The sequence below is a fragment of the Patella vulgata genome, chromosome 4, assembly GCF_932274485.2.
Source record: "Patella vulgata chromosome 4, xgPatVulg1.2, whole genome shotgun sequence".
Lineage (NCBI taxonomy): Eukaryota > Metazoa > Mollusca > Gastropoda > Patellidae > Patella > Patella vulgata.
The window spans coordinates 24034534-24174199 of NC_065882.2; the positions used below are offsets into that span (position 1 = coordinate 24034534).

General features: G+C 33.8%; 6 protein-coding genes across 15 annotated transcripts; 1 reads left to right on the plus strand and 5 right to left on the minus strand.

The window, feature by feature from the left end:
• Positions 1-338: 338 nt before the first annotated feature.
• On the minus strand, positions 339-19386 carry LOC126817717 (serine/threonine-protein kinase ICK). The gene is made up of 15 exons (XM_050544839.2): positions 19293-19386; positions 17136-17337; positions 10675-10729; positions 9989-10110; positions 9672-9751; positions 9337-9469; positions 8931-9102; positions 8409-8576; positions 7858-8064; positions 7081-7292; positions 6668-6777; positions 5181-5303; positions 4991-5059; positions 4626-4749; positions 339-3583 (listed from the first exon to the last, which is right to left on the minus strand). The coding sequence occupies exons 2-15, from the start codon at positions 17234-17236 to the stop codon at positions 3568-3570; spliced, it is 1692 nt and encodes a 563-aa protein (XP_050400796.1). The 5' UTR covers positions 17237-17337; positions 19293-19386; the 3' UTR covers positions 339-3567.
• Positions 19387-26013: 6627 nt separating this feature from the next.
• Positions 26014-53452, minus strand: LOC126818945 (lethal(3)malignant brain tumor-like protein 3). Of its 5 annotated transcripts, none has more exons than XM_050546645.2 (19): positions 53360-53452; positions 49675-49874; positions 47192-47272; positions 45881-46986; positions 45355-45511; positions 44785-44929; positions 44155-44321; positions 43238-43320; positions 42837-43074; positions 42474-42571; positions 41565-41793; positions 40882-40967; positions 39772-39997; positions 38076-38181; positions 35232-35378; positions 34872-35027; positions 32483-32541; positions 29671-29906; positions 26014-29213 (listed from the first exon to the last, which is right to left on the minus strand). In XM_050546645.2, exons 2-19 carry the CDS (start codon positions 49865-49867, stop codon positions 29088-29090), a joined length of 3639 nt encoding a protein of 1212 aa, XP_050402602.2. In that variant the 5' UTR covers positions 49868-49874; positions 53360-53452; the 3' UTR covers positions 26014-29087. The 5 variants fall into 5 exon arrangements, with proteins under 5 accessions (XP_050402602.2, XP_050402603.2, XP_050402606.2 ...); XM_050546646.2 differs by lacking the exon at positions 53360-53452 and adding an exon at positions 52604-52819 and having other exon boundaries at positions 49675-49845; XM_050546649.2 differs by lacking the exon at positions 53360-53452 and adding an exon at positions 51050-51408 and having other exon boundaries at positions 34872-34940.
• Positions 53453-53632: 180 nt separating this feature from the next.
• On the plus strand, positions 53633-70901 carry LOC126818949 (protein-L-isoaspartate O-methyltransferase domain-containing protein 1). The gene is made up of 5 exons (XM_050546657.2): positions 53633-53763; positions 59047-59376; positions 60055-60326; positions 63125-63242; positions 65700-70901. Exons 2-5 carry the CDS (start codon positions 59070-59072, stop codon positions 66728-66730), a joined length of 1728 nt encoding a protein of 575 aa, XP_050402614.2. The 5' UTR covers positions 53633-53763; positions 59047-59069; the 3' UTR covers positions 66731-70901.
• A 1501-nt stretch (positions 70902-72402) lies between these two features.
• LOC126818946 (myelin transcription factor 1) lies at positions 72403-96637 on the minus strand. Of its 6 annotated transcripts, XM_050546652.2 has the most exons (21): positions 96531-96634; positions 94277-94330; positions 90950-91027; positions 90616-90644; positions 90210-90249; positions 89984-90005; positions 89442-89504; positions 87514-88547; positions 86999-87071; positions 86844-86884; positions 86613-86640; positions 86435-86497; positions 85925-85989; positions 83449-83556; positions 82078-82627; positions 80852-81058; positions 79768-79914; positions 79264-79326; positions 76699-76812; positions 76192-76352; positions 72403-75553 (listed from the first exon to the last, which is right to left on the minus strand). In XM_050546652.2, exons 3-21 carry the CDS (start codon positions 90969-90971, stop codon positions 75174-75176), a joined length of 3210 nt encoding a protein of 1069 aa, XP_050402609.1. In that variant the 5' UTR covers positions 90972-91027; positions 94277-94330; positions 96531-96634; the 3' UTR covers positions 72403-75173. The 6 variants fall into 6 exon arrangements, with proteins under 6 accessions (XP_050402609.1, XP_050402607.1, XP_050402608.1 ...); XM_050546650.2 differs by lacking the exon at positions 94277-94330 and having other exon boundaries at positions 96531-96637; XM_050546651.2 differs by lacking the exons at positions 94277-94330; positions 96531-96634 and adding an exon at positions 93969-94123.
• Positions 96638-102294: 5657 nt separating this feature from the next.
• LOC126818950 (EARP and GARP complex-interacting protein 1) lies at positions 102295-115284 on the minus strand. The gene is made up of 9 exons (XM_050546658.2): positions 115142-115284; positions 113191-113274; positions 112777-112909; positions 112070-112217; positions 111634-111733; positions 110755-110891; positions 105522-105689; positions 104702-104869; positions 102295-103651 (listed from the first exon to the last, which is right to left on the minus strand). The coding sequence occupies exons 1-9, from the start codon at positions 115181-115183 to the stop codon at positions 103477-103479; spliced, it is 1155 nt and encodes a 384-aa protein (XP_050402615.1). The 5' UTR covers positions 115184-115284; the 3' UTR covers positions 102295-103476.
• Positions 115285-120060: 4776 nt separating this feature from the next.
• LOC126818948 (trafficking protein particle complex subunit 12) lies at positions 120061-129231 on the minus strand. The gene is made up of 9 exons (XM_056100216.1): positions 129224-129231; positions 128851-128989; positions 128222-128334; positions 127993-128065; positions 127155-127228; positions 126568-126666; positions 125902-125993; positions 124851-124938; positions 120061-124333 (listed from the first exon to the last, which is right to left on the minus strand). The coding sequence occupies exons 2-9, from the start codon at positions 128960-128962 to the stop codon at positions 124091-124093; spliced, it is 894 nt and encodes a 297-aa protein (XP_055956191.1). The 5' UTR covers positions 128963-128989; positions 129224-129231; the 3' UTR covers positions 120061-124090.
• Between the last annotated feature and the right edge of the window lie 10435 nt (positions 129232-139666).

Sequence of the window (139666 nt, forward strand, 5' to 3'; positions counted from 1 at the left end):
GCTCATCCTACAAACGGACATTTTCTTGAATTTATTGTTTGGAATTACAAGGTATAAAATTAGATGGCAATTAAAAGGGTGCTTTTTAGAGAGAGTTTGTTCAGTACATACATATTTGCAGATTATATAATTATAATTGAATAATTCAGTTGAACAAAAGATAAGTTTCGTGGAGATAAAAGATTGTTGCAGGTTGTGTTTTATAACATCAAATGATAGCCCTTGAATGTCCTTGAACATCGTATGGTGTGCTCAATATCAGTGGCATAATATTGCTTATCTGCTTTAGGGATCTAGAACTGAAACCATAACTAGAAGAAATTATAAATAACTAAGGATTCTGAGCATGATTTTATTGTTATAAAATCTCGTGCAAGCTACAATATTGTGACAGTAGAATAACAAGAATGTCAGTCCAAAAATGGTTCAATTTCGTTCAGTATTTACAAAGATATGACCATTAAAAAATCCATCGATCTATACTGCTCCCTGTGTAACATGTCCTTTATTTGCTGTGAACCCATTTGATGGGCCCGTTTTAAATCCGACTGAATCTGAGATTATCTAATGTTATTATGATTTTGTTTTCTTAAAGGTACGTTCCTAGAAAAGTATTTATCGGGTGGTTATTTCCAATAAAAGTATGGAAATTTTGGTATATACGAAAAGTAGAAATATCCAATCTTACTAGAAAACTACTGGACTGAGAGCTTGATGTACATGTTGATAAACTTAATGAAGAGTTAGATGTACAACACTTTCTGTGATAAAAATCACGAAAAAAGACGCGGGCAGTGGATAATCCGAGAATTAAATTAGGCTTCGATATTTGTAATAAATAGTCCGGGATTAAAGACAACATCGTCTTGTGTATGCAATGAATTCTCCTCCGAGAGAGAGGTATGTCACGTGACACAAACATGACCTCTTTTGATCGATTTTTTTATAGCCCGGGTATTCCCTGGCAAGTACAATGTTTTGAGAAGGAATTGAAGCAAAATTATGATTAATTAATTAGTTTGAATATGTTTTTAGTCCAAATATATCATCAAATCACCCAGTTTGTACCCGGGAATGTATCTTTAATTAAATGTTAAATAATCATCATAGTACACATTAGCGTGGATTAAGCCAGGAGAATTTTGATATTTTCTGAAAGTTGAAAGACACGCATAGTTACCTTAAGTTCTAATAATGCATCTTTAAAGTAATACAAAGTCTCCCTGATAGTAAATACTGACCTTCACATTTGTGCTTAATTTGCATTTATTAAGAAGATAAATTTTAAAGGGAGTGTATCATTTCTTAGGCATTAGGAATAAATACATGAAATTTTATAAGGTTGACTGAAAGAAAGTAGTTAACTTTAATGAACATGTGCTAAAATAGCACTTCTACATGAGAAAATGCCTTACAAATCATACACAATACAATATCACAGATATTAATATACATTCAAATAGAGCAATAAAGTCTAATAGTATGGTGTACATATTCAATAGGTGCTAACTACAAATAGATCTATCTATATCTATAAATATGTACATTATTATCAACATTTTGATTATCATACTTTATAACCTTTCTACAAATAAAAAACAGTATCCCTGCTGAAATCACATCATAAATATTATACCCTACTTTACATGTCATGAAATATTGAAATTGGCACAAAGGGCATCAGATCCATTTATTATACACATGACCAATAAATTACATTTTTTATTATGTAAATCCATCCTTGGTAAAGAAATAAAATATTTTAATTCATTTATGAATTCTGTGTGTCATAATATCCTAACCCACAAAAACTAAAAAATGATGTCAAGTTTGAATAAACCTTGTCTGATTCTTTTTAGATTTTTAACTATGTGAAAATGACAGAACATATGTAAATTTTTGTTATCGGGTGTATGTATGGACTCACAGATGGTTATGTTTTGAGTATGTAGTAGATTTTGTCATACATGTTACCTGTATTTTATTCTATTAGGTGATGCTTAGAGCAAAATATATTTACAACTTTTCATATTACATACTGGATATTTGAATCTGATTATGGATTAGTTTAGTCTCTTATTTTCTGATTCATGTATGATATGATTTCTTCTTTCTAGACATTAAACAAGATAAAACTATGGTAGATAATATACCTTTATAAAATAGTAATACTGGCAGAAATTATTATCATAACCTTTTACAAGATGAAATAAAAAAAAAGAATAGTGTTCTGAAACTAAACGAATAATTTATATCACAAGGGATTTCAATAGAAGGCCACATTTACATTACAATTAGTATCTAACATACATAATAATAATAATAATAATAATAATATATTCATAACTTTTATTAACAATAACATGAAAAATAAAAGACATATATTTGCTAAAAGGTGAAAGCTTTCCTATAAATAGTTAATACCCACCTTTTAGTCGATTTATATGTATTCCATTTTTGATTAAAGAGAATGAGAGAAATGAGGTTTAATGTCCACTCAACAAAACCATGTGATTTTGCGACTAGCACAGGGATACTATTTCATTAGCATGTAGCTAATCTTCATTTCATTAATGCATTTGCACCCAGTAGTTTTTAGAAATCCTATGATGTTGACAGGCAACCATACCGTACTCGTTGTCACATACAATGATACAACTCACAAATACATAGATGTCTTTTTCCATCAACCAAACAATGCTTTACACCACTTGGTCACCAAATGCCATGTTAATGAATAAATGTTAGCGATTCAAAATAGTGGCAATAATGAAATCTCCCCTTAAAATTTGGAAACTGAGCCACAGTTTTCCATTATGTTAAAATAGATGTACCTGTGTATTTATGAGATAAACCATCTAATTCTACAGTCTGAGATTTTAATTTTGGTCTTCAACTATATGGAATATATTTACAAAAACTTCCAGGTTCCTGGAAATATTTTTGCCATTGAATAATTTTAAAGAAATTTTTTACACATTTGTAAAGTGTATATAAAAACAATGGTTATATTTTTTTAATTTAAATTATATGTCAAATCGATATGCAATCAGAAAAATCTGCATTTTTCTAACAAATAAAAATAATTCAGCCAGATACATCTAAATAATGAACATAATATCTTATCACATTAATATTATTATGATAATGAAAAGTAGAAGATGCAACAATACATTAGCAAATTGATATTCATGATTAATATTCAGATTCATAAATAATTACTTTGTTTAAAAAATCATGATTTTAAATATAGATGTGTTCAACAGTACCTTTTTCTGTCTAATAAACAAGTAATCCATAACCGTATAATGTGTGTCTTTTATCACAATTTATGTTGAATTGTCATCAGAATTGTCATAAAGCTTGTTATTGAATCCTTTAGAATCGAATAGTTACACCTTTATAAGGATTTTGGCATGAAATGATTATATTATACAATGATATTGATATACACTTGACCCTTAAATATTACATATGAAGTAAGGCTAAGTATTAACATAAAATATGTACAATTTATATACTAACTTTAATATAGTATAATTTACTAATTTAATTTTGTTTTTGACTTTAATATTTTAAATATCTGAAAAGAGAAAATTATTTCATTACATTAATTAACAAAATAGATAATGTATTTGTATGAAATTGAATTTGGGCCTGAATAGATTATTAACACATCTAGTAGAAGACATGTATTCACTTCCCTACAAATATACTCATATTAAACAAGTCAACAGTGAGGCTTATGTCCCCCGTCACAATCCCAAAATAAATAGATGATATATATTCATTAATTACACATGTATCTTTTTGAAAAGTATCAAGCCTTCAAACTGATTATCTATACTTAGTCAAGGCAGAAAATATTCAGGATCGAACTCCAGCAAAGTTTTGAAGTGCCTTGTAGTGAAATTCTACACTAAGTTTCATCACTTTCCATCAGTTAGAATCAAGTTATCTTGTCCCAAAGCATCCTTTAATGTTAATCATTGAAATCAGTCAAGACATTCATCTAATGAACATCTGCACCAAGTTTAAACATTCTACCGCAATTAAAAGCAAAGTTGTTATGCTCCATTCCAAAGTCTTGCCCAATCAAACTGCTTATTGCTACTTACCCTAAGCAGAAAAGGTACTGATGTAATGAAACTATACACCAAATGTCATCACTCTCACTTAATTAGAACCAAAGCTATCGTGTTCCTAAGCATCAACCAATCAGATTGCTTATCTTCGAACTCCATTAGGTGAATGCCTACACCAAGTTTGAACATTCTACCTCAATTAGAAGGAGAGTTATTTTGGGACAAAAAATGTCACGGACAGACAGACCCATTTTAATAGTCCCCTGATTCTTTGAAGGGGGGGGGGGGGAACAATAATATTGTCTACAAAAATTAATCCAGTACATATTTATGTCAGAAATTCATTCTGTACAGAAAGAATTCAAACACACAAAAATTCAAGGAATACATGGTATAAAGGGAGGTAACTGTGCTTGTTACAACCTGAACTGCATATTATCTCCCCTTAGACCACGAAACGGGATATTTGATCAGATGTGACGAAATAAGTGAAACAAACAGTCTTTTTCAAAAATCAGAAAAAAATGTAACATCACTTACTTTGCTGCCCAATCTGTTCTACCTGGCTGTGCTACTGGCGTACGATATGATGATGTTTTGTTTTGTTTAAGGGACATTGGTGAAGGCTGGGCTCTCTTCCATGCTAAATTATTAGATGGAAAAGCTGAAACAAACAAATGAATTTATATCCTATTTGTAACAGTTTTAGTTTTAGTTTAACTCTTTCATCAAATGTATTCATGACACAGGTACAATTGGCACAAAAAACAACTTTGATTCTGTGATAATAATTTGATTTCTTGATTCCTGTAGCATGAGGAGTAAAGCAAGGCATCAAAAATGTTAGATATGTAATAACCAGGTCATAACAAATTAAAATAAATCTATATATTATTCATACTTACTGGGTTTTGAACTAGAACCAAATGACGGTACATATGCTCCACCTGGACTATTTGTTTTGGTATTACCCCCTGAAATAAAAACAAATGATTAAGATTAATAATTATAAGCTGGATATAGTTTTCTTTATATTGTGTTTCATATACACAATGAAGTCTCCAATTTTATAAATAAGTGTAAAAGTGTAGTTACCTTGATTAAAATTATTTGTGCGTGAGATTCCAAAGCCCGTTATTCCAGTGTTTTTATTAAAACTTGTTCCCCAGTTACTGGCATCACTGTCTCTACGAGTGGCACTATTTCTAGGATTTATACCTATAATACAAAAAAGTATTATTCACCACACAGTAAATTTCAATATGAATTACAGAGTACAATTAAATCAAATTTTCATTTACTACCCATCCAACATAATAAAAGTTTGTTGAAATAGAGCAACTATAGTAAAAATTATCCCACAGGAAAATGAGCAAAAAACAGTAAAAATTCAGCAAAAAGAGACACCATCACAGACATTAAGATCACAGGTGTCTGCAACATGGAAAATATTTCAAAAATAACATTAAAGATACATTATAGAAGATTCGATAACAAGTTGGCAGTTCTCACTATAATAGTTAAAAACTAGATAATGTAAAGGCAATTTGCTGAAAATTACATTCAAATTCATCCACTATGAACCGTGATAGAGAGAAATGGGGTGTAACGTCCACTTGACACAAACTAGGTCATTTCAGGACTAACATATGGTTTAATTTTATTTCCATAATTTGCTTGCGCGTAGGGGTCTTTAGCAGTGGGAGGAAACCGGAGGACCCAGAGAAAACCCCTGAGGTTGGGCAGGTGACCCTACTCCTTGTCATGTACAACCGGGGAATCGAAACCACGCCAGTTAACTCAATGACAGACTTTATGATACAGTGCGCATGTGCTAACCATTCAGCCATCCAACCTCCCGCTATGATATGAACCGAGAACTAAGCGGTTAAAATTTACAGCTAGCCTTGATCATCATTACTAAAGTCAGTATGATAAACAGCATAGTCTTGATTATCCCTTTAATCGTTAAATCGTGAAGGAAAGTTATGCAGTAAATCGGCTCACAATCCACTAAAGATCAGAGGCTAGCGATGCCATCTAGAGTTGATTATGGTCTGGATAGGTTAATTAATGTCTAATTAATAATTTAGATAACATTTCAGGCCTAAAGAAAGACCTGCAATAGACAGATTTAGCTCTTGCATAATGTATGTTTAAGCTATGACTAAGTATATGTCTAAAGTCTGTTACGTCCATGTTACTAAGCGAGATTTTTAAACGTCATCGTAGATTGATTGTCTACCTAGCAAAAAATAGTGAGTATTGCAACTAGTTGGCAGAATTTACAGTAGTGAACTTTGATCCCAATTATTTAATTCCAACCCGTTTCTCACCTTGGTATTATTATATCTACTGAAGAAAATCGGTTTCAGATGAGTTATTTGCTCCCGAGTTAGAAATTGATAACCTCGCTTACAAACATGGACGTAACCGACTTTAGACATATACTTAGTCATAGTTTGATGTTATTTTTTAAATATTTTCCACATTACAGGCACATGCTTGCTTGCATTAATTTCCTGTTTAACAGTATTGGTTACTAATTCAGATTTATACATCAAGAACATTTAACCTCCTACCTGGTAAATATCTCGCTTTACTGACATAATGTTGTTTGGCTGAATTTCTACCAGAGTTACCTGTGTTTTGTCTATTATTTGGTTTAGATTGCCGTCTGTGTAACAAGGCCCTATAACAAAATTGATCTATTAATGAAATTTCCTCAAACAACAAACAAGTTGGTTTACAATAGATTGCCGAATAAATATTATACTTCCTCAATATTAATATCAACTAAGTAATATAAATGCCCTTATCAGAAGTTTTTCATCTCTTATAAGTTATACAGATAATTACTAATCCACTGATAACTGTATAAAAGTATTCCTTATGCAGTGAGGAATATTTGTCAAAGATAAAGCAGTTACTAACTCTACAGTTGAACTGTTAAAAAAGAAACCATTTTTTGCATATAAATACCAACAAAACGTACGAAAAAAATTCATCATCATCATCTAAGTTTTCCTTGTCTTTGGTTTTATTATTATGAATAGGAGGTACAATTTTATTGGATGCTTTCTGTTTGGACGGAATTGTAAAGTCGAGATCATCCCAGTCATCCCACGTCTCAGATAGTCCTGCATTACCAGCACCCCATCTTTTACGCCCACTGGGTTTCTTTGAAACTGTTACAGCAAAAGAACTCTACAATGATACAAACAAAAACATTTATAGCAGAATAAAACTATAAGCATAAAACTAATCTAATTACTGTATACATTTCTAATAGAAAGATATTTTCGAATAGCTTCTGTTTAAATTGAAATGCAAAATAACATTGTGAAGCAGTTTATTGACATTAACATTGTACACTGATTTAGGTCTTTCATGAAAATTGTAATATGGTAACTTAATATTTCTAGTTAGTTATATTCAAACTATATATATTTAGAAATGTCGACAGGTATTTGTATTGGAATACCGTAAGTAGTTTTAAACGATAGCAATAGTTTGACTTGACTGTTCGAATGCTATTAAGTATTATTTAGCAGACGATGTCACTAGACAATTGGGAAGTGAGAATTATTTTTTTCGGGATGTAATTTTTTTTCTTATTATTATTATACAAGCTGATCTGGAGTATAAGACGAAGGTTCGACTTCTGCTGAAAAAAGTATTGACTAAAACCCTGTAAAATACGATACCTTACATATGTACCCAAAATTATATTTAAATTATATTATCATTTGGGTACAATTAAATAACTTACACTTTCTTCTTTTTTTGAATTACCTATGGTAGGTAACATAGATGATATATTATCTGATGATGGTTTATTATCAGGTATTGTACGTGGAGGTGATACAATAGGTGAACTAGGTGTATACGTATTAACATTTCCACTAGACATTGGTGGTCTTTGTTGTTGTTGCATACCCAGATTCTGTCCTACTTGGAAATATTGATACCGTAGACACTGTAATAAAATACAAAATAAAAAAATACACAAATCAGATTAGGTGGAAAGTGTGATCATTAGATTGAACTATCAATCACTGAGAAAAGGATGTTTAAGATTGCTTTCGTGTTGTATGCATTAGAGTCTAAAGTGGTTTTCAAAGAGTTCTATGTAGGCCAGGTATTGAACTGTTGATAATTAGGAATAAGTGTAACTGATATCTCTGGATTTTTGTGTTGACAAGTTTTATTTGTACAGGAAGTTACATTGTTTAAAGATTAAAGGGCACCAGTGAAACCTGGTATATCCTCTTCGTAGGTGTAGCTAGGAGTATTCTATGAAATAATTACATTTCATCTTACCTGTGCTGAAGAAGGTCGTTTACTTGGATTCCACATTATCATATCTTTTATTAATTGTAATCCTTCATTGCTGGCATTTGGGATTAAAGTCTTTAAATGAGTTGTAACACATTGAGGCCATCGAAAATTCATGGCTGCCGCTAACTGATAACCCTCCTTCCACTCTTCCTGTAATGGAAAAATTCACATTACATTTATAAAATATATCATTAAATGGAAGTTGTAAGAAACTAGAACTTCTTTTCTTATTGGTGAAAACTTACATCAATGATAATGATAAACAGAATATTTCAAAAAGTATCAAAATGAAATTATTATAAGTAGAATCAATGTGACAAAATTTCAGCTGAATACTAATCTCATTAATTTCACAGTGCATTTACATATTGGATTATAATGGTGGCCGGTGTAGGCTGACATGTATTAATTCCATACAAGTCAACAATTAACTAACATAATGTTTAGCTTCCAGTCTTATCATGAATAATGAGTGGCTATAGAATTAATGAAACTGTTACCAACCTGTCTTGGTGTTCCAAGCACTGCACAAGTTTTAAATATCTGATCTATTTCTGAACTACCAGGAAAGAGAGGTCTTAGCGTATAAAGTTCTGCCACTATTGTACCAACAGCCCAAATATCTATTGGTGAATTATAGTTAGTTGAACGTAACAGCACTTCTGGAGCCCTATACCTGTAAATGGAAATCATCACGTAATGAAGAACTAAAAATATGAAATAAATTATGAAAGGACTAAGCATGCAAAATTCATACATCATTCAACAAAACATACCCCCAACAGATAAGTTGACCAAACAATAATGAGCTTATTAAACAACTCATATAAATTCAATAAGATTTGTCGACAGTTCCACAGTTGGACAGAGCTAATGACATTACACTCCACATAAACTTTTAAAAACTAACCATCTTGTCGAAACATAGTCTGTATATGGCGGTCTTGATCTTGTTTCTCTTGCCAAACCAAAATCAGCTATTTTAACAAAATCAGGACCAGAACACAATAAATTTTCAGGTTTCAAATCACGATGAAAGAATCCTGTAAGAAAATAAAACTTCACATTAATATATTGTGCAAACCAAGCAATAAGGCTTTTACCTCCCCTTTTGCAATGTACTGCTGACCGAAGAGAATAAAGAATTATTCAAAACATACATGTAAAACAATTACCGTACTACTATTACAATTACAAGTGCAAAATAGTTTAATTTTCGTATACAATTAAAGAGTAAAATCTTACCGTGTTTATGCATAAAAGCCAATCCTTGTAACACCTGGTATGTAATATTTCTTACATTAGATTCTGGTAATAACTTACTTCTAAAATAAGAAAATAAAACAAATGAAACTATTGTCTAGACACATGGATTTTTTTCTTCTCAAAAGCGAAATCTTTTCATTAGTTAACCATACAAATTTATAACAGAATTATAACTCTAGTCTAAGTCAACACAAACAGATTGGAGATATAAAGACAAAAACAATAGTAAAATATTTAGATGGTTTCTACAGTGACTGATATTACATAGCATAATGATCACCAAAACAAATACATACCGTTCCTTCATCATTTGGTAAAGATTTTCTTTCATAAATTCAAAAACAAAATATAGCAAATCATTTTCTCTTACAACTTCTTTCAATTTGATGATATTTGGATGATTTAATTTCCTTAAAGACTAAAAAACAAAAGGAAGGATTTAAACATACATTATGCCAGAGCTAAATCTGCCAATTGCAGGTCTTTCTCTAGGCCTGAAATGTTGTCTAAATTATTAATTTGACATTAATTAACTTATCCAGACCATAATCAACCCTTGATGATATTTACTGGATTATGATCCCATTTGCTGCTCGACTTCCAATAATAATTTAATCATGAAATGGATGATTGAGACTATGTTTTTTATTGTACAGACTTTAGTAATGATGATCGAGGGTAGGCATGAAATTTCAATTGCTTAATTCTCGGTTCATAGTGAATCAATTTGACTGAAATTTTTAGAAAATTGCCTTTACATTATCTAGTTTTTAATTTAACTATTATAGTGAGAACTGCCAGCTCTTTATCTAATCTCCCATAATGTATCTTTAATGTCCATTTAAGATTTTAATATCACTTCACCATTACTTATCAAGATCTATGGAAATTAATACCCCAAAAACTTCTTTGCAAATTAGATAGGCCTTACACTCCTCATTAACATGTACAATTTTAATATTGATTTTATAATATAGTTTACCTTCACTTCTCTAAGTTCCAGACATTCTTCCCACGAATAGTATTTCTTCTTCATTCTTGTAAAAAACGGAAAGCAAAGATTATTAATATTATAAAATACATGTTCAACTATGACATAACCAGTTTCACATTCACATTCAGTTTTTATGAATGAAATGAGGTTAATGTATTTTTATTTCTAATCCATTCCAGTTAATGATACTTTTTTATGCATTGCTAAGTTTTTAAGTCTAACTCTAAGTAATTAAAACATGTGTATAATTATATTGACAAAAAGAATTCAGAATATCATCAATTCAATTAGTAGTAGTAGTGCAAAAGACAAGGTAAACAAGCCAACAGTGAGGCTGATGTCCCCCGCCGAAATTGCAAAATAAATAGATGACACATATTAATTAATCGCACATTTATTTTTTTCACTAAGTTTCATCACTCTCTATCAGATAGAATCAAGATTATCTTGTCCCAAACCATCGACAAATGAAATCGATTAGCTCTGCTTAGCTTCAGCTCGAAATGTTAATTATTGAACTCAGTCAAGACATTCACCTAATGAACATCTACATATACATCAAGTTTAAACATTCACCTAATAGACACCTATGCCAAGTTTGAACATTCTACCTCAATTAGAAGGAGAGTTATTGTGTTCCAAAGTTTCTACCAATCAAATTGCTTATCACTCTGCTTACCCTCAGCAAAAAATGTTCATTATCGAACTTAGTTAAGGTATTCATATAATAAATCTATACACCAAGTTTCATCAATCTCACTTAATTAGAACTAAAGTTATCGTGTCCCAAAGCATCAACCAATCAAATTGCTTATCTCTGCTTACCCTAAGCGGAAAATGCTCATCTTCGAACTCCATCAAGGCATTGACCTAATCAACACATACACCAAGTTTGAACATTCTAGCTCAATTAGGAAGAGAGTTATCGTGCCCCAAAGTATCAACCAATCAAATTGCTTATCTCTGCTTACCCTAAGCGGAAAATGCTCATCTTCGAACTCCATCAAGGCATTGACCTAATAAACACATACACCAAGTTTGAACATTCTAGCTCAATTAAAAGTTATCGTGTCCCAAAGCATCAACCAATCAAATTGCTTATCTCTGCTTACCCTAAGCGGAAAATGCTCATCTTCGAACTCCATCAAGGCATTGACCTAATCAACACATACACCAAGTTTGAACATTCTAGCCCAATTAGGAAGAGAGTTATCGTGTCCCAAAGCATCAACCAATCAAATTGCTTATCTCTGCTTACCCTAAGCGGAAAATGCTCATCTTCGAACTCCATCAAGGCATTGACCTAATAAACACATACACCAAGTTTGAACATTCTAGCTCAATTAGGAAGAGAGTTATTGTGTCCCAAAAAGTGTGACGGACAGACAGACGGACGGACAGACGGACAGACAGACGGACGGACAGACGGACAGACAGACAGACAGACGGACGAACCCATTTTAATAGTCCCCTGCTTTCTTCGAAAGGCGGGGGACAATATGTTTACTTTTTTCAGAATACCTTAACACTTCTTAATTATTTGAGCTGTTAATAAAACATAGCTGACAGTTTTGAGTACTGTATACTTTCATTTGTTTTAAAACATTTTCAGGAAACTATTCACCTGAGTAAATTATACAGGAAAGGATAACTAATGGGACATCATTAAGGGAATACAAAATCAATATTTCGTGTTGTTATGTCAACTATCATTAAAGGCTCAATACCACTCTTTTTGTAACTGAATAATATGTCCCAATCTTTATTCTGGTCAACAAATTGTACTATTTTAGAATATTTCAATTAATTGATGATACAAATTTCATCTTAACACACCTTATTTAAAAATTTTGAAAAATTCAACATAATGGTTTGAAACGTCTAACGTAAACCTTTTCAAATGAAACTTCGATTTAAAAATATTTTCGAACCCTCTGGACAAGTAAAATAGGATGTAATGGATAATTTACACAACAGGTAGGACACTTAAACATCTAGTACTTAGATAGAGATATTATTTATTTTCTGGCGCTTTCAAGCCAGCAAGAGTGTTATTGTCCCTTTAATGTGGAGAAAATGTGACATTATGAGAGAAAATAGGTTAAAATGGCTAATCCTCATAGATTTGGAAAGGTGTTGATTTGCTTAGTGGAGTGGTCACCCGTCAACATTTTATGTTTTAGGTTGGAAGATGGAGACAATATTGAGAGAAAAAATGATTTTGTTTTAATTGATAGAAAACAAACCATAGCCAGTCTTTGCATACTGAGAAGTGTACCAAAATTCAACCAAATAGCTCAAAATTTAATCTAAAATAATTCCAGAAAACAGAATTTTCATTGATTTTAAGTTAACAAAGGGCCATAATTCAATCAATACATACATGTAGCAGTGTACCAAATTTGAATCTGAAAGTTTTAATATCTAAAAGAATTCTAGTAAACAACATGACAGTTAAAGATGTATGGTAAATGTTAATCATTGATGACAAAAAATGTCCCATCTTGTGTAGACTTATTGATTCATTAAACCAAAAACAAAACTGAAATTAGTAAACAAACTAATTTTCATATATCAAAACATTAATTGCATGTATAGATTTTATTTACATCACTAATTGAAATAAGATATCAGATAAACTTAAATGCTTTATTTTGATCTACATGCACATCAAGAGGATCAACCCCTTTAAAATACATGTAGGGAACACCTATTCCCACCCAGCAAACAAACCACACCTTACAATCTGTATACTGACCATATACTGATCAGTGATGCATAATTACTCATCTTTATTATTGATTCTACATTTACGTAAAGGCACATGTTCATACATGTAACTAACTATCGATTTCTATCAATACTATCATGTAATGTTGATATAGAAGAAATATGTAGTCACTGATTATTGTTCATGAATGTCAATAATTTATTACAAAAGACTGAAAAGGAAGACGATCAATAATAAGTTTTTCATGTAGCACAATTTTTAATTTAATCAAAGGATTTATCTTTATGAACTCACTAACTTTATCTGAATAAATTGCCAGAGAGTAAAATGAAAGAGAGTTTGATTTATTCAAAGAAATGTTTAATTTAATCAATTTCACTTTCCTTAATCCAATAAACTCAGAAAAACTCAATCAATTCAAATCAAACCTGAGTAATGGATTAAGGTTAATCAACAGGAACAAAGACAAAGAACAGACAATGTGTTATTTTGTTGAAAACAATAAACAACCATTTCAATCTTAATTTGATTATCTTTATCGTCTACAAGTACAACCCACAATGTATATTTATCTACTACGATAATTAATTTGATGAACAGGGTGTAATTTAATCAAAGTTTGACAAAAACTATAGTACTAGAACTTATGACCTGAAAACGTCTACTCCAGCATCCACTCTAAGAAAAAGATTGTACTCCTTTAATTAGTTAGATGCTTTTATTAAGTTCACAACAAATCTGTCAATAGCCACCAATGGGTGTCACAAAATTAATTATGAATTTTCTAAAACTCTTTTATTGTTGCTAACCGGTTTACGGTTACAATCTAATGGATCTTCGCCTACTTTAATAGTAAGTGCAGGTGGACTTCGCTACACAGAACACACAAGACAAAACCGTGGACAATATCCACAGACACTCCAAGAAACAAACAACAAACCTATATATCAGATCCAGGGGCCAGCTGAAAGCATCAACTATGTTGTGGTGCCACTCGATAGTTTGAATCTTTGAGATCGGATAGTTTGTTTTTATTGAAATAAAGAAATAAAAGGATAGATCTTTTAAAATCAGTTGGTTTGCATAAATAAGGTTTAAGAAAGCTTTTGAACTGATTGTTTTGTAATTTAAATAACAATTTCAGCAATTTGTTCAGTGTAAGTAAGAATTAAGAAAGTTAAATTGCCCTCTCCCTGTTTGTGTACTGCCATATTTTTTTTCAAGACGATGGCATGATCACTTGATACACATTGCAGCAAGCTCATTTGTAACAATGACAATATATCAAAAATATTTTAGCATTGCCTAAGATTCAATGTCATTTTAAAAATAATAAGATTTTATTCACCTATACATGTATCCTATTCATACATATACGAATTTGACTCTGATAGCCGAACACCTAAATTAGTTCAAACCTTCAACACTAACTGTTGCTGTACAAATGTTGATCAATATACAAAATGATGAACTAGTTAGAAAATAAACTAGATATAGCTGTTTATCTTAATATAGACTCCCTGATTACAGTGAATCCGTGAAATTATACTTTGATGTTGGTGTTCCAATTGAATATTATTTATACAAGATTTGACTTATGCACTGTTTTCATAGAAATCCCTGTATGACAGGGTATCGATTAAAGCTCTATACATATAGCAATATATATTGCAAATATACTGATAAAACACTGGGGACTGACATATTCGTCCAGAATCAGTCAGTGTCTTGCTCTTGGCCTTTAAACCACATTTTATAAATTATACTGTCACTTTAAAGATACATTCCCGTGTACAAACTGGGTGATTTAATGGTATATATGGACTCAAAACATATTCAAACTAATTAATTTGTCATAATTTTGCTTCAAATCCTTCTCAAACATTGTAATTGCGAAAGAAAGCCCTGCTATAAAAATTAGATCAAACCAGGTCATGTTTACGTCACGTGACTTACCTCTCTTGGAAGTCAGAGGAGAATTCATTGCATACATTAAGACGATGTTGTCTTTAATCGCTTACTATTTATAACAAATATCGAATCCTAATTAAATTCTCGGATTATCCACTACCCGCGTCTTTTTCCGTCATTTTTATCTCAGAAAGTGTTATACGTCTTCATAAAGTTTATCAACTTGTACATCAAGCGCTCAATGTTCGCGTGCGACCTTTGACATCACGCATGCAGAAATTCCTAATCGTCGGGCTGTCGATTAGGGGAACCCTTACATTTTTGTCTCGTATCCGCTCCAGGAGTGTTTTTCGGGGAATCCAGTATTTTTCTAGTAAGATTGGATATCTCTACTTTCCATATATACCAAAATTGCCATACTTTTATTGGAAATAACCACCCGATAAATACTTTTCTGGGAACCCATCTTTCACACAGTTTATTTTATTTCCTGTCTCCAGGTACATTGTACAAATGGAAAATCCACCAATAATTTATGTGAATTATAATTTTATAATGCAGACATTTATCCATCTTTCCTTTCATGAAGGGATCATCTGTCATTAAACACATAGTACACAGTACCACCATTTATTTTTTTATAATCTTCTTAGTGAATCTTAGTCTATGATTCCAACAATATGTTAATTATATAGTCCGGTATCCAATAATCCAACAATGAAGACTAGCCTACAAATCCCCACACAATGATATTAATGGTAATAATAGTAATATGATATCTGACAATTTAAAGAGGTAAATAAGCAGGTTTTGAAATAATGATTTTAAAATTTAATTGTAATTGACAAAATGTCAGACAGTAATGAACTAGTACCTAATATTTAGAATTTTCTGTTGAATATGTATTAATAATATCAGTAAAGAAAAATAAAGACAAATCTGAGCCAAACAAAATGAAAGGCACCAGAGGGGTTGTGCCTGACAAAGCCCGAATAAATTTGTGCCTGACAATGGCTGTGACAGGTGACTTATTTCTAGGCTTGATAATCACAACAATCAAAACAAAAGATAAAATTGAAACAAAATGAAACAGTGTTTCGTTTACTTTTGTCACTAAAAGATCCAATGATACATTTATTATTTGCTTTCCTTGAACTTTCAGTAAAATTATTTCTCTAAGCAGTTAATTCGTGAAGTAAGTACCAGTAGTGTTGAATGAGAGAGAAATGGGGTTTAACATCCACTCAACACAAACTAGGTCATTTCGAGACTAACTATGGGTCAATTTTATTTCAATAATTCACTAGTGCATAGGGTCTTAGGGAGGAAACCGGAGGACCCAGAGAAAACTCACGAGGTTGCACAGGTGACTCTACTCCTTGTCACATCAAGTACAAGCAGGGAATCGAACCACACCACTTGACTCAATGACAGACCTTATGATCAAACATACACATGTTAACCATTCGGCCACCCAACCTAGTGTTGAATGTAATACTTAATGTGGTTTACCTTCATTTTGAACTACATTCCATTTCGAATACACCCAATTTTGACTACAAATTTTATTTCCTCTAAAATCCAGACATCCAAACTAATTAATTCAACTATTTGACGGATCAAGACATTTAATTAATGTAATCATTGCCAAACTACCTTATTTATCATTATTATACATGTAGTTTGTTTTAATATTAACATCAAAGCAAAGTGATCTTTTCAGAGAAAATAATTTATTTGACAAATAATTGGATATAATATTGAGTTTAATACTTGCTTTCTGCGTAATTGCATTAACGATACTCACTTTTTTATAGCAACCTTTTCACCGGTGTCCTTGACATTGCCCAGTAATACAGAACCATAGGTCCCATCTCCCAGTTGTTTTGAAACGATATATCGATTCATTTTTAGAAAATGGTGTGAGGGTTTTCAGTGTGACGTTCTGTATCAAGAGGGTTTTTTTTTCTCATTTATCCACCTGATTTAAACATCTTTGTAACTTTCATCTGTAAAAGAAACATCATTTCAATAATTGAACCAAAAACAACAATACGAAGCTTGCACTAACCACATGCATGAGACAACAAATCTTAATCTTAATTTTCTAAAGATTCTCATCCATACATTAAACATTGGAGGGAGGTTGGGGGGGGGGGGGTGGCGGACAGTTTAAAGCATGCACATTTAACCACAAGATCTGTCACTGAGTCAAGTCGCATGGTTTCTACGCCCCGTTTGTACATGACAAGGAGTAGGTTCATCTGACCAACCTCGTGGATTTTCTCTGGGTCCTCTGGTTCCCTCCCACTGCTAAAGACCCCTAATGTGCAAGAGAATTATTGAAATGAAATTGAACAGTATGTTAGTCCTCAAGTGGATGTTAAACCCCATTTCTCTCCTTATCTCTCACATTTAATATGCTAGAAAGACCATGTTTTTGTTGGTCTCTTTTTGTGCTCCATAGTAACCCTAGAGTGGGCCTCATCACATGCCGATTTACCCATCCTATCCTTATCCTTATCATTACAGCGTATATAGGCCATAAAAGCCTTTTGCTGATCGTAAGTCAATTAAAACACTGATCACTGTCGTAGTAAATGTTTGGCTAAGTTTGTTATTGTTAATGTTCCCCTTTGGGTCATTGTGGCATGTCAATTTGTATACCGAGTGTCAGGCACAAAAACGAGAGTTCCAATCACAAGTTTCAAATTAGTGTCCTGATTCATAATTTGATTTAAACACAGCGTACATAATGAAGTTCTGTTTTTGTAATGCTTCTAGTTTTAATGATCATCTATATTGTAGTTTGCGAATGCACCGTAAGGCGTGCGACATGTGTGGTCTTTCCATTCTTTGTCGAGTCTGTTTTTGAATGTGTTGATGGTGGGTGCGGTGACTGTACTGTCCGATAGGGATGACCAGTCATTGATCACTCTCTTGCTGAAAAAGTTCGCTCTTGACACCTTCCGCACTTCCTTTTTTACAAGTTTTAGTGAGTTCCCGCGTGTGACTGGTATAACGGATGGGGCTGAGACTTCACTTTGTAGCTGTAAGTGTGGTCTGTTGACGTTGTATTTTCCATTTAGAAACTTCCAACACTCGATCATGTCAGAGCGCATATGACTATATTTCATACTGGGCAAGTTCAGTTTGTGCAAACGTTCTTCGTAGTCTAAGCCTTTCAGACAGGGGACCATATTTCATTATTTTGTCGTTTGTGAATCAGCCATTACTAATTACTTCTGCATTGTCTTGTAAAATATGTTTTCTTTGTTCATTACATATGGTAATGGAAACCATAGAAGAATACACGACTTGTTACCGTACTGATTTTAAAATGTTCATTATGTCTAAAAAATACTGGATATTATTAGGATCCCATATTTTCACTGCAAAATAACAGCTTAGCCGCTTAGGGCTATAGTAGGCCCCTATTAGTATTATTGATTAAAATGGACCAACAATATTGAATTTTACTTGTATTTTTAATTTCGAATTTTATGGAAAATCATGAATTAGAGGGGATCTATAGGCTTCTGCCTGTTCTCCAATCCAGTTTCTATGAATAATACTAGGCCTTGGCCCCTATCTATTGTTTAAAAAAACCAAAAACATTTCACTTTTTCAAATAAACGATAGTATAATGATGTCACCATCACATTTCTATAATGTTTGATTATAAAGGCTCAGTCGTGTAGTACCTTCTGTAAATTTTAACATGACTGACTGTCTGTCACTTCACTAGCCTATCCAGATCGAAATGTCGAGAGTCGTGTAGACTGGTAGTGGTTTAACTGGTGACAACGAAAGTGTCAGTGTGAGTATTTCGATTGACAGCCGATATTTTCTATTGTTTACATGTTGTATACTACAGAAAAAGGTCTAATTTTCTACCCTCTTTTGTAAATTAGACTAAAATGTTTGAAAAATAGATGCAATTTCACACATTTATAATACATACCTGAATATTTACATGTTTTTAGATCATGGTGTAAAAGTTTGCACTATGTGACTATGTATCCGCCATGTTTTCTGTTGCTATTTGTTGATCATGTGACCAAAGCATGTGACGTCACTTTATAGATCCCTTGAAATCCTCAGCGGAGTAGGGCCAGTGATCTATAATAATAATAAATAATAATATCTTTATTTTCAAAGGTGAAAAATTAGGCTTAAAGCCTGTTTACAATTTTGCCCTTTATAACAAAGAAATGAAAAAGACAGTAACAGAACAAGACACTTAACAAATACTCACACACACCAGCTTAAGACAAGAGGAAATAACATGTCTAGTGATATTTTTCTTAAATAAATGAAGATTTTTTTTATTTTTAAGTGAATATGGGAGAGAATTCCAAAGCACTGTGCCTCTATATTGTAGACTACATTTAGGGGAGAGGGGGGCACAGTGCCTGGGCATGATTTTTTTTTTTAGTGAATTGACCAGAAGTGAAATCCTACAGAGAATCAAACTATGTACTCAGTTGAAGCCAGTCATATGTTCGATTTAACAGTGCTGTTAAGAAGTTAATAAATTGAAACCATTTTTGTGTAGATCTTTGTAAAACCAAAATTTTTTTTGACCCAATGTGCCCCGTATGTGGGGTACACTGGGTCACACTGTACAGTTGGCCATCAAGTATGTTTCTTTTAAAAAAATGTATAGTAAACACACCGAAACTCATAAGAACTGTAAAAAGTAAACTTTTAGTTCAAAATATGAATTTGTTTTAAGACTTGAACACAGATATGCTGCTAAAAATTAAAAAAACCAGCTTAACATTGAATAAAAAAATTCTTTAACTGGAGAAAAAAGATCTTTTATGTGAAAAACTCCTATGACATGTTTAAGTCAGTAAGGATTCCTAACCTAGGACCAATATTTCCTTAAAAACAGCTCAAATATCCAGATTCTGTCTAAAATGGACAGATGAGATTTAGCTAAACTCGAAATGCTTATGCTCAGTGTGCCCCTCTGAAATGTGCCCCACTGTGCCCCGTCATCAACCATGTCAGAAAATCGAAAATGGCAGGAAGACATGTGATAGTATTATGAAACAAAATATTTCTAATGAGAATCAAATACTATCTCCTTCACCTGGGATTTCAAGTATGTGGACTCTTACAAAACTGGAGTAGCCAAGTAGTTTAACCAGTCCACCAAAAATTCACTTTTGCGTCAGAAAAACAGTTAATATTACGTGAATTTATTGAATTTAGGAGGACAAATGGGGGCTGTATAGGGGAATTCCCCAGTGATGTCACAAATTGAATTTTCCCAAAACAGTTAAAAATTACAAAGCCTGGCTTACTGTGCCCCATGGCTTACTGTGCCCCGCTCTCCCCTAAATATTTCATTATTAGGTCTACAGATAGAAAGTCTATTATTGAGAGATGAATATGGAGTGTGTTATAATGAAAAATATTATATAAATATGATGGACAAAGTTTATGGATAATTTTATAAACAAAAATATATTTGTTAATTAAAAGTCTTTGATAAATAGTTTGAAGATTTAAGGATGAAGATAAAAATTGATAATTAGATGAGAAGGAATGATATCAGAGATAGGTCTATTGTAAATTAAGTTTAGATATAGATGTAATTGAACAAAAGTCCCAAATAGTGGAGCAATAATTAATATCAGATTGAATATGAGCAATTTTTTTTTTAGTCTGTACTGAATTTATTGTTCCCCGCCTTTCGAAAAATGAGTTTGTCGGTCTGTCTGTTTGTCTGTCACACTTTTTAGGACACAATTACTCTCTTTCTAATTGAGCTAGTAGAGAATGTTCAAACTTGTCCAGTTGGTTGGTGAATGTTAGGTAAACATGTCTGATATGGAGTTCAAAGATGAGCATTTTAAAGGCCATTTAGGGTAAGCAGAGATAAGCAATTTGATTGGTTGAAGCTTTAGGACACGATAACTTTAGTTCTAATTGTGGTAGAATGTTCAAACTTGGTGTAGGTGTTCATTAGGTGAATGCATTGTTCATGGAGTCTGAAGTTGATCTCGAGCATTTGGGACAGAATAACTTTGGTTCTTCTAATTAAGTGAGAGTGATGAAACTTAGTGTATAGTTTGTGACCTCCATCACATCAATACCTTGACTAAGTTTGATAATGAGGATATTTGGCTCAGGGTAAGCAGAGCGATAAGCAATTTGATTGGTCGAGACTTTAGAGCTCGACATCTTTGACTCTAATTGAGTGAGGGTGTCATGGTGTTTATAAGTCGTAGGTATGCATGACGCTGCAGGCTCGCTAGCCTGGAGGTCACATGTTTGATCCCAATCTGATTAAAACACAGATCCTATTTGGTTTCGTTTTTTTATAGTTCAAAATTTCGTTTTACTTGATTTTACTACATCAGGATCTGGAAAAGTTGATATATTACCGGCGTTTTGGTTAAAGTGAGGGATCAGCCAATGAAACGGTCTGTTACGGCTACTTCTTGGCATGCCATGCACAGAATTGTGAGTAAACCACTAGAAACGCAAACACTGATTGATTAATCCATGTCTGACGTCATAGGGTCAAAAGCCACTCGTACGACCCCTGACACAACCTTTGAGTACAACTTGTCAGATCTTCATGTAGTGTAGGCCATCAAAAGTATAAAAAAAAATGAAACGAAATATAGATCTGTATTTTAATCAGATTGGTTCAACCCCTGCATTGGCCGAGAAAGTTCATCCAGATTTTCTGGCATGGTTCCCCCTTGTCAGTGATGCTGGACAGGGGGCCTGACAAGGACAGCTGTCTAGTTGTTCGGATGGGACAAAAAACCGAGGTCCTGTGTACACATTGGTGTGCACGTAAAAGATCCCTTAATGACAGTTGGAATTCGATATAAGAGTAGGCTGTAGTGCCGCTGTCAGGGCAAAATGTCCCTCGTAGCACATTGTATGGCGTATGCCCGTCTTCATTAGCCCAATTCGGAGCAGAACAGTATAGGACGTTAAACCCCATTTCATTTCATTTCTAACTGAGTGATAGTGGTGAAACTTCATGTACTTTTATAGTTTCATTACATCAATACCTTACTTAACAAAATGCTGAGCATTTTCTGCTTGGGCAAAGTAGAGACTTCAATCTGATTGGTCGAGACTTTGAAACACAATAACTCTCCTTCTAATTGAGGTAGAATGTTCAGAATTGGTGTAGGTGTCTATTAGACTGGATAACCTGCTCTAATATGACAGGCTCGCTCCTAGTCCAACTCATTCCTTTTCTGACTTGTAGATTGAAGTCAGAATAGCGCAGTGTCGTAGGAACAATTCTGATGTCATTTAGAGCAGGTTATCTAGTCTAGGTGTCTGTTAGCAGAATGCCTTGACAGAGTTTGATCATGTGCATTTTCCACTTAGGCTATAAGCAGAGCTAAGCAATTTGATTGGTTGAGATCATGGAACATGGATGAGAGCGATGAAACTCATGAGAGTATAGATTCATTATATCAATACCTTGACTAAGTTAGATGATAAGAATTTCCTGCTTAGGCTAATTAGCGATAAGCAGTTTGATTGGTCAAGACTTTGGAACATAACAACTCTGCTTTTAATTGAGGTAGAATGTTTAAACTCGATGTAGATGTTCATTAGGTGAATGTCTTGACAGAGTTCAATGATATGAAACTTAGTGTATAGTTTCACTACAAGGTACTTCAAAACCTTGACTGAGTGATCAAGGGCCATAACTCTGACAGTAAATATCAGAAATCGTTGAAAATCAACAGGCTTCTTCGTCTCATGAGCTTAAACACTGTGTATAAATTTAAAGTCAATAGAATATCAACTTTAGCCTCAAGAGCGTCCATAATATTTTTCAAAATGATATTGGGTCATAACTATAATTATAGGTTTCTTCGTCGCATGGGGATCACGTGGCTAAGTGGGTAAGACGCTAGCTCGCTAGCCTGGAGGTCGGGTGTTCGATCCCTGCATTGGCCGAGAAAGTTCATCCAGATTTTCCGGCGTGGTTCTCCCTTGTCAGTGATGCAGGACGGAGGGGCTGACAAGGAAAGCTGTCTAGTCGTTCGTATGGGACGAAAAACCGAGGTTCCGTGTACACATTGGCGTGCACGTAAAAGATCCCTTGGCAGTTGGAATTCGATATAAGAGTAGGCCGTAGTGCCGCTGTCCAGGCAAAATTTCCCTCATAGCACACTGTATGGCGTATGCCCGTCTTCATTAGCCCAGGTTAGGAGCAGAACAGTAGGACGTTAAACTCCATTTCATTTCATTTCATTTCTTCGTCGCATGACTTTATATGCTCAATGTGGGTGTATAAAATCATAGAAGGAAATGTGTATATATCAATATTCTTAGAGCTAGAAAAATTTATTTGGCTGGGTCTGCTTGAGTTCTTTCTTTTCTTATATCTATTTGCAGGGAAGGGGGTTGGGTGGCTGAATGGTTAGCACGTGCGCGCTGTACCATAGAGTCTGTCATTGAGTCAACTGGCGTGGTTTCGAATCCTCAGTTGTACGTGGCAAGGAGTAGGGTCGCCTGTCCAACCTCGTGGGTTTTCTCCGGGTCCTCCGGTTTCCTCCCACTAAAGACCCCTACGCGCAAGCGAATTATTGAAATAAAATTAAACAATGTGTTAGTCCCGAAATGACCTAGTTTGTGTCGAGTGGATGTTTAACCCCATTTCTCTCTCTCTTTGCAGGGAATGATAGGTATTTCCACATTTCCAATAAAAATTAAAATGTCCCAAACTGTTTATATGTAAAATGCATCATATGGCACTTTTTTAGACCATTTTGCCAAAGATTTTGTCAATAAAATTACTACTGATTTGTCATTATATTATATAAAATGTAGTAAAATCTGAAAAGGCACAATCAACATATAAACGTAAAAGGTATATTTGTGTATATCAAGCTTCACAGAGCAAGAAATGTATTTATTTGGCTGGGAAAGTTCGGCTTTCTTTTCATATATCCCTTTTTAGGAATGTCGGAAAAAGACCATTACAAACTGTTTAAATGTAACAAATTGCACTGTTTAGTTCAATTTCTCTGGGTTTATTCTATGAAAAGTGGTCAGAAAAACGCCCAAAATTGTTTTAACTCGCACCCCACTTTTCAAAATTCTTGTACCCTCCTGTTATATCCAGCTGTGTACCTAAACGATGCATGTCTTTTGTTATGTATGAATCACAGGCACTTGAAGGGCGGCTTATCACTCACAAAGAGATAAACTGTCAAAAGTGAAAATGGACGTTTTTGATTTTTATCTATGAGTAATTGCTCCACCAATCTTCAGACATTCAGCAATTCGTCGTGGCATGCTCCTAATCAACCGTCCAATCACGATGTGAGGCAATCTGACCCACTCCTCTACTCTGCCAGTTCCACGGCCAAATTCTTCAGTGTTGTCCGTTGACGTCGACGAACACGTCTCCTGACATGCTCTATAGGGGAAAGGTCAGGACTCATGGCTGGCAAAGTCATATGGACATGGTAACGCTGTAGGTAGTCATTTATGACACGAGCGCGATGGGCACAGGCATTATCAACTTGAGTTGAAAGAACAGTGAACATGAGTAGTTGTCCACAAGCTAAAAACGTGAATTTTCGTACAATCAGGGACCATAATCCATGAAGTTATGGTCCGATACGTGACAAAATCGAAAGGAAAGGAGATCTTTGTAACCTGTTGAGTGTCCACAAACAAAGTGTGGACAGACGGACAGGGGCGACGGCATAATATGTCTATTTGAAAATGTGGGCGTATAAAAACCAACGTATAGGCAATATTTTAAAAAAAACTTTGAGGGAATATAGAATTGTATGTTTAGAACATAGTTGGTATTAATATCCGGAATGAAAAGATGCAGAAAGCATTCTCATGACCTCAATGCTTCCCACGAAGTTTGAAAACAATGTGTTAAAGATAGGTTGCCAAGCAACGAAACATACGCCTACAAGTAATGGGAGCATTTAAAAGACACTGATATCAATTTCTTACAGATCAATTTATAATAACTTTTGTCGTGAAAGCATTCAAAAGATTCAACAAGGGCAATAATTGAAAGCTGAAAGTCAAATGGGTTTCATCCTCTTACGAAACCAATGCCCAGTACCAAATTAGAAAATGTAGCCTATATTGTGTTCACAAGGTTTTCAGCAAAGGTGGACTAACTCTCGAGTGGAAAGTTACAGAATTTGAAAAGAATCCGTTGAAAACTATAGACAATCGCATTCACAAGGGGCTTAGGGTTATCGCCCTCCCATGACCACGATGCTTCACACCATATTTGGGGGGGTTGGATGGCTGAATGGTTAGCGTGCGCGCGCTGTATCATAAAGTCTGTCATTGAGTCGACTGGCATGGTTTTAACTCCCCGGTTGTACGTGACAAGGAGTAGGGTCACCTGTCCAACCTCGTGGGTTTTCTCTGGGTCCTCTGGTTTCCTCCCACTGCTAAAGACCCCTACACGCAAGCGAATTATTGAAATAAAATTAAACCATGTTAGTCCCAAAATGACCTAGTTTGTGTCGAGTGGACGTTAAACCCCATTTCTCTCTCTCTCTCTTTCACACCATATTTGAAAAGAATCTGTCAAAATGCCAATCATTGACGACCAATTATTGTAGAAAAATGGAATGTAATGTTATAATTTTAATTAGAAAATATAAAGCTTATTACAAAAAAATAAAAAGAAATTTGTGTATGTATAAATGCTTTTATTATCGAACAGAAGTTAATTCTTCATTACAAAGAACATTCATTCTTAATAGAACATTAAAACATTTATGCAGTATACATTTGGAATCTTAGAATTACCAGGTTTTGCAGGTTGGTATAGATTCCATTAATAGTTATACAGTACTAATTTGAATGAAACAATGTTCAAATAAACAGTAAAGAAATAAAACCAATACCATAGGACATCTTAACATTCTCTCTTATATAAATTAAATATGGCACCAAAGTTCACTTCCTGTATTTCTTGGGAAGTAATTATAACCAACAACAAAGGTACCGGTAGTAAAACAAATTGAAAAGGAATCAAATAAATTACATTTACATGATCAAGATGAAATATTTTTGATTCAAATACAAATGACATTATCAACAATGTTAGAAATAACCCCACTGAACAAATAGTTCATCAAATGCAATCTGTAGGCCTATAAAATGAGATCTTTATTTACACATATTATGAATATTCCTAAACCAATATTACATTTAAGTTCCACGAGTTTTGGCTGTTATTATAGATAAATATAATCTGTAAAATGTGAGACTGCAAAGAATAACTAATTATTTGATAAGTTATTTGAATAAAGCAGTGGTAACTTGAAGCATATTTCAAACGTGTTCAACATCGCCAAGAAAATCTTGAACTCTTGACAAGCTCCTATGTATGTATTTTTCATTTATTGGACCAGGAACTGGGCCCCAAGCGTTAATCACCTTGTTTTTATTCTTCTTCTTGTTCCATGCACAATTTAGTTTTGGACACGCAGAACCTGCTATTTGTCAACATGGGGCAGTTGTCCACATTTGACAAAATTTTACTGGATGATCAACCAATAAAAAAACAAACTCTTAGTTATGCATGGGCGCTGGAACATTTTAGCTAAAGTCAAGAAAGCTGCACACCTTCCCAAAATAATCCCATAATTCATGCATTACTATAAACAATCGTGAATCCTGACGACAAATAGAGAATATCAATAGCATAGATATGATCCTTTAAGAGATAAATTTAAGAATAAAAGATAGGTTGCCAGGCAACGAAACGTGTACCCACAGCAGCTAAATCGTCCGTGCAGATAACAAGGGTTGTCATATATTTAAACTTTGTAGGTTATGACGGGCATTTAAATAATGCATATAAATTTCATACAGATCAGATGATGACATGTCCTTCAATCATTCACTCTGTTCAACAAAGTAAACAAGGCCCATAACTTGAGAAGTAATTATTAGAAATTCAATAGGGTTCTTCGTTTCACTAATTTACATGATGCATATAAATTTCATACAGATCAGATGAAAACTTTTGTCGTTAAAGTGTTCGCAAGGTGCAACAAAGTGAAACAAGGCCCATAACTCCTGAAGAAATTAATGGAAATTATTGAAATTAAATAGGTTTCTCCATCTCACTAATGTAAACATATCAATTTCAAAATAATCACATGATAAATGTAGTCAGTAGAGTGTTCACAAGAAATTGTGGACGACGGACGAACTTATGTACGGACGGACAGGGGCCATGGCAATATACGACCACATTTCCATGTGGGCCTATAAAATACTTAGGAGAATTGGATGTTCACAGGCAAAACAAATAGATTAATTTCATGGAAATCAACATCTTGTTTTAGGGCTATTTACCTCCCTTATTACCATCTTGGGCTAAAAAAAAGTAGTTTTGTACATAACATAAAAGACCAGATAATCTAGTCAATGACCTAGAGTTTCTCAAATATTGACAACCCATCCAGAATAATATTTGTCTGAATGATCGAGACTATATACAATTGCACATCAATTACATTTTTGATATGACATCACAATTCCAAGATGGCGGCAATGACATCATGCTTGGTTCCTGGACCATGTTTTTAAATCACATTGGATTTTTAGTATTTCAATAAATTATGACCTTAGCTGAAATAATGTTACCTTGTAGATGATAAATGAATGGTACCTTGTAAAACTTCATCTACAACAAGCCATACCTTCCATACCACATTAAGATTTTCATTTTTATACATGCTTAATGTAAAAATAATGTACAGTGTACACATACTAAAACAATACAATTTTTACAATTCTAACAACCATCTTTCATTTAGAATTAGATGTAACAAAATCGTTTGCATAAAATAACTTCTTTGAAGTCATAACAAATATATTATATGTTAATGTAAATTACTTATATACACAATACAAAAAGTTTAACAATAGTTTTCAGTTTTCACCAAGCTCAACAGTAACACACTATAACATTTTGACAATAACAAGGACAATTTGAATCAAATTCATGCTGATTTATAAAGGACATAAAATCTTCATTAGCCATTCACAAAACAATTACTGTTCAAGCATAAAAAGTCATTTCATAGATTAACTTGAGCCACAATAATTCACATCTAAAGCTTAACTGCATGCATGCAAATAAACTATATCACATTCTCCCACCCCACTACAAATATATTACTTAATACAGGTTAATCCTGTAACAAGAGACCATTTACAAAGAGACTCTCCAAAAAACAAATATGGTTATACAAGGTACTCTATTAATTAGCAACCATATTTTGTGGTTGGTCCATACAAAATAACCTGATGATTGCTCTGATATCACAGATAAAGCAGTGCAGTTGTATTCCTGTAGAAATAGTATTATGTACAATAGATAAAAAAAACCTGGTGCTAGAATAAAACAATTCCTAGTGAAACAGGATATATATATATCTGGCATAATCTGCTGACAAGTGCAATCACAATGCATGCTGCATGATGTAAATGTGTGTCATAAAAAAATAAACACCACAGTTACCCACACAACTTTTCCCTAATTTTGCTTTACCACTGTTAAACATAACATCCCTCAAAATAAAATCATCAATCAAAGTCAATGATAACCTAACAATGAGGCAGTGTTTTACTTATATTATAAAATATCAAGCCACACATTTTAGGTAAGACAAGTAGCATTATGTCAAGAAGCAAACTGCACTAAGTATGGTTTTATTCTAGTGCCAGGGTAAATAACCACTAGTCTCATTCAGGTTTCAATGTTTTTAAACATAAGAATACTGTTGAATATCTTCAGTGCTGGTCCTAATTTAATATTAAGTATTTTGACAATATCTGTCTGGTTTAACAATAGGAAAGCTTCGCCATCTATTTGCTAAAATAAAAGGAAAACAACATTCTTTGTTATTATTAAAGCACTAAATAAATAATATTGTGGAATCCCAATCTCGATCCCAGAGATAACTTTATCTCTGGGTTCGAGATTGGTGGAATCCATCACATCAATTCATATGGTAAAGTGAAGAACTGTCAATGTTACACTGTCATTCTAATACTTCTTGAAATTATAGCTTTTAATTTCTAGGGCATAATTCACAATGTGATATTGAAATTAATACAAGAATTCAATGTCTTGGTTCATAGTTCATACTTACTGAATCTCGATCATAACCTGCATTATGCAGTGTGTCAATAATTTTCTATGTTATAATATCCACTTTGATTATGAAGGCAGAGTATGACTATTAGTAATTCAGATATATCTCTGTTAAATTATATTAGAGGGGAGCTCATGGAACTTTACAGAGAAATCATCAATACTAAGTAATTACCTCTTCAACAAATTTTGAACCATGATTTTCACAGCCGGGTAATGTTTGTATAAAATTAGCCACATCTGTCAGTGTCCATTTTGATATGTCATTACTCTGTAGCTGATCTACACCGGGTAATAGTTTTGAGTGTTGTTCCCAACATAATGGTAAATCTCTAGACGGATTTGGCATATTACATGTTTGAAACACAGATTGATGAATACCATTATATAGTGATGCATTACCATCAGGAGCTGAAAGATTAATACAGAACAATTGTATTCAGGATATTGTAGAGAAATTGATATTTAATATAGGAAATCCATTAGTTTCTATATATACTCTTCAAAATTAGTAGGGGATATTCAGAATGTATGTTTTTATTAGAGGTAACCAGTGTATGTTAATAACAGGCCAATTGCCTACACATGAATATAAACAGTTCATATGGGCGGCTTATCTGATGGCCGCATTTCACTCACAAAGAGATACACTGTCAAAAGTGAAAATGGACGTTTTTGATTTTTGTCTTAATAATGAGTTATTGATCCACCAATCCTCAGACATTCAGCAATTCGTCGTGGCATGCTCCTAATCAACCCTCCAATCACGATTTGGGGCAATCTGACCCACTCCTCTTGCAGTGCCACGGCCAATTCTTGCAGTGTTGTCAGTTGACGTCGATGAACACGTCTGCCGGTCAAATTAAACGTAACACACTAAAGCAAAGATAAGCTAAACAGTAAATCTTATGCAAGAACCGATAGGAAAGCAAACATGGATAGATAAACCAGCACGCGGCAGTTTTCATCAACTCTTCCTTGAATGAAGTGTCAAATTTAACATTGAACCCCTCCCACGTGTATGGCGCTATTACGTGTAACATGTGCAGCTCAGTGTTTCACAGTTCATATGGGCGGCTTATCTGATGGCCGCATTTCACTCGCAAAGAGATACACTGTCAAAAGTGAAAATGGACGTTTTTGATTTTTGTCTTAATAATGAGTAATTGATCCACCAATCCTCAGACATTCAGCAATTCGTCGTGGCATGCTCCTAATCAACCCTCCAATCACGATTTGGGGCAATCTGACCCACTCCTCTTGAAGTGCCACGGCCAATTCTTGCAGTGTTGTCGGTTGACGTCGATGAACACGTCTGCCGGTCAAATTAAACGTAACACACTAAAGCAAAGATAAGCTAAACAGTAAATCTTATGCAAGAACCGATAGGAAAGCAAACATGGATAGATAAACCAGCACGCGGCAGTTTTCATCAACCCTTCCTTGAATGAAGTGTCAAATTTGACATTGAACCCCTCCCACGTGTATGGCGCTATTACGTGTAACATGTGCAGTTCAGTGTTTCTGTTGGGGCGATAAGTTCTTCATCTGTGAACATACTCTCAAAGCATGTCAAGTGTCCATGACTATTCATCGTATCACAACCTGCATAGGTATTTGCATTTCAATATCCCCTACTTTTTTTGAAGAGTATATATTAACACTAAACAATGATGAAACCACTTGAAACAGCTAAAATGTTGAAGAAAATGTAAAACTCTCTTGGACATCAGCTACCTTTAGCTAAAGAAAATGGTCAAGATGATTTCAACACTAAAACTTTCAACACGTTTTTTTCTGATTTCAAATGATAGATACATGTAATAGGAATGGATATGCCACAACATTTTCTTTAACAGAGGCTCTTGAACTTCTTTATTCAAGCCGAACAGCTGTCATTTGGATCTTGTAATTTAATTATTTCTTGATAACTAGTACTTAATAATTTGCACAAAATTTGAACAATAAAATATTTTTACTCTTTTTAATAACCCTGTTCAATGTAATTTGATTTTTAACAATATTAAAATCTTAATTTAAGGTGATATTAAGACCTGTGGTTGCCATGGAAGAATAACCCACATTTTGTAAGAGATGGACAGAAAAGCGATTGGAACATCTACAGGGTACAGGGACATCTTCAATCACCATTATTGTGGAATGTTAATATATTTGAATCATTTGTAAATCAAATAAAAATTATGACCTCTAGAGGGACCACAAGCTAAAAACGTGATTTTTCGTACAATCAGGGGCTATAATCCAGGAAGTTGCGGACCGATAAGGGCGAATATCTAAAGGAATCTTTATCTTTGGGTTATAAACAAACATTTCAAGTTTCATCTAAATCAGATAAAAATTGTGACCTCTAGAGTGTCCACTAGCTAAAAACGTAATCCATTAAGTTTGATCCAATACATGCTATAATCAAAAGGAACCGAGATCTTTTGGAGATAAACCTATATTTCAAGTTTCGTCAAAATAGGATAAGAATTGTGACTTGTAGAGTTGTCCACAAACAAATTGTGGACGGATGGACTGGTGCGACGACTATAATACATCCACATGAAAAGGTTGACGTATAAAAACAAAGTACAAGAGTACTAGGACAAGGGATCGAACGTGACGTTATCTAAGCTATGTTGGAATTGTGATGTTATATCAAATACAGTACCAAAGTTTGTCAATCAAATCGAAGTCTGTCAATCGATGTGCAATTGTCCAAGCAGCAAATATGTTAGTTTCATGTCATTCATACTTGAATTGGTTGAGCCTTGGGCTTTTTTCAAAGAACAATGGCCCCACAAACATCATAAATAGAGCCTGGTGCCCCGTTCCTGGTCCAAACATTAACTTAGGAATAATATATTTCAGGAGTAATCATAAGGAATGATTTAGATCTTGTTCCAAATCCATTACTTCAAACTGGGAACAGATACAGATTGTAAGTTCTAGTAAGTTTCAATATAAATATAAGGTGTACTTACATTTTTCTTCCTTAAATCGGGGTTTAAATCTTCTCTCATCAATATTCAATGGCTTTAATCTGAAAGGTAAACGAATACAAATCAAAATAATACGAAAACCTGAATTAAGGTCATATTAAAACCAGCGGTTTTCAGGCAAGATACGCCCACATTTTGCAAGAGATGGATAGAGAACAAGTCAAGAAAAAACATGATTTTTCATACAATCAGGGGCCATAATCCAAAAAGATATGGTATGAAATGTGAGAATATTGAAAGGAATCAAGATTGTTGGGTTATAAACATATATTTCGAGTTTCATCAAAATCAGATAAAAATTGTGACCTATAGTGTCCCGAGCTAAAAATGTGATTCTTTGTATAATCAGGGGCCATAATCCATGAAGTTACGATGCAATACATGCCAATATCGAAAGGAACCCAGATCTGTGGGAGACAAACCTATTTTGCAAGTTTTGTCAAAATCGGATAAAAATTGTGACCTGTAGAGTGTCCACAAACTAATTGTGGATGTCCAGATGGACAGGGGTGACGACAATAATAAAAGCTGGGAGTATTGAAATAATAATTTAAGGTAGGAATGTTAGTCAGCTCTTTTATAACACCACAAGAAGAACCTTTGAAGTAATTTATTTAAATTATGTTTCTGGGATGTTTTATACCTTTCACAATAATAATGTTTTAACCAGCGGCTGCCAGGCAGGATACACCCACATTTTCGAGAGATGGATAGAGAACAAGCTAAAAAAGAAGTGATTTTTCCTACATCAAGGGCCATAATTCAGAAAATTACAATTCGATATGCGCAAATATCGAAAGGAACCGAGATCTTTGGTTCAACAAAATCGGATAAAAGTTGTGACCTCTAATAGGGTCCACAACCTTGATATACCATATTTTTACGCTATTTGAGAATGAGGCGCGGCCATTTTGTCTGTCAGTTTTGGGCCGATTTTCACGAAATTCGAACTCAGCTGTCCTTAAGGTGTAACGGTGATATAATAAAACATTTTTTTAAATCGGATAAAAATTATGACCTATATAGGGTCCACAAGCTGAAAACTTGATTTTTCGTACAATCAGGGGCCATAATTCAGGAAGTTACGGTCCGATATGTGCGAATATCGAAAGGAACCGAGATCTTTTGGTTATAAACTTACATTTCAAGTTTCAACAAAATCGGATAAAAATTATGACCTCTATAGTGTCCACAACCTTGATATACCATATTTTTACGCTATTTGAGAACGAAGGGCGGCCATTTTGTCTGTCAGTTTTGGCCGATTTTCACGAAAGTCGAACTCAGCCGTCCTTAAGGTGTAACGGTGATATAATAATACGATTTTTTAAATCGGATAAAAATTATGACCTCTATAGGGTCCACAAGCTAAAAATGACATTTTTCGTACAATCAGGGGCCATAATTCAGGAAGTTACGGTCCGATATCCGCGAATATCGAAAGGAACCAAGATCTTTGGGTTATAAACTTACATTTCATGTTTCAACAAAATCGGATAAAAATTGTGACCTCTATAGGGTCCACAACCTTGATATACCATATTTTTACGCTACTTGAGAACTAAGGGCGGCCATTTTGTCTGTCAGTTTTGGGCCGATTGTCACGAAATTCGAACTCAGTCGTCCTTAGCGTGTAACGGTGATATAATAATTCGGTTTTTTAAAACGGATAAAAATTATGACCTCTATAGGGTCCACAAGCTAAAAACGCGACTTTTTCGTACAATCAGGGGCCATAATTCAGGAAGTTACGTTATGATATGCGCGAATATCGAAAGAAACCGAGATCTTTGGGTTATAAGCTTACATTTCAAGTTTGAACCAAATCGGATAAAAATTGTGGCCTCTACAGTGTTCACAAGCTAAAAACGTGATTTTTCGTACAATCAGGGGCCATAATCCATGAAGTTACAGTCCGATACATGCCAATATCGAAAGGAACCGAGATCTGAGGGTGATAAACCTATATTTCAAGTTTCATTGAAATCGGATAAAAATTGTGACCTGTAGACTGTTCACAAACAATTGTGGACAGACGGACGGACAGGGGCGAAGACAATATATGTCCACATGAAAATGTGGGCGTATAAAAACTTTCCATCACTAACCAGGCTAATGAAGACAGGCATGTCTTAACAGGCAGGTAACATGTATTTCTGTGATACACCTTAATTTCAAAACAATGTAGGCTACTCAAATTGAACAATGGTTAACAATATTCTAATGAATTTTTACAACTTCCTAAGTATCAACATTGATTGATAGTTGAGAAACCAAATGCTTTCTTTAAAATTTATAGTACATGTTACTGGTCTCCCGTGTTAATAGCCCTTTTCAAATCAAAGATCACATTAGTAATAAATATGCTTACCTTTTTCGTCCTCTTTTAGCACCAGTGTATGGCTTTTTCTCTTGGCTAATTTTTTCCAAATTTTTATCACTGAAAGGACAACCAGACAGACGGTGGTGAGATGTAAATTTTCCTGTGACATGACCAGTGCCATCACAATCTGGTGTTGGGCATTTACTAGAACAAAACATACAGTTGTTAAAATTGTAAGAAGTGACTCAAATAACAAGAATTCTAATTTGCACAATTACTTGATTTTACAGTAAGGCCAATCTCATAGAAGACAATATTTCATTTTTAATTTCGTGCTGTAATTTTGTCAAAGGATCATGTGGTTAAATGGCTTATGACAAACATCACATCCTCAAACCTTGTACTTACCCTTCTGGTGAGTTGGAGCCCAAGTCAAATTTGTTTCTATTTACTGAGGGTGTAAGAGAACCTTCTTCTGATCGGGTTGATCCTAGACGATCTAATAATGGTGTGTCTTTATTTAAATTCATTGATGAATAAGGGCAACCAAACAAACTGAAATATAACATTTTCACATATATACTGAGATGCAATGTAACCCAGCACTTTTGTAATAGATAAGTCTAAATCTCATTTAAGACATATACAATATAATCTTGAAATACTTTCCTTAACACGGCAAAATGATGTTTTCAGAATTGCGTAAACGCAAAATAGATCAGTTCTCCCAAACACAGAAAACTGTCGAAAATCATGATTTTAAGGTGCAGACATTGGGTATAAAATGTGGATTTTAAAAAGCTAGGGTCAGTACACCTCCTAAACGTCTGTAGAACACATAACAATGTGCCAAGTTTGAAACAGAGAACGTGGAATTGTGTTACTTCTATAGGGCATGAGTACCAGATCCATCACCTGAAGGTTTGGTTAACATCATGCTACCATCCCGAGAGAGGGTCCAATAGAAATCGGCCACAGCCTGGATGGCAAAACATGATAACACCATGACAAGACTGGCACATTATCAGACAAGATCTGTAGAATCGCAAACTGTCACTTCCTGTATTGTGGATACTGTGATGGATCTAGATGGATTTACTAGTGCTGACAATGCATACAAGACTGCCATACAACTCTGACTCAATGTCTTTCAAGATGTGCACATGTTACTGCATGATAATGCTCAAGACTTTAGGAATCAAAACCACTTAGCAGTGCTTAAATGGCCAGACCTTTTTCTGGATCTCTCACCAACTGAACATCTGTTGAAAAATAATGGACATATCCCTCGCGGGAGGGCCCCAACCACAAAGTCTCAGTGTGAATGAAAGCACCATTGCAAATGAAAGTGTAGAAGGCTGTAAGATATGGACCAACAAGGTTTCCATTAATCTTAAATATATATTGATATATAATCCCCTCTGTAACTCAAGTAAAAAAGTTTTTGTAAGCAAGAAATTAATTATTATTAAAACCGAAAGTGATGTAGTTGGTTCAACACGTTCACTGGTCTCTATAGTAAGCATACAGAATTGGCATAAGTTTGCTGCTGTATTTTGTTCATGTGTCATCGTTTGGATGAGAATCCGACCAAAGGGACTGTTTATTTGGATATTATAAATGTGGAATTATGTTTTTGTTAGCGTTTAATACACAATCCGATGCGTACATGCACTCATACTTAACAGTATGTTGTGGACCAATTCACGCCACACTGTGTATAAATTTAAAGTCAATCGGATAATTATCGGAAATCGCTGAAAATCAAGAGGCTTCTTCATCTCATGGCCTTAAACACTGTGTATATTAACTTTAGCCTCTAGAACGTCCACAAGCAAATGTGGATGCCGGGTCGATGGACAGGAGCAACGACAATATACGACCACATTTCAATGTGGGCATATAAAAATCATGTGTCAACAAGATAATAAAAATAGGTGCACCTCGTTATTTTTCACATTTAATTCCAGTGCGATATTCAAATTTATGTCAGTAATATTCCAACAAAATTACGTTTTTTCATAATACGACAGAAAGAGAGCATGTTCACCCGTACCCGTTTCAAATTCACGCCAGTAATATTCCTCAAAAATAATGTGTCTACCTTTATACAGCAGCAAATGAAAGCCAACGTCCGAAATAAGAATAATTTGTTATGTCGTAACATCGTTTTCTTCTTTATAAAATGTTATTTTAAAATTGCATTGGTAGTTTAATCACTCATAAAAAGGCATAGCCAACTTCCGTGTTTTATCATATCTGTTATTGACCTACGTGACGGGTTACACGTAAATCACTTCTATTAATAGTTTCTTGGTAAGCACTGCCTTATATGGTAAGCGATGATTTCCGTGCAACATCGTGGGAACGTGCCACTGTAGATGGGGATTTCTATATGGAGTCGTATGAATACATTTTGCGTATATGTATGAAATATTTTGTTTTTGGTGAATTGTGTAATGGGAAATGTGTTGCCAGGTGGGACCACGTAGAAATTCTTACGAAGGAAAATGGTTACAGCCTCTTCACATTTTCTTGGTAGACGACAAGGCAGTAGATAAGAATCAAAGCATTTTGAAAGTTATGACTGTCCATTGATTTGGGGTGTAATATACTATTATGATATGAGACATCTATGACTAGTTTCTACATGCTGTCAGCTGACATCAAGTTGATTAAAATGTCTGACTATGGAGAAACCACAAGGTAATTAGGTAGATTAAGTTAATAATCATTCTTATTAGATTGATAAATAGTCTGACAAAGTTGAAGCAACGACTTCTGTTCAGGATTGGATTGAGGAATTGACCGACGTGGGGTTAAGTCAATCAATCAAGGCCGATTAAGTAGTTGATCAAGGTAGGTGTATAGACGGTATAACATGATAAATACTTTGATCACTTAATTACCTAATCAAATGAGCCCATTATAAATGATAATTGGGAAGAATAGCAGTTATAAAATCAGTGGTCAATTAATTTTGGAATTTTGAATATCATTCACCATATTCTTGATTGGGCATATTCCTAGTCGGATGCTTGGAAAAAAGCGCAGGACATGTCCAGAATATACAGGCGAAATAGCATCAATGGGACACACATATTACCAACTTCACGGTATGTTGTTATGGCTGAAGTATTATTGTTTATAGAAACTACACTAAAGCAAACAACTGTTACGAATTAGGATGGACTGGAGAGAGAACAATGATTCGTCAAGTTACGGTATATGAATTACAGTGAATAAATTTACCTATGATGACCTGTATATTTAGCTCCCTTGATATGACCAATACCTTTACATCCTGGTGTAGGACACCCTGACTGATTTGGTGATGCTTCTACTAAATCAACTGGATCTACAATAACAAAAGATAGGTTGCCAGGCAAGGAAACAAATGCACAAAGCAGCCAATATGTCTGAGCAGTTGACAAAGATTGTTGCATTTTTATTCTTTATTCCTTGAGTGAAAATCAAAGGCTTTTTCATCTCATTTACAGAAACAGTGTATAAATTTTAGATCAATCCGATAATAACCATATTCTCCAAGGTCTTCACCAAACTTTCCAAGAATATAACTCCAAAACTAATTACTGGAATTTTCTGGAAATTAGTTGGCGTATGAGCAAACAAACGGTGTATGAATTACAAGTTGATAGGATGTTAGCTGTAGCCACTAGAGAATCCTAAAATCATTGTGGTTGATACACCAATGACCACCATTTGTGACCGCACTTTAACTTATAACAGGTGGTTGCCATGCAAGATATGATCACATTTTGCAAGAGATGGATAGAGAACAAGCTAAAAAAAAACATAAGTTGCCAGGCAACAAAAAATTCCATCCATAGCAGCAAAGTTGTCCAGGAAGTCAACAAGGGTTGTCGCATATTTGGTAATGAAACATTTACAATCCACTAAAATCTGATTAAGAGTAACAACTCATTAAGTAATCATCAGAAAATCATTAGAATTTGTTTGGTTTTTATAAAGTTCTGCCCCATGCTAACGTTTAATATACGAAACATTTTATAGCATGGATTTAGCTGTTCAAGTTATCAAAATTCATTGAAAATCAATATACTTGTTCGTCTCAAGACCTTAAACTCTGTATCAATCTGAAGTCAATCGGATGATAACTTTAGTCTCTAGAGCGTTACAAGATTTTACAAAGTGATCAAGGGCCATAACTCTGGCAGTAATTATTCGAAATCGCTGAAAATCAATAGGCTTCTTTGTCTCTTGACCTTAAACACTGTGTATAAAATTAAAGTCAATCGGATATTAACTTTAGCCTTTAGAGCGTCCACAAGCAATTGTGGATGCCGGATGGACGGATGGACGGAGGTGACAACAATATGACCACATTTTAATGTGGCCGTATAAAAATCATGTGATCCCAATTCAGTATTCACTGGTGTCTGCTGATAAGTTCATAGCTGTGTTTTTCTTTATTTAGTTTGAGTCATTCTATGTGTCTATGGCCAGTCTCTGCCTACGGTTGTATTCCATTCGACTTACCAAGTTTTTATTTTGCAAAATTCAAATATCCACATATATTTATAGCCACTTGTGCCTCTATTTTTTCACATGTTCAAAGCTGTGCCGTTGGCAAAAGAAACATAATCCATGAAGTTTTGATCCAATACATGCCCATATCAAAAGGAACCAAGATCTTTTGGAGCTAAACCTATATTTCAAGTTTTGTCAAAATCGGTTAAAAATTGTGACCTGTAGACTGTCCACAAACTAATTGTGGATGGGTGGACAGGGGCAACAACAATATACGTCCACATGAAAAAGTAGGAGTATACAAATTCAATATAAGATAATCCATTTTCAACATCATTTTGATTATGCTACCTTCAACCTTGAAACAAAGATTTTTAGACACCTCACCTTTAAATAGAAGCAAGTTAACGTAATGAACAATTTATTTTTCACTCACTTAATGGAGGTTGTAGCCAGTGCGACGTTCTAGTACACCAACCAGGGGGATGAATGTCCATGCTATCATCATCTTCCCAGAAATCATATTCATCTGACCAGCCTTCAAAATGGATTTTGATCTGATTTGCTTCTACAGCCACAATCCTAGCAACTCTGATTAAAATAGGATTTCTGATATCAACAGCTTCTATCATCATATCAGGTTCAAATGCATATGGAAGTCGCTGAAAGAATAAACCAGTGTGTAGGATAAGACAGTATGCCAGGCAACAAAATGTAGACGAACATTTGCAAAGTCCTCTGATCAGTCAGTGAAGGATGTTATGAAGCAAGACTATATACTGATAAACATCACAGAAATAGTGAGAGCTATAATCAAGGACAATAATTTTAGTAGTAATAAACAGAAATCACAACAATAATGTATTTAAAGCAGGTTGCATGATAATTTTTGTGCTAGACTGTACATAATAGGCTACAAACTAATGAAGGATTATAACTCTAGGGGTTACTATCAGAAATTGTTGAAAATCAACAGGCTAATTCACATAAAAATATCATAATATCATATGTTAATTGCAGAGTGTTCACAAAAAATTGTTGATGACAGGAATAGACCAATGACAATATACCACAATTTTTTCATTGTGGACATACAAGATTTAACATTGATATTTCTAAATGTTTTATTTTGCATACAAATGTTTAAGTAGCCTATATATTGTGCTATTCAAACCAATCATGTTACATGTATCATATGCTTCTAGCTAATGTGCAATTTAAATAAGGGTTCACTAGAACAGTCGTTCCAAATCTTTTTCCACTCACAGACACATTTGGATATTTCATAAATCTCTTGAGTACCCCCTCACATCTGCATTTACCCTCTTCTCCATACTAAGAGCATTTGGACTTTTCACATCATGGATCCACCTTAATATGGGCATCAACACATAATCAGATGATCACTATTCCTATTAATGTAAATCTGAAATTAACTATGGAGATTCACTGTCTGAAAACCAACAATTTCAAACTGAATTTTTTTCTCATGTCCACACCCCTTCTTTGACTTCAAGTTGTAAAACACAGCTAAGTTAATACTTACAGGTTTAAATGCTCTAGCTGGTACAGCTGAAGACTTTGTATGGGCTAGATATTTATCCCACGTAAAGTTCTCTACATCTTTCCAATCTATAAAATAAGTTTCTAACTAAGTATGGTTTCATCAAAGACCCTCGACTTCTAATTGTCATAGATACGTATCTTTTCTTTTTAAATGGATTGCACAAGTGAAACCACCCCTAATATTAGCCCTCAAATTAAATCTCTTAAAATAATTATTCAAAATGTTCTATTGGGCATAATTAGTTAATCATTTCACCCTGTAAAGCATTCTTCGTTGGTTTGTGTATCAGCATGTACTATTGCCACACAATACATAATAATGCTAAAAGGTCCAGCCACTTATCTTCTTACTATTAGAGTGATGAGTCATTTATAATGGCAACTGCGTTATAGTCTGCATTATTCAAAATATGCTTGACTGTAAGATATGTCTTTTTTAGCAACTTGGTTGTTTAGAATCGCAATTTCTGAGGAAATTTATATTTAAGTCAAAACTAAAAGTCTAGTTAGATATTCTTTTCATCTCAATGTTCTCTAGGAGTGTATCTAAACTCTAATTGTACTGGGTGTGATGTATGATGGTAACCGTTGTTCTATCCTAGTTTTGTACAGCGGTTACATGTACCTTGCATTTTATGACTAAAAGATTTAGGATTAACCTACCAAAAGGAGGAGAAAGAATGCGTCCATTTTCCTCGCACCATCCTACAGGATGTATATAAGGAGAGACTATATCGCACCAATAGTCATAGTTATCTTCCCAACCATCAAAATGAATAAGGACTTTATCTCCTAAAGTATCTGCAACAGTGGCTACACAAATCAATGATATATTCCTCTTGTCAACTGCTTCCAGTTTCATACCAACACGAAATGCAGTGGGTGTCACAGACTGAAAATATAACATAATTAATATAAAAATGATGGTGGTTGCTATTTATGTTGTTTTCTGTTTCTAGTTCCTTCCACACTTTAAATAGATTACTCTCATAAATTAGTTGCACATTTATTTCTTTATAAAACATCAAGCAATCAAACTTTTCATCATCCTATTTTACCTGAGCAGAAAATTGTTCATCATCGATCTTAGTCAAGTTACCGATGTATGAAACTATACACTAAGTTTCGACAACTAAGTTAAGACATTCATCTAATGAGCATCTCCACCAAGTTTGAATATTTTAACTCAATAACTCAGCTGGAACCTGGGTATCCTAATAAACTTTTTTTCTTTTTGCATGAAACTATATACTAAGTTTCCACAACTAAGTCAAGATATTCATCTAATGAGCTTCTCCCCCAAGTTTGAATAGTTTAACTCAATTAGAACCTGAGTGTCCTAATAAAGGAATAAACTTGTTTACAGTATCTATGCAGAGTCTGCTTGGCTTAAGCAGAAAATGCTCATCATGGAGCTAAATCAAGACAATCGTCTAGTGAACATCAATACCAAGTCTGAACATTGTACCTCAATTGAAAGCAAAGTGTTTCATTAGGTTTGACGGACACTCACTGTAATAGTCCCCTGCTTACTTTCACTTTATAAATATATTGAATCTAAACAAAACATACCGTAGCAGGTTGACTAACAAATAAACCTTTTGGTGCAGCTGTACTTTTTGTCATACGTAAATAATTTGGCCAGTTGAAGGATTCTGTAGGAGGATAACCTAGAAACAGAGGTTGAAGGCAGACATATATTAAAACCATAAATGAATGATAAGACTCTATAACTCGACTGTTACATCACATCATACTTCATTACAAAATCTTAAATAATAAACAGGGTCAGGCTGAAAATTAAATTGTCAACAACATAATTAATAGCTTACAAATCTGAAAACTTTTAAACTTTTTTGCTGCATTTTTTAACATTGAAATAATATTTATAAACAATATAATTCAGAAATTACTCGCTATCACTGAGAAAATTACCTTTAGGAGGTTGCAATGTCTTGCCATTCTTTTCACACCAGCCAATGGGAAATAGAAATGGAGAATCAGCATTTGTCCAAAAATCATAACATTCAGAATAACCATCAAAATGGAGTCGAACTCTGAAGCCTTGAACTTCTGCTACAGTTAAAACACAATACATGCACATGTGCTTCGGATCTATACCTTCTAGCTTCATACCAACTTTAAAACCATTTTTTAATATTTGAGGAAATGGCTGAAACAAACAAATTAATTCATTTATAAAATTGTTAACGTGATTTATCTTTTAATGTAAGATCATTTTGAAAATACATTACATTTACAAAATTATCTAGACACATATGGCAGGAACAGAAATATTTTGTGATTAACCTAATTTCCAAAGAAATCCAACAAACCTCTTTAAATATTTTTTGTAGAGCAGGAAAACACTTGTTTGTTGCGAAATAGTCAGCCCAATTAAATCCCTTGGATTTCTTAGCTGCAACAATAAGAACAGTAAGTGATTATAACACTTCAATTTTTGGGGGCATCACTTGTTTATGGGTACTAAGTTGAGATGACTTGATTTGAGGTATAAATTGATTGACAAAAAACACTTGATTTTCCATCCACATGCAAATAAATTTGATGCCATGTCTTTAACAGATATATTTCCTCAACTGTTATAATCCTGAATACATAATCATCAATTAGAAAACATATTTAAACTACAAGGAAAAATTTCTTTGTTACCAAAAAAATGAGGAAAAAGTTTTATACATTGAACATTAGATATAACAAGTAAATTGGAATGAACAATTTTGTATGCTACTCTTTCAGGTGTTACTGTTCTACAAACAGATCTATATCAGTTAAAGGGGAATACATGTAGTCGTTTTCACAAATGCCAATGTATGGAAAAACCAATAGACTCAACTGAGTGATGAATTTTTCCAAAAATTTCATGACTTAGATAGTTGCCAAGTATTTTTGATTTTTAATTTGTTTTCCCCAAGAAACAGAAAGCAATATTTTAACTGGTGTTGCTGAAAAATTAATATGGTCTTAAAGAGAAAATAAATGGACTTTAACATCTTACTTTTATGTACCAACTGGGCTAATGGAAGACCAGCATACTCCCTGCAGTGTGCAATGAGGGAAATTTTGCCCAGTAGAAATTGATGACGAATTCTAACTATAAGGGTTAATTTTCCATATACACAGGACCTAGATTTTTCTTCTCATCTGAATGACTAAACACTGTTTTACATCAGTGCCTCTAACCTGCACTACCGAAAGGACACAAGGGGCTACAAGATTTATTAGAAATTACCTTTCACTGGTTCAATTATAGGTAATTTAGGTTTAATGTCTTCTTCTGTTGGTGTTTCTGGTGAAGAATTAACAGACATGTCATCTAGTAACTTCTTTCTCTTTTTCTTAGCTTTAATATCCAATAGTACTCTAGAAGTAGGTTTTAATCTGTGGGTATTATTTTTTCTGAATAAAAACAACATTTGAATATGTAAACATCTACCAGTATTTACAGTAGGTTATTATGTTTCTACAGACAGTATGACGAAAATTTGAATCTCTTAATACAAACTACTGTGGCTTATGCTACATGTACATTTTTATTTTTAGTGGTTGTGACTGAGTACATATACATGTATCTTGTACTGGATGACTTAATTGTAAATAACATTCAAAGAGTGAACTCAATAATTTTACTGAACCAGACAGTCGGACTACAGAGACAAATTTTTAAATCACACTTGAGCAGTAATAAACACACCATTAAATAAGTATTTAGTTATAATGGCTTACCATAGTTAGGAATTAGAGGACAGAATAAAAGAGTAATTGTCATCTGGATTAGATAGCCAAATTACTTCTTCGTTGACTGTTTTATAGTTAGAGAATATTGTAAATTCCAGGACTATTATGATCCAAACATACTCACTTTCCAGCGAAGGCACCCACACACGTCAATGAACAAAATCTTCCTGATTTACAGAAGTCACTGGCTATTCCACGGGTACCACAATTCTCACACTGACATACAGTATCTCCATCTATATTATCTCCAGAATTTAAACCTTTGTCAACTGTAATAAAATTTTCAACATTATTACACCTTTTTCATTCAGTCTGGAAAATCAAAATCGACGAACCTTGACAGTGTGAAATGTTGCATGTGAATTATCCATTAACCAAATTACTGCACTGAATGATCTCTGCATAATTGCAACCTTCAGATATTGCTGAACAATGCTAACTGCAAGTGATTTAGACTGTCTTTTAGTCTTAAAGACAAACCTTGTCTCCTAATGGATTCTCAGCAATTTAAAAACATTCAATTAAATGCAAAAATGGTTAAATTTGCACTCATTGTTATCTAATAATTTTTCTTTGCAATATTTTGTGAAAGGTTAGCATAACTATACATATTAATATATATCAATAGAAACTACATATCTTAAGCCCTTACATGCAAGTATGATCAGGTCCGTTTTTAAATACCGGTACATACCTGGAGAGATTACAGGTTTATTTTCTTCTACATTCTCCATAAAACTTGATACTGTTGGGCTAAGCATTTCACTGTCATTCTCATCCATTTTGGTTTCCTCTGAAATTTGTAGGTCATCCGTTATCATCTCCATGCATCCAAATTCATTCAATCGAAACTGTAAAACATAATTAATATATCCATTACATGTACTTTGTTTTCAATCAGAATGACATTCAAACAACTTCTGCCAAGTAGCTTGGAGTGTGCACTTCAATTAGTTAATGACAGGTGTACTGAAATGCACAAGGCAGATGCTTACACATCCTGAAGGAATTTACTTGGCAAACATGAGATTTAGCTAACAAGTTTTGTAATTAACAAAACCCAAATGAAATGAAACGAAATGGGGTTTAACGTCCTACTGTTCTGCTCTGCCTGGGTTAATAAAGACGGAATTAACAAAACCATTTAAGCAAACAGCAGCTCTTTAAGTTCCAACATATTATTTAAAACTATTCATTAAAACCATTTTCACAAATCTCACCTTGAAGTCACTTCCTGGTAATGTTCCAATACCATTTTCCCAATTCATTGCTGTAGCTGGATCAAAATCACCACCACCTTGGTTAGAATTCTGGTCCAGATCTGGCATAAGTGTATCTGTTAAAGTATCAGCTGTTAATTCTGTCTCTTCACATTTAAGATCAACTGTTGATACTGGAACTGTGTCTACTGCACATGTAGGTATGTCGATTGGAAGTGGATCGGCTGGTGCATCTGCTAAAATATCTACCTTGGTTGTAGTTACATCTGCCATGATATCTTCAACTAGATTTGTATCGTCTGGCTGACCATTGGATGACGAAATTTGTTCCGTTACAGGAACTTCATTGTCCACTGGTTTGACTTGATGCATCATGGACTGGGTGGTTAATGTAGTCTGTGGAATTGCTGTTACAAAAACCTGTGTGGCTGCAGTCTGGTTGGCAGACGTAAGACTGACAGTTGTCATAGTGAGGGATGCAGATTGTGATAGATTTTTATTAACTGGGATGATCTGCTGTAATTGATTGGGTGCTGGTGATTTATGATTAGGAAGTATGGGAGCTGTGGTCTGGAATGCAGTAGGTCGAACATGACCTTGAGAGGTAACTAACTGTACTTGAGGTCTCTGAAGGGTACCTACCATGTTTTGAGTTAGCGAAGCAGGTGAAAGAACATGGAGAGTATGAGCTGGCTGCATCAATATACCTTGTTGTTTATTTTGGACTAACATGGCTGGTTGACGGGGAGCATAAATTGGTTGATGTAGTGGTACCATCATGCTAGTTGCACCAGAAACATTGGTGGTTCCCACAGGATTTTTACCTCGCACAATATATTTACTCTGTGATGCTAAATTGTGCTTCCCTGCATTTGGTATTTGCATAGTCGCAGACAATGGGAGTGTTACAAGTTGAGAGTTAGCAAAAGCTTGAATAGGTATTTGATGACCTGGCAATGTCATAATATTACTTGCTCTGATTGGGTTACTGGTAGTTGTGGCTCCTTGAAGTTTTATCGGTGCATTAGGTATTTTTAGCTGAGCTTGTTGAACAGATGAAGCTTGAGATGTTGTTACCATTCGCAGTGATGCATTTCCCATGCCACCTAAAATTGTAATATAAGAATATTTTTTAGACATAACAAAAACAATCATCCACATTTTCATTAATTTCACACAATAAGAAAAGATACAAATTATTAATATTGAACTAAAACTAACTACATACACAGCTAGATAAATTCCACAATTTGTTTTTTGAATATCTCTAAGATTGTCCATGGCATGCACTACGTCTAGGTGGATTTATACCTTTAATGTAAGCTAAAGGAGCGACGTTCTTGACAGGTGGCGATATCTTTTGATCTGTCGTATTAATTCTATTGATAACACCTACAAATATAAAATGTTCTATCTAGATATAAACATATATCTACTATTTGGAACATTCATTTTATAAGCCAACTGCAAGAAGCAGTGTAATAAAATATCTCCAGCAAAACCTTGATTCCATACAACACAATTGTCAATTTCATCCCAACCAAAAAAAAAAGTCAACGATAACATACCCCCACAGCAGCTAAGCCGTCGGGTAATGAGAACATTTATACACTAAAATCTGAGTAAGAACTCAGTAATTATCAGAAACTCATTCGAATTTGTTTGGTTTCTAGTCCTGCCCCATGCTAACGTTTAGTATACAAAACATTTAATATCATGGATTTAACTGTTCAATTTATCAAAAATCATTCAAAATCCAAATATACTTCATCGTCTCAAGATCTTTAACTCAAGTGTATCAATCTAATCAAGTCAATCAAATAATCATATTGGCCTATAGAGCATCTGCAAGATTTTTTGAAGTAATCATGAACCATAACTCTGGCAGTAATTATCAGAAATCCTTGAATATATATAGGTGTCTTCAGCTCATGACCGTAAACAAAAAGTATAAATTTAAAATCAATCGGATGATAACTTTAGCCTCTAGAGCATCCACACGATATTTCAAAGTGTTCAAGGGCCATAACTCTGGCAGTTATGACAGATGGGCGATGACAATATACAACCACATTTCAATGTGGGCGTATAAAAAGTGAAATGTTTTTCTCTATTTTTACAAAGTGATAATATATTTGCAACTTTCCTTGTCACAATACCATCAGCCAGCCTTGGTAATAGTTATATTGGAATCGTGCCTAAACTCGACTTTTGATTGGTTTCAGACTTGGTGTACTATAAGAGATTGTTATAAAGTTGTTGTCATGGTGTTTAGTACTGATCATACAGTAAAATAATAATAGTTATTACCAGAACTCAGGGTAACTAACTATGGCAGGATGAGGCAAAGGCCAAGATGATATACTTTCCTTTTGAACCTAACTATTATAATGTTACAAAGACTTGGGAAAAGAAAGGTTGCCAGGCAAGTACGTACGCCCACAGCAGCTAAATAGTCTGAGCGGTCGACAAGGTTTGTTGCATATTTATTCTTTTGTACATGTAGGTAATTGGGGACATTTACAAGACAATTTTATACAAAACAGATTATCATATTGCCACTTAAGGGTTCACAAGGTTTTACAAACTGAAACTAGGGCCTTAGTTCTAGAAGTAATTTACAAAAATTGTTGAAATTTGACAGACTTTTCGTTTTACTAATCTAAAATTTCATACAGATCGGATGATAACTTTTGTCATTTGAATGTTCATAAGGTTCAACAAAGTAAATGAAATGAAATGAAATGGGGTTTTAATGTCCTACTGTTCTGCTTCGACTGGGCTAATGAAGACGGATTCAACAAAGTAAAACAAGGGCCATAACTAAAGACGTAATTAATGGAAATTGCTGAAATTCAATAAGCTTCTTTATTTTACTAATCTAAACAATGCATATAAATTTCATACAGATCAGATGATAACTTTTGTCATTCGAACCTTCACAACGTTCAACAGATCAGATGAAATTCAATAGCCTTCTTCATTTCGAATGATGCATATAAATTTCATAGAGATTGGATGATAACTTTTGTCGTTAGAGGGTTCACAAGGAGTAACAAAGTGAAACAAGGGCTATAACTACAAACATTTTTGAAATTAAACAGGCTTCTTCATCTCACTAATGTAAACAACATATATCAATTTCCAATCTGATTAAAATACAGATCTATATTTCGTTTTGTTTTTTTATACATTCGATGGCCTACATTACATGAAGATCTGACTAGCTGTACTGGAAGATGGCGTCAGGGGTTGTATGAGCAGCTTTTGACCCTATGACATCAGACATTGATCAATCAATCAGTGTTGACGTTTCCAGTGGTTTTTTTACCCACAGTTCCGTGCATGGCACGCTAAGAAGTCGCCATAACAGATGATTTCATTGGCTAATCCCTCAGGCCATTCCGAACGCCTGTTATATAACAACTCTTCCAGGTCCTAGTGTAGTACAGACAAATAAAACGAAATTCTGGACTATAAAAAAGAAACGAAACAGGATCTGTGATCAATTTGGTTTAATCAGATTGATCAATTTCAAAACTTTCAGATGATAAATATACAACCGCATTTCCATGTGGGTGCATAAAAACAATGTGCTTCCAATACATAAGGGTATAGCTATTCTGCAATATGTTATTGAAACTAAACATTTGTTTTAAAACCAAAGAGCTTTTCATTCCAATATCAATTTTGATAAAGCAAAAATCTTCCCACCTCCAATAAATCTACCATGTGGATAAATGGGCACAATTCATGACAAAAGTATAATTATTTGAATTTTTCAAAAATCTTACCATTAGTAATAGTCAAACTAATTGATTTTCCTGATTGGAAAGTTGGATTCGATAATGATACAATGTTAGACATTGTAGTTACAACTGGTGATGCTATAACAACTTGATTGGTATCCCCGGTACCATCCATTTTGGGTTTCTTTATTGGGGGTTGACTTTCATCAACAAGCCCTGAAAGCGGAGGGGTATTCATTTCCGATCTGAAAAAGTACACATAAATTGAATGCTGCAGTGATTAAAATCAAACCAAAGGCAGTGTTTTAATACATGGAGATACATGTAGTATTCAACAAAAGGCAAATGGTTATAACATAAGCCTTTTTTCTCCACCACAATAGAAAGTTAAAAGATAGGTTGTCAAGCAACGAAACATACACCCACAGCAGCTAAATCGTCCAGGCAGTCAATGAGTTGTCGCATTTTTTACTTTTGTTGGTTATGAAACATTCACAATACACTCAAATCTGATTACGAGTAACAACTCATTAAGTAATTATCAGGAAATCAATAGGATTCTTCGCTCATGACCTTAAACACTGAGTATAAATTTAAAATCAATCGGATATTAACTTTTCCCTCCAGAGCGTCCACAAGATTTTTCAAAGTAATCAAGGGCCATAACTCCTGCAGTAATTATCGGAAATCGCTAAAAATCAATACGCTTCTTCGTCTCATGACCTTAAACACTGTGTATAAATTTAAAGTCAATCTGATGTTAACTGTAGCCTCTAGAGCGTCCACAAGAATTTTCAAAGTGTTCTTGATATCTAAGGGCCATAACTCTGGTAGTAATTATCGGAAATCATTGAAAATCAATAGGCTTTTTCATCTTATGACCTAAAACACTGTGCATAAATTTAAAGTCAAAATGAATAGGATTCTTCGTCTCATTTCCTTAAACACTGTGTATAAATTTAAAGTCAATCAGCTATTAACTTGAGCTTCTAGAGCATCCACAAGATATTTCAAAGTGATTAAGGGCCATAACTCTGGCAGTAATTATCGGAAATCGTTGAAAATCAATAGGCTTCTTCGTCACGTGTCCTTAAACACTGTGTATAAATTTCAAGTCAATGAGATATTAACTTTAGCCTCTAGAGCGTCCACAAGATTTTTCAAAGTGATCAAAGGCCATAACTCTGGCAGTAGGCCTAATCATCAGAAATTGCTGAAAATTAATAGGCTTCTTCGTCTCATGGCCTTAAGCACTGTATATAAATTTAAAGTCAATCGGATATTAATTTTAGGCTCTAGAGTATCCACAAGTAATTGTGGATGGCGGATCGCCTTCCAGACGGACGGACCAAGGTGATGACAATATACGACCACATTTCAATGTGGGCATATAAAAAGTAATCAAAGTGATTAAAATTACAATTTCCCCCCTCTTTGGGGCTGTTGTGGCTCAGTGAGTGAATCCCTCAGTAACTATTCTGAAGATTTGGGGTTCGATCCCAGTGTTGGTCGAGAAAGTTTCTGTATTTTCCAATGTGGACATTCAACCCCATATCATTTCAATTTTCCCCCTTAATCCATAATCACAGATGCGTGTATTAAAATCATAAATGAAAGGAGCTTTGGAATAGGTTATCTCCCCTTAATAAAAGGAAGTTTATCATTCCTCTTAAGGATAATAGAAATTGATAAAATTTCTTTGTAAAATTTCCTTATTGTCCATTATTATGAAAACACAAAATCATATTTTCAGGAATGGCCACTCTTGCTTTCACTATTTTTTTTTTTTTTTTTTTACTATTATTAATTAGATGTACATGTAGCCTACAATGTAACATTTATATGCAAACTGAAGTAAAGCTTTATTCAAGTAATAATAGAAATTACTATAAGCTGTAAAAATATGAAATAAATGAATGGTATGACTGTGTGTCAAATGACTTACTGAAAATTATTCTTTTAAATAGAAAACATAAAATGAACATCAAATAAATCTTACTTTAATATATATCTTGTTTTTATAATTCAAAAGCAAATACTATTTTTGAAAGGTGTATTAAAAGGTGTATTAAAACAATGTTGAATGATTGGAGAACTTGGGTTAACTGGTGTAAATTTATGTACAAAGAGACACATTGTTCTTTTAAATATATATATATGTATAAACATTATCTAAGCATACTATCAAATCCCTAACTTAAATATTATTATTATTTTCTTTGTCCCAGTGTTTAACATAAGGACTTGAACCTATACATTGTCTACTAGTATTTTTAGAGTTAGAAGTAGGCCTACAGTTTCAAATTCACTCTTAATTAAAAGTTTTCTTCCTTATTATTATTATCATTAGCTTGACTGTAGACTAATTAACAATAACCCAATAATTAGTCATCAGACGGAATAAGGTTTTTGTGGAGATTTTCCCAGAGCGTTTGATATATTATTTACATAGCTTACATTTATTGTTTTGTGTAGCATTAGGCTGGATCAGAAATATTACCCAGTAGGCCTACCAGTGATACCGGTCTACATAAAACAAACATTTATTCTTCAGAATATTTAATGTCATTAACTAATCAGTTTCTCTTATTCTATCTAAACTTGCAATTCAGAGGCCTACTTAGGCTACTAGTACTTTCTAGAGGTTTTGGTTTTATATTTCTTTACTTTCAATAATTTTATGAATATTTGAGTTGCTGTATAAAAGAAATAAAAAATATTTGCTACATTATTAATGGACAGGAATGTACAATGAGTTTAAACACAACTTGTTATCGAATACGTGTCATTATCATGGATCACTGAATCTCTATTAAATAAGGCCTACCTACATGATAAATAAAAGATAAATAAAAGATAAATTTGTCTCATTTGGTGATTTATTTTGCGAAATATACAGGTCAAATTTTAGATTTGTAGTCAAATATTAAGGTTCCCCTATAACTAAAATTCATAAATAACATCACAGTTTTACTTCATTAACCAATCGGTACACTACTTCTGCAAAATTCATAGCTTAAAACATGAGTTATAAATTGTTTTTGCTTTTTTCTTTTAACGGGTATTTTTTTTTAGGCTGTATTAAGTGAAAGCGCGTTGTTCACAGTGCGCATGTGACACAGCAGCCGACAAATGGCGGATGTCCATGTAAAATTTCTTTAGAGACGAAAGTATCACAAAACAACATCAAACAACAAAAACTAAACAATAGCGCACTGATTAAACAAATCTTTGTTGTTCCTTTAAAATAAACAAAAATAAATGATAAACCACCATCCAATTTGAATATAATTAAACTCAATGTCTAAAATGTTATCAAGGTTGCGTACGGACCCAGCCTCGTTCTGAAAACGAATTTATTCGTCAAAAAGAAACAATTTGTAACGAAATATTGATGAAAAGATACTGAAAAATAAAATATGCAATATAGTTATACAGTTGAAACGAGAAAAAATTTATTAAAGTGGTGTAAAAGTTGTGAATAATTTTGAGTTTTCATTGTTTTAATAATAAAAATTTAATTCATATCAGGAAGGTCGAAAATGAAATATGCGCAACCATGCAACAAAACTTCCCGCTTATGTGAATTTATTATCAAATTTTGTTAGCAAGAAAATTAATTCAGCACTTTAAAACCATACAAAAGTGTAGAACTTATTATAACGAATCGATTGAAATATATCATAATTGTGGCATTCATTTTAACAATGCGAAAAACTTAATTTCTTACCAAATGGAATCACCAACTCATGAACGCCATTTAACAGGATCACGTTTCAGGGGGTGGCTATTTCAACAGCCAATGAAAGAGGCCTGCTGTTACACGGTTGACTTACCACATGGGTCAAAGTTCATCCCCTGAATTATAGCACGTAGAAAACAAAAGCAATCAAATAAATAATAATCTACTATTAAAAGTCGCAAAAAGCATTAAAATATTGAAGAATATATCATCTTTTTGTTATAAATCAAGAAATAAAATTAAACGTCTATATGTGACGTCATCCAGGGTTTGTTGTTGTTTTGATGTACAGCTGAGCCAGACTGATGAAAATACGTCTGACAGTGACAGAAGAAAAAAACAGTTAGCCTGCATTCAGCGGAATATTTACTATTTAGCTGTGCAGATTTGATGTAGGTAACATTCGTGCGAATCAAACACACGAGACATCTATAAAGTTATGTGTTTATATGTCTATTAAATGGACAGCGTAAAAAGACAAAACTTGGCAAGCTTCTTCACCCACAAATTTCATGCAGCCATTTTCTTGTATTACATGTTAGCCTTTACCTGCACATCATGGGACGTAGTTACATCACAATGTCAAATTTATGTCATTGTTATTTTGCGCTGGTTCAAATGCCCATTTCTGTAAAAGTTAAAAACAATCTGCTACTAAATTAATGACTATTTTTTTTGATATTGCTCAGAGCTGTATTATACTTCCATATTATAAAATCAATATCTTCAAAATAATAGGTATGTTATATATGCACCAGCATGGTCCTCAATATACTCATCTTGTTCTTGTTGTTTTTGTTTTTGGGTACATATGACACTCTTTGAAAAAGCCTAAGACTCCGCCAATTCATGTATGATGGACATGAATCTTAGCATGTATGTTCCGTAGACAATTGTGCATCGACTGACATGCTTCAATTTTTGATATCATGTCATAAATCCATAGGGATGTGATGAAATCATACTTGCAGTTCCATAGTACAAATGAAATTTCTCGGAAATAATGCATTTGTACAAGGACAATCTCTGCATGTGACAAATTTTTGAAAAGTTGGCGCTAGTTATTTAAAATGGGAGCCTAATAATTTTAACCAAGGATGTAGACTGTATAAGCAGCAGTCTGTCTGCCTATCCAACCTTTTCGAACACAATAACTCTGCATCTAATTGAGGGAAAATTGATGATGAACATTTTCTGCTTGGGCTAATCAGCTATCCGTCTGCCTGTCCATCCATCACACCATATAAAACACAACCACTATGTTGAGGTAGAATGTTCAGACTTAGTGGGGATACTTGTTGTTGTTGTTGTTAGTGTTTAACGTCCGCTTCCACTGAAGGTGATATCGCAGACAAGTTGTCTTTTTTTTTATTTTCATTATCTTAGCGCACGCGCAGGGGTCTTTCCTGTGGGAGGAAACCGGAGTACCCGGAGTAAACCCACGAGGTTGAGAAGGCGCCCCTATCTCCAAGCCACATACGCTCACACCAGGGATCGAAACCACAACTGCAAGCCAGAGGTGACCGGCCAGCTAGAGGTCGAAGCGTGACACTCTAGACCACTAGGCCATCCCAACCCCCCTGGGGATACTTGTTAGGTAAATGTTTTTTATATGCCCAAATGTAGTTGTATATTGCTGTCAACCCTGTCTATCCCTCCGTCATCTACAATTGTTTGTGGACTGTTGAAGTTCATATTCGATTGAGTTTAAATGTATACAGTACAGTGGTGAGGGCCATGAGATGAAGAGGACTGTTGATTTTCAACAATTTCCTATAATTAGTTCCAGAGTTATCACCCTTGACCTCTTTGAAACATCTTTTGAATGCTCTGATTGACTTTAAATTTATTCAGTGTTTAAAGGTCATGAGATGCCGAAGCCTATTGATTTTCAACAATTTCCAATAACTTCAAGTATACTGTGCAAAACTAGAAGGCAAACAAATTCTAATGATTTTTGATAATTACTTAATAGGTTGTTGCTCTTAGTCAGATTTTTGTGTTTGTAAATCTTTTTATTACCGACAAAAGAAAAAAATATGCGACAAACATTCTTGACCTCTCGGACGATTAAATATGCGACAACTCTTTGGGCTTTGAAATTACAGATTATGAAGATGAGGCTTGACAAACAAATGTTATTGTTTAAATTAGTAACGCAAAGAATTGTATTGAATTTCAGAAATTTCTTATAATAACTTTCAGAGTTATTGCTCTTGATCTCTTTGTAGATGCTTGGGAACACTCTTAACGACAAAAATTGTCATCCAGTTTGGTTGAAATTTTATGCCTTGTCACAACAAGTGAAATGAGAGAGATAAATGGGGTTTAAAGTCCACTTGACACAAACTAGGTCATTTCAGGACGAACATATGGTTCAATTTTATTTCAATAATATTCCCTTGTGCATAGGGATCTTTAGCAGTGGGAGGAAACTGGAGGACCTGGAGAAAACCCACGAGGTTCGACAGGTGACCGTTCTCTTTGTCACATACAACCGGGGAATCGAAACCAGGCCAGTTGACTCAATGACAGACCTTATGATACAATGCGCACGCACTAACCATTGGGCCATCCACCCCCCACCCACAAGTGAAATGAAGAATCGTGTCGAAATTGAATGATTTTCAATGAATACATGTACTGCTAGAGTTATAGCCCTTGCTCACTTGCACACACTTTGCAAAAGTCAACATCTGATCTACTATAAAATTGGAGTTATTGCCCTTGATTATATAGTAGAATCATGTCAATGTATCTAGGCACCAATGATATTTATTACGGTATAAGTATAAGAATTATTTTTATAAGTCCACATTTTCATGTGAACGTATATTATCTTCGCCCCCGAGTGTGTGTATGTGCATGCATCCGTTCACATTTGTTTGTGGACACTCTACAAGTGACATTTTAATCCGAATTTGCTGAAACTTGAAATATAGGTTTATCGGATCCTATTGATATTCCATCATATCGGACCGTAACTTCCTGGATTATTGCCCCTGATTGAACAAAAAATCATGCTTTAGCTTTTGGTCCCTCTAGCGGTCATAAACTGTATGTAATACCAAGGTTGTGAACCCTCTAGAGATCACAATTTTTATCTGATTTTGATGAAACTTAAAATGTATGTTTATGTCCAAAAGATCTCGGTTCCTTTGAATATTCGCTCACATCGGATTGTAACTTCCTGGATTATGACCCCTGATTGTACGAAAAATCACGTTTTTAGCTTGTGGTGCCTCTAGAGGTAACAATTTTTATCCGATGTAAAAAAGCGTTTAAATATATCACCATTACACCATAATAATGGTTGAATTCAATTTTCTTGAAAATTAGACTGAAACTGCAGGACAAAATGGCTGCTCCCTGTTCGCAAATAGTGTTAAAAGTATGTAATACCAAGGTTGTGGGCCCTTTAGAGGTCACAATTTTTAAACACCCAAAATTTCATTTGGAAGTATATTGTCGCCCCTGTCCATCCACAATTTGTTTGTGGACACTCTACAGGTCACAATTTTTATCCAATTATGACGAACCTTAAAATATAGGTTTATCTCCAAAAGATCGGTGTTTCTGTCGAAATTGGCAAGTATCAGACCCTAACTTGATGGATTATGGCCCCTGATTGCACGAAAAATTGCATTTTTAGCTTGTGGACATTCTAGAGGTCACATTATTTTTATACGATTTTGATGAAACTTGAAATGTATGTTTACATCCCAAAGATCTTGGTTCCTTTCGATATTTGCACATATCGGACCATAACTTCCTCGATTATACGAAAAATCACGATTTTAGCTTGTGGTCCCTCTAGAGGTCACACTTTTTATATGACCACATTGAAATGTAGTCGTATATTGCTTGTGGATGCTTTAGAGGCTAAAGTTAATATCCGATTGACTTTACACACAGTCTTTAAGGTCATGAAACTAAGAATCCTTTTAGTATTGATTTTCAGCGATTTCCGATCACTTCTAAAAATTTTGTGGACGCTCTAGAGGCTGAAGTTAATATCCGATGGACTTTAAATTTATACACAGTGTTTAAGGTCATGAGACGAAGAAGCCTATTGATTTTCAATGAATTTTGATAACTTGAACAGCTAAATCCAGGATATTAAATGTTTTGTATACTAAACATTAGCATAGGTCAGAACTAAAAGCTAAACAAATTCTAATGATTTTCTGCTTATTACTTATTGAGTTGTTACTCTTAATCAGATTTTAGTGTTCTAAATGTTTCATTACCGACAATAGAAAAAATATGCAACAACTCTTGTTGACTGCTCAGACGACTTAGCTGCCGTGGGCATATATGTTTCATTGCCCATTGTCAGTTCCAGGTCACACTGTCTTAATAAAATTGCTTGTCATTTCCACAATTTTCAATTAAACTGAGCTAAAACTTAGTGACGTGCATGTACCTGGAATTACCATCCATTTGCTTTCTTTCTCGCAAATTACCACTTTAGAAAATGTTATATTCTACTGAGCCAAAACAAGTTATACAATGTTTCTACTGGGCCAAAACAAATATCTAAACATGCAAGTAAGCAGAAACGACAAAATATACCCCTGGTCCTCTTGGGCTGTTCCAGATAGGTAACTAGGTTGATGTAAACAAACCACGATTTTCAAAGGTGAAGTGTTATACAGCTTGATCTGAAATTAGTTCCCACGCAGTAGAAATCAAAAGGATGGTAATTCCAGGTATGTCATTTAGCCATTTTAATTAAAATTTGAAGAAATGGTAAGCCATTTTCGAGTCAGCTGTAACAGACAGTAGTGACCTACCTTTTCATGAGTCGCTATATCAGAAACATAATATTGGTGTATATTTGTTGTTGTGACAGGCTGACGATTGAACTCATTTCAAAACAGTGTTTTTTTTATATATTTTCTGTTACATGTACATGCATGTCTAAACTGACTCAGAACAATAAATGATATCATCTAGGGCTGTTAGTCAGCTGATCAGAGCTAGCTGCAGCCATTTTTGTTTGAAAAAACTAGGTTGATAAAACAATGAACCAGCCACTATGGGTATCACTATCATAAATCAACCAAATTTTGGCTCTTTTACAAAGAATCAATTATTACTTGTTTATTATGAAGCATATTAAAGCATTCCATAATCTATTATTTATACCTTTGTGGTGAAAGTAAAATCATTCATTGTAGTTCATTTCATAATCAAAGTAATTAGCACATCCAACAATAGTCCCATAGTCCCCAAAAATTGAAATTCAAATGGCTGTTATTGCCATCACCCACTATATTACCCATTTCTTCTAGCCCACAAAAGTAACATTTATACCATTTAATATTTTCATTGTTTGCTCAATTAAGATAGCCAGACCTCTTTAATTGGGGGTTCAAAATTTAAATCTTCATTTGATATGTTCTATGGTGGAAATGACAACCTGTACAAAAGTTAACGTCCATACATACAGCCAATGCATATTCAAGTTTATTCAAGTGTATTCAAGTTTCAACACAGTAAGCCAAAGTCAAAAGTTGAGAGAAAATTAGTATACAAACTGGATTCAGTTTAATCATTTAAAACAAAATAAAATCATACTTAGCTTGTCCCATATAGATTACGCTATTTCAATACTTTATTTACCTGAATAGACAGGTTTAGCTCAATGAAAACTGGAATTATTTTTTCAGATCTCAATTGAACCACAACAATAATGGGAGGAGCTGTGAGTTCAGGCTCCGATAATAATGATCTTGTTGATAATTTGGTGGAGGCAAATTATATAAAAAGTCCTGATGTAGAACGTGTTTTTAGAGCCGTAGACAGAGCTGATTACTACCTAGAAGAACATAGAGAAGGTGCATATAAAGATCTTGCATGGAAACATGGACATATTCACATGTCGGCACCATGTATATATTCTGAGGTTCTAGAATCCCTTCTACTACAACCAGGATTGTCATTCTTAAACCTTGGAAGTGGCACTGGTTACCTTAGCACCATGATTGGTCTTATATTGGGTAAGTATTTGTCATATGAAAAAATCTGTTAAATAGAAAGAGACCGGCAGAAAACTAATTAGCATTTGGAGTTATAAACGATTCTGCCATGATACAACAGGGGAATATATACATGGAATTTAATGTTCAAAATTTAGGACATCACATTTGCCATGATCTGCTTTTATTCTCCCATGCTGTGGTTGAATGTACAAATTTAGCATAATTGGTGGTCTGTCAGGCATATGGGGGGTTGGATGACTGAATGGTTAGCGCGTGCGCATGGTATCATAAGGTCAAATGGCATGGTTTCAGTTCCCCGGTTGTACCTGACAAGGAGTAGGGTTGCCTATCCAACCTTGTGGGTTTTCTCTGGTTCCTCCGGTTTCCTCCTACTGGTAAAGATCCCTATGCCGAGCGAATTATTGAAATAATATTGAACCATATGTTAGTCACAAAATGACCTAGTTTGCGTCAAGTAGATGTTAATTTCTCTCTCTATCTTCTTGTCTCTCTCTCTTATTTAAGCATAATAGCTGATCCTTCTGCATGTCATGGTAATGCATTTGTATTTTCCTCTGTGAATTTATCCCTATTAGAGATTCGGGAAAGAGTACTTGAAAGAATTTGTTTTTCACGAAATATCATTTATTTATCAATTGTTATAATTGTTATTTTCTATCAATTGTTATTATATAGGTCCGTATGGTGTAAACCATGGTATTGAGATACATGAAGATGTGGTACAATATGCTAGAGAAAGATTGGAACATTTTAAAAAGACTAGTACATGTTTTGATGATTTTGACCTCTGTGAACCACAATTTGAAACAGGCAATTGTCTACAATTGGTACCAGGCCAACTGTATGATAGGGTGTATTGTGGTGCTGCTTGTCCTCAGGAACATGAGAATTACATGAAAAATCTGATTTCAATCAATGGTATACTTGTCATGCCTTTGAATGACCAGGTAATGAAATTAAACTAGTTTTTTTCCCCTGTAGAACTTGCTTTAATTGTGTTCAGTAGTTGTAAATACTGTGTCAGTACCATAGAGAACAATGTTTTATGGGCTATGGTTGATTTTAGTCTATTATTATTATTATTATTATTTAGTCTATTAAAATGGGTTTCGTCTGGCCGTCACACTTTTTGGGACACAAAAACTCTCCTTCTAATTAAGGTAGAATGTTCAAACTTAGTGTAGTTGTTTATTAGGTCAATGCCTTGATTGAGTTCGAAGATGAGCATTTTCTGCTTAGAGTAAGCAGAGATAAGCAATTTGATTGGTTGATGCTTTGGGACACGATAACTTAAGTTCTAATTAAGTGAGAGTGATAAAACTAGGTGGATAGTTTCATTACATCAATACCTTGACTAAGTTCGATTGTGAGCATTTTCTGCTAAGGGTAAGCCGAGATAAGCAATTTGATTTGTTGATGTTTTAGGACGCGATACCTTGAGTTCTAATTAAGTGATGAAACTTGATGTATAGTTTCATGACATCAGTACCTTGACTAAGTTCGATAATGAACATTTTCTGCTAAGGGTAAGCAGAGCAATAAGCAATTTTATTGGTCAAGACTTTGAAACATAATAACTCTCCTTCTAATTGAGGTAGAATGGTCAGACTTGGTGTAGGAGTTCATTAGGTGAATGCCTTGATGGAGTTCGATAGTGAACATTGTCTGCTTACTGTAAGCAAAAGATAAGTAATTTAATTGGTTGATGCTTTTGGGCAAGATAACTTCGGTTATAATTAAGTGAGAGCTATGAAACTCCAAGTATAGATTCATTATATCATTACCTTGACTAAGTTTGATGAGAATTTGCTGCTTAGACTAGGAGTGATAAGCAATTTGATTGGTCAAGTCTTTGGAACATGACAACTCTGCTTTTAATTGAGGTAGAATGATGTTTAAACTTGATGTTGATGTTCATTAGGTGAATGTCTCGACAGGTAAGCAATTTCTTTGACTTTGATTCTATCTGATAGAGAATGATGAAACTTAGTGTATAGTTGTTAATCAGTTTGATTGCTCAATACTTTTTAAAAAGATAGACGTACAATTGATTAATATGTGTCATCTATTTATGTCGGCGGGGGTCATCAGCCTCACTGTTGGCTTGTTCTATTTAAAACTGAAGCCATATTGCCCTAATTATATAAGCACATTTAAAGGAGCTAAATCTCTAACATTTGGGACCTAGAAATTGACAAAAGTGGGTCGCAACGCATATAATACTGTAATATGAATGTATATAAACTGATTTACATTCAATGGTTTCCGTTTTTATTAAAAATCAGTTATGTTCAGCGAAATAAGCCAGCAGTCTCAATCGAGTGCAAATTTCTAGCGTCTGGTTATTCCAGTCTACATACGCCGTTCGATTTGGTGCAATGTGTCTAGCCTCGTCCCTCGAGTCTCTTTTTACAACTGGGGCTGTAGCGCGTCCCTCGAGTCTCTTTTTACAACTGGGGCTGAAGCGCATTATGGTACACGATTCGTGTACCAATGGTAAAATGTTTATTTTGTCTTTAATATTGGATATCAAAAGCCCATCTTATTCCGGTAAGATCACAACATCAATGTTGATTTAATTTGACAAATAAATCGTGTTTTCAATGTTGAAGATTTTGGATGATATTGAGTTAGAGACTTAGCTACTTTAAATTCCCAGCATGTCAGAAAAAAAGTTGAATACAGAGCTGAAGATAATATACAGTCAAAAATACTTTTATTATAAGACATTTTGTCCAACAATTATTCAGATCGATCAATTCTGACTTGAGCTATTATTTTCATTCTAAGTTTACATTAGTTTGTATTGATTTATCTCTCTTAGTCAAAAATAGTAATACAAGCTAACCCATTCTTCATGAAAGCCTGTTTATACTCGGATGTGCTTAAATTATATAGTAACAGCAGGGTTTTTTTTATTTTTATATGCCCACATTGAAATGTGGTTGTATATCGTCATCGCTGCCGTCCATCATTCTAGAGGCAAAAGTTAATATCCAATTGACTTTAAATTTCTACACAGTGTTTAAGGTCATTGATCCAATTGATTTTGAACTATTTCTGATAATTACTGCCAGAGTTATGGCCCTTGATCACTTTGAAAAATCTTTTGGACGCTCTAGAGGATAAGGTTAATATACGATCGACTGTAAATTTATGCCCTGTGTTTAAGGTCATGAGACGAAGAAGTCTATTTATTTCCAACGATTTCCGATAATTACTGCCAGAGTTATGGCCCTTGATATTAAATGTTTTGTATACTAAACGTTAGTATAGGGCAGAACTAGAATGGATTGTTACTCGTAATCAGATTTTAGTGTGTTGTAAATGTTTTCATTACTGAGAAGAGAAAAAAATATGCGATAACCTTTGTTGCCTGCCTGGACAACTTAGCTGCTGTGGGTGTATGTTTCATTACCTGGCAACCTATCTTTAAAATATATGTGCTCAGTCTATCTTGTTGTGCCTTTAGTTTGGAAATTGTCTCTTACTGATCGACGGTCTGCTGAATCATGATGGGATTGCAAACTTTCAACCATAGCACCTCTAGTGGAGTTAATTAAGAACAATTTTATCCTGTTGAATCTTCAATAAACCGCTTTTAATTTTGAGGTATTTGATAGTCCAATTTACATCCTAATTTCACAAACATGTAATAAAGTGACTTCCTCATTTTTTGTTTCAAATTACCCAATGGATTATGATTGTAGATCAATATCGGTATCTATATTTTATGTTTCTATAGCTACAGCAAATTCGCAGAACAGGAGATACTACATGGGAAGTCAAGAATGTTCTTCCTGTCTCATTTGCTTCATTGGTAATTCCAAATACAGATTCTGCTGTGACGTCAGTGGAACTTCGTAAGTAGATGTTCAGATTTTGATTTATAAGTTGAGATAGAACACTGTGATAGAACCTCCATCAATATGACATTAAACATGACATATATTTCCTTGAAAAGTTTGATTCAAAATGCATAACTGTCATCAACTGGAAATCAGGATCATAATGCCAGGAAAAACTTAAACAAAACCATGTCTTTCGAGATATTTTAATGTTAACTCTAGCCACCCTTTATGTATTACATATGAAAGACGTGATTGGATAAGCGCTGGCATTACATATTTAATCTGTACTCAGCTTATGTAATTTGATATTCATGCAGGAGATTATGACCCCAGGCCACAAGTCTGTGTCTTCCATTTGTTTATATGTATCAAGAAAGTAATTGAAAAGAATATTTTTGTGTAAGGAAGAAGGCTTTGACATGTATGAAATTCATGTGCATTTCAACAATTTCCTTTAAAATAACTTCTGGAGTTATGACACTTGTTTCACTCTGTAGAACCTTGTGAATGCTCGAATGACAAGAGTTATCATCTTATTTGTATTAAATTGATATCAGTATATTGTGAGTGAATGAAATGGGGTTTAACGTCCTACTGTTCTGCTCCTAAACTGGGCTAATGAAGATGGGCATACGCGATACAGTGTGCTATGCAGGGCTGTCGGTAATTTTTCACAGATGATTAGCAGCACTGCTAATCAAAAAGTCCAATTTTGCCAAATTTGATTAGCAAATTTAAAAATTGATTAGCAGTTTTTCAGTTTCAACATAAAACACCTAAATAACACTGCTAATCAAAAAGTCCAATTTTGCCAAATTTGATTAGCAAATTTAAAAATTGATTAGCAGTTTTTCAGTTTCAACATAAAACACCTAAATAACAAGATTATTTTAATTTTAATTGATAACAAATGATTAGATTTCATTCTTAAGATTTTTTTAGAATTTCTACTGTGAACATTTCTGAATGAATGTAGACTTTTGGTTAGGCCTTATGTCTGAAGCAAATTCTTGGCAGTGGCTTCTTATTTCTTCGTTAAAAAACAATTTCGTCTGCTTTTTATCGTTTGTTATTACTTTGATTTCTCATTTTACAATACGTTTACACGTATTTATTTTTTATATTTTATTTACAATACGTGGGGGATACACTGAATTTATTTTTTTTCAAATTGAATACTGATATAATTACTCGAAATTGGCATGTCTCGCAACGTGAGTGGTACTACTTGATTCCCTATTTCCGGTTTAATCGTCCCGATTCATAGAGTTATGTCCCTGTATTATATAGCATAATGAATTGAATCTGGGTAGTTCGAGAAGAAAATGTCACACGGAGAATTCCGCTTTGTTTATAAAATTTATTTGATATTTTATACACGTTGAAAGTGTTGATAAATGTGGATAAATCTTTGTGTCAATATCCAAAATGACAGGCATATTAATGATTCGCAGTTACTGCGAATCAAAAACGTTAGATTTTAATTTTTGATTAGCAACGGACAAAATATGTATCGCAAATTGCGCTGCGATACTGGTTGTCGGCAGCCCTGGTGCTATGAGGGAAATTTTGCCCGGGCACCGGCGCTACGGCCTACTCTTATGTCAAATTCCAACTGCTAAGGGATCTTTTACGTGCACACCAATATGTACGCGGGACCTCGGTTTTTCGTCCCATCCGAACGACTAGACAGCTGTCCTTGTCAGGCCCCCAGTCCTGCATCACTGAGAAGGGGAAACCACGCCGGAAAATCTGGATGAACTTTCTCGGCCAATGCAGGGATCGAACACCCGACCTCCAGGCTAGTGAGCCAGCGTCTTACCCACTTCGCCACGTGATCCCCAGTATATTGTGAACGCTCTCATTGTCTCCAAAAGAATAAATATGAGACAACACTTGTTGACTGCCCTGATGAAATAGCGGCTGTTGGTGTATTTATCGTTGCCTGGCAACCTATCTTTAATGTGGTTCATATGTCTTGTTAGCACATATACAGGCTACAATAATTCACATATCTTTTTTGCAATTGATATTGAAATGAAAATCTCTATAGATTTTCAAAGAATTCATTGTTCGCTCCTTAAAGGATTCAATTATGATCTATACCTTTCTGAATTTTTATTGATTGTCTATAGATCCGATCGAAGGGAAGCACTTGATTCTCAACCATAATGTCCAGAATTATTCCCCTTTGATACAAAGAGATTACAATTAGGATCCTATCAATGCCTTATGAGTACTATCAGCTTTCCCTTTAAGAAGCATTCTTATTGATTTTGGCATTGCAGTACAATCTTGAGAAAATTATAGATGTTTAAAATTTAGACTACTAATATAATCTACAGGTGGACGTATGATTCATTGTCTGGCAAGCTGTGTATATAGTAAGTTGTCATGCACTTTTCACAGTTTACATTATTATGTATGATTTACTGCATTAAAATTTATTTATTTGTTTACTTTTCACAGCCTGTTCTCAGTTCTTGCCACTAAAAGCAGCATGCCGATTGTCTATCAGAAGAACGATCAGGACTAAAATACATCTTGATTATCCAGAATTGACTAAAGTAAACAAACAAAAGAAAAAGAAAATCAAAAGTTCAAGCCGCAAAAGAAGGATCAACATCGTGCCTATGAATATGGGAATGATGATTTTACGTCAGTATGATGACAGTGAGGAGAGTGATGATGATGGATTTAGTCGTCAATTACGTAATTTGCGCCAATCACATCCGCGTGTAGTAGAAGAAGATAGTGGTGAGCATTCCGATCATGCTGATGAAATAGACAATAACATCTCAGATCTTGAAATGACAAAATCAGAAAATTCCAAGGAAGTTCACATTGCAAATCAAAATGAATCCAAAAGCAAAGAAGATGCGATTGATAATGTAAAAGATGTTGATGAAATGGGAGAAAGTTCATCAAATATCAAATGGCAGTATCCATCGGTTAGAATTGACAGATCAGAACCAGATTCAACAGAATTCGGAGAAAAAGCACAGAAATTTAATGATAACCATTGTTGTCATTCTCCAGCCAACCAGTCCAGTGAATGTGCTCAATCTACTAGCAATGGAAAGATTGCAGAAAACGGACATTCAAAATGCAAAAATGTCAAGTCTGTTTCAACTGATGAGTCAGATGATGATAATATAGACTTTGACATACTTGAAATGTTGAATCGAAATAGATCTGTCATGCGCAGTTTAAGCCCTCCACGAAAAATCAGATATTCCTCGAATACAAGTGCAGACACATCAGAAACCTCAGGGTTTGGATCTTTAGGTGACGAACCTTCAGAAGTTGATTCTTGTCACAGCAGTGACAAACCATCACCGAGTAGTAGTGTTGGGGATGAAGGGATGGATTGTACAGAAGAGGAAATACCACCACCACAACCACCTAAAGATAATATATGCACCTATATGAAGGGAAGAATAAATGAACTACCCATTCCTGCTACACTCAAATCATATCTCGTCTATTACAGACAATAACTTGCAAATTAACAGTATACGCCTTGTAATTTTTTTAATGTTTGCAAAATTATAACTTAGTTTTAAGCTGCAGCCGGTGTGTGTGTATTAATGGCTGACTAAATATTATTGCATTTCTGATCATCTGATCATATAGTTTCATGTACATTTACCATTAACCGATGGTTTGGAATATAAGTGACCGTAAATAACAGTGATTTGCAGTGTGGTCCTTTTTGATAAGAAAGACTTGTTTTGTTAAGAATGATAAAGTTCTATATATTTGACTTGTTGATATCCGTATACTGTTATGGGCCAATTGTTCGATTTTTGTGATTATGTTTTGATGTGACCAAAGTCAGCTTGTGTCTTTTTTTCTATTTATAGTTTGTTTTGAGAGCCATGCTTTAAAATGTTTAGTTCATCTGACAGAAAATTTCTTGAGACCATGTAAATAGGCCTTGTGATTTTAAATCAATGCAGATTGTTGTAGGATTTCGTAAAAAGATAATAATAAAATACTGTTTGGGGTCAAGATCAGACTAGCCAGAATGCTGTTAGGAGGGATATTAGGTCACTTGTCTGTTTACTGCAAATCCAAAACGGAATAAAATTTTTGTTGTTGTTTATTACAAATTTAATATCCAGATATATTGTATTAAAAGTTAAAATTGTAATAAACAACAACCAAAGGATTTAATAGGTACCAGTAGCTAGTCCTGTCTAATGGTTTTTGGCTTTGTTTCGATTTACTCGTGTCATGGTTTGGCTTAGTACCTTACTTCTTTTAGTAACAATATAAGGATCTTTTACTGTGATTTTTTTGCAAACAAAACAGTAGCCATACATGATAAACAATACTGTATTCAAACTAATAATCAGTAAAAAAATAAAATGATGTAAATAAATAACTAGAGCAAAACAAAACATAAACATGATATATCAATTCTCAGCTGAGATATAAAGAAAAGGTATCATATAAAAACTGGGAACCAAATAACTATGTAAATTTGAACCAAGATAAACAAATTCATTGCATTTAGTTGAAACATTTCAAGTATATGTACTTAAAAAAAAAATAGAAAATAATTATTTATTTTTTTGTCAGTTAGCGTGAGGTTGGGTGGCCTAATGGTTTAACTGTATGTGCGTTAGATCAAAAGGTCTGTCATTGAGTCAAATGGCATGGCTTTGATTCCTAGTTTGTGTCAAGTGGATGTTAAACCCCATATCTCTCTCTCTCTCTCTCTCTCTAGTCGGTTATCAGATCCCACACAATAAGATTGCAACACAAAATCTTGTTTGATCATTTCTCATGTATTGTTTATTGATAAGTCTAAAACAATTACATAATGTCATTATTTAATCCTTATATATAGCCTATATATAGTTCTAGTCATACTACTTTGTATTGTTTACACTATTACAGCATTAGGGATGGTTCAGTCATCAACAGACAACTGATTAATTCCTATCTTATTGTAAGCATATGAAGAGTTTGTTTCTCAAATGTGACAGTATCAATTATCAGATTTTTACAGGAAACCACACCCCGGCAATACTATACAATAAACAAAATAGGTTGCGTATGTATTATATTGTAAAAGTTATTTTAATGACTACCACAATGCCTAAACTAGTTAGGATGGAGACATTTTCCAATTTAGTATCAAACTTAAGATGGAGGTCGCTTACGATTCGATAATTGCAAATTAGTAATTACTTATAAAACCTTCCACATAAAATTTAATTGATATGAAGAAAAAATTATTGTCATTAAAGTGAATTTGCCCCATTTTGGAAACAATCTCATCATACATTAATTAATTTAAAAGTATTCAGTTGAAATTTAGCAGTTTAAAATGAAAACTTTGTAAATAAACAGACCATGTCTTTCAATGTTTGTAGTGTTCTTCTGGAGTGAAAGAAAAGTCTTACCTTGATGCAAGAAGGTTCATGTACATAAAAATTATACCATAAAAGATAATATATATAATATAAAAGATAATATATATCATATAAATGAATATAAGTTTAAAGATGCATTATGTAAGAGGTAAATCTGCCTATTGCAGGACTTTTTTCTAGCTTCAAATGTTACATAATTTTCCGTCCGTCTGCCTGTCCGTCACACTTTTTGGGACACAGTAACACTCCTTCTAATTGAGGTAGAATGTTCAAACTTGGTGTAGGTGTTTATTAGGTCAATGCTTTGATGGACTGCAAAGATGAGCATTTTCTGCTTAGGGTAAGCAGAGATAGCAATTTGATTGGTTGATGCTTTGGGACACGATGACTTTAGTTCTAATTAAGTGAGAATGATAAAACTAGGTGGATAGTTTCATTACATCAGTACCTTGACTAAGTTCGATAATGAGCATTTTCTGCTACGGGCAAGCAGAGCGATAAGCAATTTGATTGGTTGAGACTTTGGAACACAATACCTCTCCTATAATTGAGGCAGAATGTTCAAACTTGAGCGATAAGCTAGACAACTTTGATTCTATTTGAGTGATAGTGGTGAAACTTCGTGTATAGTTTCATTACACCACTATCTTAACAAAGTTTGATGCTGAACATCTGATTGGTCAAGACTTTAGAACACAATAACTCTCCTTCTAATTGAGGCAGAATGTTCAAACTTCGTGTAGGTGACTATTAGGTGAATGCCTGGACAGAGTTCGATCATGTGCATTTTCCTTTTAAGCTAAGCAGAGATAAGCAAATTGATTGGTTGAGACTTTGGAACAAGATAACTTTGGTTCTAATCGGGTGCGATGAAACTCTGAGTATAGATTCATAATATCAATACCTTGACTAAGTTCGATAATGAGAATTTTCTGCTTAGGCTAAGTAGCGATAAGCAATTTAATTGGTCAAGACTTTGAAACATAACAACTCTGCTTTTAATTGAGGTAGAATGTTTAAACTTGATGTAGATGTTCATTATGTAAATGTCTTGACTGAGTTCAATGATTAAAATGTTTTAGCTGAATCTAAGCAGAATTTTAAGCAATTTCATTGGTTGATGCTTTGGGACAAGATAACTTAGATTCTAACTGATGGAGAGTGATGAAACGTAGTGTTAGTTTCACTACCAGGTACTTCTAAACCTTGACTGAGTTTGATGTGAACAGTTTATGCTAGACTAAGTATAGATAATCAGTTTGATTGCTTGATACTTTTGTAAGCGATAAATTTTGGGATTTCAGCGGAAGACATCAGCCTCACGGATGGCTTGTTTATATTTAGACATTTATTCACATGACAAGTCTAAAATCAACTCTCTAGGCTATTGGATGGCTTAGGTATTTAATGCACTATAACATCCTTGCCACTGAAATTTTCATTATCTATTTTTTTAACTATTATAGCAAGAATGATCAGCTCTTTATCTAAATCTTACATAATGCATCTTTAAAGATTTGAGACTGCCTCTTATATAATCGTACTTTGGGGGCAGAACCGTTTACATGTACAGGTATAAATAATATTTTGGATTATGTAAATTACAAATGTATATCTATCTATATTTAATTTGTTATAAATTATATCTTTATTTAATTTCTGTATTAAACTTATGTTCTTTAATATTTTACAAATTATTGGCTTTTTTCAGCATTCTGTCTCAGATATAATTGCATTTTTTTTTTCTTTTGTTCATACAGGCATTTTCTTAGATACTTGTTAGGTGAAGGTAATATTTTTCTTTTTGAATTGCGTTTGATCTTTAAGTTATATTTAATCTTAGAAGAACTTGATTTAATTTTTATGACATCAATGATTGTTCTCTTTTCCGTTATTGAGTAGTGTAAATTTTAACTACTGTAAGTAAGAGGAATATGATTATTCACAGCCTTATTATATCCATTTCAAATTTATTTTGAAGACTTTTAGTTAATTATTATAAAACCAGTATGACAAATTTAAAGCATGTCTAACTAAGTTGCATTTATCATGTATTATTACAAAAGATATTTAACTAGATTAATAATGTATATAGAACTTAAAGCTTTACTTTTTGACTTATTGTGCTATATATATATTAGTAGTATTTTGTGCCATAATTTGATGTGTATATTTTGATCATACAATGATGAAGACATTTATTTACATTTCTGTAAATGTATAAATAATCTTCTGTGATTTTTGTTTTATTAAGTACAATAATAAACATCAATGTAAATCACAATGATGTGTGTTTATTTCATTGACCTTGAGCAGCGCATTAATGGTGGGTTTCTATAAATTTGATATGATTCTGTAGATTGAATTACGCACAATCAAATGTTCCAGAGTTATTCTACTTGACTAATATGAATGTAGAAAATAATAACTATGTAGGCAACCTATCCACCACCCTGCATTATGATCATACTTTCTATTTATGACCTGTGATGCAATTTGGAAACAAAGATTGGTTGCAATTGTAAAATTCCTGGGTGTTCAGAAACTCAGATTGGAGAAGATGTTCTTTTTGATGTCTTGTGTCTAGCAATGGCTACTAACAGTGAAACATTTCATTATCCAGTCTTAGGCAGGGAGAATGGAGGAAGTAGAATATGGTCTGATATCACATTATTTACTATTCAATCATCTTGATTTAAACATACACTGTTTTAGAGACCACCAAAACGAGGATGCAAATGCCTTATTGATATAACAAGACATTCCAAGGCTACTAAAGAGTTTCTCCTCCTCCCCTTATTAATACCCTGTTAAACCCCTATTTCATTTTATTAATACCCCCAATCTGATTAATAATAATATCGTCATTTATAAAGTGCGTTAATACTGAAGGAAACAGTTTCTAAGGCGCTGTTGGTTTTTATATTCACTGATTATTTACAGATCAAGGTTTTGAAATAAGAATGTTTTGAGTTGAGATTTAAAATGGCCCACAGACGGTGATTGTTTTATTGATTGTGGTAGTCTATTCCATAGAAAAGGACCAGCATAAGAAAAGGCACGTTTTCCAAGTTGTAAGTTAATGGCTGGAGATTTTAGAAGATGTTTTTTCTGAGAACGGAGATTTCTGCTGGTAGTATAGGGTTCTACAAGACGTTTTATATAAGATGGAGCTTGGCTGTTTAGCGCTTTGAAGACAAAGAGGAGTAACTTGAACTTAATTCTTTGCTGAATTGGGAGCCAATGTAAAGATAGCAATACAGGGGAGATGTGTTGATGTTTTCTAGTTAAAACACAGATCCTATTTTGTTTCATTTTTTATAGTTCAAAATTTTGTTTTACTTGTCTTTACTACACTAGGATCTGGAAGAGTTGTTATATTACCGCCGTTTTGGTTGAAGTGAGGGATTAGCCAATGAAACGGTCTGTTACAGCGACTTTGAGTAAACCACTAGAAACGTCAACGCTGATTGATTAATCAATGTCTGACGTCATAGGGTCAAAAGCCACCCGTACGACCCCTGACACGACCTTCCAGAACAACTTGTCAGATCTTCATATAGTGTAGGCGATCGAAAGTATAAAAAAACGAAACGAAATATAGATCTGTATTTTAATCAGATTGTTAATACCCAGGAAACAGTAACATAATATTATGGTACCTCTGGTGAAATTTCTATAAAATCCAGTTCCCATACAGGACTGATTTCATCGATAGAGTCACTTTTGCATATGTGACTACAGATCAAGTCGCAAATTCTGCATATAAAAAATAACAACAGATATAAAGCTATAAAACATGTATTGGTACTTCATTTACTTACATAGGGTTACAAATTCAACAAATGTATAAATAGGAATGATCATAGATAAAGCTGGGAATAACATGGTTATTCATTGAAGTTTAAACAGATTGTAGTAGCCATTATATATAATACATACAAACAATAAACTAGTATCAACAATAGCAATACATTTTAAACTGACAAGAAATATTGAAAAAGTAGATCTTTGGTTTGACTCGTACTTTAATGAAGTCAATTACACTGCAAGTACACTTTAAAACATATTAAGGATCTCTATTACTGTATTAAAAGAACAACAATTATTAGGCTTACATTTATGTAAAGTTGTATTTGATTTCAATAATGATTAGAAAGGAAATCATCCCTCATTAATGGCACATATTATGGTATATTATTGCACATATATGTCAGCAAACAAAAGCGGGATAAATAAATATGCATATTAATTATATTAAATTAAGAATAAAATAAATAAAAACATAGTTTACAAAAAGTGTTTTAATATGAGAAGTTTAAAATAAATTAAAATATGTACAACTAATTAGCTTTCATTCTATCCTAATTCAATCTGATTAAAATACAGATCTATATTTTGTTTCGTTTTTTTATACTTTCAATGGCCTACACTACATGAAAATCTGACAAGTTGTACTGGAAGGTCATGTCAGGGGTTGTACGAGCGGCTTTTTACCCAGACACTGATTAATAAATCAGTGTTGACGTTTCTAGTGGTGTACCCACAGTTTCGAGCATGGCACGCCAAGTCGTTGCTTCAAGAGACTGTTTCATTGCCTTATCCCTCACTTCAACCAAAATGCCAGTAATACTAGTGTAGTAAAGACAAGGAAAACAAAATTTTGAACTATAAAAAACGAAACGAAACAGGATCTGTATTTTAATCAGATTGATCCTAATTGAATTATTATTTATAAGAATAATAAAATTAACAGACTTACTAAACAAGCACTCAAAAGATAAATAACATTACAAAACATGGCTATTATATAAATATTATGTACATAAAGTACTGACCAGAAAACCCATCTATTTGGATAAAAAACATCCAGATTATTTAAAAAATGCACTATTATGTATAGATACAAAAACACTAGATAACAAATACTGAAATAAATACACAATATATAAAATATATTGCTATTATACAAAATTATAATTCATGAAAGAAAATTATGTAAAATATTAAACTACGACATGTAGTAATGTTATAATTCAATGAACACTTTTAATATTATAGAAAATATTACTGTTTATTATTTGATATTGCTGGACCACTCTGATCTGGTCAAAATAAGTTAATGGATTTCATGTGTTAATTTGTTTTGTTTTGTCAGATGATAATCTGTCTTCGTTCAAAATTTTACTTTCATAGATAAAGACAATGTTAAGATATCATTGTTTGTCCCTACAGTATACTGTAAGGTAAAAACAAAACTAAAATTACTAAACAAAGCAACTTCTGCTTAATCTTTGAAAACAATTTATTTCTATTTAATGAGCTTGTTCTAACAGAAATCAAATAACACACCAAATCAACTCAATTTTATTCTTTATTTTGAACTAAATCAAAGAGGTTTAGCTCCTGTAAACAATTATTAAAACATTGTAGAGGGGAATGATGCTCAGTTTGTACCACATAGATCATGGAATGGAATACAAATATAAATATGGAATTCTGCAATAACAAAATTCTTTTATGATATGTTCTAAAAGTAAAGCTAACCATGTTAATAACCTTTCTATAAATATAACACAACAAAATAAATTAAATAAATTAATTATGCAATAATTATACATATATATATACAATTAAATTATGATAAATAGAGAGCTCACAAACTGTCAGAATATAGTGTATGAATAAATAACAATAAAAAGAAAGCACAGCAAAAAAAACAATAGGACATATACGTAACCTTAGACACTTACTGTGACTAATTAGTAATTAGAAACTCAAATCAGGGCTAAATGCTCAACTTAATTGAAATTTTATTATCCAATTTATGATCAACTGAAAATTATTGACTTATTAAAGCCCCTGTCATTTGTATGTTTTTCAGACAATAACTTTTCACAGTTCCATGCTTAATTTAACATGCTTATTTAACATTTAATTATGAAAACAAAACCAAAATATCAATGGTAGATAATCTTGCGACTTGGGTTCAATCCATTCAAAATGAGGTCCATCAAAAGATTTTTAAGAAGATTATAGGTTGTGCCGACTTGTTTTAACCATAGCCTGTTTATATTCTCTGTAGAGAACCAGGGGTGGATCTAGGAATTTTTGCAGGAGGGGGTTTTCCAGGTTCCTGTTAAGGAAAGTTGACAGTTCACAATGCATGATGCCATCATCCTCTCCAAATTACTAAGCATACATACACACTGAGCTTTTTAATGAGAGAAATCCAACACCCCATTTATCGTCAATTTTTAATCTGAATTAATAGGATCACATTGTGATTCAATTCCATTAATGCAAAAGCATTAATTATGACCGTGACACTTAGGATTATCTAATATTACACTTGAAAACTTATAAATGAGAAATTTTGATTTAAGTATAAGACCGTAGCAGTCTTTTTGTTCTTATTGACATAAATATATTTTAACCATGTATATTCTGTATTTAACCTTGGGATTAATTTGATTATAACAGCTAAAACATATAAGCAATTAAGATAGCGATTTGTGAAATTGACTTCAATGATTATATAGCATGTCAGTTTAATCTAAGAAACTTCAATTTCTGCTAAAGCATGTTTAAGCATACTAAAGAGAGCTTTATCTTCTCCATTTCGATTACACAGATTTTGAATTCTACAGATATAAAGTTCAATATTATCTACATCTAAAGGGACATCTAGCTGAGGAAGATTTACTTTTTGTAAACAGGAAAATAGTTTCGACTTGAGTGAGTTCAGATCATTAGTCAGTCCTTGTTTCTGCTCCAACAAAGACTTGCGCTCTCTCTCTGTTATTTGATGACGTGATTCTAAACATGCTGTTTCTGTTCTTAGTTTTATCACCTCACTCTCTGTGACCATGTTGGATTTCCTCATAGCATGTATCTCATTCTCCAGTTGCATGAACTCTTTTTCAGACTCCAAATCTATAATTAAGTAAAACAGGTTAGAAGTTAAGGAATGTAGCAGAGACTAAATTTCTTCTTGCAAGTTTTTAATTTGTAAATGCTACTTGGATGCGACTCCCTCGTCACTACATTTATTAAGAGTTTATTTTTCTTGAGATATTTGCAATGGCTGACTTCATTTATCTCCAAGAAATATATTTTCAGAAAAGTTTTATGAGTTGGTAATTGGTTTTAGCTTTAAACTTTATGGATTCTGAACTAGTTTCCATGTTTTGTAATGATCGAGAAAGAGAGAGAAATGGGGATTAACGTCCACTCAACAGAAACTAGGTTATTTCGGAACTAACATATAGTTCTATTTTATTTCAATAATTTGCTTGCACGCAGGTGTGTTTAGCAGTGGAAGGAAACCGGAGGACCCAGAGAAAACCCACAAGGTAGGTTAGGTGACCCTACTCCTTGTCACATACAAACAGGGGATCGAAACCATGCCAGTTGTTGTAATGATCAAGAAAACAACTTAAAACTTGCTGACTTGCATTGCTACTAAAAACTATAATCCACAATGTTTCCTTCTAATAACTTTGTCCTAAATTACTTTATTATAACAAGTTAGTATAAGGACATTTCCTTTTCATAGGAAATTTGTTTTATACCTTCACCATTTTGAACTTTGAGTTGTAATGTAGCAAGTTCAGCAGGAGTAATTTTGGCTTTCTTCATGGCAAAAGTTGCTCTAGGACAACCCGATAAACTTCGATGTGTTAGAAAACTACCATTTGAATGACCTGTGCCATCACAATTTGGTGTTGGGCAACTGTGAGGATAAAATAAAAGCATTAATAAACAATCACCTTAAATATCAAGACGAACACTTAACATAGTTATTACATACGAATTAACTCTTTTAAGCAAAGGTTTGGGGCAAGGACTACATCCGTTTTAGGAGAATTAAATTTTTTCATACAACAAAAGCAGAATCTCAGTTACTTTAGCATATCATGTTACATGCCAAATAATTTATTTTAGGTAATAAGCATTGTATATTGGTGTTTGATGCTCACACGCTATCTATGACATTTGTCATTTCCCCCATAAAGCATGCATGTTGCTTTTCCAATAAAAGGGTTATATTTAAACAAGATGAATTAAATATAACTTACGCAAATCCATCAAGTTTCATAGCTTTGATTAGAGCTGGATCTTGATTTTCTATCCCTGTACTACCGATGTATCTTTGTAACCTTTGTCGACTGGCTAACGGACAACCTGATGCACTGGTAAATAGAAATTATTGTACTCCGTTATTATATTTAAATAATAATTCATTTTAAACATCCAATATTTACTAGTTTATATAGTCTATATATGTTAATTTTGTTATCCAATTTATTTTCTTTTTCAAAATAATCAAATTCTTTGAGATTATTATCAACCACAGGCTTTATATTTTCTGTAAAGAGAAATTTTGACCACCATATAAAATACAGAGTTTTAGGTAATCGGAAGTCATACACTCTTAATTCATGGATCAATAGATGATGCTCCAAAGCAACAATAATCTACAATCTTATAGAGTTCTCTTCTAAACATCTTACTGTGCATTGTAGTAATAATTCAATAACTAAGTGATTCAATAACTAAGTGGCCTGCCAAGCAATTTGATTGCCTCAAAGGCACTTAATGACACTTAGCCTATTTATGTAGCTAAAAACAATTTTTTAAAGTAAAATTGGGAAAACTACAACAATACCCACAGTCCCCCACATTCGGCTACAACTACGCTTTTGAGAAATATTTGTGTTAGTAAACACACATACAGGGACCTGAGAATATTGGCATTTGTCATCTTGGGAGTTCAGGGATATACAATATACATGTATGGCACAGCTTCAGGGTTTCAATTTCAAATCTGACCAGGAAGAAAATAAACAGAAGATTCAGATTTGTTTCTAACAACAGACTAACACAATATTGCAGTTCATAACAACATTGGGAATATCCATTACTTAATCGGCAAAAATATCACCATAAGAATATTTTTTCAACCATGTGTCTACTTTGTGTCTATTAAGGTTAATAATACTACATTGTATTGTTAGCTTAACACTGCACTTGTTTCAGGGCTATTTTCCATAATTTGGATTGATAACTGCAAAATCTGCTATTCTATCACAGAGATAATGAAATTTAAGATTTCTTAGAAATTTACAAGTTATTTACATTTTAAGCTACATTTCAAGAGTTCAGCGATTATCAAAATAATATGTTCTTTAAATCCTATATGAAAGACATTTATTTCTGAAAACTTGCAGATCAGCTCACAAATTCATCAATAATATAAATGGATTCATCCTTATAATTCATTCGCGAAAGATAATGATGCACACAATGGAAGGATACACATAATGGAAGAATAGATTAACAAAATATAAATGTGTACAAAAAACTAGACAAAAAACTTGACATAAAGGTGACCTACAAAACTTAACATAAAGGTGACTAGGGAAGTACAAAACTTGACATAAAGGTGACTTGGGAAGTACAAAACTTGACATTAAGGTAAATTGGGTGGTACAAAACTTGACATAAAGGTGACTTGCGTAGTACAAAACTTGACATTAAGGTGAATTGGGAAAAGTATAAAGCTTGCATTTCAGTTCAGGATATAGAATTTTTCTAGGCTTGTGGACTGAGTAACTCAAGAAACACCCCTCATCCCTGAATTATGAATTACAATATGCAGATAGATGTATCATAATCTCTTTCTAGTATACTGTAGTATTTCTATCTTATAGTTTACACTCTCAATCACTGTGATTCTTAAAGGATAGGTTCATGTAAACAAGACATTCTCTAAAAAATACATTATTGTATATAATTCTGATAATTAAAATGTTTTTGTCCACTGAAGAAATGATATTAATATATTTAATATCAAGATACAAATTGGCCATCAATAACGCTGAACATGGTTGGAATGGCATCTGGTTTTAAACGGGTTTTTTTTTTAAAAAAATAAGTGTAGCCCCTACAATTCACCACGCAAATCCCGCACAGAACTGACATTAACGAAATGAGTCTGAAAATACAAGCTTGTCGCTGAACTTAAATTTTTTGATTTTATGACAGGTACCTATGTTCCACAACCATAGAATTCTCTGTGCCTTTCCGATGATCTTTGAAGTTTATAATTTTATTAATTATTAATCTTAGTTTTGACTGGTTGAGAATAATCGATGGCCAGGAACATGGTGTCGTCCATTGCAGTTACATTTATTAAACTTTAATAATTTCTAAATTTTTCAAAACAGAAGTCTTTTTCATAGAATATTTATCATTATTAAGTAAAATAACCTGCTTGGGTGAACATTTCTTTTAAATCTCATTTAACGCTAGGATCTCGATCTAGCACTGCTAGATGTTGCAGCATAATTTGATCCCCGAAATATCAATTCAAAGTTTGATCCACGAAATAACAATTCAAAAATGATTTACACGCAGCCATAGTAAATAGTTAATAAGTGTAACATTAACATAAACAGAAAAACATCAACGATTAATTTGTACATAGTACATGTACCAGAATAAATAAATTTCCATTGTGATCTAAAATACAGAAGGTGATAAAACAACAATATTCAACACAATATATAAATATATTAAATAATATACTGTGATTGACATGACAACATTGTGATTGATATGACAACAACAAACAACAATACCTTCTATGAGATAAATATTTGCCTGTGATATGACCTGACCCATCACATCCAGGTACAGGACAGCTAAAATAAAGTGCCAAAAAAATACTTTCATCAAAGAAATAGTGGCAGGATAGGGATATATCACCATCTGATTTTTTTTAATAATTTAATCTAAAATATGCTTCATCTAATTTCCATGGTTACCGAACAATGGGGATAGTGTATAATACACGTCTACTTCACTCTGACCGGTCCTAATTCAATTATCCCGAGTCACAGTTGAAATTTGAAGGTAAAGGTTAGAGCTAGAATAATCAAGACTGGAGGGCAGGGGGATTTCAGGGTATTTTTAAACCATTCACTGTACAAAGAATAAATCTCCAAGATCTTTCTAATGTAAAACTAAATGCCATAACCAAAGTGTATAAATGCCAAATTGAAGTGATCTTGCCACCAAAATAAAAAATTGCTGTCACGAAAATGAAATTGCTACTAAGAATAATGTATAACAGAAAAACTCACCCAAAATCTTCTGTTTCCTTCTTATCACAACCTTCTTTACCAGTCAGTTTCTTCATTTTAGCCGCTCTCGGACAACCAGATAGACTTCGATGTGATGAATAATTTCCAGTTATATGTCCACTTCCATCACAGCCAACAGTTGGACATCTAATGATTTTATTATATTTTCATGAATATCGATTCTTATAGTATATACATGTATGTATATTTCTTATTCTTTATAAAGTGCAAAAATACTTTTGAGAAATCATATTAATTTTATATGCAATTCAAATATCTCTTACATATGGTATCATGAACAATTTTAATCAAATTTTGCAAATTTTTTTGTTGACCGATTTTTTGAAAACAAGTATTTGGAAATATTTCATGTAGGCTCAATACAAAAGTTATTCATTTCCTCTTTTTGTGAAATTGGCAATAACAGTACAATAAAAACATTGAAAAATTATTTGATAAGTTTACAAAAATATAGCAACACTGATGATAATATTTAAAATCAAAATACATGTGTCAATAATTTAAGTGATCAAAATCTCACAAGATGTATAAGTTTGACATAACTATTTTTTATTAATAAAATTATTTTTGTTTACAATATCTATCATGCAATACAATACCAACATAAGAAGGTTAGTTATTATTTATTAGTTTAAATTTGCAACATGCATTGCATTAATCTATAGCTTTAATAAAAACATATAGTATTTTTTTATAACATCTGTATTATAAAAACAAAACCCAAAACTGAGAAAGCAGAAAAATAACAAAAACTGAAATAATTGAACCACAGAAACAAAATAAATGAAGCAACAAAACTGAAAATATTTAAAACAAAATAAAGAATAAACCATAATGTAACAACACTGAAAACATGAAAGATAAAGGAATAACTGAAAACTGAAAGTAACTGAAAACAAATATTTACAACATAGCAGCAAGCAACGTACCAGAGATAATTTGTATGACAGTAACCATTCCATTAGTTAAAGATTTAATTTCTTGTAGTTCAAATTACAGCAATGGTTACTATCAACCTCTACACAGATGTACAACAACAAAAGCAGGCAATACCAAGACTTACTTCTGTTCTATCTGATTGGCTTGTACCATTGCTCTGTCCGCCAATGGACAACCAGATAAGCTGCGGTGTGATGAGTAATTTCCTGTCACATGTCCAGATCCATCACAGCCAATGGTGGGACATTGCACTAGTTCTCTGATCTCCTTTGGGCGAGAAGGGGTTAGGGGTGTCTTAAGTGTGGGTGAGGCAGGCAGGGGAGATGAAATGCTGAAGGGATGAAAGTCGTGGTTGTTAAAATAACACATTCTTTAAAATGAAAAAACTTAATTCAACCAATATCAAAAATAGTTCATTTCTTTTTTTGTGTTGCCATGCCAAATTAATCAAGTTGATCCATTGGTTGAAATAAGGCTTTCACGAAATGAAAAGTTAATGATGATTTAATAGATGTTATTATGATCTTCTAGATAATGAATTTAATACAATTAATGAAAGAACGAAATTAATTAAGAAAATCAGTCTCACATGCTATGCATACCATTCATACATGCAGAATTCACATTCTCAAGAAAAAACAACATCAGAAATAATATCAATGGTAAATCATTTATTATCAGGGCAGTATATGTACAATTTCACTTTTAAAAATATAAAACATTATTTGTAGAGAGATAAAAGGATAAAATCTGTAACAAATATATAACAAAGGAAATATAACGCACAGTATCTTTGTTGCTAAAATAATTCATTAATAAGGAGGAGAGGGAAATGTAATGTAAATCTACAATCATTGGCTACCTTATCAATTTAAAATATACATTTACATATATTTTTAATATGAATTTATAGAATTACATAAATCTAGCCAAGAAAAGTTGAGAACGGTAATTTGTATTCTTAAAATGGAACATTCTTACAAGTTGACATTTCTACACTATTTTCATTTCTTAAAGACTAATCACAATACAAAATGACCATAATTTGAAAACATTAAGACAACTTTGATCACATACAATATGTATTAATGAATAATAAATACAATCAAATTAAAAATGTCTAAAAACATTTTGAGATACATTCAAGTATGGATTTTAGAATTATGAATAGGGGTGGGAACACCTTGAAAAATAAGAGGTGAACCTCTTGCATCTGCCTCAGTTGGAATATTAATCATTATTTTAGAGAATTCTCACACTCACTTTTCACACTGACTTGTACCTAACAGAACTTTGTCTTATTTTCCTAACTGGATAAAAGTAAATAAAAGGACTATATGTCACACCTACCCATTATCATTTAGGTTGAGTGGCTCAACTTTCGGTTTCACTGCATTTAAAATGTTCGCTTTACTGGAGACAATCTGAGTTTTTGTTAATGGTTGAGGAATATTCAGGGGTGTTACACGACTTGATAGAATAGCACTAGCAGTCAATGGTTTAACGTCTTGTGGTGCTGTTGAGACCGGTGGTGCTATTGAGACCAGTGGCGCTGCTGTGGTCAGTTGCTGAAGTCGAGCTTCCACTCTTTGAGGACTAACTGCTGGTTGATAATCACTGATAACAACTGGAGGTGGTGGTGCTGGTCGATTCTGGGGTCGGAAATGAGGTCGTTTGCTCAGAATGTTTGGTCTATCCGGGCCGGACATATCTCTGACTTTTGGTTTGGGGGGCTTAAGTATCTGTGCAGGAGCTGTGGTGTCAGCTGGTCTGTTGTATTTTTCTAGTTCCTTGGCTAGGTTATTTCTTGGTGTAGTTTGAGAGACGACAGAAGGAGAGTTAATACTCTGTAATTCCAACTGTTTGGTTAGAATCATTGGTCTTAATATTCTGTCTGTTCCTGCAATAGAATGTTCTCTTTTAATCAATAAATGCTTCTTTAATACATTACATAATATGCATGTATTATTCATATAGACAAGAAAAATATTAACTTTCACTTTCTGTTTTAAATTTTTTTAAATAAACATCATGTCTTAAAGATATGATATGAAGAAAGTTAGAAATCATGCAACTTTAGGAATTTTACATTAATCGTAATTATTTTACCTGTTTTACCTGTTTAAATGAAATCACAACAGAAAAATGTGCAGAAATAATAGAAGAGAAATATCACCATAATTTTGGCATGTTGACTTTTGAAATATAATAACACAAAACGCACTTTTATGAAACGTCAAATATCTTTTGATTTAATTGTATGGACTAACATATCTACTAAACTTTTTAATATAGCATTACAAATATAAAATATTTTGTCAGTTACATTATACCATACATCCAGATTAAAAATTGTTTGCGATTTGACAGCAAGACCTTAGGTATCTTATCAATTTTTGTATTAAAAGATATTAAAAGTTCTATAGCTCAAAACTAAATATTAAATGCTTGCATTGCAACTATTAATCAAGAACATTTTTATTTCATACCAAAAAGAACCATATCAACTAAGCATCTTTAAAATATCAGTAGTACTGGACTTTTACAAAACAATATCAAATTCATTTGAAATGGATAAAATTCAGTTGTTTCAAATTGTTTCTTTATAATTATTTTTTTCTTACAATTTCAAAAGTCAACATAGAAAATCAAAGGTAAGCACATGGTCAAAATAAAGAATTTACATGACAGAAAGATAAGGACAGCAAATAAAATACACACCAGTGGTACATTCCTTGGCTGCTATCTTTATCAACTGGGATTCATTACACGCGGCAAGCACCGCCGACTTCGGGTTATCGCTCTTTGGAATGACCACTAGGTGCAGGCCTAACACCGAAAAAAATAAAACAAAAAAACACAAATAAAGTCACTGCCACAAAACGATGGGGTGAAGAAATAATAAAAACATCAAATTTTATATTTTTTGTGAACTAAGGCAGATTTCTATGACATTACTAAACTATCAATATCAAATCTTTATGTCTGATTTTGAGAAAAAATGTTTTTCTAATAGTCATGATTAAATAGAAGCAGAATGAATACTTCTCAAAATTTTCGAAGTATACTTAGTGTTTTTGACTAAAATCAACACTTTAGGAATTAAAATGTCTACATAGCTTCGTGTTTGTTCCCAAGCTTTGTATTCTAAATACAAAGAAACAATCTTCCTTAAATCACATTCAATATATCATATAATACAACCAGCGGCTGCCAGGCAGGATATGCCCACATTTTCGAGAGATGGATAGAGAACAAGCTAAAAAGAAAGTGATTTTTCGTACAATCAGGGGCCATAATTCACGAAGTTATGGTCCGATATGCGTGAATATCAAAAGGAACCGAGATCTTTGGGTTATAAACTTACATTTCAAGTTTCAACAAAACTTGATATACCATATTTTTACGCTATTTGAGAACGAACGGTGGCCATTTTGTCTGTCAGTTTTGGGCCGATTTTCACAAAATTCAAACTCCGCCGTCCTTAGGGTGTAACGGTGGTATAATAATACGTTTTTTTAAATCGGATAAAAATTATGACCTCTATAGGGTCCACAAGCTAAAAACGCGATTTTTCGTACAATCAGGGGCCATAATTCAGGAAGTTATAGTCCGATATGCGCGAATATCGAAAGGAACCACGATCTTTGGGTTATAAACTTACATTTCAAGTTTCAACAAAATTGGATAAAAATTGTGACCTCTATAGGGTCCACAACCTTGATATACCATATTTTTACACTATTTGAGAACGAGGGGTGGCCATTTTGTCTGTCAGTTTTGGGCCGATTTTCACGAAATTCGAACTCAGTCGTCCTTAGGGTGTAACGTGATATAATAATACGTTTTTTTAAAATCAGATAAAAATTATGACCTCTATAGGGTCCACAAGCTAAAAACGCAATTTTTCGTACAATCAGGGGCCACAATTCAGGAAGTTACGGTCCGATATGCGCTAATATCGAAAGGAACTGAGGTCTTTGGGTTATAAACTTACATTTCAAGTTTCAACAAAATCGGATAAAAATTGTTACCTCTATAGGGTCCACAACCTTGATATACCATATTTTTACGCTATTTGAGAACGAACGGCGGCCATTTTGTCTGTCAGTTTTGGGCTGATTTTCACGAAATTCGAACTCAGTCGTCCTTAGGGTTTAACGGTGATATAATAATAAGTTTTTTTAAATCGGATAAAAATTATTACCTCTATAGGGTCCACAAGCTAAAAACGCGATTTTTCGTACAATCTGGGGCCATAATTCAGGAAGTTACGTTCTGATATGCGCAAATATCGAAAGGAACCGCGATCTTTGGGTTATAATCATACATTTCAAGTCTAAACTAATTCGGATAAAAATTGTGACTTCTACAGTGTTCACAAGATAAAAACGTGATTTTTCATACAATCAGGGGCCATAATCCATGAAGTTACAGTCCAATACATACCAATATCGAAAGGAACCAAGATCTTAGGGTGATAAACATATATTTCAAGTTTCATTGAAATCGGATAAAAATTGTGACCTGTAGACTGTTCACAAACAATTGTGGACGACGGGCGGACGGACAGGGGCGACGACAATATACGTCCACATGAAAATGTGGGCGTATAAAAATGGTAATGGTTGACAACAGTTTCAAGAAATACCAATATTCAAAAAATTCTCATATACATTTCTTTTAACCTTTCCAACTGAACAAATTCAGAAGTTTATAATTCATACATTCAAAATTTAATTCATACATTCAAAATTGAGGCCCACAAAAATGAAATTATAATGTTATGAAAGCTTGGTTGAAATAATGGTATTTCAAAGTGATGCAGGCTTGACATAAAACCAATATTAAACATAAATACATGTATATATACCCCATCTACATCAAGTATATGTAAAGGAGGCAATAACCAAAAATATAGAAATTACTGCCTCTAACTATCTGTACTTTTATATATGTCACATTTTACAAATCTTACTTTTAATATAGAACAATTTATTTTGATACCATTTTCTATTTCACTTTCATTAAAATGATCAAATTAGTATTAAAAATTGACATTCAATATTGAAGAATATTTTTGTTCGATTATGATTTGTAAATTTGTATGTCCAATATCTTTAACTGTATGAATTATTTCTGAAAGTGAAAATATACTATTATTGTTCATTAATCTAAAGGTAGTAATTCAACCTACCTGATTTTTTCTGGTTCTGTGTGGTGATAAATTTACCCATAGCAGCAATTGGACATCCTGATACACTACAAAACAAAACATATATAATATTACCTATATTACCTATACCGTACAAAGTCAAATAAGAATATAATTCAGAAAATGTTGCTACTTTTATTATTGAACATATTAAAACCTGGCTGACATCAAAAAAGCAATAAGTCAATTAAGGGCAATTCAGGTTAAATTCTAAATGGCTGATTATTTTGAGATGACTAGACTATTTGCCATAATCCAGGAAGTAACGGTCTAATATACTCAATTATCGAAAGGAACCGAGATCTTTCTTAGATAAACTTATATTACAAAGTTCATCAAAATCGGGTAAAAATTGTGACCCGTATAGGTCCACAAACAAATTGTGAATGGACCCACAGACGTATGGACACGCGGACGGACAGGGGCACTTAAAAAAAAAACCGGGAAATGTTCTTTTAAATACATTTACTGTTATACAAAAGTAATATCTACCTTCTATGCGTTGTTCTATTACTATTTATATGACCACGCCCATTACATCCTGGTGTGGGGCATCTGTAAAGAAATAATAACTCTCCCTGAACATAAAATAGGTGAGCTTATAGCAAGGCACAATTCTACAGACAATAACTACATTTATAAATGATAAAGAGCATAAAAAGTTATTTACCTGACAAATTGTTCCGATGCCACAATTACTGTAATAGAGAGAAAAACTTTTTTTACTAATCTAGTACATGATGTCAAATATTAATGTAATTATGGCTTCCATAATTAGGTAAGTCTACATTGATAGAAATTCTATTTATATAAACTCCAGATTATTTTCTGATCCCAGATTGTATCTTTATACGATGTTAATATCTACTGAATAAATACTGTTAGAATAAAAAGAACTTACAGTCAATAGGAGCTTTGTCTCTATTGGGACAACCAGATAAACTGAAAATGACATATAGCAATTACAAAATAATTATTCAATAGTACCCTCACACAAAACTTTTTGTTAAACAATATGAAATGGCTGTTATAAATGTATATTTATGAGATATTTACCTTCTATGATGAGAATACAGTCCTGTAGAATGACCTGAACCATCACATCCAGGGGTTGGACACCTTCCATCTCCTAAAATGGCAAGACCGACATGCCAAATAACAAAATAATAATGTTTTGGGGAGTACAGTGTATTTTAATCCACCCCCACAATCAGAAATCTTAGATACATGTACATCACTGTATGTATGCCCCCAACCAAACCTTATTACTTATGCGCCTTACACAAGCCTTACATAAATTAGCAACATCAATCTTATCAGAACTGTAACCGAGGAATGAATGATTTGGGAGTAAGAATCAATCCTACAATTTAACAGTGAAATTTTATTCTTGAAATAATTAACCACTCAGAAGGTTATTTTGTCTGAGCAAGAGAAAATCATAATGTTGTTTTGAATCAATTTATAGGAAAAAACTAACAAAACAATTTTCCTCCTGGTGTTGATCACTTAATGAACAACAACCTTTAAATCTTTATATTTCAGAACAAAAATTATTATTTATTTCAAACCTTTTCTAAAATCTGGATTGAGATTTGACTGAGAGTCTGTGGAACCATCATTACTATTTTCACTACTACCAGTACCAGGTGGAGCTGATGGAGGTCGGATAGCACCGTCTGTAGTTTTGTTAGCTCCAACACCACCCATCCATTCAGCTACCACAGTAAATTCAGCATCTAATCCTTCTATTTTTGTTCCTTCAGGAATGGCCTCATCCTCTTCCTCAATCTCTTCAACATCCTCATCATCCTCATCATCATCATCCTCATCATCATCTGATCCATCACTAAGTTTCTCCTCTTTTATATCATCTTTTGTTATTTTCTCCTCTTTAGGCTCCTTTTTTAAAGCATCCATGACAGAAAAATTTATGATTTCGTTTATCAGATCTTGGGACTGGTTTGTTTGACTTGCATTTGCTTTTAACGAATCAGGTTCTATTTGTTTCTCTTTTTCATCCTGCGACTGTATTTTGCTACACTCTTCCTGGATTGTTTGAAAAATGTCCTCATTTTGTGAACTAGGTGCTTTACTTACACGGACCGTCTGCACCTCAGATTCAGTTAATAAATTTTCCTCTTTAATGTCCTCGTGGTTCACATTTTCAGATTCATCATCATCGTCTGAACAGTTCACTTCAAACACCTCGGTTTCCGATTCAGTTACATTGTGAGATGTCTTTGTTTTATCTGTGGGCAACTCAGAACTAAAGTCTCCTGATAAACTCCTTAAACCTCTCTCTGCATCACGAAAATACTTTTGTTCTTCATCTAAACTATCTTCGTCTACTGAAACTTCTGTTTCCTTTTTCACATCTTTTTCAGTTTTAATGTCTACTGAAGGAACCGATTTATCACTAGTTTGAGCACTTGTGCAATTTTTTTCTGTTTTTATTTTCACATTTTCTTTAGTATTGTCTTTTTCTTCTTTCACTTCTGATTTTCCTTTTTTGCTTCGTTTCGATGTTGTGGGTGGAGATGTAGACGCTGGTTCTTCTTTTTCTTGTTTACGTTTTTTGGCTGCTAGAGGACAAGTCGACACTCTGTAATAAATATTAATCTTTATAACAAAATTTTTTATAGAATTCATCAGTATTTCTAGTTTTAGTAAAGTCAATCTCGGTTTGAACCGTTAGCTGAAAGGGGATCACGTGGCTAAGTGGGTAAGGCGCTGGCTCGCTAGCCTGGAGGTCGGGTGTTCGATCCCTGCATTGGCCGAGAAAGTTCATCTCGATTTTCCGGCGTGGTTTCCCCTTGTCAGTGATGCAGAACGGAGGGCCTGACAAGGACAGCTGCCTAGTCATTCGGATGGGACGAAAAACCGAGGTCCCGTGTACACATTGGTGTGCACGTAAAAGATCCCTTGGCAGTTGGAATTCGATATAAGAGTAGGCAGTAGCGCCGCTGCCCGGGCAAAATTTCCCTCATAGCACACTGTATGGCGTATGCCCATCTTCAATTAGCCCAGGTTAGGTGCAGAAGCATAGGACGTTAAACCCCATTTCATTTCATTTCATTTCCGTTAGCTGAATTGAAGGAAAATGACGTTAATCTATTACATCACAACTATATCAAACCAGTAACATATACATGTACATAAGGTATAACATGTCACAGACTGACATCAGGCTTCAAGATCAAATGGGAAACCTTGTGATAAAAGAATCAAGAGAGAGAGTGAGAGAAATGGGGTTTAACACCCACTCAACTCAAACTGAGTAAATTCAGGACAAACATTTTTATTTTAATATATTGCTTGTATGTACACATACATGTATACCTGTAGGGGTCTTTAGCAGTGGGTGAAATCCAAAGGACCTGGAAAAACCCACTTCGTTGTACAAGATATCACCAGTATGATGTTTGTTTTGTTGAATTACACACATTATTATTACATTTCACATCAGATGAATCTGCATATATTTGTATATACTTACGTTCTGTGTCTTGAATACTTTGAAGTAATGTGACCTTCACCTTTACATCCAGGAAATGTACATCTAAAATTTAATACACAAAATACTTTATTAATAAACCTAACTAATTCAAATTACTAATTTTATATATATATATATATATATATATATATATATATATATATATATATATATATATATATATATATATATATATAATTCAAAGGTAACTTTCTTGGGTTTTTGAATTAAAGATAAAGCCAAATGCTTCTTTATCGAATGTTACATGTGTGGATGGTAGATTTGTATTAAGTTTCTAAAGTTGCAGATCTTCATGGTGTAACTACTGTGAAGATAACGATTATGAATGCCAAATGTAGGGATTTCAGCTATTACTGAAGATTGCTACAAAAAATGTCAAAAGGATGAAATGAAGACACATGTATGTCGTAAACTGGCCCATTATTGACCAAGCTGTGCTGATTAAATGTTGAATTCTGTGCTGTAAAATGGAGCTCTATGTTACATAAGTAATAAACCTACATAAATCTAAATAAACTTACCCAGAAGCAACTTCCGGTACTTCTGAAAAATAAAATTTTGGTGCTAGATTAGGAGAGTAATACAAGAATCCTAATATCCACACAAATTTGCTAATATCTATAAATATTATCTGATAAATATGCTTATCTAATTGTTATTTTCAAAGCATGACCAAAATTGTATTTTGTAATCCATGTGACCGGGACAGTAATTGTACTAAACACAAATCAAATAATTAAATCATACCTGGAGATTTCAATTTTGCCTTTTTATTTTCTGGTTCACTCTAAAAATAAAGAGTAAATTAAATTAATAATTTGACTTTTACTTTCACTTTTTTTCTTTATTTGCTTAGGTTCCAGATATTGCCCTATTTTAGTTTCTATAAACATCTCTCTCACCGAACACCATTTTTGTGGTCTTGTATTATACAAGACCACAAAAATGGAAGTTATTATGTCACTATTGACCTTGTCAGAACCAGGGTGTTCTCACATCTTGAGATGAAAAATGTAATTTTAAGAGGATTAAAGATGATATCATACTTAAGCACTCATATTACAAAACACATGTATTAACATACATTAACAAAATGAAGAAACATATTGGTATTTATATGAATATGGTTAGTTTTTATAAATTTGACATTTACCTTGTTGCCACCATCTCCATTATCAGGAGCTAAAAAATAACAGATAAAATAATAGTGAATTATTGATCTGAACTTAAACTATAAGCAAAGTTTCTAAAGTCAGTAAGTTTAATTTCAACATAGATATTATCTATCTTGTATGTCACAACTTAAGAACATGTCTACACTATGTGACATACATGTACCATGTAATGACAAATGGGGGTTGGGTAGCCAATTGGTCTAACTCCTGCACTTTAGATCAAAAGGTCTGTTTTACCTTATTTCTCTCTCTCTCTAATGGCAAGCGCCGGTGGGGGCAAGACATTCATGAAGATAAACTGAATCAACTTACCTTTTCTTTTTACAGCAGCCATGTTTCCTGTTTCTTAGATCTGTGTATTAATTCCTCATTTCAATTCATTCCACAAACCTGTAAAAGTTTAATTCATTTCAATAAACATCTCTTTCAATGAGATGGCAATTCATGAGGGCATCTTAAGCCATTGTATGATCATCTCTGAAGTTTCTCAGGATCCGGCAGCAACTTTGTGAGTGCTGGCAAAATCATTGGCATGACAAAAAATTGTTGAAAGACCTTGTGAAGGTTCATTTTCGTTTTGAATTTGTGTTGCCTTTCTAAAACAATCGGGCAGATTCAGGTTCAGTCTGTATTGTTTTCTTAAGGAGAATAATCAGTTGCCATGCAAGATACGCCCTCATTTTGCAAGAGATGGACAGAGAACAAGATAAAAAATCTTAACAATAATCATCGGATTTTAACACTTGACACATTTTGACATAACCTGAGACAAAGCAAATAGCCACGGTTCTTTAGATTTTTGACGAATCTTGGAAGATATTAGGCGCCAAATTTTGAAATTTTAATTTTGACAAAAAACTTTTTATTTATGAATATTTTTTTTATGGCGTTTTACCCAGAATTAAAGGGTCATGTGATTTGAGCAAAAATATGAACAATTTTTGACTTGATAATTGGCTTATTCAGTTTATGGGTTCTAGGTTAATTAGTTATTGCTCGATTTGTATAAAACAAAGTTCATATGCTCAATGGTGCAAAGTCTCAACTTTTTTATTACCGACAAAGTTTTCTGTTGGCACCAGAAATGACCTTATTTTGACAAAAACTTTTCAAGGTTTTGGGTCCATAAAAGTGTCAATTATTTTTCGATTTTCATAAAATTTTCACAACGTGATGCCTAATGCCATTTACGATTTCCTAAAACTGATTTAACATTTCCATTACCACCGGAAGTAATGTCTTTTGGCAAAAACTGTGTATTTATTCTCCAAAACAAATATTTGTTTGAAGTAAGTGATATTCATTACTCGTATAAAGTATGGTATTTGATTTCAAGGGACAAATAGTATGAATCAATACGATCATATATATAGATATCACAAAAGTGTTTCTAACGTTCTTTCGTGCCGAGAAATAACTAATTGTGTCAGTATCACTTTTATAAGATTTTTTGCATTTTAATAAGGCTTTATAAAGTGTTATTTCTGTTCAAATTTTAATCAATTTTTTCTGTCATGTAAAGGGCAATTGAAGTGGTTATTTCTGTAATTCAATTTAAATATTTTGTTGATAACGTAAGTGATGTCATCATGACATTGCTGGATTTATTGGCTAATTCTGCTCACGTGGAAATCTGTTTAGCGGTACGGGAAGTGACGTCTGTTCAAGGATAGAGTGGCACCAGTGAAACCTGTCATTACTGCATCGCAATTCTAGTTTTATCTGTTTTTACATATTTAACATGTCAGCTTAGTATTAGGCCCTATGCTTCAGAGGCAGGGGCGGATTGGGGCCGGGAACCATTGGCAGACGTTTCTGGCGTATCCCCACAAACAGGGTGCAGGTGACTTAATAATTAGTAAATTTGCGGGCGACAGTGTCGGGTGAATCCGATGAAATTTTCGGATGAAATTCAGAATCCCCATTGCAGGATTCCGAATTCCGGCCCACACCCAGCACGGAAAGTCTATTATACCAGCCCATTCCAGACTCCAGTGATGGCGTGGCGGCCCGTTAAAGCCACCGGCCACATACAACATGAACATTATCGCTCCATGGCCGGTCCAATACCCCCGCCCCCCAAATAATGTTCAGCAGAAAAAGGTTTTTAGACCAATTGGACACAATTATTTTTTTCATTTTTTGTCCGACCGGCCCTTCGGGCGATCATGGCCCAATCCGCCCCTGTTCAGAGGAGTTGGCCCATGCATCCTAACACTTCTGCATGCCATTGCTGGAGGTCGAATCCAGTAGCAAAATTCAATTTAACATTTTCGATTTAAGTGTGCACATCCATTTATATTTCTGTTTCAATTATCACTGTGCTGTATTCATTTACTTTTAGTTACATATAAGTATTTTGTTGAGAAGCTGTGCTGATTGTGTCTACAAAACTGACTCATGGTTTACATCCAATTGTACTTGAAATAACATAAAGTGAAAATGTTATTATTTTGGGGGTATAAAAAAGAATGAAGAGAACAATGTCTAGTTTCGGTCTAATGATCACCAAACAAATCTATACAGACTGGGTTTGTTAATACATCATGTGCATAAACAAAAAATTGGGTTCATTATTTACATTTAATTGTACTAAACATGACCTAAAATTTATAATGTGCATAACATAATCATATTAATTAAACCAATTATTAAGAGTTCTACTGGCTGAGAAAGATAAAACTGACAGCAACATAATTTTAGAGTGAACTATTTTTTATTAAACTGATTCCAACAACACCATCTCAATAAATTTATAGACATATTTTCCATGATGAGCTTAATATAAATGTTCTACCAATAATGGGGTATAGAATTTAATACTGTCTACAGATTCTTTCATATAGTAAATACTAACACTGTCTACCAAATCTTTTTATTTATATCCACCAATTCATCATATATGGAGTCACTGAACAAAATATTCAGTTTTATTTAAGATTCTCATGAACAATAATAAAGTAACATGAATGGACACAGCTAAAAAAAAACTTATTTCAACTAATAATCAATAACAGTACTTTTGGCTGCCATTTTGAATTGCGATGGGAACTTTAATTGTCAAAGAAGATGCTCCTTCATGAATAAATATTCCAGAAAAGATACCATTTTTCTCCAAGCCTATCTTTAAAATATCTATTAATATCAATCAATAAATAAAACAAATCTCCAAAATGATCTTTGTCAAAAGTCACAGAATAACTAACCGTGCAAAGATGTCTCCTAATAACCTTGTCTAAGCAGCCCAATGAAAGGTAATGGAAAATATTGATTTTTTAGCAACAAGTTCATAAATTATTCTTAATCAGTGAAAAATTGCCAGTTTACTTACAGAATTCAATGACTTCCTTAAACTAGAGTAAATCCACGTTCTGGTTTTCTTGAAAAGATCCCTAGAAAAGTTTTGGGGGCAAAATTGGGTATCTGGTATTGTCAAAGTTTGGTGGATGAAATAAAGAAAACATCTGCCTAGTTATTGATTAGTACATCTGGCACGCGACAGAGTCATTATGAATATGGCTTTGTTGGCAACAAGAAATTTGATTGGTTAGTGGCTCGTGGCTACTGTAAAGCTATATTATCACTGTGTTCTCCTACTATTGTGTGAACAGGTGGTTTTAACACCAAAACTACACTCACCTTTGAATGATTATAATTGACATGTACGGTATCTACTCTAAACCATGTCAACTACTGAAAATCAATTTTCAAGAGTTTCTAATGATCAATTTTATAGGTATATTTTGTTAATATTTTGAACAATTATTAAAAACTTATCCTGGATAAAGTGATAATACAATACATGTATGTAAAATGTTATTTTTATATATATTGTGATACACAATAAGTACAAGTAATGTGTACTAGTAAGCATTTGTAATTAGATTATTGATGATTTTTAACGAAAATATTGGGCAAACTTTGTCTTATTGACAAAATATTAAATATATCCACAATAAAAAAAATGTTAATAATATAGAAGGTACACTATTAACTATATATTCATTTCAAATTTCTGACAGTAATTATCAATTTCTTTACATTTAAGAAAATATCAAAATCTGTAAGCAAACAATTCAGAATTTTCTTTAGTGTATACTTCATAATAGTGTATAGCTAATTAACTTCCACACTAACAGTATTTTGATTAATATGAATATACCCAATGTAACAGCTAAATCTGCCTATTGCAGGACTATTTTAGCTTGAATGTTATAAAAATTGTTATCTAGATATATATTAACATAACAAGCCTATAATCAACCCTCTAGACCATCAGATGGCCGAGATATTTAATGGGTTAGAACATCTGTGACATTTAATAATTCAAAGTTAAAATGGATAATCGGGTCACTGTTTATAACTATAATAATGGTACTTGACATTTGGGACTATTTCGGCAAAATACTCTTGTCAAAACATTAAACATTTATAAATTGGCTCAGAATAAAGTAATTTGACTGAAATGTTCAATATATTTCATTTTTTATTATCTATTTTTGAACTGTATATTCTTTATCTAAATTTTATATAATGCATCTTTAAGGCAGCTATGAACGACATAATGTTAGATGCTAGCAATTCAATAATTCTATAATTTAAATATACTTTCAGCCAGCGATGAACGACATGTTAGATGCTAGCAATTCAATAATTCTATAATTTAAATATACTTTCAGCCAACTTAAAGCGGCATTAGATAAGATTAGATAAAGAGCTGACAGTTCTCGCTATAAAAGTTAAAAAGTAGATAATGAAAAGAGAATATGCTGAAAATTTATGTCAAATTACTTCACTCTGATACAATTATAGCCTAGCCTTGATTGTCATTACTACATTTGTTACCATAATAAACAAAGTTTCAATGATCCATTTTTACAGTAACTGCATCGACCACAAAACGTATTTAAATCTACTTATATTGCAGCCATCAAGAGTTGATTATGGTTTTGTTAAGTTAAAGATACATTATGTGAAATAAGATAAATAGCTGGCAGTTCTTACTATAATAGTTAAAAAGTAGATAATGTAAAGGCAATATGCTGAACATTTCAGTCAAATTGATCCACTATGAACCGAGAATTAAGTGATTGAAATTTCGGCGTAGCCTCGATCATCATTGCTAAAATCTGTACGATAAAAAACATAGTCTTGATCATCCATTTCATGATTTGAACAGCAAATGGGATCATAATCCAGTAAATATCGCAGGCTAGCAATGCCATCGAGAGTTGATTATATATATGGTCTGGATAAATTAATTAATGTCTAATTAATAATTTAGATAACATTTCAGGCCTAAAGAAAGACCTGCAGTTGGCAGATTTAGCTCTTGGATAATGTATGTTTAATTTAATTAATGTCGAATTATTAATTTATATAACATTTCAGGCCTAAAGAAAGTCCTGCAGTAGGCAGATTTAGCTCTTGCATAATATAATGCCTGTTCAAGTTTAGTGGGTTTAATAGGTGATATACTGTCCTCCAAGAAATATTATCTTTCATATTACTTATTTCCTCTTATTACTTTTCGTTTCCTCCTGCGTGCAAATGACCAGTAGGTAATATTCGTACAGTATATTTCAGCTGTATAAGATGGACATCGCTAATGTCTAATGCAATATCATGCTGTGAAATAAAAAAAATAGAAGACCAGCATAGTTCTAAGCAACAATGTTACAAATTTGTATTAAACAGTCAGCAATATAACTGTTGACTAGCGCCGCTTATTAAACTTATACCACGTTTTCTACTGTTATTGTTGTGGTAAAGGACAGTTATCGCAGCAGTACAACTACACACGGTGATTGACGAATCAATCGATAACAGTCGCCTAAACATGCCGAACCCCATGTCTATTATTAGTATCTTCACCATTGCAGAATTTACTCACCACCATCGTTATCGTCAAATTTGGTTTCCAGGAAAATTTCTGAAGTTTCAATTCAACAAAGCCATCATGCAAAACTTATCTATCCCATAATATTGTTCACTCCACTTCAGCTTAGTCAGGATTGTCATGACATAGAAACTAGGTCAGACGCTTTACCGTTAGTTTTGATAGTGTATTAAGGGCTGGATGTACAAGTCTACATAAAGTTTGGTGGAAGTGAATTTTTGTCATGAAATATTATCATAGCCTGATTTAATGATTAGTCAATCAATTTCACAGACTTGTCATAATGCAGTTTGACGTTTTAGATTTTAACGAATTTTACTTTTATAAACCGACTCTACTCTTCCTTTGATACAACCTTGCTTTGAAGGCCATTGTTAACATTTTATCGACCCATTTCCTGAAATGTAGTTAATTGTAGTTAATAAACGTCGAGCGAATCGAGGATGGAAACATTTTGAGCGGCTTTTTCCTCATCTTTTTAAATTTATGTTTCAATGAGTGCAGGTTTTATGTTGAATTTCTGTACTGAATTAGTCATCTATAAAAAAACTGAAAATTAAATGTATAAGAAAAATAACATGTCGCGAAGCACAATGCAATTGGCAAACCTCGTTTTTATGCAGATGTCATGCTCATTTTAATTTTTTTTTTTCCATTTATGTACCATTAAAAAATCGGGAATAATAATATGTTATACTCTTGTTTGGCCACCCAATTTACCGTTGCTTGGTCCAGTAGTCTCTCCCCCCCTCCACCCCCATGCTCACCCTGCATCAATCTCAAAATTATACAAATTAACCAATGGTGCTTATGATCATTTGAAATTTACATTATATTTTATTTATACATGATGGTTTTGATTTTAAATATATCTGAGTTGTGTTTGCTAATATATTTAATTTGTATTTGCTGAAATAACCAAGTTTTCAACTTGACATTCCGATTAATTTTGTAGTTGTAATTGGTTTTATCATTAACTTGGACATTTTGGATTTTCCTGCTTTTTGTGTCTAAAAAATAGTTCTACTGTGAGTTACCTAATAATGCACAGTAAATACACAAATAATCCATGCTTTATAATACACAACCATTGTAATTTCTAGTTTAGAGTTTCTGGTTTACTGTGCTGTCCACCAACAGTGACTACACATTTAATCCATGGCTTTAATACACAGAAGAGTCCAAATTACATTATAGTAGAAATCAGACTAATGAAAGTGAAATATTGATCTAATAATCAAAATGCACAATACTCATAGGTTGATCTGGGGATCAATTTTAAACGCTTTATAATAATTTGCAGTGTAAAAATGGGTCTTATGGCCTTGTATACTTTTGAAATAAACTGCATTGCATTACATTACAAATTCTCCGTTATTCTCTTCCAGTAGCCAACAGTAGACTCACTAAACGGGACAGGAGATCCAGTGTTCAGTCGCGGTGTTGGCTGAGAAAGTTCTCAGGGAATTTCGGGCATCATGGTTCCCTTGTCAGTGGTGCAGTCCGTAGAGCTGGGCAAGGAACAGTGTATAGTCCATTGAATGGGACAGAAAAATGAGGTCCTGTGTAGAGTGTACAGTGTGGTTTGCACATAAAAGAACCCCTGACAGTTGAAATTCAAAATTCCCCTAGTAGCACACTGCATACACTGTAAACCCGGCGTCCGCTTTTAGAATACCAAATACGCCATTTTAGAACACTATTTTGAAACACTTTTTGAACACTCTGGCGCGTCTTTCTTCTATGAGAACACTATGTGTTTACTTTCAGAATAGTATGTGTTCAGTTTTAAATGTTTTTCCCTCTGGATTTTAGAACGCCTTTGACGCGTAAAATGTACATGTTCAATCTCATTTTATTTCTAATCTCCTCCACCGATTCGATTTTCTCTGATTTAATTCTCAATTTATGTAGATATTGTAGACTGACAAAAGGGCTTCCTCTGTAGTATCTCAAAAGATATATTTTCAGCAATACAAATATATTGTTCCTGGTAGCATACATGTTTTTTAATTGATGGTATGTATTTAAGGAACTATATCTTTAAACTCAGTGTTTATAGTTTTAGAACAGACGACACTCCCCATATTTTAAATCAAAGGTAGGGAAACTAATATTATTTCAATCTTTATTGGTCGTTGAAAGTCTAGTTGAAAATTACTTGTAAATGCCTTAGAGGCAGCTGTGTTTTATGTGCTCTGTGTATTTGAGTCTTTTTTACTTTTGCTTGTGCTGTGTCATTGTGATTTTTAGCATGATCACCTCAAGTTATCAATTGAACTCCCTAACAACCATTAATCCTCCCCAACTGATCAACAGTAATCATCGTTCCCATTATGTTCGAAGTAGAGGGGTCAGAGATGGAAAGCAATGGAGAGAGAGAGAGAAATGGGGTTTAACGTCCACTCGACACAAACTAGGTCATTTCGGGACTAACCTATGGTTTAATTTTATTTCAATAATTCGCTTGCGAATAGTGGTCTTTAGCAGTGGGAGGAAACCGGAGGACCCGGAGAAAACCCACGAGGTTGGACAGGCGAGGAAAGCAATGGGATAGAAAGATCAAAGTGATTACAACTAACAGAACTAAATCATTCAAGGCACACATGGAAGTAAACTTTTCCAAACTTTACAAAATACCAACCAATAAACATATTGAAGAACTGCCATATAAACCCCAAATCTCTGATTCTTTTAATTTGTGTTAAATTAATACACAATCTGTCAAAGACAAAACTGGTGGATTACAAGAATACATATGATAATGATCTTGACATTTTTGTTTTAACTGAAACGTGGTTAAAGTCAACAGATAACTTTGCAATAAACCAACTCATCCCTGAAAATTACGATTTTTCACTTGCTAACAGAGAATGAATGGGGGTGGTATCGCCGTTGTCCACAGAAAGTCTATGATATCATCTATACTCAATTCATCCAAATAGAACAGCTTCGAGATCCCGCAGCTGAGATTTCAGTGCAAAGGTGAAATTATCCATCTTGTGGTAGATTATTGGCCCGCCAACATCAAATAATAACATATCTAACTTTTTCGAAGAATTTTCTGATCTACTCCTTGTTTTGTCTTCCGCGTCGGGGCGTTTAGTTATATTTGGGGATTTCAATGTTCACCTTGATATATCCCACTTGACAGACATACAAAGAAATTCATTGAACTTATCAACGCATTTAATCTTACTCGGCATATAAATGAGCCTACTCATCGCACTGGCCACATCCTAGACATTATTATTACGAGAATTAATAATTTACTAAATTCCATTCATGTTAAAAATGACTTGATATCCGATCATTACGGTGTTTTCGCTAAACTGGCGCTTTATAAACCTGGACCAATAAAACGCACCATATCTTTCCGAAAATCTAGAAACACTGATGTAGAGCAATTCAAAGCCGGCATAACTTATGAGCAGTTTTATGAACAGATCAAAGAACATGATAATATTCATCATAAGATTGAACAATATAATAAATTTTTTATTAAATTATTAGATAAACATGTACTGTTTCAAACTAAAAGTATAACTATCAGATCAAATAGAAATTGGTTTAATGATGAAATTCAGAAATGTAAACAGAAGAAAAGGAAAGGGGAAAACAGTGGCGAAAATCAAATCTGCTTAGGGTAAGCAGAGATAAGCAATTTGATTCGTTGATGCTTTGGGACACGATAACTTTAGTTCTAATTAAGTGAGAGTGATGAAATTTGGTGTATAGTTTCATTACATCACTACCTTGACTAAGATCGATAATGAGTATTTTCTACTCAGGGTAAGTAGAGCGATAAGCAATTTGATTGGTCGAGACTTTGGAACACAATAACTCTCATTCTAATTTAGCTTGAATGTTTCACACTTGGCGTACATGTTTATTAGGTAAATGTCATGATGGAGTTCGAAGATGAGAACTTTTTGCTTAGGGTAAGCAGAGATAAGCAATTTGATTGGTTCATGCTTTGGGACGCAATAACTTTAGTTCAAATTAAGTGAGAGTGAGGAAACTTGGTGCATAGTTTTATCACATCAATATCTTGGCTAAGTTCGATAATGAGCATTTTCTGCTCAGGGTAAGCAGAGCATTAAGTAATTTGATTGGTCGAGACTTTGGAACACACTAACTCTCCTTCTAATTGAGGTAGAATGTTCGAACTTGGTGTAGGCGTTCATTAGGCGAATGCCTTGGTGGAGTTCGGTGATAAACATTTAGAGCAGGAGCCCAGGGGGTTAACCTAGCTGAAAAGTGTATCAATTTTCTCCTATATGGTATCAATGTATGTATATCTGGTATCATCAGAATGTAAGTCTGCCGGGTTTCTGGTGGTGGGTGTGGTATTCCACGCCCAAAATATGCCATGCCCCCCAACTAGTCTAGATTAGCTCAAAAGTGTACCACATGAAAATCGCACAGCAATGTACCGTACATCTTCAGGTATTACAAAAACACTCTGACAGATATTTCTAGTGGTGGGGTACCCCTGACAGCTATGTAATTGCCAGACATTTGTAGTGATGGAGTATCCCTGACAAAGAGTTATCTAATTTCCAGACCAAAGCTAGGATAGGTTAGCTGAAATCTGTACCACCTAAAACAGCTTTGGAGTTGTTCAGTACCACCACAGGAATCATGAATGACCACTGCCAGACAGTTTGTGTGGTGGGTTGTGCCTAACAGACACGCACAAAATAACACGACCCCCAACTAGGATAGATTAGTCGGCACTGTTCCTGTGGTCCAAAAAATTAAAAATTGTGCCAGGATGCGTAGAATACTAATACCTAGCACATATGGAAGAGGCGATAAACTGCAGTTGTAGGAACAATTTTATTTTTCAAAAACGCATTTTTAGCCCCATAAAATGTTTTTTGCCCAAAAATTAATTTCTTGCAATCGCAGTTTATCGCCTCTTCCATACGTGCTAGGTATTAGTATCCTACGCATCCTGGCTAAAAATCTAATTTTTTAGAACACGGGAACAGTGTCTGCGAAGCTAGCCTAGTTGGCATTTTGGGGCGTGTCTGTTAGGGGTAACCCACCACACAAACAGTCTGGCAGTGGTCATTCATGACTCCTGTGGTGGGCACCAAATGCTGGGAAAATTTGGGCACACAATTGTAAAAGTTGTATAAAAAAAATATTGTGTTCTTGAATGTGTCCAGCTTAACAGCGAATTTATTATTATTATGTAACATACTAAGAACCTAACTACATTTTTTGGGCACCAACCACCACCGCCCCCCCCAGTCAAAAATTTCCCCGTACGCCTATGGGTGGTACTGAACAACTCCAAAGCTGTTTTAGGTGGTACAGATTTCAGCTAATCTAGCCTAGCTTTGGTCTAAATATTAGATAACTCTTGTCAGGGATACTCCACCACTACAAATGTCTGGCAATTACATAACTCTGTCAGGGGTACCCCACCACTAGAAATGTCTGTCAGAGTGTTTTTGTAATACCTGAAGATGTACGGTACACTGCTGTATGATTTTCGTGTGGTACACTTTTGAGCTAATCTAGCCTAGTTGGGGATCAAGGCATTTAGGGTGTGGAATACCACACCCACCACCAGAAACCCGGCAGACTTACATTCTGATGATACCAGATATACATACAATGATACCATATAGGAGAAAATTGGTACACTTTTCAGCTAGGTTGACCCCCTGGGCTCCCGGTCTAATTGTCTGCTTACGGTAAGTAGAGATAAGCAATCTGATTGGTTGATGCTTTGGGGCACGATAACTTTGGTGTGACGAAATTCGATGATAAGAATTTTCTGCTTAGGCTAAGGAGCGATAAGCAATTTGAATGTTCAAGACTTTGGAACCTAACAACCCTGCTTTTAATTGAGGTAGAATGTTTAAACTTGATGTAGATGTTCATTAGGTGAATGTCTTGACTGAGGTCAATGATTAACATTTCAAGCTAGAGCTAAGCAATTTCATTGGTCGATGCTTTGGGACAAGATAACTTTGATTCTGTCTGATAGAGAGTGATGAAACCTAGTGTATAGTTGATAATCAGTTTGATTGCTTGTTACTTTTGAAAAAAATAAATGTGCGATTAATTAATATGTGTCATTTTGGGATTTCGGCGTAGGACATCAGCCTCACTGTTGGTTTGTTATTATTATTATTTTATTAAACTGAATTATATTCAGGATTTTCATTTATTTAATATGTCATCAATCATACAAAATCTAGAACAAGATGTGACTAATAAAAACTCCTATAATGAACCCATGATCTGATCATTTAAACCCAACGCAGACAACGCAAATGACCAACATTTGTTCAAAAGAGACTGACGTTGATGTCACATGATTGACCCAAACATGAAGTGGTCACAAAATGGCGAAAGTCCATATGGGTGCAACAGTGCAGCCATTTCTGTACCCAGTGACCGTTAGCAAAATACTGATTAGATTTCCATACAAAAATGTTTTGCTTTTTGTTGAAATTTAAGGCAAACAAGACCAATACGAATATTTGTTGACTGGACATATCGAATGGTCTCCAAGAATGGAATGTGTCAAGCAATTTAGACCAATCACAGAAATCGGTAAAGTAGAAAACATGTTAATGATGTACCGAAAACTATTGGGTAACACAGCCATTAATTTGCATTAATTCAGTCCTCATATGATTAACTCCATTTCTATTACTTTTTGTGAAATACATAATATATATATATATAATTTATATACATGCAACATTTCAGTTAAGATTTATATTTTATTGCACAACTTGCTGATTTAGAATTTTATATCCTACAATACAACTAGCTGATGTATAAGGAATGTCAGTTAAAAGTACTTGTAATAATTTTAATGCAAATATCTTTTGTCCCCATCACTAAATTAAAATAATCAGTCTTTCCATATCACATTCTTCTAATAAATTAAGATATGATGAAATTTGTTTCATAATAATATTTTATATTTTTCTGCTCTAGGTACTCGGTTTACTACTAAACGTCCATCATAACTTAACGAAGCAAACACCCACGGATCTGCTGTTGACCAGGCTACTGCATAAACACTGTCTTCATGTTCCTCATATGTGGCTATCACTCCATCGGTAGGTGCTTCAACTGGTCTATAAGAAAGAATATAATTTTTATGAAAAATGAAATCAGAATGATATGCAGAAAGTATTTGCTCAGAATTTGTAAATAGGAATAATTTCACGATACTTTAATTTAGATCCTTATTCCCTTTCATGTTATCTACTTTAATTTAGATCCTTATTCCCTTTCATGTTATCTACAACGCACCTGTTGATCACATCCTAGTCTACAGAACTCTGTCTTAATACTGTGTGATAAAGAGCCCTAAAATAAGTTTAAACTTGTTCATGATGAGTATATGAGAAATCTTATTATGATCTAGTTGAGTCACTTCTAATGACTTTAGGAAACAAGAGAAGGCACAACAACACTCCCTTAAAAGAGTAGCAGAGACTAAACAGGCTGGTAGATCTGTGTAGCTGCTGGATCAAATGATGATGCCAGTGGAGAGAGTAGACATTACTAGATATTCAGTCCTTCATGTTTATAAAATTGTGCGGGAGCCATAAAAAGCTCCTGATACCTTGAATATATGCAGTTTAAAAGTAAACAAAAACTGAAAGTAGTTTATTAATCTCAATATTTAGGAGTGCGATTTAGCTAATTTGCAGGAGTCTTTAATGACTACTTCGAAGGAAAGCCGACGTGCATCGAGAGGAGCAGGAGCAAACGCTCCCCTTGAACGTGAAGGACTGGATATTTAAAAACCCTACCCATCAGCAGTACAAAAACAGACTTAGGTTTTATTCATCTTCATAACATTTCAGGTTATCATTTGATAAAGGATCTTTTAAGCTGATGAAATGTTATGAAGTTGAATAAACCACCTCTCATTTCAACCTAAGTCTATTTTTGTACTGCTGTTGTGCACGGATTTTTAAATATTTATAATGCATTTAGTTAGACCATACTGTAGTTAAAAGATTGACAGGAAATATGAAACAAAAAGGAAGCAGCAAAAATAAAGTCTAGATTAAGGATTACTGTCCGACTTGATAACTGAATATAAAAGCTGCATACAAGTTCTCTTAATTAGAAAAAAAAATATTTTGAGCCTTGGCAATAAAAGGACATTTTACCCTTCTGTATAGCTGTCATCATCATCATCACTTTCATCATCTCTTTCTGCCAGGTCCCCATAGGGTTCCGAGGAAAGAGAGATAATATTATTGAGAATAACTCGACTATCACTACTAGATGTTAGAACTAATTGATCATGAAAATGATTATAGCGAACTGCCCATACCCTGAAATAATAGATGACAAAATTAGAAAAAGATAAAACAAATTATTGTAAATCAATGAAATGAATAGGCACCACTGATTTGATTTGAAGTACTGATGAGACATAATACAGCTAAAATGTAACTTTTGACATAATAGTAGGCTGAACATTTATAGAAAAAATAAAATTAACAACAGCCCAGAAGTCACAACAACTTTAATTTACATTTGATAGAAATGAAGATTTAAGGGGAAAAAATAAAAAAATTAGTAATATATGTCCACCTATAGCAGCCATACACGGCACATACTCCGTGTTCTGGTGTCAAACTTGGCACATTGTTGCATCTTCCACACAATTACACCAGTTGTACTGAACCTGGCTTTATAAAAGCCACTTTTTATACCCCATGTCTGCGCCATAAAATCCTTTGTTTAACATTCCCTTTCTTTTTAGAGAAATGATCTGTTGTGAGATGACGTGATCATTCTTACATGTTACTGTGATCATCTGATGTTGTTACATTCAGAATTACAAGATTAAATAAGATTTACAATCATTAATTTATAAAAGTGGTGTATTTCCATTGCATCTCAGTATATGTACAAAGTTTTACACAGATATTTGTTTTTGTCATATGTATGTCTCTAAGGTATGTATTTAAAATTTCTTACCAATGAGAATGTTCAGATAAAACTTTTAAAGGCTCACTGACATTTCTTGTATCCCAGAAACGAACTCGACAATCATCACCACAACTAACCAGGTAATATTGTTTATTAGGATTAAAATCTATATCTCTTACTAACTGTCCATGTGCATTTTCTATTGTATACACTTGCCTGTAAATAGAAAACTTGATTACATGAAAATAACACCAGCGGCTGCCAGGCATGATACGCCCACATTTTCGAGAGATGGATAGAGAACAAGCTAACAAGAAAGTGATTATCAAGGGCCATAATTCAGGAAATTACAATTCAATATGCGCGAATATCGAAAGGAACCAAGATCTTTGGGTTATAAACTTACATTTCAAGTTTCAAAAAAATCGGATAAAAATTGTGACCTCTATAGGGTCCACAACCTTGATATACCATATTTTTACGCTATTTGAGAACGAACGGCGTCCATTTTGTCTGTCAATTTTGGGCCGATTTTCACGAAATTCGAACTCAACCTTCCTTAGGGTGTAACAGTGATATAATAATACGTTTTTTTAAATCGGATAAAAATTATGACCTCTATAGGGTCCACAAGCTAAAAACGTGATTTTTCGTACAATCAGGGGCCATAATTCAGGAAGTTACAGTCCGATATGCGCGAATATCGAAAGGAACCAAGTTCTTTGGGTTATAAACTTACATGTCAATTTTCAACAAAATCGGATAAAAATTGTGACCTCTATAGGGTCCACAACCTTGATATACAATATTTTTACGCTATTTGAGAACGAACGGCAGCCATTTTGTCTGTCAATTTTGGGCTGATTTTCACGAAATTCGAACTCAACCTTCCTTAAGGTGTAACGGTTATATATTAATACGTTTTTTTAAATCGGATAAAAATTATGACCTCTATAGGGTCCACAAGCTAAAAACGCGATTTTTCGTACAATCAGGGGCCATAATTCAGGAAGTTACGGTCCGATATGCGCGAATATCGAAAGGAACCGAGATCTTTGGGTTATAAACATTTCAAGTTTCAAATAAATCGGATAAAAATTGTGACCTCTATAGGGTCCACAAGCTAAAAACGTGATTTTTCGTACAATCAGGGGACATAATCCATGAAGTTTCGATCCGATACATGCCAATATCGAAAGCAGCCGAGATCTTTTGGGGATAAACCTATATTTCAAGTTTCGTCAAAATCGGATAAGAATTGTGACCTGTAGAGAGTCCACAAACAATTGTGGACGTCCGGACGGACAGGGGCGACGGCATAATGCGTCCACATGAAAATGTGGGCGTATAAAAATTGATGAGCAACTCTAAATTTGGATGCAAATCTGACAAATATAGGTGGCCAACCAATGAAATGGGACCTTAGCAGTCCGCAAAGGTTGTTGCATATTTTTCTTTTGTAACTAGTAGGAGCATTCACAAAACAATAAAAACAAGCCAACAGTGAGGCTGATGTCCCCCGCCGAAATCCCCAAATAAATAGATGACACATATTAATTAATCGCACATCTAATTTTTTCAAAAGTATCGAGCAATCAAACTGATTATCAACTTAGTTTCATCACTCTCTATCAGATAGAATCAAAGTTATCTTGTCCCAAAGCATCGACCAAGGAAATTGCTTTTCTCTGTTTAGCTTTAGCTCAATATGTTAATCATTGAACTCAGTCAAGACGAACATCTACATCAAGTTTAAACATTCTACCTCAATTCGAAGCAGAGTTGTTATGTTCCAAAGTCTTGACCAATCAAAATGCTTATTGCTCCTTAGCCTAAGCAGACAATTCTCATCATCGAACTTAGTCAAGGTATTGATGTAATGAAACTATACACCAAGTTTCATCACTCTTACTTAATTAGAACTAAAGTTATCGTGTCCCAAAGCATCAACCAATCAAATTGCTTATCTCTACTTACCATATGCATAAAATGCTCATCTTTGCACTCTATGAAGGCATTGACCAAAAAAACACCTACACCAAGTTTAAACATTCTAGCTCAATTAGGAGGAGAGTTATTGTGTTCCAAAGTCTCAGCCAATCAAATTGCTTATCGCTCTGCTTGCATTAAGCAGAAAATGCTCATTATCGAACTTAGTCAAGGTATTGATGTAATGAAACTATACACCAAGTTTCATCACTCTCACTTAATTAGAACTTAAGTTATCGTGTCCAAAAGCATCAACCAATCAAATTGCTTATCTCTGCTTACCCTAAGCAGAAAATTCTCATCTTCGAATTCCATCAAGGCATTGACCTACTAAACACCTACACCAAGTTTGAACATTCTAGGTCAATTAGAAGGAGAGTTATTGTGTCCCAAAAAGTGTGACGGACAGACAGACGGACGAACCCATTTTAATAGTCCCCTGCTTTCTTCGAAAGGTGGGGGACAAAAATAATGATTTATAATAGTTCAACATGCTGATATTTATGTAAAAGTAAGAAATTTAGGGGAGTACTATTGGAGTTTTTTTTATTATAGATACATTATGTAAGATTTAGATAAAGAGCTAGCCATTCTTGCTATAATAGTTCGATAAAAGATAATGTAAAATGAATAATACGAAAATTTCATTCAAATTATTTTGAGCGAAGATATTAGCCTTTGAAGGATTGACAAGACGTGTGCAATAATTTCACCCACCGTAATGGTTGTTTGAAGCTAAGTCTCGTTCATTCATTTTTAGCTTAAATCAAAATATGGCTGAACTGTTCTAATCTATTTAATATCAGAGAAATCCGATGCCATAAAGAGTTGATTATGGTCTGGATAAGTTAATTAATGTCTAACTAACAAGTTTGATCACTCTCACTTAATTAGAACTAAAGTTATCGTGTCCCAAAGCATCAACCAATCAAATGACTTATGTCGGCTTAGCCTGCGCAGAAAAGGTTCATCTTCGAACTCCATCTAGGCATTGACCTAATAAAGGCCTACACCAAGTTTGAACCTTCTACCTCAATTGGGAGGAGAGTTATTGTGTCCCAAAAAGTGTGAAGGACAGACAGACAAACAGACAGACGGACGAACCCATTTTAATAGTCCCCTGCTTTCTTCGAAAGGCGGGGGACAATAAGCATACACACCAATTTTGAACATTTTAACTCAATTCGAAGGAGTGTGACGGACAGACAGACAAACAGACGACGGACGAACCCATTTTAATAGTCCCCTGCTTTCTTCGAAAGGCGGGGGACAATAAGCATACACACCAATTTTGAACATTTTAACTCAATTCGAAGGAGAGTTATTGTGTTCCAAAGTCTCAGCAAATCAAATTGCTTATCGCTCTGCTTAATCTGAGCAGAAAATGCTCATTATCGATCTTAGTCAAGGTATTACTGTAATGAAACTATACACCAAGTTTCATCACTCTCACTTAATTAGAACTAAAGTTATAGTGTCCCAAAGCATCAACCAATCAAATTGTTTATCTACTTAATTAGAACTAAAGTTATAGTGTCCCAAAGCATCAACCAATCAAATTGTTTATCTCTGCTTACCCTAAGCGGAACGGACAGACAAACAGACAGACGGACGAACCCATTTTAATAGTTCCCTGCTTTCTTCGAAAGGCGGGGGACAATAAGCATGAACATTTACTCAATTCGAAGATCAACCAATCAAATTGTTTATCTCTGCTTACCATAAGCGGAACGGACAGACAGACAAACAGACAGACGGACGAACCCATTTTAATAGTTCCCTGCTTTCTTCGAAAGGCGGGGGACAATCAAAGTAGGAGAGTTATTGTTTTCCAAAGTCTCGACCAATCAAATTGCGTATCGCTCTGCTTACCCTGAGCAGAAAATGCTCAATTATCAAACTTAGTCAAGGTATTACTGTAATGAAACTATACACCAAGTTTCATCAATCTCACTTAATTAGAACTAAAGTTATCGTGTCCCAAAGCATCAACCAATCAAATTGCTTATCTCTGCTTACCCTAAGCGGAAAATGCTCATCTTCGAACTCCATCAAGGCATTGACCTAATCAACACATACACCAAGTTTGAACATTCTAGCTCAATTAGGAAGAGAGTTATCGTGCCCCAAAGTATCAACCAATCAAATTGCTTATCTCTGCTTACCCTAAGCGGAAAATGCTCATCTTCGAACTCCATCAAGGCATTGACCTAATAAACACATACACCAAGTTTGAACATTCTAGCTCAATTAAAAGTTATCGTGTCCCAAAGCATCAACCAATCAAATTGCTTATCTCTGCTTACCCTAAGCGGAAAATGCTCATCTTCGAACTCCATCAAGGCATTGACCTAATCAACACATACACCAAGTTTGAACATTCTAGCTCAATTAGGAAGAGAGTTATCGTGTCCCAAAGCATCAACCAATCAAATTGCTTATCTCTGCTTACCCTAAGCGGAAAATGCTCATCTTCGAACTCCATCAAGGCATTGACCTAATAAACACATACACCAGCTCAATTAGGAAGAGAGTTATTGTGTCCCAAAAAGTGTGACGGACAGACAGACAGACGGACGAACCCATTTTAATAGTCCCCTGCTTTCTTCGAAAGGCGGGGGACAACTAATAAGAATAACAACCCGTGAAGTAATATATAATGTTCAAGAAAAACAAAAAAAATGTAAGCTAGGTGGAGAGAGAGAAAAAGGGGTTTAACGTCCACTCGAAACAAACTAGGTCATTTCGGGACTAACACATGGTTCAATTTAGTTCAATAATTTGCTTGCGCACAGGGGTCTTTAGCAGTGGGAGGTTGTCACGTACAACCGGGGAGTCGAAACCACGCCAATTGACTCAATGACAGACCTTACGATACAGTGCACATGTGTTAAGCATGCTAGGTGGGCATAGGCACATAGCAGGTTTTGGTCTATTGGTAAAAAACCCCAAAACAATGTTGGTTTTGATGTGATTTGACTATATCAGGGGTGTTCAAATAAGATTGTATGCAAAATTTGGAACAATTGCTGTTTTAACTATCAATTTATCAGCTGTGGTTTATTAAGTGGTGTAATTCATAGTTTTCAAGGAATGCTTGCACAAAGTACATTACTCTAAACATGTCAGGATATTTGCAACTTTGGTATGTAAGTGAGTCTACTAAGTTTATTTTCAATATTACTTCAACAATATTGATTTAATTTCTCTTTAATTAAAGTGGATTCAGGTCTTCAAGAAAGAAACGGGTAAATAAATAAATAACAAAATTATAAACTGGACTTTTACTTACTCCATAGATCTAAGATCCCAGCCTCGTATTGTTGTGTCATTAGCTGTAGCAATCTGAGCACAATTATGATGAGGATTCCATCGACCACATGTTAATTTCGGTTGGGCTTTACCTGCTATAGGTGTTGTATTAATAGTCTAAAATAAAGAAATGTTAATTAGCAAAGCCTGAAGCCACTGTCAATACATTCTACAGGCAAAAACTTATTGAGTAACAACAAAAGTATTTTCAACTTTCCAATTTTGTAGTGTGCATAGATTCTTTTGGCTTATGACTATATCCCATTTGCATTGACTGCAGAGGATGCCAAATTTATCATATCCTTGTAAATATTGATTGGAATTGGACCATTTTTGGATTGGCAGTCCTTTAAAAGATTCAATTTTCTCAATATTGTAGTTTGCAAGGGATTCTTCAATCCATCAAAAGACCTTCAAAGACTTGAGCTCATTAAACATATCGAGGATACTCTATTGTCAGTCCGGCATTCTGAACTGACAGAATTACAATCGAGTGACACAGAATTCAGTCCTGTAACAGTTCTACCTGTCCCGACAACTCAGATGATGTGAGTAGAATCAAAACATATTTAAACACAACAAATATGATTCCGCAGTCATGGATGGTTTAGATATTTTCTTATGTGGTTGACACATGTATTGTATCCCCAAATCATCCTTTTCACTTGATCAACACCATGTTTGGAATTAAGAGAATTCAGTTCCGGAACATTCAGTCAAGTATCCCCATAGCTGTGTCAAGGGAGATAATTGGTGAAACAGCAAATTATCCCCCTTGACACAGCGGCTGTCTTTTTTTTTTTTTAATGAGTACACAATTTGGTTTTCTTATAGATAAAGATGTAAATATTATAAATACTTTGGCTGATAATGATTCTGTATCTAAACTCCACTGTAATATGTGACTATCTGTCAAGCCAACCAGATTATGAGATTCACCTGTTGGCTGCCACAAAACACTGAAAGTAAACAAAGGATAATCATCATGTTCAAAGTTAATATTTTATATACTTTTGAAGTATACATATTTTCTTAACCATTTCAAACACATCGCCCACATAATACATACTTTGTTTCTAATGCAATCAATACTATCTCACTTATGTCTTAACCTATCAGTATCTGTGAATACGAACTGATAAAATTTTAAGTGGCACATATATTATTCCTTTTTATGAAATTTAAGGTATGTGCTAGAAGGTGTCTCCTCAATGAATTCATCCATGAATAATCAACATATACATAGCTTTAAATTTTTTGTCAAGTTCATGTGAAATATAACTATGTAGGCCTACCTCTTTAAATCACCACAATCATCTTTATTTAAATGACAAACAAGTTCAAGTGGTTGATGTGATGTAGTTTGATCATCATGCACTGCATCATCAAAATCACCTGGTAATTTCCATACAGCTCCACAGATTTCTGATTTGGAATCGCTTGCTATAAAAGATTAAACAAACAAATCCATGAATCAAGTTAACCAATTAAAAGAGTTAAAGATTTTAATTTAACAAAAACAATACAGATACCTCATTTTTGAGAAAATAAATGGGTTATAAAAGAGATTTACAAATATTAGAATATTAAAGTCCGCTCCCCCTCCAATAAGCAAAACAAATGAGAGAGAGAGAAATGGGGTTTAACATCCACTCAACACAAACTAGGTCATTTCGGGACTAACGCATGGTTCAATTTTATTTTAATCATTCGCTTGCGTGTAGGAGTCTTTAGCAGTGGGAGGAAACCGGAGGACCTGGAGAAAACCCACGAGGTTGGACAGGCGACCCTACTCCTTGTCACGTCAAAACAAATGAAGAATTATTTTTGAGAGTATTAATTGAACAAGATGGGATTTAAAATCACTATCTTGGACATTAGACACTGTCGTATGAAATGACACTGTGATTGTCATTATCCTACACCGGTCTTTATTTTATATTTAAACTACAATAAGCATAAGATATCGTCACCTGTAGGGCCTAATGTTTTGTATACTTACTTTTGTTATAACATGTAGTTACAAGAGATTTATCAAATGTTGAAGCACTCATGTGCCATATTTCTCCTTCTCTATGTAAATATAGGTTTTTGTTTATCAAATTATTCTCATCATCAAAATCTATGTGGTGAACCTGACAAAAAAATGTGTATGTAAACTTCAATTAAAATGGGTTATCAAGAGATTAATCAGCCTGTTAGTGAAGCTCTACCCCAGAATTTGTTGTCAAACAGTACAAAATTATTTGGTGTCAATTTCAAATCAGATTGAGGTGAACTGCTATATTATTCAAGTAGCAATATTATCATCTTTCTTTAGGCATATTTTCAAAAACATAAATTGTTGAATTTGGTTAATGTATTATTTTTACTACCGGTACTAATAGTAATGGGTGTAACAGAATTTTTATCATACCTGATTTTCTGCCCGCAGTGATTGTGTACCAACTAAAAATCTAATATGATCAGTTTCTGCTACTTGAGCTGCTAAAGATCTAGCCTGAAATTATAGAAAACTAAATGCAGCACATGGAAGGGTGTCAATTTAGACAAATGACTATATAGCTTTAATCAGCTGTTAAAATTAAATCACTGCAGTCTGTATTAAAGGAAAATATATCTAAATGTTTTATGGTCTAAGCATTTATTTTTCATGTGGGTCCAAATTGGTCGACCGTGATACATAATATAACTGCCATTACTGACTTCATTCATCTCTGTTACCTATCAGTGAATGGAAGCTATCAGTGGCTGGATTATTCCGACTCTATCACAGGGTATTATTTTTAATGACATCAAATAGGTAGGAGAAAACGAAAATCAAAAAATTTGAAAATAAAAAAGAAATTACAAATTAGAACATCTATAGGGCCTATCGTCGTTCACATGGGAAGAAAAAAACGAGGTCTGTGAAAGAGCTAGCCCTCCTTGCCTGTTTGTCTTGACAAGCAGTTGGGTTTCAATTGGTGAATTGCTGTCCGGACAGAATAATTTCACCTGTGTAGCACACTGCAAGACATATGCCTGTGTTCATTATCGCTGGTGGAGCAGAATTTAAGGACGTTAAAACTTAAACCCCATTTTCATTCATAAATTTATAGGCCTACAATCCTACATGAAAAATAATGATTAATATAGAGCGAAGCTCTAAAGCATCGTGCGAAGCGCGGTGCTTGAGCAAAGCTCTTTTCCGGTAACACAGGAGCATAACTGAAATTGTCACCCACAGACTGTGATTAAAAAAAAATTCAGACCGGAACCGGATACACTGGGCAAAACAGGCAACGCGCATGTCAACTTACCAAATCTCGCCCAAGCGAGATTACGCGCCTCATAGAACTATTTCTATGACGCGTCTAACAAATGACGTCACATATTTTTGACGTCAATGAAAATAATTCTCACACTTTTTTGTTCTTTTTTTAAAAACAAAATTAATGTATACAATTTAGCTTTAAATAAAAATCAATTTGGAAAAATAAAATTATTTAACATTTTTTGTATCACTTGAGAAAATTAATTATGAAGGTTTTATATTTGACAATAATCAGCTTCGCTCTACTCAGGCAATGCCTGTTACATATTAATTTAATACGAGGATTGGATATTCCCCGTAGTGGCATAGTATAGAGCGAAGTTCTACAGCATCGCGCGAAGCGCGGTGCTTGAGCAAAGCTCTTTTCCGGTAACACAGGAGCGTAACTGAAATTGTCACCCACAGACTGTTGATTAAAAAAAATTCAGACCGGGACCGGATACACTGGGCAAAACTGGCAACGCGCATGTCAACTTACCAAATCTCGCCCAAGCGAGATTACGCGCCTCATAGAACTATTTCTATGATGCGTCTAATCAATGACGTCACATATTTTTGACGTCAATGAAAATAATTCTTGTGCACTTTTTTGTTCTTTTTTAAAAAACAAAATTAATGTATACAATTTAGATCTAAATGAAAATCAATTTGGAAAAACTAAATTATTTAACATTTTTTGTATCACTTGAGAAAATTAATTATGAAGGTTTCATATTTGACAATAATCAGCAGCGCATAATACTAGATCATTGTGTCATCTGGAGAATATCTTTCTCCAGGGTTAGGTTTATAAATTACATGTCAAACGTACAAATTGAAGCTGTAACAACGATGGATTGTGGCTAAAACTATTCTGAAGGGTTAGGGTTAGAATTGTGGATATAAACACTGACAGATATTCTCCAGATCGGTCAAGATCCAGTAGCGTGCATAATCAGCTTCGCTCTACTCAGGCAATGCCTGTTACATATTATCATGTCAAGTCAAAGAAAGCTGTTTTCTTTCTAATTTTCACTTTCCAAACTGCATTCGACGTCTTGACGATAGTTACCTGGAATTCCAAACCATAAATAACAGGAGCTTCGTCGTCCATGGTCAAGTTTAAAGATTATCAAATTAACCCGAGTTGAGTAACTCAGCCAAAACCTTTTTCGGTTTTCGTTGCTGAAAAGGAAATATGCAGAGTTACCTCATTATAAAAGCAGACGATATAGTCTTGTACGTCATACATTAATAGCATAGAGGAACGTTCTACTGGTTAATCCGGAATTACACCAAGTATTTAGAATTATCTTTCCTTTGTTTACGAAAAAAGAAAAGCAGGTTCCACATTTTTGGAAATTAAAAATCAAGCTCTAGTTAGCCCCAAAAAATATTAAAAAGTTAATTTGATGCTTCTCGCCATGTTGTATCATTGTGATGTGCAAAGTTGTGGGAATGACATATCTAAAAGAAGTTATTTTATTTTTATGAATGTCCAGTTACCTACTACTAACTACTACTAGTAGTAGTAGTAGTAGAAATGGTTCCACTACCTGATGTTCGCCATACTTAGTGGCTCGTCCTACAGAGTTCCTTTTCGCAAGTTTTTTAGTCAAATGACTACGAAAAGTTTACTAGCCAATAGTAATGGCAATAGCCCCCTTAATTTACACATAAACTGACCCCAAACTGTACTGCACATAGTAAGATATAATAAACCAATTCCCATTGAAATAAAGGTGAAGTCTTACCGCATAATTAAATGATTTGATGAAACCGAAATTTGGTGAGATTTCATCTGGCTGGTGTCATGGCGGCTTACATTAAAAGAAATGTCACAGTTCAATAACTATTTTAGTGGTTTAGTCTGCTCTATTTGTGATAGAATTACTTATTTAAGTACAAACTGTAATGATATGTGTTGACAATTGTGTGTTTGAACCTATTTGTACACAGTTTAACGGTACAACATTTGTAGCTAACTACTAACTAGATTAATACTGTGAATGTGATCAGTCTATTTCTCTGAAGTCAATAATGAATTGGTGGGGGTCATTGAATCAGAAGTGTCGTGGTTTTGATTCGCCGCTTGTATGTGACAAGGAGTAGGGTCGTCTGTCCAACCTTGTGTCCTCTCACAGCTAAAGACCCTTATGATGCACAAATCGAATTATTGAAATAAAAAATCAAACCCTGTTCGTCCCGAAATGCCCTAGTTTGTGTTAGAGTTGACTAAACCCCATCTCTCTCTCTCGATAAAGAATCAAATAGATTGACCTAAAAACAGCTGGAGTATACAGTTTGGTACCTCGACAATTTGCTGAAACGCAATGTTCAATAGTTATAATAAGAATATTGATTATGTTAAATATGAGGAATTAATTGACATATGATAAGGAGTATGCTGTGCTGGCTTGCAGACAAGTTGAGTTCCACGTCTTTACAGTGATAATGGCAGGATTGTCTGTTGATATGTAACGAAATACTAATCAATCATCCTTTGCTCATTAAATTTGGTCCATCACTTCAGTCCATACATCATTTAATTTTCTTCTTCTATGATCATAGGTTATGGTGAAGATGTCATAACCAAGAAAATGGAATTAGGCCTAGATTTTGATGATGCAGATTTTCTGCAAAACAACAAAATTCAAACATCAATAACATCATATAACGCAAAGTTTTGTTATCCATTGGTAAGTACTATGGCATAAGTGAACTAAAGGTTTCATAATCAAAATGTGCGTTATGTTCCTAAAATAACAAGCCAACAGTGAGGCTGATGTCCCCCGCCGAAATCCCCAAATAAATAGATGACACATATTAATTAATCGCACATCTATTTTCTTTCCAAAGTATCAAGCAATCAAACTGATTATCAACTATACACTAAGTTTCATCACTCTCTATCAGATAGAATCAAAGTTATCTTGTCCCAAAGCAGGAAATTGCTTATCTCTGCTTAGCTTTAGCTCGATATGTTAATCATTGAACTCAGTCAAGACGAACATCTACATCAAGTTTAAACATTCTACCTCAATTAGAAGAAGAGTTGTTATGTTCCAAAGTCTTGACCAATCAAAATGTTTATTGCTCGTTAGCCTAAGCAGAAAATTCTCATCATCGAACTTAGTCAAGGTATTGATGTAATGAAACTATACACCAAGTTTCATCACTCTCACTTAATTAGAACTAAAGTTATCGTGTTCCAAAGCATCAACCAATCAAATTGCTTATCTCTGCTTACCCTAAGCAGAAAATGCTGATCTTCGCACTCCATCAAGGCACTGACCTCATAAACCCCTACACCAAGTTTGAACATCCAAGCTTAATTAGAAGGAGAGTTATTTTGTTCCAAAGTCTCGGCCAATCAAATTGCTTATTGCTCTGCTTACCCTGAGCAGAAAATGCTCATCATCGAACTTAGTCAAGATATTGATGTAATGAAACTGTACACCAAGTTTCATCACTCTCATTTAATTGGAACTAAAGTTATCGTGTCCCAAAGCATCAACCAATCAAATTGCTTATCTCTGCTTACCCTAAGCAGAAAATGCTTATCTTCACACTCCATCAAGGCATTGACCTAATAAACACCTACACCAAGTTTGAACATTCTAGGTCAATTAGAAGGCGAGTTATTGTGTCCCAAAAAGTGTGACGGACAGACGGACGGACAGACAGAAGGATGGACAGACAGACAGACGGACGAACCCATTTTAATAGTCCCCTGCTTTCTTCGAAAGGCAGGGGACATTAAACATACCGATAATCATTCATTAGGTATGGTAATTAATTTGATTGGTCTAACTTCAAACCGCAAACTGTACACCAAACTGTCTTAATTATCTTATCTCTTTAACTTTAAAACTGATCATGACACGGACACCTCTACTGTGGGGAGAAGCAAAAGAAATAATTATAAATGCAACAAATCTTTCGCTCCTCAAAACTGATGGGTCTTCTTGTGGATTTATACTAATATGCGATTCATGTGTGGATGCGTGTAATTATTTCCATCAACTGTCTATAAATTTGTATGACCGAAGTGTTTGACTTGTGTCTAGGCTTCTAATGGCTATTATGATGGTAGATGTCCACGGGAGAGTCAGCAATAAGTTAAGGCCCAGTCTTTTGTCATTTTTTTCAACCAATTTTTGTTTTCAAACTATATTTCAAAGGGGTTTCTAGGATTTTTTACACAGATTTCAAGTTTTCAACCTTGACATGCATTATATTTTATATTTTTCGAAAGCCGAATCATTCACATTTCAAAAAATGTATTTCTGACTTTTCTATTACTTATCTATCTAAAGCTAAGCTCAATAGTCAATTTTAAGCTTTTCGCCTCCTGCAATATTAATAGATGGTGTTGTTTTGGACACAGCTTTCAGCATTCAAGTCTTTAGAAGAATCTCTTTGGAATGGTATTAAGCTTTCAAGCAATGTATAATATCAAAACACAAATTCAGAATACCTGCAAAAATCTTGCATACGCCTATATGCAAGTTTTTTGGATTGTTTTTGTCTAAAATTATTACAAATTTGTTTTCTCCATTATAGTGGTTTGATGATGGTGAAGAAGTAGAAAACTCATCTGATAAAGCTGAAGTTTATAAATTTGGTGGTGATAATTCATTTTATAACAAAAACTATCCAGAGGCAATTGACAAATACAAGATATGTCTTGGTATGGAAAATCTTTCCTTATAATAAAAATAGGGAAGGGGGGGGGGGGGTGACCGAATGGTTAATGCATGCAAATTGCATCATAAGTTCTCTCATTGAGTCAAGTGGTGTGGTTTCAATTCCCTGCTTGTACGTGACAAGGAGTAGGTTTGCCTGTCCAACTTCGTGGCTTTTATTCTGGGTCCTCCCACTGCTAAAGACTGCTACGCACAAGCGAATTATTGAAATAAAATTGACCCATATGTTAGTACTGAAATGACCTAGTTTGTGTTGAGTGAATGTTAAACCCTATTTCTCTTTCTCTATAATAAAACTGAAACTTGGGTGTTAGATTCCACATAAACTTTAAAACATGTCAGAATGAACTGGGCTATATTCACAAAACTTATGGTGACATTTGTACTTGGATGGGAGGTTGGGTGGTCGAATGGTTAACGCGTGTGCATTGGATCAGACGGTCTGTCATGAGTCAAGTGGCGTGGTGCGATTCCCCGCTTGTACGTGACAAATTAAAAATTAATCGACATGCAAACAATAATCCTGGTTGATCTCATTGATATAGATCATCTACCTAATCATCACACACCAGTTTGGAGAGATATAATGGAGTCTATGGCCAGATGTTATATACTACTAAACTGTTACCATGATGGTCTACAAATTGCTATGCAACTAGTAAGATGTAATTTTTGATATGCCTACATTGTAATGCACAAAGTTGCACAGTTTATCATTTCATAGTATACATTAAGTTTCAGTTTTCTTATTTTTGCACTACATTATTTGTCCTACTTTTTTTTATGACCATGTTTTACACTAACAGTATTTTAATGTGAAGATTATTGTTATTATGAATTATTCCACATCTGAGAATAAAAAGCCCATTATGTATAGTGGACTGGCTTGTACGAAAATAGATGACACAATTTTTACTTCTAAATTAGAGATAAAGATGGTGGTATAGAAAACGATGTTAACTGCCAATAACTTCGAATTGAATGATTTGAACAAATTGTTTATTTAAATGAAAGTACAGTTAATTGTATATGGTCTTATATTCTGTTTTTAACCTTTATTCCGGCATGTTGGGCCTTTAAATATAAAAAAAGATATTAAGATAAACATGTAGTCATTTGCTAAAGTTAATAAATGGTCCATTTATGTATTTTTAGTTGGAGAGTTGTGAATATGTGTCTTTAAAGAGACAAAGTTTGAGTTTATTATTAGATGTACAGATGTCGGGTGAAGATAACATATCAGGTTATTATACAATTTAAGAAAAGATCAACAAACAATTACTTGAATTAAAATTGAATTTATTGGCAATGATATGGCACAGCTGAGCGAGTTAAATTGTTATTATGTTTGACAGCAGTTAAACTAGTTTGGCGTGTCCCATGTCCATAACCATGTGTCCATCCATAAATGCTGAAGCCTTCATAGCATACCAAATTTTAAATTCCAAACACTAAAACACCAACAATTACCAATTTGAACACATTAACATATATACACAGTTAAGTGATCCTGAGGCGTGAGAGGGAATCACTTTGACGTGATCCTGAGAATCAGGGAATCAAGCCAGGAAAGTTTTCTAATTGTGTTGCTTGTTATACGCCATTACATACCACTTCACTTCAGCCATACCGGGGTGACCTGACACTACTTGTTCTCGTCTTGAGCAATTTTGTTCAAATCCCTCAAGTTAATTCCCTTTTCTAGTATCCACTTCCATTTAGTCACAGTGAAACCTGTCAAGTAGGCCTACTTGCAGTAGGCCTATATGTAGCCTGAAAATATAGAAAAACATTCTCAGCAGTAAAATGTTTAATTACGAGTAAAGAAAAATAAGAGGGCTGGGTTGGGAGGGTTTTGGAAGAATCTTAGATTTGATGAATTACAATTTTGTTGTAAATTTAAATTTTTTAACTTGGAAAATTGAACCACCTTTTACTTTCCATAAAGAGTTTCAAGAGGAAGATCTATGCCGCCCCCTGGGTTATCAACTAGGCTGAACAAGAGAGATAACTCTCTTTTCCTATAAGTTATATATTGTGATGATCTAGGCTACATAATTGACCTAGTATCTAATTTAGGTCACATGTTATTGATAAATATTACTGAGCCGGGAACAACCCAGTTGGATCTCTCCTAAATAAACCCATCTATTGAATATACAATAGATGTAATTGTCCCCCACCCTTCAAATAAAGCCAGGGTCTACTAAATTGGGTTCCTTGGTCTGTCTCTCTGTCAATCACACTTTTTGGGACGCAATAACTCTAATTGAGGTAGAATGTTCAAACTTGGTGTAGGTGTTTATTAGGTGAATGTCTTGAACGCTTGATTCTTTACAAAAAAGATAAATGTTCAATTAAATAATATGTGTCATCTAAGTTTTAATTTGGGACTGGGGTGGGTAACATCAGCCTCGCTGTTGGCTTGTTTTTTAATTAGTACTTTCATAATTATCAGTGTAACCTCCCTCGACAAAACAAAAATAAATAATGATGATTGTCCAATTCTGGGGGCTTTTTCAGATCGGGTTGAAACATTACAGAGATTAATTGGATTAGATGCTTCTTATGCTCCACATTGGTATAAATTATTTTTGTTGTACAAAAAACAAAGCGAGTTATCTGTTCCTGTTGAATGTGAGTTAAATGGTGGTTTTAGTTGGCATTCTAAGATGGTTACTTGTTTAATAAGAACTAGGTAATATATATCATTATTTATTGCATTTTATTGCTCTAACACATATTTTATAAAAGGAACCTATCCTGGATATATTACCACATATCCTTTCACAAAGCTTTTTCCAAAAGTCTGTCTAGTCGTTCGGATAGTACGGAAAACTGAGGTCCTGTGTACACATTGGTGTGCACGTAAAAGAGTAGGCCGTAGTGCCGCTGTCTGGGCAAAATTTCCCTCATAGCACACTGTAAGGCGTATGCCGGTCTTCCTTAGCCCAGTTCGGAGCAGAACAGTATGACGTTAAACCCCGTTTCATTTCATTTTATTTCTCCAAAAATAATATTTCTACTTTATATAGAATACTGATATTCATTATTTTTTTCCCAGAATAAGGTCTCTTTTGCCAATACACAATAATTAATCTTGAAATTAACATTATGTTTGCAATACTGTTTAACTCACAAAGAAATTTAATCAAATTTTAAGCATCTTCTTTTAATGGAGCATTGTTGCCTCCAGAAAACTTTAGCTGTCTTCACTAGTACTACAACCACGACTCATGACAGGCATTGTTCTCAGGGCAGATTATCCTTACTCTTCCCAAAACATGCATCACTCAAGTTAATCTGTGAGAGAGATGACCTCTGGGAGTTTACATATCTGACAGTTCTGTATTCCTTGATACTCACATTATTCTGGTTGTTGTAACAAGCTCTGCCAATAACTTTCACATTTTGAATTATCTGTTTTATGTGATTGTATTGGACAGTTGATGCAGCACTGTCTATAGGATGTACCTTATTTATTAGATTATTATTTTGATAGGTTATTAAGAAGAGCACTGCATAATCAGTCATGTGATATTGTTAAAAAGAAAAATTCCAAAATATTAGATCAGGTATGTTATTAATGTTCCTGTAAATAAATTTCAAAATTCAGTCACCTCCTTTACATTGTCTATAATTAACATATGACTACCAATCTTTTACAGATAGAAGTAGATTTAGATAAACTAGGAGTAAATGAAGAGACTATAACAACTATAAAAGCAGTTAGTAATACATATACTTAATATCACATCTGTGGGAGTGGATGTAAAACACCCAACACCGTAAAATTAATATGGATCATTTATTTAATGAACAGATGTAACCATTTCAGTATGTTATCAGATTGGTAAACATAAAAAGATTTTTTACAATTAGCAATAATTCAATCAGGTGGCGGTCATTCATCCCCCTTATACTAAACAAACATTTTAATACCAGTTGATTCTAGTGTTTATGAGAGATTTATTTACATTTCTATAGTGGATGTTTGAGATAAAACAAGATGATTCAGAAGACAATGATACATCATCACAAACATGTGTAAGTTTATATATTTATTTTACTTTATACATACATGTACTTCAAATATACAAAATATTGCACAACATAGTCAGTAAATCACAATAACATAATATGCATGCTATAACAAAAAGTGGAAAGTTAAATACAACTTCTTGGTAGTTTGACACCATTTAAATTTATTAGACCAAATTTATGTTTGTACCGTATACAGTGAAATGATAATTATATTGTGAACAGGTTTGTGAAATTGAATATTGGACTTGGAAAAAAAACAGGTTAATTAATTGTGAAAGGCGATAGGGAGATTTCTGTATGTTTTATGATTTATTTGTCCATGCAAAATTCTTCTGTGTAGAATGCTAAACTCCATTCCTCTGAGAAAATAGGAACTGGAGGGACCAAGACTAATTTGTTTACCATATTATAAAACATTCAGTTTGCTTGATGAGATGATTGATTCTAAAATATATTATATTATGTATTTTCTTTAAAGGCCGAGTTATTAACTGGGAGAAAGTTTGAAGAAAAATGGTTTGGCTGGTCCGCAATCAAGTCTTGATAGTTTTTATCACTTTATTTAATGTATAATTACTGTATTGTGGGTACAGTAGAATTTGTACGAGCAGCCATTCCTACTCCACTGTTGTAGTGTCAAAGCTAAATTTTGTTACGATCATCTAGTAACTATTGCTGCCGTGTTGCTTAAACAAGTAGTACCCCATATATGATACTACAGAGCTACATTCCCTGAAAATCACTTGGAATATTCTGTGATAGTTTTTTTTGACATGTGCTATTTTGATATAATAAAAAAATCATTCATGAATTTTCTTCACAAAAGGGATAAATATTATTGAATACATAATAAAGATAGGCACTAGTATTAATGTGGGTACAAAATGATATGTTTATAGAATTGATATTGGTGATTTGAGTCGAAGAATTTTCATCCCAATAGCCAGTTTCGGGGGACATCCAGATTTACCGATGCATGCATCGATGTTTGCTTTGGATGTATCAATGCGTAAAAATGTACTTAATATCAGCACTTACAAAGACTGAGATTTTATAAAAAGAGGTCACTCCCATTAAGAGGTCAGTCATGAAATTCACTTGAGTGGCTGCTGAATACAGATTCTACTGTACAGTATATTGTTTTTATGGAGTAGCAAACTATTTCAAATATCACAATAAACTTATATTTTACTTTGCCATTACATTAGTCCTACAGTATGATGAATCATAAATTTTAGCCATATCAATGTTCAAACAATATTTTCACATCAAGACATCTTCAAACATACAACAGGAAAGCCATCCCCTTTATGTTTATTTACCATATCTAATACTGCTTGTTTCTTATGTAAAGCTCTGGATGATTCTAATTCATATAAAGTACAAAGATTAAATAAAACACCTTCATGTAAATTATGACCAGGATCTTTATGTACCAGAGCTTCTAGAGTATTTAATGCATCTTTTAATCGACACATATACAAAGAACATACAGCCATATTGTTGACAGCCTGAAATCATAAAATAATAATTGGATCTTATTCTCACAATCCAGTAAACTCAGAATTTGGGATAAAGTTATTTGGGCTGATAGACCCATAACTTGTTTGCATTTTATTAAGTCATAAATCTCAATATGTTGAACTTTGGAAAATGATTTTGGCGATCAATTGACTACTTGTTAATATACATGTAATGAATAATCAGCAAGTTTGTATATTCATGGTAATGGTGCTAGTCACTTGAATTGGGATGTGATCATGGCCTAGTGTTATAAAGGTATGTTAAGGATTACTAGACGGTGGATTGACTTCTTAATCAACAAGTATTAATGAATTCTTTGGCAAAACTAGATTGATTTATCATACCATAGCAACGGGTTAATTGTTCTATCAATTGGCCTATTAAAATCTTTAATAGCTGTAGCTGGTGAGCCCATATTAATTAATTTCTTTTGGATAAAAATATAATACCAGTGTAAATGATAAAAAGTTAAGGCTGGATTAATGAATATAGTTTACAACTTACACAAGTATTACTTGGTTCTAAATTTACAGCTGATTTAAAATGTTCATAAGCATCAGAAAAATTATTTACACACATTGCAAGAAACCCCCTGTAATAAAAAAATATATTTAAATTTAAAGGAGCAGTCTCAGATATGTTCTTGTAAATAAAACCATGGTTATACACTTGCTTAAGTCTTTGTGATCAGCGATTGTTACAATTATCATGTCATTCTTACAAAAATGAACAATTGTAAAAACAATCGGTTGCTATACAAGATAAGCCCAAATTTTGCAAGAGGTGGACAGAGAACTAGCTAAAAACGTGTTTTTGCATACAATCTTGGGCCATAATTCAGGATGTTACTGTTCGACATGAGTCAATAATGAAAGAGACCGAGATCTTTGTGAGATTTAAACATATGTTTTAAGGTCCATCAAAATCGGATAAAAATTGTGACCTCTAGAGTGTCCACAAGCTAAAAACGTGATTTTTCACAAATTCAGGGACCATAATCCCAAGATGTTACCGTCCGATACATACGAATATCGACAGGAACCAAGATCTTTGTGAGATAAACATATGTTTTCAGTTTCATCAAAACTGGATAAAAACAACCTTGGCATAGCATTACATCACTTGTAAATACCCGAAATACCCCATAATACAGACTAAGAAAAGCACATGGTGTTTTAATGATGGCGGCTTTATTCCAACTGCATGTTCAATGCAGACGTGTAACCAATGACAATCTTTACACATGCGCGTGATGCAACAAGTGTAAATTGGCACCATATATGATGCACAACATATACTATAATGTTGTAACAGTGATATATATGAAAGTTTTGTGAAATCAAATGAAAATTGTGACCATCATTAGGGTGTAACAGTGATATACTTGAACAGTTTTTAAAATCAAATAAAAATTAATTGTGACCATCATTAGGGTGTAACAGTGATATACTTGAACGGTTTTTAAAATCAAATAAAAATTGTGACCAGAATAAAGAGTTAATTGAATCTGAAGGAATTAAAAATTCATTATTCTTGATGTTTTCAAATGACCTACTTATTTATTGAATTCATAGCAGCATTTCCTCCTTTTGTTGTTTCATTTTCTACTTGTTTAAAGGCATCTGTTGCTTTACTGATATTCCCCATCTGTAAACCAATCAATACTTGACTTATTAAAAAAACATATTTTTTTTTTAAACATTAACTTGTACATGCCAGTCAATACTTAGATACATTATGGGAGATCAGATAAAGAGCTGGCAGTTCTCACTATAATGGATAAAAACTAGATAATATAAAGGTAATTTGCTGAATATTTCAGTCAAATTGATCCACTCTGAATTGAGAATTTAGTGACTGAGTTTTCAGCTTAGCCTCGATCATCATTAAGAAAGTCAGTATGATAAAAGACAGTCTTGATCAACCATTTTTTGGATATAATCATGAATGAAAGTTGAGCAGCAAATCGGATTCTAATTCAGTAAATATCGCAGGCTATCGATGACATCGAGAGTTGATTACGGTCTAAATAAGTTAATTAATATCTAATTAATAATTCAGATAACATTCAGGCCTAAAAAAAAGACCTGCAATAGGCAGATTTAGCTCTTGCATAATGCATGCTTAACATTGGACTTTAGGATTAGTATATCTCTGCAATTTTCGTAATTTTTTTAAAAATCCCAACTATTATAAAAGATAATCTATATTTGAATTATACCTGTAAATATATTCTACCAATTCCACTCATCAGATTTATCTTGTTCTCGGTTTCTTTTTCTGCTAACATTTCAAATATACTAATAGCAGCTTCATAATCCTGTAAATATAATATTTATTTAAAGATATACTAATAGCGGCTTTATAATCCTGTAGGTATATAAGGCTATATAAAAAACCTAAAAATACTTTTCTGGGAAAGTATCTTTAAAAACACTGAATAGATTTAAACAATATTGTTTATTGACAAAAGTACTTAAATAGTGAACATATGATCACGTATTCTCCTATAAATCAATAAATATAAGATAAAATCTAAAAACAACTTTTGATGTGTTATAAATAGTCACACATGTATAAAGCAAAACTACATACTAAAATAAGTCTGTGCTTTAATTTAACTTGTTAGTTATTTTTATTCAATAAAGACAATAGATAGAATAAATTTTGGCTTTTGTGAAACTAACACAAAAAAGAAATTGTCAATTGATACAAACTTGAAAAACAATTTCATAACCCAACCTTAATAATTAATGATTACATGTTTCTATGTGCTATACTGTATTGAAATTAAAATGAATATATTACCTTCATTGAGAGTAAAACTGAAGCTATTTTATATTGGACTTGAGTTTCACGGTTAGACCATAACTTTAGAGAAACTGAAAATAAAGGGACATAGTGAGAAAATAAAACACTCGGATGGTTAAAAAGATTGGCTGGAAAGTAGTGCTGTATACAATTCACACTTTTGGATTGCAAGATGAGATAAATGGGGTTTAATGTTCTACTTTTCTGCATCAACTGGGTGAAGAAAGACGGCATATGCCTTGCAGAGTGCAATCCGGGAAATTTTTCCCGGACAACTGCATTTCCGCCTACTCTTTGTTGAATTGCAATGCCAAGGTTTCTTTTATGCTTACACCAACATGTACATGGGACCTTGGTTATTCGTTCCATACAAAGGACTGAAGGAAATTTGAAAGATATCAAGAAACATTATCTGCCAACACCAGGATCGAACCTGGAACCTTCTGGTTAGTGTGTCAGCTTTATACTTTGCTTTATGTACTCAATAACTCATGTTTCCAAAATTTACCCAGGGGCTTAATGACTAGCTTTGCATCATGAGTTTAGAGATTTTGCATCCACACTCAAATGAAAAATATTGTATGGTTTCAATGTGATTTTCAATGCTACTGACAGATTCTGATCTTCATTATACTTTATCATCATATTGCTCAACCAGAGTCAAACTTATACTGTGGATCAACTATGCAACAAATTGACTCTTATGTTCCACACAGCCCAATATTTCTTGGAGAGAATCCCCTCCCCTGATGGGATATAAATATTGTTTTTTTTGTGTAGCCACAGGATCTTCTTCCTCATACAAAATCAGCATTTACCATACTCTTGTAATTACCTGCTCGACTTTCTGGTTTTAATTCAATACCAGCGCCATCTTCTGATAGACCTGCTTCTAAATTCTTCACAATCTATAAATAAATAAATATAACTTAATAATAATTATGAGCTGGTAAGGAAGTGGGTGATTTAAATAGTTCAGTTTGATGATAATAAATCTTAGGTTTTCCAAAAACTAACATTTTACAATTACACACATAAATACAGTTAAAAGTGAAGAGACATACCTTAGACGTAACAGCTAAAATGTAATATAATTTATCAAGTGATTCCTGATGTCGACCCATAAAATGTGGTAACTCTGCATGAAGTATTCTTAAACCAAATGACACCATTGATCCTAAAATTTCAACCATTCAAGTAAATTTTAAAATGGGAATCCGTTAGAATAGAATGAATGAATGAAATGAGATTTAACGTGTTAGTTTTCTGCCCCTACTGGGCTAATGAAGATGCATTTGCCATACTGTGTGCTATGAGGAAACTGTCAAGGGTTCCTTTATGTGCACACAGGACGTCTATTTTTGTCCCATTCAAACGAACAGGCGCTATCTTTGCCTGGTCCTCCATCCTTCATTACTGACAACAGTTACACAGAACATGGTTTATATTAAATTATATAATATGTAGTTTAATGGGGCCATTTAACATTTTATATCTTAAGGATATCACATACCATAAAATACATATTGCATCTGATAAGTTATATTTATAGCACGGCTTTCATGAGTTAACAGGTTTAAACATCGAGGCCGTAGTTATTCAATTTTTAGCATAAGTATTTTCTCTGTTGAGAACTATTTATATATGTCTGTTAACACATTTTTCAACAAATATGTATATGATCTATGCATACCTCTTCTACCAGGATAAACTTGTGGATAAAATTCAAAATATAAATCTGGAGAATCCATGGAGTTAAAAGCTCTCATCTCAGAATCTAATGGTTCATACAGTCTTAATCTCATCAACAGAGCAAAACGACAAAACCATAGCTACAAACAAAGACATATGTACAAGAAGAAATATATTGGAGAATTAAGTATTATACCACCTGTACTGTTTTAAGCCCTATTTATGTCGAAATACACCGAATGCCTCAAAAGTTCGCTCAAAACTGGTTGCATTCAGATGCACCCAATTGCATCTAACCCAAGTCGCAGGGATGACATGAGTCACACTTTAGGAGAATGATATATTTTACATGAAATGTTTCAGGAGAATTATACCTGTAGTGTTTTAGAAGAATGATATATTAAATCTATAGTGTTTTAGGAGAAAGATATGTTATAGCCGAAGTGTTTTAGGAGGATGATATATTTAATATTATATGACTTGTGGTGTTTTAGGAGAATGATATATTATATCACTTGTAGTGTTTTAGGAGAATAGTATATATTACTCATGGTGTTTTTTAGGAGAATGATATCAACTGTTGTGTTTGGGAGAAGGATGTATTATACCTAAAGTGTTTTAAGAGAATGATATATTACCTGTAGTGTTTTAGGTGAATGACATATTATTTTGCCTGTATCATTAACACCTTGCCCGGCATCAGTTAGAAGATAACCTGTTAAATCTACCGCTGCTCTCAAACAACCAGCTTCCTGTAATTAATTTTAAAAAGTTCTGATTGAACCTGAACTGGGAGAGGAGACATAAAAGCATATTGAAATGTTGATTATTGTATAGCTATAGCATTAAAGCAGTCATATTCATATTTCATTTAAAAAAGAATTGATCAGATAAAACTCTGTGTTTTATTTGTTATGTTACAGAATTGCATAAATTTATTAAAACACTTATCTGAGATGTTTAACTTATTTTCTTGCTCATATACAAACATGAATTTCACAGTAAAATCGACTTATTAATTCCAGCATATACACTAAAAAATGGTATGCCCTCCAGAGTCAACTCTTTGTATTTATAGTATAAAATATTTTTTAGATCACATACCACTAGAGTAGCCAGTCCTTTTTCATCTCGACTAACAGAATCAGCAGTTAATACATGTCTTTTTACAGCTTCTTGTTCTCCCATATACCTACAAACTAAATCCCTTACTGGATCTCCCTGTTAATACAACATATATATTTTTAATTTCACTTAAAAAAACAAAACAAATCTAATTCTTATATTATTAATCTATTACGAAACAAACATACCATTGCCAGGCAAAATAAATATACCCACAAGCATCTTTGTGAATGAAGGCAGAGCCTTCACTGTATGTTGTGATGCAAGTCTAAGAAGAAATAATTACACTTTAGAAACTCTTGATCTTCAATATTTCCAAATTGCTTACTGGAAATGATTCAATATTGGTATCATATTTCAAATTAAAGTTTACCTACTTGAGGTTCTGTTATAAGAACTGTTGGTGAGCATAGGTGTTCTACTGCTGGGGTATAGTTTCCTGGCATACTGGTTGCTATGGTTATCAGAATGTGACGTGTTGCATCTGAAGGAATCCAAGCATCGTGGCGTCTATCACTGTCACTCATACAAAGACTGGCAGTAAATGGATCCTCGATTTGGTTGGAATCACCAAAGTTATCAAAGACAGATGGCACAGGAGGGGTCTAAAATAAAATGGTTATTTTCTGTAATGTAATGTATACAATTTTAAAACCTCATTTTGTCATTTGCCAATAATTAAAGTTTAGTTTAAACAATATCTGATTATATTTCCAATGTAATTAATTACATTACTATCACTTTTTAAATGTAATCATTACAATTACTTCCTCATTTTTTAGCAATGTAAATGTAATTAATTACCATTATCCATTACATTGAAAGTAATTAATTATCATTACCCATTACTCTATGACTATCAAAACAAAAACCGTTTTTACAAACGTTAAAACCAGCGGTTACCAGGCAAGATATGCCCACAATTTTGCAAGATATGGACAGAGAACAAGCTTAACAAAAACATACCAACAAGTTATGCCCCGATGTGCATCAATATCGAAAGGAACCAAGATTTTTATGATATAAACATATATTTCAAGTTTCATCCAAATCCAATAAAAATTGTGACTTCTAGAGGGTCCACAACCTTGGTATTACATACTTTTACACTATTTGCGTACAAGTTTCAGTTAAATTTTTATGAAATACAAAATCAACCTTCATTGAGGTGTAATGATGATATATTTCAACGTTTTTTAAAATTGAATCCAAATTGTGACTTCTAGAGGGTCCAACAAGCTAAAATCATGATTTTTCGAACAATCAGGGGCCATAATCCAGGAAGTTACGTTCCAAAATGCGGGATTATCGAAAGTAACCGCGATTTTTGTGATATAAACATATATTTAAAGTTTCATCAAAATCTCTTGAGGGTTCACAACCTTGATATAACATACCTTTACACTATTTGCGTTCGAAGAGCAGCCATTTTGTCTGGAAGTTTTGGTCCGATTTTCACAACCCTCATTTTGGTGTAACGGTGGTATATTGAAACCTTTTTTCAAATCGGATAAAAATTGTAACTTATAGACGGATTACAAGCTAAAAATGTGATTTTTCGTACAATCGGGGGCCACAAACCAGGAAGATACGGTACGATATGTGTGAACATACATATCAAGTTTCATCAAAATCAGGTAAAAATTGTGACCTCTACGGTGTCCACAAGCTAAAAACGTAATTTTTCGTACAATCAGAGGCCATAATTCATGTAGTTACGGTCCGATACATACCAATTTCGACAGGAATTGAGATCTTTAGGAGAAACACCTATATTTCAAGTTTCGTTAAAAACAGATAAAAATAAACAGATAAACAAAATGTAAACGAATACACAGGCGTCCATATGAAAATGTGGGCATATAAAAATAACCTATTTTTCTGCCATAAAGTACCTTTGAAATCTCACTATCATAGATTTTCCAATATTTTTGATTTGTGTAAGATATACTTAATTGACTTCTTTGGTGCTAAAATTTGAGGCTAGTCATAGTTGGAAATATTAATATGTAATTGAAAAGTAATTGAAATTACATGATTATTGAAATGTAATTAATTACATTTCCATTACTTTGATTAAATCTATTAGTATTAAATAATATCATTTCCAAGTTCCATTTTAAGTATGTACAAATAAAAGATCAGGAGAGAGGGAGAGAGAGAGTTTAACATCCACTTGACACAAACTAGGTCATTTCTAGACTAACAAATGGGTCAATTTTATTTCAATAATTCACATGCGCGCAGGCAGGGGTCTTTAGCAGTGGGAGGAAACCGGAGTACGAGGTTGGACAGGCAACCATACTCCTTGTCACGTACAACCAGGGAATCGAAACCACGCCCGTTGACTCAATTACAGACCTTATGATACAATGCACATGCACTAACCATTCGGCCATCCAACCACCCAAAGATCACAAGGATGAATCCATTAACAAAATGGATAAATCAAGACCATATATAGTAACTTTCTAGATGGGGATATATCAAAATCTTAATAGCAAAGTAGTTTCAGGTGTTTTAGTTAGAAAGATAAATTATATTCTGTCCATTCCATGACACCTACCACAAATATCATATAAATTGAGGTGCGTCTGAAAAGGAATATCAACAAAAATCATGGAATACCAACCTGGAACTGATGGAATGGACTTGTAGGAGCAGAAGTGGAATGTTCTCCTGATGTTTGATGTTGTAAAGTTTGTGACGTCTGTCTTTCAGTAACAAACGGTAAACCCTGGTTATATGTCGACATAGGATCAACAATTGGCTGATGTACCGGTGTTGTTAGGGGTGATAACTGCGTAGGTGTAGGTGCAGCAGGTGTAGGTAGGGCTGGCATCTCTGGTTGTTTTATATCTATATTGGTTGTAATGTTTGGACTACCAACAACTAAAATAATTTAGAGTTGTCAAATATAAAATAAAACAAATTTATAACAAAAATGGGTTAAATATAGCACTATAAATACTTTGTTTTTCAATTGTCAAAATCTGTTTAATTTTGTCCTCCTTTTTGTACTGAAAGTCACATCAGAAGCAGAAATTGAGATGATTGCTGTTGGCTAAATAGACCTATTAGGACAATGACACCAATAATTCTATTTGAAGTATTAAATAAAATAAAGCCCAGTTGTTACTTCACATGCGTTTTTGTTTATTTCTAATCCTTTTATAAAATACAAAATGTTGAAAAGTTTTCATATAGTGGGATACCACAATAAAAATATATTGCAAAATATATTGCAATACGATTTTCAGCTGCAATACTCAGCACTGAAGATATTGTTCAAATAATCTATAGTTTTAAAATATAACTTCCATCAATTAAAACATTTTAGATGTCAATGAAATCAAATACACTGTCATTAATAATAATGAAAGTTTGTATATTAATATCAAACTGAATTCAATACCATTGACATTTTAAAAAATTATGTATATTGCTATTTATTTAGAATAAAAAATATAGATATGGTATTTCAAACTAATAAATCAGATAAGGGTAAATTCATTCTACCTTCATGATCAGCAGTAAAGGATTCAAAGTTGTCATCATCATCCATTTCAGTAACAGGTAATTCAATTTCACCCTGGTTTCCACATTCACCTTCAAATTCAACAGTTTCACCTAGAAATAACAACGAAAATATTGAGTACAGTCAATAAATTTACTATAAGTATATGTTATTCTCATTTTGTTATATGTTGATATGGTCTATTTTCAGACTCACCTTTATCATCAACCTATGGTAAAGAAAACAAATGCAAGAGATTTGGTTCCAACGAAAAAGATTCATTCAGGTGTTTGAATGAGTATCATCCCTACTGGCTAGTTTGTATAATTAGAATGTAATCACTGGTGATTTGGGAAATTAGGTTTTAGTTTAGATAGTTGACAAAATTGTTTTTATGGCAGTTCTATATTTGAGACTTTGAAGGAAGATGTCTCAATAAATTATGAATGGATTTGAATTAAATTGGTGTAAATTGTATGTAATAAACACTGGTGTTGAGTACACACAACTTAATTTATATGGTCATTTTATATGTTCTTTGAAGCAAGAATTGCATATTTTCTAAGAAAGTCAAAACATAATTATTAATTAATTAGGATCTCAACTGTCTTGGAAAGATATCCTTAATGAGTTTACCTCCCTCTTCTGTGAATGATATTTCTGTAACTAAAGATTGTTGGGGAATTTCATCTCTTTCTTTTATAATACCAATCTCAATGTCTGGCGATGTTATCTCATTGTTAATTGGCAGCTGTGTTTCTGTTGGAATGGTATCAAAAAAATCTGCCCCTGAAGACAAAGATGACTGATCTGAAGAAAAATAACTACTGATATTAGTTGAATTTTGGTCATTAGGTTGAGTTGTCTTTTCCTGATTACAATCTGCTTGTGCATCTGGCATCTGCTGTTCACTTACAGGAAAATCAGAATCTTTGACATCCATTCCTCCAAAATAATTACTTAAATCAGTGTTGTCTGTTTTCTGTGATTCTTCAGTTTCTGATATGTCTAATTTAATTTCTTCTTCATTATTGTCTTCTGCTTTTAAATCTACAAATAAAATATTGATTGATTAATACTTAATCCATAGTCTTACAAGACAACTTGACTTTCTCTATATTCACACAGGAATCACATTCTGAGCAAGGGACCCTGTTTTACATTTCATATGTGCAACAAGTTACACAATAAAGTATTTTGAAAAAATAAAGAACAGTTTTGGAGTTCTACACTGTAAACAATTTTAGACAAAGGGAGACTGACACACTGACTAACGATTAGACACATGGATCGACAAATGGTTGTAGTGAGCATAAAGTCACATGGATTGACAAACAGTTGTAGTGGGCATCAAGTTTTGCAAAATATTTTAAGTTTCATCAAAATCGGATACAAATTCTCAGTGCAAAACTCTTGAAAACACTGAAAATGAACGAAGTATCCTCCTTCAAGTTGTGCTTCGAACGGTGATTCTGTAGAGATCACAGATAAGGTTATCCTTTCCTCGGCTTGTAGTTTTAAGTTCAATTCATTCATGTGAGAATTTTGTCTGCGATATCACCTCGGTGGAAGCAGACGTAAAATACAACTAACTAACAACATGTGAAAATTGATGTCAACTAAAAATGACAACTTTGATAGCCATGAAGGATCTGACAGATGTGGATTAGCTCTATTCTTTTCAGTGATAAAAAGATCTATTTCTCTTATGAGCTTATAAAAACAAAACAGGATTTTGCCACAACTCAGCCATCTCACCAGTGTGTAGTAAGGCATGACTTCAAATAAAGTTCACCACAGTTGTAACTTGTGACTGTGCTTGCTGATATATGATGCAGTGCATGGATTTTATGTCGGCTTTCATTTCCAAGACCTTTGGAAAATGACCGAAACTGGATCAGACCAATTGGTCTTTTTGCATGCCAGAAAAATAGCATATTTTGTGCTTAAGTATGAAATCCCGGATATGATGAAACTCTGTGCGTGTCGTGAGGAAGACAGTTCCGCTCTAAAAAACAAAGTCTGTGGTAAAATCTCCACTAAATGGTCACAAACATTCCCGTTTTCATTTATTTGACAATTGATAGATGTTACTTTGCTTAACACAAAGAAGTTTTACACTCGTTGCCATTTTGAAATCTGTGCAAATATCTTTACATGTTATCGAGTGGAAATACTAGCACAGTATTGTTTGAGCTCCCCAAATATCAATAGGAGTAAATATATTGATAAGTTTAAGAAGTATAATGTTAATTATTGTACATTTTTATGACTTTGAATTATTTAAATGCGTTAATCATTTGGAACTACTTTTTCCCTGTGAATGGATAAATAGTCAACAGTCTAACTCGTCACGTACGCAGTATGCACTGGTTAATTAAAAGATTGTTTTGTCAGAAACATAAAACCAAGAATAGTTTTGTGACTGGTTCCCAAAATTTTAGAAAGTCAGCTCTTGTAGAGCACGCTGCCTACAATGACCATAAAACATCAGTTGAACACGAAGATCGACTTTAAAGATGTTATACAACAAGAGTTCCATCAGAGTTCCGACCAGTACATACGGGTGACATTGTAAATAAAGTAGAAAAATAGTGTACACTGCGATAAATGAATGTCTCTTGTTGTGAAGGGGAAGCCCTGAATTGCAGTGTATAAATAGAGCTCCTGGGAGTTAAAGATCCTCCAACTTAGTCTGGATTCGCCTTACCAAACCCTTCCTTACTCCTGCCATGTGTTCCCCTCCCCCCCCCCACGTCAACTGTAACACACCGAAATTAATTCCACTGAAGGTTATAGCTTTGCAAAGTTTTGAAAATATCTTCCCCAGTTGGTGTTCCATGCATGCTGCAAACTGATGCCAATTCTTCTGTAATTTGAAATTTGCAATTAACACTACGAATGAACACAAGAAGTTGTGACGTAGATGTACTCGAGAGATCAGTAGACTCATCCATTGCAAGAGAGTACCACAAACAGTCCTTTGTTTTCTCATGTATTTGCAGCTGTATGTTCTCTCCAAGTTCTTCTGAACTTGCTAAAAGACTGATACTTCCAAACAAGTTAGCTTTTTCAGTACACAAGTCATTTGCTGCTTCCATCATGCACTCTTTTATGAAGTTTCTGCCAGTAAATGGTTTTCCACGCTTTGCCAACATGTTTACTATTTTGCAACTTGCATGAGTGATAAATTCATTTTCAACAAATTTTCTCGTACGTTTCATAGACTCTGGGGCGCCGGATGGCCGAATGCGTGCTGTATCATAAGGTCTGTCATTGAGTCAACTGGTGTGATTTCGATTCCCGGTTGTACGTGACAAGGAATAGGGTCGCCTGTCCAACCTCATGGGTTTTCTCCGGTTTCCTCCCACTGCTAAAAACCACTACGTGCAAATGAATTATTGAAATAAAATTGAACCATGTTAGTCCCGAAATGACCTATTTTGTGTCGAGTGGACGTTAAACCCCATTTCTCTCTCTCTCTTTCATAGACTTAAATTTCTCAAACCGCAAGTTTCCAGAAAATTCTGAATGTGTTGAGAGATGTTTCGTTTTGTAATGACGGCGAATATTGTACGCTTTCATGACCGCAAAACACTCTTGTTGCATATCAGGCAATTAACTTTCTGGTTGTTTATTTCCAAAAAGAAGTACTTTTCTCCCCATTCAACCTTTCTCTTCTTAGTAGTCATAACGATGGGTGTAGCAAAAACAAAAGCAGACTTAGATGTCCGTGTCAGATATTCTCGTTTCAATTGTTGTCACTAATAACTGACTGGCTTGAGGCGCACATAGTTTCTGTAGTTAGTATTGTGGCGTGCGAAATCCATACCAGCCAATCATAGGGTTGCAGTGTTTTTGGTCAGTAACAACCCTGCACATAAATAATAATACCTTGACCTAGCAACAACCCATACCCATAGTGCTTGATGTTACTGACTCAGTGTATGATATGCGTTATGTAAATTGTGTAAGAAGCTAAAGCATGTTTTTTTTGTCATCATGGAAAAGTGTGCCGTTCAAACTGACCACATCCTTGGTATTACATGGTTTACACATGCAGCCATTTTGACAGGAATCTTCGGTCCAATTTCACAAAAATCAAACTCAACCATAACTATGGTGTAACGGTGACATATAATAATGATTTTGAAAATTGGATACAAATTTTGAACTCTTAGAGGTTCCATAAGCTTAAAGGAGCTAAATCGCTAATATTTGGGACCTACAAATTGACACAAATGGGTTGCAACGTATATGATAATGTAATATGAATATAGCTGATTTACATTCAATCATTTCCGTTTTACTCTAATTTTAAAGCAGTTATGTTCGGCGAAAAAACGCCAGAAGTCTCAATCGAATGGCAATCTCTAGCGTCTGGTTATTCCAGTCTACACCGATAGTATTTATTGCGCATGCTCTCCAGATAAGAATATGAGGTCACCGTTTGACATGACTTGTTCAATATATCTAACCTCGTTCTTCCGAGTCGCTTGTTACAAATTGCGCTGAAACGCATTATGGTACACGATTCGTGTACCAATCGTAAAATGTTTATTTTGTCTTAAATATTGGACATCAGAAGCCCATCTTTTCCCGGTAAGATCACAACATCAATGTTGATTAAAACTGACAAATTATTCGTGTTTTCATTGTCGAGGTTTTGGATGATATTGAGTTAGAGACTTAGCTACTTTAAAACGTAACTTTTTGTACAATCACGGGCCATAATTCAGGGAGATACGGTCCGATATGTTCAAAAGGAACCCAGATCTTTGGGGATATAAACCTTTGTTTCAAGTTTCGTACAAAAATTGTCACCTGTAGATGGTCTACAAACAAAATGTGAATAAACACATGGATGTACGGACACACGGATAGACAGGGGTAATGGCATAATAAGTCCACATGAAAATGTGGGCGTATAAAAATAATTCAATAGCAAAAGGCACCACTTCAGTCCTATTAGGTTGTTGTGTGTAGAAAGTTTTGTGAAATGAAATGGGGTTTAGCGACCTATTTTTCTGCTCCACCCGGGCTATTGAAGATGGGCACACATCATGCAGCATGCCATGAGGGAAATTTTGTGGTTATTTTTACAATGATCATTCTTCAGTATATTATATATTCATAACTTTTTTTACCAATGCCATCTGTAGCTGTATTTTCTAGAATAACTGAATCTAACGTGTCAGTGGTTGGAGAATGTACCATTTTAGATGTTGTATTAATACTGGCTGATAGAAGATTTAGACTTGGTTGTTCAGATGTCTGGTGTAAATCTTCTTCAATCATTGAATCAATTGCAATTGTATCCTCCTCTGAATTCTGTTCTGCCATTTTTGATAGATCGGTTTCACTGAAATGACAGTCAAAAATAGATATTATTTAGTAAACAGTTGTCCAAACAGACATAGTATATAGACAAGTAGCCTATAGTAGATTGGATATCCAGATTCAAAATGAGTGTAACACTACATACATGTACACAGTGTAGGCCTACTTGTAACATGAAAATTCTCTACCAAAAGAAATGTTAACGTCATCTTTTCTGCACCGACTAGGTCGTAATACTCACTAGCCTACTCGCTTCGTTATTGAAATGATCAAATTGTATTGTTAATCGGCCATATATTCCTATTTTTTGTGATCGAGTTAAAATGTGAGAGAGAGAAATGAGGTTTAAGGTCCACTCGAAACCACACCAGTTGACTCAGTGACAGACCTTACTGATGCAGCGCACACGCTAACCATTTGGCCATCCAACTGGGAATACGTCTCCTACTAGTAGAATTACAATGTAGGCCTAATACGAGTTAAAATGTAGCAGCTCTAGATCAACCTACTGATTACTTAATTTGGTCACAGGTAATTAGAAGAAGGTGTTGTATTTGATAATGTCAACCATTTGGTTTGAATCAAGATAGCATTATCCCTTTTTAAAAATCTACTTACTAAATAATACCCGGTAATAGTAAATATAGGCCCAGAGTATCTACGTCTTTCTTGGTAACATTAACTGGACAATACTAAAATATAGCTCTGAGTGTCATGTAAATTTGACTTGTTGTTATTTTGATTAACAAGATAGCTAGAATGGGTGGAACATGTCTGTCAAGATATTCTAATAATATTTCATTTTACCTTTATAAAAAGTCTCTTTTGGGCCTTG

Bases quoted from the DNA above. Each gene is read 5' to 3' on its own strand.
- LOC126818946 (XM_050546650.2), bottom strand. From the start codon at position 90,971: ATGGCTGCTGTAAAAAGAAAAG. The intron at 86,885-86,998 runs GTAAATATCTCA...TGTCATTTTCAG, and splicing joins CTGTATTCTCATCATAGAAG to TTTATCTGGTTGTCCCAATA. The intron at 86,498-86,612 runs GTAAATAACTTT...ATTTCTTTACAG, and splicing joins GCATCGGAACAATTTGTCAG to ATGCCCCACACCAGGATGTA.
- LOC126818950 (XM_050546658.2), bottom strand. From the start codon at position 115,183: ATGGACGACGAAGCTCCTGTTATTTATGGTTTGGAATTCCAG. The intron at 110,892-111,633 runs GTATTTATAATA...TCTTTATTTTAG, and splicing joins CAGAATCATTATCAGCCAAA to ACTATTAATACAACACCTAT. The intron at 104,870-105,521 runs GTAAGAAATTTT...CTATTATTTCAG, and splicing joins TTATCTGAACATTCTCATTG to GGTATGGGCAGTTCGCTATA.
- LOC126818945 (XM_050546645.2), bottom strand. From the start codon at position 49,867: ATGAATACCCCTCCGCTTTCAGGGCTTGTTGATGAAAGTCAACCCCCA. The intron at 40,968-41,564 runs GTAGGTTAATCC...CTTATTTTATAG, and splicing joins CATTCTTTCTCCTCCTTTTG to ATTGGAAAGATGTAGAGAAC. The intron at 39,998-40,881 runs GTAAGTATTAAC...TTATTCTTTCAG, and splicing joins CAGCTAGAGCATTTAAACCT to CGACTTCCATATGCATTTGA.
- LOC126818948 (XM_056100216.1), bottom strand. From the start codon at position 128,962: ATGAGATTAAGACTGTATGAACCATTAGATTCTGAGATGAGAGCTTTT. The intron at 128,335-128,850 runs GTATGCATAGAT...TTGAAATTTTAG, and splicing joins AGTTTATCCTGGTAGAAGAG to GATCAATGGTGTCATTTGGT. The intron at 124,334-124,850 runs GTAAGTTGTAAA...TTATGATTTCAG, and splicing joins TAGAACCAAGTAATACTTGT to GCTGTCAACAATATGGCTGT.
- LOC126818949 (XM_050546657.2), top strand. From the start codon at position 59,070: ATGGGAGGAGCTGTGAGTTCAGGCTCCGATAATAATGATCTTGTTGAT. The intron at 60,327-63,124 runs GTAATGAAATTA...ATGTTTCTATAG, and splicing joins TCATGCCTTTGAATGACCAG to CTACAGCAAATTCGCAGAAC. The intron at 63,243-65,699 runs GTAAGTAGATGT...TACTTTTCACAG, and splicing joins TGTGACGTCAGTGGAACTTC to CCTGTTCTCAGTTCTTGCCA.
- LOC126817717 (XM_050544839.2), bottom strand. From the start codon at position 17,236: ATGAATCGATATATCGTTTCAAAACAACTGGGAGATGGGACCTATGGT. The intron at 9,103-9,336 runs GTTAGTTTTTAA...TTCCATTTACAG, and splicing joins GACTATGTTTCGACAAGATG to GTATAGGGCTCCAGAAGTGC. The intron at 8,577-8,930 runs GTTGGTAACAGT...TTTCCATTACAG, and splicing joins TGCTTGGAACACCAAGACAG to GAAGAGTGGAAGGAGGGTTA.